This window comes from Dysidea avara, chromosome 4 (genome assembly GCF_963678975.1).
Source record: "Dysidea avara chromosome 4, odDysAvar1.4, whole genome shotgun sequence".
Taxonomy (NCBI): Eukaryota; Metazoa; Porifera; class Demospongiae; order Dictyoceratida; family Dysideidae; genus Dysidea; species Dysidea avara.
This window is the reverse complement of record NC_089275.1, coordinates 45,593,524-45,737,702: the sequence shown is the minus strand read 5'-3', so window position 1 is coordinate 45,737,702 and position 144,179 is coordinate 45,593,524. Positions and strand designations below refer to the sequence as shown.

At 38.3% G+C, this 144,179-nt stretch overlaps 6 protein-coding genes across 9 annotated transcripts; 4 read left to right on the top strand and 2 right to left on the bottom strand.

Moving 5' to 3' along the window:
* Positions 1-18,089: 18,089 nt before the first annotated feature.
* On the bottom strand, positions 18,090-27,240 carry LOC136252405 (uncharacterized). Of its 2 annotated transcripts, none has more exons than XM_066044832.1 (4): positions 27,027-27,240; positions 26,609-26,956; positions 26,046-26,333; positions 18,090-18,301 (listed from the first exon to the last, which is right to left on the bottom strand). In XM_066044832.1, exons 2-4 carry the CDS (start codon positions 26,931-26,933, stop codon positions 18,297-18,299), a joined length of 618 nt encoding a protein of 205 aa, XP_065900904.1. In that variant the 5' UTR covers positions 26,934-26,956; positions 27,027-27,240; the 3' UTR covers positions 18,090-18,296. The 2 variants fall into 2 exon arrangements, with proteins under 2 accessions (XP_065900904.1, XP_065900905.1); XM_066044833.1 differs by having other exon boundaries at positions 26,609-26,944.
* Positions 27,241-30,547: 3,307 nt separating this feature from the next.
* Positions 30,548-37,467, top strand: LOC136253903 (prestin-like). The gene is made up of 6 exons (XM_066046562.1): positions 30,548-30,899; positions 33,017-33,127; positions 36,020-36,234; positions 36,535-36,708; positions 37,159-37,326; positions 37,372-37,467. The coding sequence occupies exons 1-6, from the start codon at positions 30,548-30,550 to the stop codon at positions 37,465-37,467; spliced, it is 1,116 nt and encodes a 371-aa protein (XP_065902634.1).
* Positions 37,468-66,958: 29,491 nt separating this feature from the next.
* LOC136252403 (prestin-like) lies at positions 66,959-84,872 on the top strand. Its single transcript, XM_066044831.1, has 19 exons — positions 66,959-67,347; positions 68,636-68,746; positions 70,274-70,497; positions 70,935-71,108; positions 71,555-71,722; positions 71,768-71,853; positions 73,141-73,288; positions 73,676-73,789; positions 74,333-74,410; positions 74,493-74,588; positions 74,916-75,022; positions 75,735-75,798; positions 76,205-76,372; positions 77,823-77,986; positions 81,611-82,097; positions 82,816-82,870; positions 83,144-83,256; positions 83,901-83,987; positions 84,616-84,872. Exons 1-19 carry the CDS (start codon positions 66,996-66,998, stop codon positions 84,643-84,645), a joined length of 2,826 nt encoding a protein of 941 aa, XP_065900903.1. The 5' UTR covers positions 66,959-66,995; the 3' UTR covers positions 84,646-84,872.
* A 3,629-nt stretch (positions 84,873-88,501) lies between these two features.
* On the top strand, positions 88,502-114,026 carry LOC136252402 (lysophosphatidylcholine acyltransferase 2-like). Its single transcript, XM_066044829.1, has 15 exons — positions 88,502-88,820; positions 91,451-91,596; positions 93,036-93,256; positions 93,646-93,780; positions 94,698-94,739; positions 94,826-94,884; positions 94,940-94,974; positions 96,476-96,530; positions 96,600-96,629; positions 96,993-97,045; positions 100,582-100,707; positions 103,738-103,897; positions 107,560-107,658; positions 113,160-113,256; positions 113,869-114,026. The coding sequence occupies exons 1-15, from the start codon at positions 88,746-88,748 to the stop codon at positions 113,943-113,945; spliced, it is 1,410 nt and encodes a 469-aa protein (XP_065900901.1). The 5' UTR covers positions 88,502-88,745; the 3' UTR covers positions 113,946-114,026.
* On the bottom strand, positions 104,316-106,410 carry LOC136252401 (N-acetylgalactosamine-6-sulfatase-like). 3 transcript variants are annotated; one of them, XM_066044827.1, is made up of 2 exons: positions 106,309-106,410; positions 104,316-106,093 (listed from the first exon to the last, which is right to left on the bottom strand). In XM_066044827.1, the coding sequence occupies exon 2, from the start codon at positions 106,090-106,092 to the stop codon at positions 104,584-104,586; it is 1,509 nt and encodes a 502-aa protein (XP_065900899.1). In that variant the 5' UTR covers position 106,093; positions 106,309-106,410; the 3' UTR covers positions 104,316-104,583. The 3 variants fall into 3 exon arrangements, with proteins under 3 accessions (XP_065900899.1, XP_065900898.1, XP_065900900.1); XM_066044826.1 differs by having other exon boundaries at positions 106,331-106,399; XM_066044828.1 differs by having other exon boundaries at positions 104,316-106,060; positions 106,331-106,395.
* Positions 114,027-125,190: 11,164 nt separating the features above from the next.
* On the top strand, positions 125,191-138,668 carry LOC136252417 (beta-1,3-N-acetylglucosaminyltransferase radical fringe-like). Its single transcript, XM_066044848.1, has 11 exons — positions 125,191-126,023; positions 129,513-129,576; positions 134,387-134,429; positions 134,481-134,561; positions 134,630-134,756; positions 137,202-137,249; positions 137,310-137,398; positions 137,929-138,002; positions 138,054-138,151; positions 138,200-138,291; positions 138,346-138,668. Exons 1-11 carry the CDS (start codon positions 125,235-125,237, stop codon positions 138,398-138,400), a joined length of 1,560 nt encoding a protein of 519 aa, XP_065900920.1. The 5' UTR covers positions 125,191-125,234; the 3' UTR covers positions 138,401-138,668.
* The last annotated feature ends 5,511 nt before the right edge of the window (positions 138,669-144,179 follow it).

The following is a 144,179-nucleotide window of genomic DNA, read 5'->3' as shown; positions in this document are numbered from 1 at the left end:
ATTCATCCAAACACAATGGGAGTAACGAGTAAGTATGATGACAACAAGTTGGTATGACTCCATTTGTGACCGGATTTGCGAAAAGGTACCTTTTTCACACACAAAATTTGACCCATTTTTTGAACTTTAAAGCTTCATAACTTTTCGATCATGACATATAATTACTTGAAATTTTCAATGAATGTAGCTAAAGTATCTGGCCACATTTTGATAGTAAGAGCAAGTTAATCAGCATAAGGAGTCAAGTGTTACATCATTTTGTTTGTCCATATGTCAAATGTGTGGAAAAGGTACCTTTTTGCAAATCCGGTCACATTTGTAGAATCCAGATGAGTGGGTGTGGCTCCAGTATGTCTAAACAGTTAACAAACATTCCTGTTATAAATACGTGCTAGAGTTGCAATATAATAGTATAGTATTTAAATGCAATAATACATAGTCTCCATTGCATCACTATCAAACGACACTAAGTGGAGGATATTGTTGCATCTCTAGTATGTACACTCTATCAGTACAACCTGTCTTAATGGCCACTAGTATAGAAAGACAACCACTCTTGAAAAGCCAATTCCAATTGAGAATTTATACACTGTTACCTGCTGAATGAGTGAAGGTGGCAATAAACAAGTTCCACCGTAATTTATACACGTGATCTGATCCTGTATATTCTGTCAGTGGATGAGATCCACTTGGCCAGGACAAAATGTGACTCAAGTGCCCTGGATGATCCATACTCAACCAACTTATGACCCAGTGGCACAATGGAACTGACTATTTATAGAGAATACAATTATATTTATTTCTAAGATGTGTGAATGTGTGGACACATTACAACACATTACATGTACATACAAGACATGCTACGTACTGTTTTAGCATTTCAAGTCACCACATTATACACGTACCAGTCAACAATGCTTCATAGTGCCCATCAGTAAACCTGAAGAAAAGTTACGAAAAATAAAAATTCACATAAGTACAATGAAACCTCATTAATATGGCAGGCTGTGGGACCAAAAAATTTGGCCTGAATAACAAGGTGGCCTTATTAATGAGTTCATAAGTAATGCTTAGCTATATTTGGGACCTACTAGAGGTGGCCAATATAATGAGGTGGTCTTATTAAAAGAGGTGGCCACTAAGTGAGGTTTCACTGTACATATAGTTCACAATATTGTGAACAATATTAATGGTTAACAATATACACTGAAACCTGCAGGTCACTTCTTGTGGAAGATTGCTCTCTACACAAAATGACACATTCAGAGATTGTATTTAGATGGATGATACATTAACGCATTGTGACTTCAATACTCGTGACGTGTCACTGCTAGGCAGCAACCATATACACGGCACTGCCACATCGCACTTGCTCGCACACACAATTTTGCTAAAGATTTTACAAATTGATAATTAAGGGGTGTGGCAACTAGCTGTTTCGCTCGCAAGACTGTGTGGCAGCTGTTTCCCTTCTGTACAAGTGGCCACCAAGACAGGTCCACTGTGGATGAAAGCCAGGCATTAGATATTTGGTATTTCATGTGTTGAAGACATTCCAGGGCTTCTGGTAGTCTCACATCTCACCACAGTTTAACTCAGGCAGTGTTGTGGTCACCACTAAACTACTGGAATGCTGTGTTATGTTCATCTTATGCTTGGCTACTATATTGTAGAACTGAAATGGATACTCTGAAAAATATATCCTATGGATAATGACTTCATCACTTTCTTCATCAGGAGCTTATAAGGACCAATAGTGAAACCTTTTACACTTGGGGCTGACAGTCAACTGCCTATGTCTGAAGCAGTGCTTTTGGTGCTCTAACAGATTGGCTGCCCCCTTGCTGCCAGCACTCACTGTCTCGTACGCTGTCATACACTAAATCCATCTCTATAGCCAGTTAGAACAGCATGCTTCTTACCTTTTTTTAAGGCCGCATAATGCAGCCACCTCTTTAAAAGGCAAGGTCAGAAAATTTTGTCCCTACGGCCTGAATAATGACCAGTTTTCACTGTACTATTAGTGATTAGTGATCATGGGGGATTATTTATTAAGATACTAAGATATACAAACGCTACAACCTCTAAATATAGCAGTAAATTTTTTACCCTGGTCCAATGTCTTGTAATAATCGGCGTGACTTCGTGAGAGACTCTACTGTGACAAATACATGTTTATCATGATATGTGCTAATCGCCTTTTTACAATTAAGTTTTACAACACAAATACATGTATAGTTAAACTCACCAATTGCGACTAAATCCCTTCAACACGAAAAGACAAGTAATGAGACAACCTTGGAGACAACAGCCACACAAGCCTATTCTGGTGCGTTTATTTAGTAGTAATATTATTATATCAGGCCCATGTTTTACCTATAATTGACTACTGTGATGTTGTATGGGTACCTACTAATGTTGGCCATCTTAAGAGACTGGAAAGACTTCATTCACGGTTTTCATCATATGACTCTGCCAGATCTTCTGCATTTAATCTTACTTTAGTTGAACGTCGCAGATTTCATATTGCCATACAAGTATACAAGATCTTAAAAAGGCTATCACCCTCCTACTTACTTTCCACCTTCAGGTCTGCTTTATCCGTCACAGGTCGTGCAGGGCGCAATGTCCATCGTTTGTATGTACCTGCTGTGCGATTAAACTATGGCAAACGAAGTCTATATTATCGTGGCACAACTATATGGAACAGCCTGCCTACCTCAATCACCGAGATGAACTCATTAAATAGCTTTAAGCTAGCTTATTTAAGTCATATTTAGTTAATTGTGTGTATATATGTACCTATATTGTTTTTGTATGCTTGTTCAGGGCACAGCTGAAAAACAGCTTTTGCTGATGCTGTCTCCCTGTCTAAATAACATTAAAAAAAAAATATATATATATATATATAAATTTTAAAGGCGTTTATTTACAACAGGACATAATTACGCGCCCCTCTATTGTCTCTGTACATACTTGCCTTTTCTTTACTATTCTCATTTCATTTCACAAGATCTCTTGGCAGGGGCGTAGCTTCTTCACTTGAATTAGTCAATGCTTGAAGTAGATCGAGATACTCTAATAGAACAGTCACATTTCTACAAGTGCCATATTTTTATATTGTAAAGTCTGTAAGTAGCTAGTAATTTAAACTATACAATCCGATGCTAAGCAGAAGTTGTAACTATGCTAAATATTGATTGTTGTGTTACAGCTGTTTTGTGACTGCTCTAATAGAGTATCTTGATCGTTTCAATGCAGTATAAGATGAAAGGCAAAGTGTTGTTAAGGGTTTACTAGTTAAAATTGGTGTTAGTTGGCTGCAGTTGCATGCCACTAACAGGGCCGTCCAGAGAAATTAGAGGGCCCAGGGAAAAGAGTTAAAGAGGGGCCCAGGGGCAAGGAAGGGTCTAGATCCTGACTGCTCTATTAGAGTATATTGATCTTTCTTTAAACAGGTATTCAAGGGGCCCTTTTCGGGCTGGAGCAGGGGGCAAAATACCCCAGTTGCCACCCCCCCCCCCCCCCCCCCTTCATGTGGGCGGCCCTGGCCACTAAAATTACAGTTATATTTTAATATTCTGTCACTGTAATCTGGGGTTTCTGTCAAAACCATGACCTACTGTTATCAACAGTGCATTGCTTATTCTAACAAAAAGTATTGAAATCCCATCCAAAAACAGCTTATAGCTGTAAAAAAAAGTGCGCGTCCTAGTAAAGCAGAGTTAACTGCGACAAAAAGTAATGATATCATAATGCGGCCATGTGCGAGGTGTGCAAGTTGTAAAATTAATATTAGCTAATCAGATAATACAATGTTATTGTTAAAGTGTTAATGAGAACTATGTGATGCTGCTAGTTTTTAAGTGTGTGAGCATCTTCATAAATGCCACATAAATTTAATTCTCAATAAAGCAATGTGTATAGATTCTCTGATAGTAATAAATAGTTTGAGTTTGGCCGCCTTTCCTGTATACAGCAATGCTATGAACAAAGGAAAGGTGGCCAAACTCAAACTATTTATTACTATCAGAGAATCTATACACATTGCTTTATTGAGAATTAAATTTATGTGGCATTTATGAAGATGCTCACACACTTAAAAACTAGCAGCATCACATAGTTCTCATTAACACTTTAACAATAACATTGTATTATCTGATTAGCTAATATTAATTTTACAACTTGCACACCTCGCACATGGCTGCATTATGATATCATTACTTTTTGTCGCAGTTAACTCTGCTTTACTAGGACGCGCACTTTTTTTTACAGCTATAAGCTGTTTTTGGATGGGATTTAACATACTGTAATCCATCCCTGTCACTTTTATCTCAATGCTTATTTTTGCTGTGTAAAATGTCTGTAGGATGATTTTTAAAGGCGGAATTTTGGACGGCACATGAAACATTCACCACGATCCCTATCTAAACGGTACGACTGTACTGTTTGATACAAGTACTGTACTAATTGTATTGTCACCATACACCTGTACCAATGTCAGAGTCCCTTGTAGAGTCCATGGTGGTGTCCAATGATCATGTTACCACAACTGCCCAATGCTCTGAACGTCAAAGTGAAGAAATATACCCCGTGCTCTAAATGTCAAAACGAAGAAATTCGATGGTACTCCCACTGGCACCAAGGTAATCTCATCTTGCTCAAGCTCATTAGGTTCGTCGCTGTAGATTCTCAGTAAACAGTTCTGGGTGCTTCTGCCCATGACATACTGGGGTCTAACCTGACCATTGTATGTATATACACTTTGTTGTGTCTCGTAATTCAGTGTAACCTGTATTGGTACTTCCCAACACTTTTGCTCCTTGCACATTCTTTTGTGGTACATTTCATTAACTTGTATGTGCTATATGGCTCAATACATCGCTTTATCTAGCCTAGTTATCCACCATCATTATACTAAAAATGGAAAGAACACTGATAACTCAGTCATGTACTTAATGACTTCCCTCTTTCAAAGATCAGTATTGCATTTTCTATACACGTATGGCCTTAACTTGTTTCGCACCTCTCACCTAGATTGCTACCTCTCTCTAGCACTCCATTTATACTGTCCCGAATTACTTTCAGCTCATGTCAACGACCCCAAACTAACCCTTGATTACCCTGTCAAGAGCTGGGATTGCATGCACCAGTAAATAGTGAGTGGGCTTGACCTAGCACATGATGGCTAAAAGGGGAGGGGTGTTTATCGATGTAATAACTGTGCTGAAATTGTAGTGATGTGATGTTACGCATTGAGCCTACCTCTATTTACACCACCTGCTTGACTAGACAGATGCTATCAGCATCATGGGGCGAGCCTGTTTAGTTGTAATTGTGCTGTATATGATGTGGTGACTGTATGGCATTGTTTCTGTTATGTAGGTAGTGAGGCAGTGGCAGTCATTACATATATTGGAACATGTTACTTCGGTAATGAATAACTACCTCAATATTACCATGTAACTATTTGAATTTTGTTTATATACCACCACATTTTATGGTTGGAAGTGTCGGGGACTGTGCATTCAGTTCAAATGGTGAGTAATCTGGTAGCTCTTCATCACTGTTGTCACTAGGTGCTATCAATGTCATCATCCAGTTGTAAATAGTCTGGATCATCACCGTGAAAGTGCGCATTATCTTGTAGTTGCGTGTTTGCGCTTCCGCTGCTATCGAAGATCCAAAAACGTGTGGGCAGCCTCTTAGTTGGTATTCATTCGAAGGAAGTAATCTCTATCCATTGTAATACAAGTCTTGAAGAATCGCCATGACATTGATGATGAGTCAATGACTGACAGCAAAACCGGAAGTTCAGTAATCCATGCTGTTTAACTTCCGTGTAATAAGCTCAGTAACCTACGCTGTTTAACTTTGCCGTGACCTCCACAATGACCAGAACCAATAAGAAAGTCCAGTAATCTACACCGTAAATTACACCTGTGACATTGACGATGACTGACACTACTTTGTATATTATTGCGTCCTTGTGTAACACTAAAGAACTTGTACGGTTTGTTTTTTTTATATTTAATCATGAAGTTGCCGTGTAATGAACGATGAGGTGGGGTCTATTCTACGGAACGGAACGGAACGGAACGGAACGAAATGATGGACTTTTTTTTTTTTTTTTTAATGTTATTTAGACAGGGAGACAGCATCAGCAAAAGCTGTTTTTCAGCTGTGCCCTGAACAAGCATACAAAAACAATATAGGTACATATATACACACAATTAACTAAATATGACTTAAATAAGCTAGCTTAAAGCTATTTAATGAGTTCATCTCGGTGATTGAGGTAGGCAGGCTGTTCCATATAGTTGTGCCACGATAATATAGACTTCGTTTGCCATAGTTTAATCGCACAGCAGGTACATACAAACGATGGACATTGCGCCCTGCACGACCTGTGACGGATAAAGCAGATTTGAAGGTGGAAAGTAAGTAGGAGGGTGATAGCCTTTTTAAGATCTTGTATACTTGTATGGCAATATGAAATCTGCGACGTTCAACTAAAGTAAGATTAAATGCAGAAGATCTGGCAGAGTCATATGATGAAAACCGTGAATGAAGTCTTTCCAGTCTCTTAAGATGGCCAACATTAGTAGGTACCCATACAACATCACAGTAGTCAATTATAGGTAAAACATGGGCCTGATATAATAATTTCAACACAGTAGGAGTGAGTGGCTTAAGGCGATTAATTGAATATAATTTGCCACGAACCCTCCGTAAAACATACTCCACATGTTGGTGCCAAGTTAAATGTTGGTCAATGTAAACTCCTAAATATCGCACAGTAGGACTAAACTGCGGAACGGAATGCTTTCTCAGATTGAAGCTTGCAGTTTACCATTGCTGTACAAGTTATCAGTGGCACTTCCAGCAGGTAATCAAACGTTACCCCAAGAAAGATAAAACGAATTTAAGGATCGATTGTGGGTTCTTGTTGGTTGTCATTAGTAACGAAGTACTAATTGTGGGAATAGCTGACTCAGTGTGCTCATCTTCGGATATATCAAGTAGGGAACTTAATGCATGACTTGTTTTTACTAGTATGTGAGTTATTTTTACTTACTTGACTTTAGATTGTACAGTCTGAGGCCCAGCCTTTCTAATCGGCATAAATCAGTATGTGTATAGCTACACTACAAAGGAAACAAGTATGGTGACAAGCTGAATCAACTCAGTCTAAGCAGAATCTAAAGGAATTTTGTGCAGTATGTGAGGAGCAAACATTCAGATACCTCAAGGAGGCTATATTGTGTGAACATCAATGATTCATTAACAGAGTAGTGGGCTATTGTCAGATATCTCAGCCTGAGTACTGAGTTGAATTCTGGATGGGGTCTATTTTACAGAATGGAATGCTTTCTGAATCAACTTGCAGCTTGGCTAGCTGATATCATTGCTGAAATTGCATTTTATCAGTGGAACCTCCAGGAAAATGGAATAGGATAATTATAAAACATTAATTGATTGTTTAGGTAATCATGACTTTATTCAGTCTAATAAACAGAATATATGGTTGATTGAGTGAGGTATCACTTTCAGAATGTTCAGACGACCAGTGATGAGATGCATGGATTCATCGAATTTTTGTTGTGGTTGGAGACATTAAATATCCAAAAGCAAACTGACTGTATAATATTAATTCACTTTCTTTATATTTTCTCAATTTTGAGCCTGTATACAAATAATTGAATTTTCCTTGTCAATAGAAATCCTAGAATAAGATGGGAGAGAAACTTATCTTTGTTTACCTATACTGTACAACCAAGAGTTCGTAATACTGATTTGTATGGGGGAGAGTGTCTAACTCTCAGTATGGCCTGTACAAACACCCTGCGTAAAGTTCACCTTTCATCAAATCAACACCTTTACTGGGGGATAGAAAACTGTTGATTAGTGTTGCTGAAGAAGGTAAAGCCTTTGTTCTGAAATAAGGCCGAGGTGTTACTTTAAGCAGGGTGTTTGGTGAATGCGTTCAAGTTAGACACTCTCCACCTTATTATGAACTCTTGGTACAACTTCAAAGGAAAATGAAGAAAACATACAGATGAATCAATAAAATCACTACAGTAAGGTGAACAGACTAGTGAGATCTTGGTTAATTAATGACAGTGGTTGGAGATTAAGTATGGTAGCTTCTTGTTCTTGAATATGTTGCAAAGTGGAAGTACAAATCAAAATGGGATATCAATTTCATTATGAAAAATTTGTATACATTAATAATCTAGCATTACTATTTCATTTGTCCTCCACTTAAACATGCTACAACAGTACTAGTGTCAGTACATTGGCAGTGAGTCTACCTTGAAATCTCAACTCTAGAGTAGATCCAACACACCGCACTGTAACAAATACATGTGATCCCATTGTAATTTCATGGACCAGCTGGACTGGGAATCACTTGAAAATAAACGAACAAATTTAACCTGTTTTGTTTGAAGTGAAGCATGTGAAATGTTACACTTAAGAAATCCTAGGATTCTTAGGTGGTATGTAATTAATGTGAGTGTTTCATTTCAGGTCTGACTAGATACATTGAAATTACACACACATCCTGGTCCAAATCTCGTTTGACTGGTGGCTACGGGCATGGTTTCACAAGCGGCTTATAATAGAGATTTGGCTGATCTTGGAGTTTTGGCATTTAGCCTGATTCAAGGCTAGCAGTCAGACACATCCTTGAATTGTGCAACAGATAAAATCAGCTCACTATTGAATACGGCATTAGTCCACTGCACCAGCTGTTAATATATAAATAACTCCATGCATACACTTCAGTGATGTTTGCAGAATATACCCTCCTTGCGGTCTGCCAAAATATTTGCTCCTCACACACTGCACAAGTTTTAATTCAGCTGGCTCTTTCCTGTTACCAGTATCTTCCTGCTTGCTTTATTTATACACTGACTTATGACTTGAAAGACCGGCCCAGACTGTTTTCTAAAGTCTAAATAAGAAAAACAGCTCACATAAAGTTCCCTTCCGTATGGATGAACATCACTGATACAGCTCATCCCACAATAATACTTCGTTACTAATGACAACCAACAAAAACCCACAATCGATCCGTTAATTCTTTTTATCTTATGTTTAATCACCCACTGGAGATGCCACTGCTAACTTATAAGGGAAGTTTCAGCAATGGTAAGTTGCAAGCTTCAATTTTAGAAAGCGTTCCGTTCCGTGGTTTAGTCCATCATTCCGTTCCGTTCCGTTCCGTTCCGTAGAATAGTCCCCACCGAACGATGACTGGAAGTTTTCGTATTTGATCGTAAAGTGCCGTGTAATTGACGATGACTTATGGCTCTCTCGCTAGTGTGGGGCTTGCCCCCAATAACTGACCTACGTGGTAGGTAAGTTGTCCTATAAGTGCAACATACATCGACTAATTTCTGTCCAGATGAGTGCTGACCCTAGCAACGAGGGCATTACATGCCAACCAGGCACTGTGCAGCTTTTGAGTGTTACTGACACAGTGAACAGCTACTGTATCCACTTTCAGTCTACCGGATGGCCAAAATTGGGATCACGAAACAACTACCCAGGGGGGATGTGGCATTAAAATATCGTCCTGGGAGCTCATCTGCTCTAAGTGATTCACACATTTTGATGCACTGTAGGTGATTACTATATAGCTCGCTGTCACACACGTGAATGTAAATTCTGAATTTACTCATGTTAGTATGCTTTTGGACTATTGGAACTTCCAATCCCTTTACCAGGTCTACTAATTGGAGACTTCCGGGCAGTTGATATTATTATTATTATTATCAAATTGTTTAAAGGGATACACAAAAGGCATGTGCCTGTACAAGGTGATACCCTTACATACAATCTTTACTGTTACAAAAATACAATTACAAAAACAGAACAACATACACAATACAAGTACAGAATTAAACAATCACATTAAAATAAACTGTTTCAATCTGGATCTGAAATGTTTAACCTGGCTTCGTGCCAAAATGTCCTCAGGAATAGTGTTCCACAAGAATGCCACGGATACAAAAAAACAATAACGAAAAGCATTGATGGTAGAAGAAAACACTTTTAAAGTTAAGGAGTGCGACCTTGTACACAGTGTATTGAACTCAAAGTAATCACTAAAAGTAATTCCAGTACGCCCCTTCCAAATATCATACAAGATTGACAGTGACAAGAATTGCCGTCTAGACTGCAGGGATGGCCATTGCAATTCACTAATACAGTCATCCAATGATTTGGACCACTGATATGATCGTGGATTCCAGGTGCTACAGATCCAGCGTGCTGCACTGATTCAATCAATTTAATGTTAGAAGAAGTAAAGGGAGACCAAACAGGACAGGCATATTCAAGATGGGGTCTCACAAGGCACTTATACGCAATGTTCTTAGCCGAAAATGAAGCACCAAACATAATACGACGAAGATGATTGAGACAAACCTTAGCCTTATGCACACTGACAATATTTGCAATGGTCGGACCAGTTCAATTTTGAAGTTACAAAAACACCAAGATACTTCACTTTCTGAACCCAGCTTATCAAATGAGATCCAATATAGTAATTAAAATGTAAAGGACAGCGCTTGTTGGTGATGTTCAAGGCTTCACACTTGAGTGGATTTATGCTAGAGTGCGGCACTATACACAATAGAAACACATGGCTGCATCGTGCGATGCCTTGTAACCTTCGTGACATTCATTACAAATCAGTGTGTGACCCCTTTTAGCTCAGTGGGTCACTGCTTTAGTTGGTGAGCGATGTCACGTCACCAGTAAATAAGCCAGATGACGAACGGAAGGCGACTTTTTCTCGCATGAAATATACCGAATAATTGTTGTCAGGTGTTTACAACTGATTGGTGACCGTATGCTGACTTTAAACTTTTGTACAAGGATCTCGGGTGAGACTATATTGGATTCTCATCACCCACGCCGTTTATCACTTCCCAGTTTAGCTGCATGGCATTCTTCGACTGCTGACGCGTTAACTCAGCATGTAATTGATGATCTTCGTTGGCCTTCAGTCCTGGCATGTTAGCTCCCCATACAGTTCACTTACCGTCTACTATGCTATTGTATAACTGAATACGCTAACAATAGTATCACACATTAACACCGTCCACCCAAAGTGGTAAGAAACGGGAAGTGTGGTAGGGATAGTTCCGGTTTTTTTGTTGTTGTTTTTTTGACACATCGATGCATTGATGTGATTAACTTGGCCACCGGTAGCTACATGCAGGATACTGGTGGACCTTCAGCATCCTTTATAATAATCAAATTCTAAATAAATGTAATCGACGACTATCACGGTTTACTGGTCTTCCTTGACTGCTGGTATGTCAGCTCAGCATAATAAACAATCTTTGCGGTTCGGCTGCCCTTCCTTGACTGGTGGCACATGAACTCAGCACATAATCGACCATCTTCGTGGTTGAACTTGCCTTCCTCGACTGCTAGCACATTTCAGCACGTAATTGACCATCTTCGCGGTTGAGCTGGTTTTCCTTGACTGCTGGCCCGTTAGCTCAGCACGAAATGAACCGGCCATCTTCGCGGTTGAACTTGCCTTCCTCGACTGCTAGTACATTAATTCAGCACGTAATGGATGATCTTCGCGATTGAGCTGGCCTTCCTTGACTGCTGGCACGTTAGCTCAGCACGTAATCGACCATCTTCATGGTTGAGCTGGCCTTGCTTTGACTGCTGGCACGTTAGCTCAGCACGTAATCGACCATCTTCACAGTTGAGCTGGCCTTGCTTTCGACTGCTGGCACGCTAGCTCAGCACGTAATCGACCATCTTCGCGGTTGAGCTGGTCTTCCTTGATTGCTGGCACGTTAGCTCAGTACGTAATCGACTATCTCCGCGGTTGAGCTGGCCTTCCTTGACTGCTGGCACGTTAGCTCAGCACGTAATCGACCATCTTCATGGTTGAGCTGGCCTTGCTTTGACTGCTGGCACGTTAGCTCAGCACGTAATCGACCATCTTCGCAGTTGAGCTGGCCTTGCTTTCGACTGCTGGCACGTTAGCTCAGCACATATCTTCGACGATTTCGATTAACGCTTACGGGCCCAGCACCCCTATTATTTCTAGTCTAATTGTGGTTTCGATACCATACTGCGTCGTTCGACCCTTTTTAATTTTTTTAATTTGTTTAATGCACATACCTCATAATTGAGTGTTGTGTGCATGTGAAAAGATGTGAACTTAAAATAACTGTTCTCTATAAAGATGAAGTGCGTGACAAAATGTGTTTAAGTCAGGTACATTAGTTAAGTTAGTAGGTAGTGAGTTCCAAAGTCGAATTAAATGTGGGAGAAATGAATGATAATATGAGTTAACTCTAGCAGGTAAACTGATGAATCTTTTAAGATAGCCCTGGGTAGATGACAATACTGGTTGGAGATCTTGTGAGAAGTCAATACAAATAAGGTTGTTGATAACTTTGTAAAACATAGTGATGATGGCATTAGTTCTTCTTACTTCAAGTGATTGCCAGTTTAATTGAGACAACATAGAGGTCACACTGGAGTATGCCGAGAATTTGTTGAAGACAAAACGAGCAGCCTTACGTTGGACCATTTCTAGTCTTGCAATATCAGTTCTGACATAAGGGGACCATACAGTAGAGGCATACTCCAAAATTGGACGTACGTAAGTGAGGTAAGCAAGTGATTTAATAGTAGGAGAGCATTGCCTGAGATTTCTTTGCAGAAATGCACGTGTAGAGTTTGCTTTATTACAAATGGCAACAACGTGATCATGCCAAGACAAGTTGTGAGTAAAGGTGACTCCTAAGTATTTGGCAGAATTGACCTTAGAGAGGAAATGACTGTTGATATTGTATGTTGAATTTATGGGGTTTTTCTTATTTGTTATGGTGAGGTGTTCACACTTCGTCAAATTGAGTTTCATTAGCCACGTGTGGGCCCACTGAGCAATGATGTCCAAGTCTTTCTGTAGTCTAATAATATCTTCTGCACTATGAATCTCTCTATACAAAATTACATCATCGGCGTAGAGTCTGATTTTAGAGGTAACATTACTAGGGAGATCATTTATATAAAGAAGGAAGAGCAAAGGACCTAATACTGAGCCTTGCGGCACCCCTGATAAAACATTACAAAACTGGCTTCTGTCGTTATGTAATAATACTTGCTGCACTCTATCTTTTAAAAAGTCACTTATCCAATTGAGTAAAGGACCTGTAATTCCATAGTAGGACAGTTTGTGCAGTAAATGTGGATGAGACACTTTATCAAAAGCTTTCGAGAAGTCTAATAAAAGAAGATCAATTTGATTGCTTGAGTTTAGAGATGCAGATAAGTCATTAACAGTTTCGAGTAGTTGAGTCTCACATAAGTGATTTTTACGAAAGCCATGTTGTTCGTTACAAATTATGTTGTGATTGCTAGCGTGCTGAGAAATTGAGGATACTATTATATGTTCAAATATTTTGCAGCAGATGCAGGTTAAAGATATAGGCCTATAATTAGAGGGATCTGTGCGTGAACCCTTCTTGAAAACTGGCACCACAAAGGCTTTTTTCCAATCTGTTGGAAGCTTTCCCTGTTGACCCTTTCACAGCCCCCGCCTTTATCCCTCGCTCTTTCGCCACGTGAACACAACTGTGTTGTCATCCCTCAGCCATTGGCTACAGGGAGAACCCTTTGAGGCGGGGGCTTCTACTTACCTCGTGACGGTTGTTGGCAAAGCGAGTCAGTCTCGGTTGTCCGACTCCGGTCTTGTGAGGCCTTCACTAAGCTACTCTCGGCCTGACTCCTATTTTCTTGAGCAGCGTCTTTGCTGACAATTTTCTGCCATCCTCAGTCTCTACTCCGTTCCTCGTTATCCGCTGTAGCTGACTGACTATCCCACACAAGTGTCTTCCTCTTGTTGCTATCGCTCTTCTACTGTACTGTCTCACTGAAATAAAACTAGTTCGCACTTCTGCTCGTGTATGCTTATTGTTCCGTGCACGTGATGCCGGATAGCCTGCCACCATTTCCGTCCTCTATCTCCGTGACACTTTAAAGAACCGGGCTACGATCGGCCAGTTAACCTGGGTTAAACTGCGTCTAACCCTCATTACAATGGGAATCGCTTGAATCATGAACAAAACAGTTTAGTTCGATCATGCTCTACAACATCTAAAACAGAACACCTATCTACCATCAGAATATATTCCAGAGTTTCGCTCCCAGACATCACAACATCAACTGCTAAACAGATCAAGCCACATGTTCAGATTAACTGATTTGTTTTGTATTATACAGACACCTACAAGTACTCCTTAATGTCATCACCAAGATCATGGAAACTCTTTGCCATGCCACACTGTCGAATACACCACAGCAGAATCCTTCAAATTATTGTTGCAAAACTATTACTATGGACTTCATAGTTAGCTATATCCCGATCTGTGTATGATCTTCATTTTTGACAGTATTGAAAAATAAATTAAAAAATAATAAACAGTTCACCTGTAGAGAGTTCAGCTACAAACAAGTCACACAGTGGAGTTCAGCTATATACAAACAAGTATTCCTGTAGAGAGTTCAGTTACAAGCTAGTCACCCAATAGACTGAGATAGAGAATTCAGCTGCAAACAAATCACCCTGTGGAGAGTTTAGCTACAAAAAAAGTCATTCTGTATAGGCAGTTCAGCTACAAACAAATCACATAGTATAAGAGTTCACCTACAAACAAGTCACCCTGGAAAGAGCTCAGCTACAAACAAGCCACCCTATAGAGAGATCAGCTAGAAAGAAGTCATCTTATAGAATTTACCTGCAAACAGGTCACCCTGCAGAGAGTTAGCTACAAATAAATCACCCTGTGGAGAGTTCAGCTAGTGTAGAGAATTCAGTTACAAACAAGTCACCCTGAGTCACTCATTCAGCTACGAACAAAGTCACCCTCTAGAGATCTACGAAAAGTCATAATGTAGAGAGCTCAGTTACAAACAAATCACCCTGTGGGCCACACCCTTTTTTCACAGCTTGGCTGTTTTGGTATAGATTAATATATCACTTATATGTTTATGTGCCAGTCAGCTGCAGTGTAGAATTGCATTACTGTGTGTGTGCATCTTTCCCATGCACCTGTGTACACTCTGCTGGCCGTGTACTGTTTGTACATGTCTTATTGGTAGGTTGTCCCATTGGTGTTTGTACTTGATTGCATGTGCCCTTGGCCTAATAGTATGAACAAAATGGCATATTGGTTCCTTTCACTGTACTAGTTTAATTTAACATTGTAAGATATATATAGTCATATTTCCCAGATGTCCTATGGTCTCTAGCTAAGTGTTTGAATTAAATAATCTTGCCATCATGGTCATTTAACCATCTGTGGTAAAATTAACAATATTTGTTTGTTTGTTTGTTTACATTAATTGAGTCAGTCACTAGTATTGTATATATAAAACCTATGTTCTCCATGTTCACTTTTGATTGTGGGATGTAACAGTATTAATCACAAATGTTATAACGACCAGTGTACCAATGTAAATTTAACCATGTGGCTGGTCATCTAAACTGTACTACAGTAGACTTGGCAATACACACTGACATTACCAAATACGTTAATTCAACATCCTAAGTGAACAGTTACATTGACCTTCCCTAGTTTATTTTGACTGATTTAGTTCAAATGCCTACTCCAGTTGCAACCATCTTTAGATGGTCAATTTAACCAAAATTTCTGTAGTTTAAGTTTACCCATGGAGATCAAATTGATCCATTTGAATTTACTGTGATATTTACTAATGGACCTATACTTTTCAAATTAACTTCTAAGGCTTCTTTTGTAGTTGGGGAGCTTTTTAAGAGGGTGTTTAGGTGAGTGTTCTATTAGGATTTTGGTAAAAAAATAGGTGATTTCTATTATGAACCTACCATGGTTCATGACAAGAGCAGCAACAGGTCAAGAACTGACCCCTGGTGCACCCCACTGGAAACTGTACATGTGGTGACAACTAGAGTGGTCACCACTCTCTGCTTTCTACCAAAGAAAAAATTCTGTACGCAATCCAGTAGGCACCACTCATGCCATAAGCTTTTAACTTCATTAATAGTCAGTTATGAGGGACTGAATTGAAGACTTTAAAGAAGTCTAAATCAACAGGATAACCATCATCAAGCGATTGAGTCCAATAATCTATTGCTGTAAGAAGTTGTGTTGTACAGTATCTGCCAGCTATGAATCCATGTTGACTAGGAGAAGGTGCTCATTTCTGGCTTTAAAATAGAGTGAATAATCAATCTTTGTACCAGATAGCTTGTACCATTCCCAAATCTTACATTTTCTATTCTTCATATGTAGTTCTTCACATGTTATAATTATAAATATTCTTCTTCAGTTTGGGTAAATGGCAATCCTTATAATAATCAGAACTGGAATCAGGAATGGAATGGCCAAATTTTTGTGGCTCCCTGAACAGTGTCAGTCATGCAGCTGCTTATAAATGCAGGTTAAAAGTTTGCTAGCTGCTTTTTTGTACAAAACAACTGATTGAATATCCAGTCATGTATTTTATGATGATAATTACATTAAACCTTGTATAGTGGAACTTAGTATAATGGTCATCTTTGGGCCGGAAGGTTTTGGCGTTTATATACAGGTCATGTTATAGATAGAGAAAACCTAGATTCAGCAAAAGTTTAGTAGTTATGATCATGACCACTTAATTCTGGTGACCATTAATACACTGCATTATATGTAAGTGTCAAAATGCCATACAGCCAATGATTAATTAGATGTTACTTACACTGTATGTATATACGTACCTATGCCCCTACATATCTCAGAAGATACAACATTATTTTGTTATGAACATGCATACCTGTAGTCTCTCTCTGGTCAGCCAAAATCATACCAAATTTGTTTGTCGATTCCATGCACTTGAGCATCTAGTTAAGTAAAGTACATTGTAACAGCCATGCACCTATATGAATTGCATACCAACTGCAGCTACTGGTTAATAAGGTCACTGTGAAATAAGGTAATTTATTTAAAGCAAATCCCCAAATGTGTACAAAATGACCTGTCTAATGTAGCAACCTGCTTAATGATCATAAAGTCAGAATCAATGTGGTTCTGCATTTCAAATGACAAGTTTTGAGTGTTATAAAATAACTCAATCAAGACCAAGTATACACACTCAAGTATTTACACTAAGGGTTTACACTTAGGTCAGGTTACAAACTGTTCAACAACAATAAAGCAGCCTGGGTGGCATCTTATAGGTATTCAGTAATTTCATTTGTCACTTCATGTCCCTGTTTACCAGGGGCGGTGGAGCAGGCCAGGCCAGCTATAAGCTGAAGACCAAAAAAAGGGTAACTGCCTGCTGACAATAGCTACCCTCCACCAACTGTATCTCCTTATTTATAACTACACATACGTAGCTAAGTAGCTTACTACACTGCTTCTCTGAATACTGTGGCTATTCTATCTAGATCTTGACTGTTCTATTAGAGTATTTCGATCTTTTCTTGCAAACATTGTCCCACAGACTCATGTGTAGTTGCAGTTGTTGATGAAAGTGGTAGCTGTTAAAGCGCCAACGGATGATACTGTGCAATACTTTGATCCATAAACAAATTATTTTATACATAACGTACACTTAATTAATTTATATTTTTGTATAAATGCATGTCTACAGTAATGGAATGTGAGATATGGTGAGATATGGTGGTTTATGAAATTAGCGTAGTATGTACTACAACATGTAAACATGGAAATCAAAACCTAGACTTTGTACTTTAAATATAAAATCTAATGCTAGATTCCAAAAGGACTTACAATTTTAAATTTAATTCCCAGTTAGAAGTTTATACAATGTTTATATAAAACTTATTTGGCAGTATTCATATTTTGTTATTTCCCATGCATATTGCACATTGGCAAGCAGTTAATTTGGTGAGTAGGTGATTTTAGCCATATATATCATGATGATATTTAGGGGATATACAAAATTTCCTCAATTCATTACCAAATCAAGTTTCTCACCAATATGAGTGTGTACTTTGGGAGTGTTCCATGCATACATACTATACTGTTTATAACTATTAAAATAGTGTAGCTACTTCTGTAATTGTGAGTATTAGCACATGAAAATTGTATAAACACCATGTTATATATTATATGAGTAAAAAATGCATGTACATACTGTATGCATGGTAGGGTACACATGAGGGTTATTGTTTAGTGTTAGAAAAGATAACTATAATAGATAATTAGTGTACTTTACTAACTGAATCTCCATTGAGAGTAGAAATTACTTCAATTTGATTAACCTACAAAAATATGCAACATCTGTAATGAACATAATTTTTTTACTGTATATACACAATGTGTGTGTGTGTGTGTGGTGGTGTGTGTTTGTGTGTGTGTGTGTGTGTGTGTGTGTGTGTGTGTGTGTGTGTGTGTGTGTATGTGTGTGTGTGTGTGTGTGTGTGTGTGTGTGAGGCAGCATACCCAAGTGGTTAGGGCATCTCCCTGGTGATCAAAAGGTCCCAGGTTTGATTCCCAGCTATGCCACTTTGGTGTTGTTGTTGTTTCCTTGAACTTTACTCATGGTGGCCTGGTGTCAACTGGGGAAGCATCCCACCCAGCTGTAACATCAATGGGTACCTGGTATTAACTGGGGAAGCAAATGCCCAACTGTCCTTGTCTTGCTTAGCGGTGAGGTCGTTGTGGAACTTTGGGTTTCGCAACCTCTCTCCGTGAGACTTGGACAATCCTCCTGCAGGTTACTGGCCCTGCCCCAGGAGGATTTGCCTGCATAAGGCTCAAGCACCTGAGTGGTGCACAGACATTCCAGTGCTGGTTCACTGGGCGGAAATAGCTGTGCTTCGTATGGCTGCCATAGACTCTGCTTTTGGCTTTGCTTTGTGTGTGTGTGTGTGGTATGAGATGAGTGGTTATATATAGCATTAGCCTAATAATCATGTATATGGTTCCAGGTTCGATGTTCAGTGATATCCAGTTACTGCTGTTGTTTCATTGAGCAAGAAACTTTACTCACATCATTTGACTAGCTGTATAATAGAGACCTGGGGTCAGCTGGGGAAGCAAGTGCCCATTTCTCCATGTCTTGCTTAGCATTATTCACGTTTGTAACCTCTATCCATGAGACATCCACAGTAGCTTTTGAGGGGTAATTACCCCAGGATTATTTGCGTGCACTGATACTAATATGTACTGAGTAGCGCACAGGTACCCCAGTGCTGGCTCACTAGACAGCAACAATAGCTTTGTTCTGTGTCACTACGTACTTGAGGCTTTGCTTTACTTTGTGTGTGTGTGTGTGCGTGTGTGTGTGTGTGTGAACCTGACTTGTTCGCACAATTAAAATTTTCTTCTCAGCATTATCTGCAGTGTCTGCGGAATGGATCGCCACAGTTTTAGCCTTCTGTGGTGAGTAGTTTTGGAATTATAGCCCTAGACAGTAGGAAGAACAAGATAATCGATTTGTACGGCGACTATAGTGAAATAAACTACAGGCACTTACATTCACAGCCCTAACTTCCGTTTGGATTAGTCTACAACATTGCAATTTGACTTAAAATGTTCACCATGGATTAGTACATCAGCCAAGGTATAGTGTTAGCCCTGTAGTCACTTGCACATATGGATATGAAGGCAGTTTGGTAGAATAAATGATGACGATCTGGTTTATGTTTACCACATCATAAACAAATGCACGGGACACACATACTGTTGGGGCTACAGAAACAAAACAATAATTTTCAAACTCTCCATATGTAGGAGAATAAAATGGTATATAGATTTAATTTTTATTTTTTTAAATATCTATTAATCAATTTGAGTCTTCCTTCTTTGAGTACTTGCGAGGTAAAAACCTGGGCATTTTTTCTTTGTAGCATGCATAATTTTATGAATTATTTTTAAATTTCGTTTTTCTCAGTACACATACATGCTTGTGGGAACAAGTCGGGTTTTTGCTGAGACTGTCACATATATTACACAACTTACTGCATATGTTATTGATGTGACTGACACACACACACACACACACACACACACACACACACACACACACACACACACACACACACACACACACACACACTGAGTGTATGTGTGTGTCAGTCACAGCAATAACATACCTCTTAGCAGTTAGTTGTGTAATAATATATGTGACCAGATTTTACACTCCAAATCGCACATCAGGCAAAATCAAACTAATACCACCAGTGGATAGCTACACTATCATACTACTAGTTTTGTCCCTCAGTACTCAAACCACTTGAAGCTGGTTTTTGTGGCATAATGCACACACTGATTAGATAGAAACCTGCAACACACACTGTTTACTGTGTATGCATAATTGGGTTGTAATTTACACATGTATTAACACACTATTTTATGGTTATCTTGTAATAGGTAAACACAGTTGTTTTTGTAATATACCCACTAGCACTTTTGTAAACATGTATACTCTTATGTATTCTTGTTGTAGTATAAATAGAGTTGCGTTGTACCCTGCATTCATTGCCGTTGTTATATTGCTATAAAGACTTTTAACTAGAATATATTCCGTGACACTACATGGTGTCAGAAGCTGAGAGACGTGGTCAAATGGCATACCCAGCAGCTATTCTGCAGACTCCTGCCTCATTCACGTTTAACTCACCTGATGAGTGGCCGAAGTGGAAGAGACGCTTCGAACAGTACCGAGTAGCTTCAGGTCTCGACAAAGAGGAGGACGAACGCCAAGTGAGCACTCTGCTTTACTGTCTTGGGGAAGAAGCCGACGATGTGCTGACCTCAACGAACATTACCCAAGAAAGTCGGAAGAAATTTGCAGACGTCATACAGAAATTTGACGAATTCTTTAAAGTCCGGAAGAATGTGATCTTCGAAAGGGCCCGGTTCAACCAACGCTCTCAAGGAGAATCAGAAACTGCAGAACAGTTCATTACTTCCTTGTACAGTCTAGCAGCAGACTGTGAATTTGGCGTGCTCAAAGAACAGCTGATCCGTGACCGAATTGTCGTGGGCATCCGAGATTCCTCACTCTCAGCAAAGCTGCAGATGGACTCAGAGCTTACCCTTGAAAAGGCAAAACGATTGGTTCGGCAACAAGAAGCTGTGAGAGGACAACAGGCGATCCTGAGCAAACCAGATGGGGAAACTTCCATCCAAGCTTTCACGTCACGGAAGCCACTCAAGCGACCCGCAAATAGCCGAAGCCTTCACCACCAAACACCCAGGCCGCAGCCAGTCAACCGTGGTCAAAAGTGCTCCTACTGTGGAAAAGGGCCTCACCCTAAGCAGTCCTGCCCAGCCAGGGACGTGATCTGTCACAAATGCAAGAAGAAGGGTCACTACAGCTCAGTTTGTCGCAGCAAAGCAGTTGCTACACTTTCCGAAGAATCACCAGTGGACAATGGTTTTCTAGACACTATCCATGAAACAAAGGGCACTTCATGGACTGCTCCTATCAAAATAAATGGCCAGGAGATAGTGTTTAAGCTTGATACTGGAGCCGAGGCTACTGCAGTGTCGATGAAGACATTCAAAACCCTCAAAAGCATTCAGCTACAGCAGTCAGCTAAAGTTTTGTGTGGACCAAACAACCAACCACTGAAAGTATTGGGCCAAGCATCTGTCCAACTCACCTACAATGGGAGATCCTGCAACCAGTCTATCTATGTGATAAAGGACTTGAAAAACAATTTACTTGGACTACCAGCAATCACAGCCTTACAACTCCTCATTAAGGTTGATAGCATACAGCCCGGGAATGTTCAGCAGAGCTTTCCTAAACTATTTCAAGGTCTGGGTACCCTCAAAGGAGACTACCAGATCCAATTGAAGCCAGATGCTAAGCCTTATGCTCTCTACACTGCACGAAATGTTCCAATACCACTCCGTGGGAAAGTCAAACAGGAGTTGGAACGCATGGAGAAGTTAGGGGTTATATCCAAAATGGACAAACCAACCCTTTGGTGTGCTGGAATGGTGGTGGTTCCCAAGAAATCTGGTGATGTCAGAATTTGTGTTGACTTGAAACCACTCAATGAAAGTGTGCTCAGAGAAACACATCCACTACCTGGAGTAGATGAGACACTGGCACAGCTAACAGGAGCTACTGTGATGAGCAAACTAGATGCCAACAGTGGATTCTGGCAGATACCACTGGCTAAGGAGTCCCGTGAGTTGACCACATTTATTACGCCATTCGGGCGATACTGTTTTAATAAATTACCATTTGGTATTTCAAGTGCTCCAGAACATTTTCAGAAAAGAATGAGCACCATCCTTGATGGTCTAGTAGGTGTCCTGTGCTTGATGGACGACATTCTCATCTTTGGGAAAGACCAGAAGGAACATGATGTTAGACTGACAACAGCCTTGGAAAGAATCCAAGCAGCTGGTGTGACACTCAACAAGGACAAGTGTGAGTTCAATAAAACCTCATTAACTTTCCTAGGTCACACTATTGATGGAAAAGGAATCTCTCCTGATCCTCAGAAAACAGCAGCAATCAACAAGATGGCTTCACCCAAGTCTACCTCTGAGCTAAGACGTTTCATGGGGATGGTCAATCAACTGGGAAAATTTTCTCCCCGAATTGCTGAGCTTTCAAAGCCAATGAGAGAACTACTCAGCAGCAAACGAGCCTGGAACTGGGGGCCAGCTCAAGAAGAATCATTTGTCAAGGTGAAAGCTGAACTAACAACACACACAGTTTTGGCGTTGTATGACCCACAGGCAGATACAAAAATTTCTGCTGATGCCTCTTCTCATGGACTTGGTGCTGTACTGCTACAAAATCAAAAGAAAGAATGGCGACCAGTTGCCTATGCTTCTAGATCTATGTCAGAGACAGAAACTAGATATGCTCAGATTGAGAAAGAAGCTCTTGCTATCACATGGGCATGTGAGAAATTCTCTACCTACATCCTTGGAAAACATATCAGTATTGAGACTGATCACAAACCTCTAGTTCCACTATTGGGAAACAAGCATCTTGACAACCTCCCACCAAGAGTGTTGAGATTCCGTTTGAGACTGATGCGATTCAGCTACTCAATTCAACATGTTCCAGGGAAACTTCTGTATACTGCTGACACACTCTCCAGAGCTCCACTGAGAGAAGAGTATGATACTCAAACCTTACAGAGACAATCTGAGGTAGAGTCATTCATTAACACCATTACTTCCCAATTGCCAGCTAGCCAACAGCGACTTCAAGTGTACCAGAAGGCTCAAGCAGCAGATCCAGTTTGCTCCAGAGTTATCACTTACTGCAAGTCAGGATGGCCGAAAAGCTGCAATGATCCTGAAGTAAAGCCCTACTGGACTGTCAAAGGCAACCTTACCCTTCATGATGAGCTATTACTATATGGAGGAAGAATAGTGGTTCCAAAGCAGTTACACAAAGAAACCGTTCAGAAGATACACACTGGTCATCAAGGAATTGTGCGATGTCGCCTTAGAGCAGTTTCTTCAGTTTGGTGGCCAGGTATTTCAAAACAACTAGAAAACTTTGTACAACAATGTCCTGAATGTGTTAAGTTGACTCCCAACCCCAGGGAACCGCTGATGCCTACTCCTTTACCAAAACATCCTTGGGAAAAAGTAGCAACCGATTTGTTTCAGCTGAATAACTCAACCTACCTTTTAGTTGTGGACTACTTCTCAAGGTACCCTGAAGTGATAAAGCTCAATTCTACCACATCTAAAGCTGTGATCTCTAGTCTGAAAGCGATCTTTTCTCGCCATGGTGTTCCCTCAGTGCTAATAAGTGATAATGGGCCACAATTTGATTCCAGTGATATGAAAGAGTTTGCCAACACTTATGCTTTCCAACATATCACAAGCAGCCCTCGCTATCCACAGAGCAATGGTCTGGCAGAAAGAACAGTGAAGACAATGAAAGGTTTGCTAAAACATACTGCTGATCCATATATGGCATTGCTTAGCTACCGATCTACACCACTGCCATGGTGCAATTACAGTCCTGCAGAGCTGTTGATGGGAAGAAAAGTCAAGACTGACATACCCCAGACAACCAGCCAATTAACTCCACAATGGCACTTCATACCTGACTTTCAACAAAAAGACAGGGACTTTAAAGACAAACAGAAAAGGAACTATGACCGCCAACATCGTGTGAGACCAGCTGACACATTACCTGACAATTCATCAGTGTGGGTGAGAACTGGTAACAATCAAACAACAGGAAGAGTTGTGTCCAATGCTGGCACTCCAAGATCTTATGTTGTATCTACCCCTTCTGGACAAGTGCGTAGAAACAGACAGGACCTTAACCGTAGACTGAACACAGCAAATGACAATGCCCAAGACATTCCTGATGATTCCATTACATCAACATCGTCTCATACTACAGAGCCTCCAAGAAACAGAATCATGACTAGAACTCAAACAGGTACTGACATTAGACCTCCTAACAGATTGACGTATGACTAAGCTCAGGAGGGAGATGTGGCATAATGCACACACTGATTAGATAGAAACCTGCAACACACACTGTTTACTGTGTATGCATAATTGGGTTGTAATTTACACATGTATTAACACACTATTTTATGGTTATCTTGTAATAGGTAAACACAGTTGTTTTTGTAATATACCCACTAGCACTTTTGTAAACATGTATACTCTTATGTATTCTTGTTGTAGTATAAATAGAGTTGCGTTGTACCCTGCATTCATTGCCGTTGTTATATTGCTATAAAGACTTTTAACTAGAATATATTCCGTGACACTACAGTTTTAACAGACATCTTTTCTGGGTGGTATGGAGAGCTCGAATGGTGGTTTCAGGCCTTGTGAACTGTGAAGGGCCTGGCTTGGCAAGAATCAGTGGTTTACTGCTGGATGACCTGATAAATGTTAGCCAAATGATTTTTCTGTTGATTTTTCTGTTGATTTTTCTGCATATCAGCCACTAAGAAGCCAGTACAGCCCTGTAATTTTGTGTTTGGACTTCAGTAGTCCATTTTGAGGTCGATCTCTTACCCACCCTGCCACCACCACCCTCCTCCCATTTGTGAGCACTTATGTGGTTTGATGCTCTCTGGTTCACACAAGATTGGAGTCAGTCTATCTCACCTGCAGGAGCTACTAGAGGTCCTAATGTGGTCACTGGCACTTTTGCCTGTAGCTGTGGGAGGCTTTTACTTGTTTTGAGGCTTAACTTGGGGGCATAGCAGCATGAGGGGGTAACAAGGGTGGTAACTGGTTGATACAATTTCTCGGTGTGCAAAGATGCAACACATGCAGTAGATAATAGTTTTCTGAAAAATTGAATTTGGTGACAAATTTGACTGAATATTATTTCTGAATGACTGTTTTATTTGAATACACACATGACTGCTCTATTGGAATAGATAACTGTTCTGTTCTATTAAAGTATCTCATCATAAAAACTGGTATAACCATTTTCTTGTTAAATTAAAGTGGGCTCTATCTTCCCATCCTCCTGTTGCTACTAAATTACCATCATAAATTCTGTGCAGACCAATGTCTATGCTGCGTAGAATTGTAAAAATGACCTCACATGGCACCAGCGATACTAGTACTGCTTAAATTAAGTCCATGCCTAGTCCAAATCTTCGGATTCAGGACCCTGCCACAGAAAAGGTGTATGTGTATGTGTTTGTGTACATGCGTGCATGCATGGCTACATGCGTGTACCATATGGTGCACATGGAGACCAAGAAGGGTAAGGATTTCCTTGTGTTCAACTTGCTAGCAAACGACAGGCTTACACTATGTATAATGCATCTTTATTACTTCCAGCTATGCAGACTAAGGCCATTGACCCAGGCCACTGCCATTGTCTGAGGCCCTCTCTCTTGGCCTATAAAGACTTGTAAGGTTGCTTGACTAGGTGGTTATATCTCCTGTGGAGGGTTGAGATGAAGATCATAGGACAGGCAGTGAAGAAGTGTGTTTGTGTAGTAGTCAAACAACAGTGAAAACAGAGTCATGCTTATATTAAACTTCTACTTAATAGTGTTAATACTACTTAATGCATACCTATTTTCTCAGCCATCTTCTGCATATCAGGATCATCACTACCCTTCAGCACATTTATAAACCCTATGTACTTCTGTGTCAGATCAGCTTGTAAGCTAGGAATTAAGATGTTATCAAGGAAATACATCATCTTATTAGTTTCCAATGATATTGTTCCTATTTCCATCTTTTGCTCAAGTGTAATTACTTCATCCGCATAAAGTTGTGCCAGAATAGCACTGATATGCAGTTTAGTAATTTGTGGATAATGCTTTCTGATCTTATTGTATGCTGCAGATGAATTAATTGCTGTATTATAAAGTAATGGAACTTTTAAAAAGTGGTACAGTACATGCCGCTCAAATGCAACAATGTCTCACGAGAGTGTGAACGATTAAAAAAGCTTGCTAATTAAAGGGCATGGCACCTGTTTCACTTGTGAGTATTCAAACAAATACTCATGAGCAAAACAGGTGCAGAATCCTTCGCTCGCACTCTTGCAAGTGTGACGATGTTGTGTTTGAGCAGTGCTTACCATATACACATTGCCTGCATTAAAGAGGATATCTGTATTATTGACTAACCTTCTTCCTCTTCTGCCATTCCTTGCATTAATCTACTTCTAATCAATTTGGCCAACTCCTTTACACCACCATAATCACTATCTTCCATTACTTTAATAAGATCATCAAAACTTCTACCAACACCAGCTGCCACTGATGGTTGGATAAAATGATCCAAGAAATAAGCTGCTTTGCTTGCTTGTGTGGGTTTTGCATGCACAATATCTCTAGCATCACCAGGAAGCAGGTTGGCTGCAAACAATTCTGCAATGAACGTGACATCATCCATTGGTAGTGTTTTGACCAGTTGAGGGTAGAAGTGTTTGAATACATTACCAGTTGACATTTCTCTCTCTCCTGTATTGTAGTCTAATGGTTTTATGCACGTTGATGTATATATATATATATATATACTGTTATAATGTGTTACTCCACTAACCTGGTGATCTCGTAGCCGGTTTAGTGGGTAACGCCTCCTTTTCAAAATCTCCTCAGTTAGTGTCCAATCTCACGGCTATGCCTTTCGCCTACACTTTACACTGCTAATTAATATACGAAGCTTGTTGGGCTTTTCTATTTATGTGCTTTTTGCCACCACTTTACAGACTCTTCACACTCATTAGTCTCAGGGCGGCGCCAAACGAGCAGGGCGCCTAATTCCGGACAGTTCCTATGTAGCCACTGGACACTTCACGAGACACTAATTACTTTATACGTTGTATCTCAGAGACGGTAGTGATGCTTTTTTGCTTCCGAAAATTGGTTAAAAGTTCCAGCTGGTTTTGCAAAACGAGGTAAAGCACTTGGTATGATTGGTAGTGAGTGCAGAGCCTCGGAGACCTCAGTCGAAAGAGACTTAGTCAGAAATGAGACTGTCTACCGTACTAAGCGTATCTCTCGGCCTCGTTATTAAACTCTCAGTCAAACCTTTGATATGGACGGTAGAGGTAGCTAGTTTCATTTTGAACTGTACGGAAATTTTGCAGAAATACACCTTGATTCCGCCGCGCGGCCATAACTCAGGCAACCGGCGCAGCCTGAAGGCATCGTAGTTTTTTTTTTTTAAGTTTTTTTTTCCCGGGGTGCCTGCACCCCTTGCCACCACCCCCAGCACCAGATGGTAAAAGTGCTGGACAAAAAGACTGTAAACTAAAAAAAATCAATGAGATGGCAACACTTGGCCTTCCGAAATAGCATGCAAGGTCAAGTGTCACAGGGCTGCCACGGTGTGACCTTGCTCCACGCAAGCAGGTCACTGCTGACCTGAGCAAAGAGAAGCTGGTGGAACATCTAATCCATGATACAACACTGCTGTAAGATTGGCCCCATTGAGTAGATAGCATAGAAGCTAGACACTTATAAGCAACTGTAGCTGCACTACCCATTCCTCCAACAGTGGAGAAAACCAATGGAGTGAATGAGCCCATTTCAACATCTCTTATTCTCTGTTCATACATCCTTTGTTTATCTCTTTCAAACCTTCTGTACAAGAAAGAAACCGCTGTGTTTCGATAACTGGGAGCAGTTGGATTGAAAATTCTAACATCAAAGAAAGCCTTCTGATGACGACTTCCCCAAAAACCTCCGCATTAGCTGTGGCATAGCGAAATGACTCACCAGACAGGGGTTGCAGCACTGGTTCAATGGCCACATTATGACATACTTCAGACAGAGCAGCAGCAGTGAAGTCCCTAAGTTCATTATGACGTAGAGTAGGGAAACCACCTGTAGCACAATTCATTGCATGATCAACAGTAAAGCCATGACCACAGACATACTTAGCAGGTAGACCATTGGGCAACCAACCATATCGTAGACACAGTGCATCCCTAAATGCACCTTTATGGAGTGCAATACCATGTTCTTCAATAGGAAGCACTGATAACCATGATGAGGCACCTTTCTCACTAGATAAAGAAACAATACGACATAAACTAACTGGCAACTGTGGTGTGAGTTCCAATTGCTTACAAACCAGCTGCCGATGTCTCAAAGCTATAACATCAGCCTTAGCTTGACGCTGGGCACTAACCACTGACATCCTAAAGCAAGTCTGTTGTTCAATGATCTCCTTGGTTAAAGATGAGATAACTTGAATGGAAGAATCAAATTCAAAGTTAGCATTAGCAGAAGGGTTACACAGACCCAGGCCTCCCATTCGTGCTGGAAGAGAAAACAACTCTCGCTCTAAATCACTGACAAATTTTCCAGTAACAGCAGGAATAAATTCTGTAACAAATAGTTGTTTCAAGAGGTTGAAGATAGTCAGAAATTCTGGGCAGCGTTCGTAAAAAATATGTCCACTTACTAATAAGACCATGCGTGAAAGCACAATAAGCAGCATGAGGCTGAGCCTTTGCAATCACACTTAATTTCCGCACACAAGACACCCAATACTCAACCTTCTCATTCACATAATGCTGGACAAAGGTAGGAGATCCTATAGCAGCACCAAGGTGACGCTTACTCTCCACTGTGATACCCACACCACATCCATCAAAAAGATTCTTAGCTAAATCTAGATGTTCTGCTTTCACAATCAGCCATGATTTAGATGGTTTTACATTGTAGCCAAATGCAGGACCCAAAGACGCAAGGGCAGACCACCACTTGTGCAACCCAGTCAAAGAGCCAGCAGCAGTAGCATCGTCAGCAAACCAGGCCTGTCTTATTTCACAATCACGTATTGCATCAATTAAAGGGACAACACTAATGGCGTACATTGCCATTGCTAATGGATCGCCTTGTGTTGTGCCCTCAGAAGAAAATAAATGTTTACCATCGATAAACAGAGGAACTTTAGCCCTATAGGTGTTAATTAATATAACAGCTAAGGATGGACACAGTATAGATATGTTACGGAGGGCAACTTGACGGTTTAAACTATTAAAAGCGTTACTTGCATCAACTAGCAATACAGCCTCTGTATTCTCATCAGCAAACAAAGAACGCATTGCATATGTATTGCAGCTTCACAGCCTGCATCCTGACCAGCACAGAGTTGAAGAGGGCCAGCTGCATGCATTGTAGTCAGCTATCAAAATCGAGTATGAAGTAGGCAACATGATTTTAATGTGGCAGTGGTTAAAATGCTAAGTTGCCTTCTTTAAGTGTCGTGCTCCTGATTAAAGTGTCCGGAACTGAGGAGCAAGCGTGAAATTTACACATGTGTCTCTTTGAAATTTACCGGCACATAGCGTAGGCTATGTGTAAATTTCGCACTTGCTCCTACTGTCATATAGCTAGTTTGGATCGGATAGAGATATTTCAATGAAGTTTGCAGGATTGATGTAGCTATCATAGCATAGGCATTATCATCATACTATAAAGTTGGGCTAATTATTATTTAGCTATTCAGTTTATTATTATTAGCACTTTACAGTGACCAGCACTGAAGGTCTGACACAACATGTGCTGCAGCTTTAGGATTACCTAATTCAGTGTGTGGTGGCTGGAACCATAAAAGTGTCCGGAGTTTGGTGCGCTTACCTTATATAGACGCAAGAGAAGAGGCGTGTCCCTTTAAGGAGAGAAAAGAGAATAAACGTCTTAATGATTAAGACAAAATATACATTACAAGCATACAGGGGCCTAGACACAGGGGTACCATGTGCTGATGGATCAGTACAGGAGCCCTGGCAAGACTTACATTAACTAAAGGTAAATTAAATTACAATACACAAAAAAAAACAAAAAAACTATATCTACATATATGTAATACTTAAAGTTTACCTAAGGTGGTCTAAAAGATCCCAGCTCGGGGAGGCTCTAGAATTAAAAATTCTGTAAGAACAGGACACAGCAATGCGAGCTGCCTGCTCAAACAAGGATCTTATGGTTTTCTTTGGCACTTCACAAGCAGTAGCCATTTGAGCAATTGTTTCTGGCAAAAAGTGGCCTAAACAACCAATTTCAATTGGAACAAGATTGACAGTTAACCCAGAAAACTTTTAACGCGTAATGTCGCAACGTAGACAGGTAGTAACTCGTTCACGAGCTTTCTCTAGTGACAACATTGATGAGATTCATGCCCGTCATCGTGAGGAGAAGAAAGGAGCGTTTGGAGAGATAGCGGAATGGAATCCAGCTCTACACCAGGGCTCCAAGCCTAGCAAAGTGTTCAATAAGGCATACTACTACACTCCAGAGCCAGTCCGTAGTTCTGTCAAGCCACCTACGAGTTGTGAAGACTGGAAGAGTTTCTTCCTCATCCGTGTACCCATCATACAGTGGCTGTGGAGTTATAAGGCTAAACATCTAATAGGAGATCTGGTGGCTGGAGTAACCATAGGAATGACCCACATTCCACAAGGTACTTGCTGTAATTTGATGATGTCTAGTGGAGCTGGCATAGTTTTGGTTTTACACGTGTGTGCATGGTTGAGTTAAGCCTTCGGGAACCTGCGACCCACCATAAATGCTAAATACATGCAAGCATTCAGTGAAGGATTTTACAGCTGTTTATTATGTTCTGCAGCTGCAAGAAATGTGATTGCAATCATAGGCGATTCTAAGGGGGGGCCATGGCCCCCCTGTTAAACAATAACTTTAAAAATCTTGGAGAAAAGTTGCTGTATAGATTGGCATTGTTATTTTCATGTTTTTAGAACAAATTTTAGGCTGTTTTCAAGCCTTTAAATTGCAAAAATCCTGCAGCTTCTGGGGGTTGCACCCCCAGACCCCCCTGAACATTCTACTTTATACTATAGCCAAACAACAATAGTTATGCTGTTCCCTACTGGGCCCCCCCTGTAGGTCAGGTCTAGAATTGCCACTGATTGCAATGTGGGGGGTTAAGGTCAACTTGCCAATGAAACTACACTAAAGCGCATGTGTTAGGGATCCCATACAACCTGAACCACGACCTATCCATCCTGAAACAATCTGTTTTACTCTAAAACACAAAATCATTCACAATGAAGAGTTCTTTCTGCGTGCCATATATACTTGCATGTATGTACTAGCTGTCCTACTGTATAATAACATAGATAATAGACACCCCATACTGGATTGGAAACTTCTAAGCGCCACCTAATCTATCCGCCTTATACTGTACACAGTACCGGGAGTATATTTTATAAGAACATGTTTTGCTTACTGGTGAGTAGTAAACCTACCGCTATGGAATATAAGGTTTGGCCTATTCATAGTGGGTGTACTGATGTGTATTAGCTAGAAGTTTGACAAGTGCGAAAGGTTGATACTTGACTAAACTGGAGCGAATATACCATGAAACACATACCAGTACACGTAGCATTAGTTAGTAAGAAGCATCAGCCTTAAACCAAACTTGTTCACTCCGCCATTTTCACAAACGTGTTCAAATACTTTTTATACGGAAAGCGCCTATACCAGTGGTAGGCCAATCGCCACCCAAGAAACAATCTACTAAACTTACTAGTTAAAGCAACCGAGCTGTATCCATGCAGATAGTAAAACAGAATATTCGAATGAAAAAGAGTGTTTGAAAACTTCAGGCGCGAGACGCGGATAGAACAGTAGTTTTGTATGGGCACTATACGTGTGCTTCCAATCCAGGTAGGGGTGTCTATTATCTATGATAATAATGACCAAATTGTATTGTACAGGCTTACCACTCTACCATCACTAGCTATCACATTTCCTGCAATGTAGCATTACTATAAAAGAAGTGTAATCTGAGAGCATAATATTATATAATAAACAATAGTGAAATTCTTAGAAATTTGTTTTAATTTCTCTAATTCCACTGCACCTTTTCAGCATTTAATAGTAGACCGCAGGTTCCCTTAAGGCCCTTATAGCTAATGAGACTCAAATGTAATCCAGTGATTGCATACAACTTCTTTAGCCAGGCAATTAAATTCGTCACTTTTTCTCATCTACAACATCTAGGATTTGCATGTGGGAGAGAGGTAACTTTTATTATTCATTGTAAAAGAAACTGCTCCAAAACACTGTAACAGCAGGCTATCTGTTAATATAATGGTTTGCTAAGTTTTCTATAAGCTAACACCTACCTTTGTTGAGCAACAAATTAAGACATTTTCTGTGCACTTATAAAATAATACTTGACCTTCTCGGAATTTAAATATGTATATGTGCAGTATGTAGCAGCAATTAATATGGTATGGTAAACAGTGATATGGATGGGCTAGTTGAGAAATAATTGCATGCGATTGCTTGGCATGATAATGTACGTGTCCATTTACAGACTAAATTTACCAGTTGCATGGGCACTGAAGGCAGAGCCTGTACAAGGTTTGAGCCAAGGGGCCTATATATAAATTAAGCCACAAGTCCCTCTTTAGCTGTATGCGCATGTTACTGTATGTGCAGCCTCGTGTACTTCTAGAAGATTTTATCACTAAAGGTTTGATAACATTTACTAAGTTAAGATGATTATCAATTCTGCTATTTATACTAGCTGTTCTCCCACTACTCCTACAGGTATTGGATTTGCTCTACTAGCTCAGTTACCAGTAGTACATGGATTATATGCCTCATTTGTACCTGTCATCATTTATTCCATATTTGGAACATCACGACACATTTCTGTTGGTGAGTGGTATAATACGTATGTACATGCTCGAGTATAGTACTGTATACTAGTATGCAAAAAAAACACACACACATGCGCACTTCTGCTTGCATGTCTGGAGACCATCATCTCTCTGGAGACCATCATCTCTCTTGAGACCACCATCTCGGCCCCAAGGGAAGGTGCACACTTACCCAGCCAGGGGATGCTGAATCAGTAACCCAATTGCAAGCCACTGAATTTAGAAAGGACTCACTTAGTTGGGGATGCTGAATAACCTGTTTTACAAGCTATTGGAATTTAGGCCAGGTGTGAGAACCCCAGGTAGATAGATAGCCATAGACAATTGTAGTGACCTGAGTCAGATACCGTATAACAACGAAATTTGGTGGTAAACTAAATTTAGTGAATTGGCGATTTGTAACCAAACCGCCAAATTTAAAATTCGTCAATATTGTTTTCATACCTTGTGTCCAAGTTTTTGATAGCAGTTGTTGAGGTAGGTTTCAACAAACCAAGTGTGGCTTTTTTAACACACCTCAATGCTGAAAAGCAGTATTTTTATACTGAAGCAGTCTCCCTTTAAAAAATAATTAGTGTGGTTCCATGCATGCAAATAGGTGTGGCTCACAACAGCTGTAAGACTAGAACTCATACTAGATCAGTGGGTGTGGCTCCACATAAACTTTGCAGCAGACATGGATTCATGTACAGCCAATGGGGTGTATGGAAGACAGAACCTGATAAGTGGGTGTGACCCACAAAAGAAACCAGGACCATTAAAGCGGATCGGACCAGGATGACCCAACCTGGTTTTGATCATGAAAGTTACTCGGCCAGACTGATGCATGCAGTGACTAAATCCATAAAATAATATTTCAGCACCAAAAGGATTCAGCATACACACTTTGTCCTACTGTCAGTTTACATCACGTGCAACAACCTACTTGACATGATCACTATAATGAGGTGGTCTTATTAATGAGGTCATGAAGTACACCTTTGGGACCTACTTGACATGGTCACTATAATGAGGTGGTCTTATTAATGAGGTCATGAAGTACACCTTAGTTATGTTTGAGACCTACTTGACATGGTCACTATAATGAGGTGGTCTTATTAATGAGATCATGAAGTACACCTTAGCTATGTTTGGGACCTACTTGATATGGTCGCTATAATGAGGTGGTCTTATTAATGAGGTCATAAAGTACACCTTAGCTATGTTTGGGACCTACTTAGGGACCACTCTATTTTGCTTTTTTTGCTACCTATTTTTCTTTCCAGCAATTCTTTTATTTTTCACCTATTATGCTCCATATTTTGCTCAAGAATTATAAATTTTGCTCAGCACTGATCTTTGTTAATTGAATATTTCCTCCAAGTGCAAAGCTACAGTTTTGCCTTAAAGTGACTGTTCTATTAGAGTATCTCGATCCGAAATTACTTCTAACATGTAAAGCAAGAAGCCAGCTAATATTGCTTATAACATATATGACTGTTTTATTAGGGTATCTCGATTGTCACTTGTTGTTCCTGTAACAATTAGCTATGCATTGTCGATATTTTAGTGTGTCTGACTGTTCTATTAGAGTATCTCGATCTTTTGTGCAATTTTTATGTCCACTGCACAAAAATTGCACCTAATATGCCAGCATTTTGCTCATTGCTTTTACCCAACCATTATGCCAAAAATTTTGTTGGCGAAATTGACGGGTCCCTAGACCTACTTGACATGATCAACATAATGAGGTGGTCTTATTAACGAGGTCATGAGTACACTTTACATGAGGCTTTACTGCCTAGAATGTGAGACCAAGTCATGAGTGGTCTGCTACCCTACTTTTGATGTGGAAAATTTGTCTTGTTGCATTACCGTCTTTAGTTGTCCAAGTGTGTCCCTATAGTAGGATATACATATAGGCGACCGTATTTGTAAAAGGGGGCTTTCCATACACATACAATATACCAGCTTTAATGATTCATGAGTATAGACTGGAATAAGGTGTTGGCTTGAAATTAATTTTGGTCAGAGTAAACCATTGGTTAATAGATGAAGAATTTTAGGTTTTCTCTATATGTAACTGGATTTTGGAAAAACGATCCAAATCGCACATTAGAAGTTTCAAGATAAACAGTTTTAAAGAATTCAAGCCAGCATAACTCTCCAAGGATAGCAAGCACACGTATGAAATTGACACTAAAGATGCATCAATCTGTTACCTTTCAGACCACTTCCAGTACTTGTAGCTGCTTGTAGAGTTTCCCGCCAAATAAGATAGAAAATATGAGCTGTTGGACGAGCACGAGTACTCACAAAGGGGTGGGGGGTGGCGGGGTGGGCAAGGGTTAGACCTCAAAATGGAGACAGACCACGATTGGAGTCCAGGGACAAGATTACAGGGCTGTGCTGGCTCCTTAGTGGTTGACATGTAGCAAAATTCATAGATAAAATGTCTGGCCTACATTATCAGGCTGTCCACCAGTAAACCACTGATTCTTGCCAAGCCAGGTCCTTCACAAGGCCTAAAACCGCCATTCGAGCTCTACACACACCCTGGAAAAGACGTCTGTTGAAACCAGCCTTGAGTAGTTTGAGTGGTACTGAGTGTCAAAACTACTAGTACGATAGGCTCTGCCTTCTGTGTACACCCTCCAGTGCCTAACTGGTAAAGTAGATAATAACAATAACAATAACAACGATAGTGCAGCTATCCACTGGTGGTGTCAGTTTGATTTTGCCTGATGTACGATTTGGATCGGTTTTGTAAAATCTGGTCACATATGATCTTTCAAGTTTGTAGAATAGGATCTTTTGTGGAAGATCCCTTTTTGCGAATCTGGGTACAGATCTATTATTAGTATTTAACAACATACTACCATGAGTCAAAGTGACTTCATCATTTCCACAGGCACATTTCCAGTAGTGGCTCTCATGGTTGGTACTGCCGTCCAGCGAATAGCTCACTGTGATGAAGCTGCTACCATGGCACCAATGATGGCTAATAATACTATGATGAACATGACTAACAGTACCAGTAGTGGTGGTAGTAGTAGTGGTGAGGATTGTGATAGTATAAAGGTGGATGTTGCTGTAACACTGGCCTTGATGGTTGGGATACTGATGGTAAGTACGTGTTTACTTTATTGCTTAATATTCTGTCTGTATGTGTGGTTGTGAGTTAGTTTACCACATGTGTGCATTCACACACACACACACACACACACACACACACACACACACACACACACACACACACACACACACACACACACACACACACACACACACACACACACACACACACACACACACACACACACACACACACACAATACAACACAAACACATACCATACTGTGCACACAATTGCACACTAAAATGGTTCACTAGTTTAATAATATACTTCTTTTTCTTCTCCCACAGATTATTGCTAGCTTTCTACAACTTGGTTTCATCACATTATTCTTATCTGAGGTGCTCGTCAGTGGTTACACTTGTGCTGCTTCATTTGCCATTCTCACTACACAGATCAGTTTCCTACTTGGGTTGGACCCAATGGAGGCCAGGGTGGACCCTGGACCCTTTGACACTCCGAAAGTAAGTGTTGTCATTAAGTAAGGTTGTTCTTGTAGAGCTTGTTAAAATTGGTTGGCTATTCAGGAAAGTTCTTTTACAGTTGACTGCACTATTCAGCTTAAAAATCATTATGTAATATTACTGTAGCTATATTCCAATAAAACATCGGATGTTGCACACAATGTGTGTACGTATGTACATCAACTTCTTTGTACATAAGTGTAGTTTTTCAATGTATCTTATAAGCAATATGTGTGTATTGTACTCTGATTATTGTAAAATGGCAACAAACGTGTTTATAAGAGCTTGATAGCTAATTTGCAAACCAACTTGAGAATCTGCAGTACCAATATGACAGTCACTCTTCAATGAAGATTCTCAATGTACATTCGTACATATGATATGTATTATTGTATGTGTGAGTCCTGCTGTATACCTGTATTATGTATTTGTGTCCATCCATCCATTCAGAAGTTCATTCATTACATGGACTTGTTGTTTCATGGAGGAGCTAACGCAGGAGCAGTAGTGACATCATTTCTCTGTGTAGTCTTCCTCATTGTAATGGATTATGTTAATATGTTCATTAAGAAGAAATTTCCTCATTTCCCCTTCCCCATACCATCACAGATCATATTGGTAATGTTAAACAAATTGGTGTTACTGTGTGTAGGGTGTGTGTAGGTGATTATTGCTACTGTGGTGTCGTTTGCTGCCAAGCTGAAAGATGCTCCAATAAAACTACCTGTGGTTGATGACATTGAACCTGGGTGTGTGTAGTGTGTGAGTGTGTGTGTGTGTGTGTTTGTGTGTGTGTGTGTGTGTGTGTGTGTGTGTGTGTGTGTGTGTGTGTGTGTGTGTGTGTGTGTGTGTGTGTGTGTGTGTGTGTGTGTGTGTGTGTGTGTGTGTGTGTGTGTGGGTGTGGGTGTGATCGGTTTTGTAAAATCTGGTCACATATGTGACCGTCTCAGCAAAAACTCGACTTGTTCGTACAATTAAAATTTTGTCAGCATTATCTGCAGTGTCCGAGGAATGGATCACCAAAGTTTCAGCCTTCTGTGGTGAGTAGTTTTGGAATTATAGTACTAGACAGTAGGAAGAACAAGATAATCTATTTGTACAGCGACTGTACTGAAATAAACTTTAGATGCTTACATTCACAGTCATAACTTCCGTTTGAATTAGTTTACAACGTGCAATTTGGCTTAAAAAGTTTACCATGGATTAGTACATCAGCCAAGGTATAGTGTTAGCCCTGTAGGCACTTGCGCATATAGATATGAAGGCAGTTTGGTAGAAGAAATGATAAAAATAATCTTGTTTACATTTACCGCATCGTAAACAAATGCATGGGACACACATACTGTTGGGGCTACAGAAACGAAACAATAATTTTCAAACTCTCCATAATCAGGCAAATAAAATGGTATATACTTTTCATTAAAAAAATATTTATTAATCGATTTGAGTCTTCCTTTGAGTACTTGCCCGATAAAAGCTTGCATATTTTTCTTTGTAGCATGCATAATTTTATGAATATTTAAATTTCGTTTTTCTCAATACGCATGCTTGTGCAAACAAGTTTGGTTTTTGCTGAGACTGTCACATATATTACACAACTAACTGCTAAAAGTATGCTATTGATGTGACAGACACACACACAAATCAGTGTGTGTGTGTGTGTGTGTGTGTGTGTGTGTGTGTGTGTGTGTGTGTGTGTGTGTGTGTGTGTGTGTGTGTGTGTGTGTGTGTGTGAGTCACATCAATAACATACCTCTTAGCAGTTAGTTGTGTAATATATATTACCAGATTTTACAAAACCAATCCAAATCGTACAGCAGGCAAAATCAAACTAACATCATGCACTAGTGGATAGCTACACTATCATATTACTAGTTTTGACCCTCAGTACTACTCAAACCACTTGAAGCTGGTTTTAACAGACATCTTAACATGAAGATGGTGATGTATGTGAAAACAGATATATATACGTGCTCACATGTCCTGTTTTCACATACATCACCATCTTCATCTTCATCTTCATCTTCATCTTAAGATATATATATATATACACTAGTCAGTGTGTTACAACACATAACATGCTGTGGTTTATGTAGGTGGATTGTGGTACTTCAGTGAGTGTGAGTAAGGAAAATGAATGAAGGTATCAATCATCAGGTATGACATATATAAAATTAACAATGTGTATCAGTCCCCTGTCACTATCTGGCATTTGCCTGCAAGCTATGAAATTCGATCATTGATTTCTACAAAGCAGTTATCATACATAGCAATAAAATTAATTCCTCTGTAAAATATTTTAAAGTTTGTTTAGTAACTCTAACCCGATGCGCCGTTAAGCTGTAGGCCAGCTGTGGGCATGAACCTGGTTTCCTTAAATTGGATATAGGAAAACCACATGTTTCTGTGTAGTATGATTGTATGTTTGCCTGTCCACATCATGCTTGTAAACAAGTGTGAAAAGTTTCAACCTTCATTCTCATTATGATAACTTGAATGAGGATGGCTGATCTCTGAGAGCAATGAATGGGGCTTTCCTTGTGTGCTGCGAAGCACTTTAACTAGAATGGTGGGTGGACACACCCATCACAAAAATACTTTGTAATGAACCGTTTACTGGCTAAAGAATTTGCTTTAGAAAACATGTCATGTAGTACACCTTTGCTGTGTTTGGAAACTACTTGAGGTGGCCAGTATAGAGAAGTGGTTAAGGAGGTGGCCACTACATACAGAGAGGTTGTTAAGGAGGTGGCTGCTGAGTGAGTCATTCATGTCAATGTCTGTCAATACATCTCAGATGCAGCTGCCAAGTAAAATTAGGCAGTAGGTGCATGTGTGGTGGCTACAGCTCTTCTATGCAAACATGAGTTCACTTTTCGTTGAAATTGTTTTTTTTACTACTACAGTACTCTGCTTGTCAAAGTAATTTAACAGTAAAGGGATTTTTCATTGAAGGTTTAGATGACTTAATATTTTCAACGTTTAAAGTTTACTGTAACAGTACTGTGTATTTTGCTACATGCATATTTCACTTTGCATGTACAGTGTATAAGATCTGTTTGTTTCTACATTAGACGTAAAATTATTCTGATGGGACTGCAAAGACAAGATGCTTATACATATTGAGCTAGGTAAGCTACATACATGCAGTGGTTACAGATATACGTATATTTCTACTTATAGGAGAAACAAAATGGTGATTCAACGTTGCTGTATACATCTGAGAACAATTATAGTGCTACTTTGACATTTACAGTGTGAATGTTGTGTCAGTATTGTGTTATTGTAAACTGTTTACACATCATGTATACATAAAATTTTCCATTGTGATTGTTTTATTCCTCACATTAGTCATGTCAGTACATTATGTTTATGTGTACACAGTAAGGATCCAAAGGCAGTGTATGTGCTTACTGGAGATCCAGGCCTAAGGCTTGTTTGGAGACCTGGTATGATGAATTTCAACTGATATCACTGATGACCTTTCTACTTGTGTCAGCATAAAAGTGCCATGCATGTGCAGTTAGTGGTAGTATGTGGCATTGTTGTGACTATGGAAAGGTGGAATGATGTGATTGTTGCAAGCAATCTACTAACCACATACCAAATGTACAAATGTGACCGGATTTGCAAAAGGGGGCCTTCCTACTCTTCCACACACATCCAGTTTGCCATTTTTGGCAATTTATATCTTTAGAATGGAAAGAGCTATTGACTTGAAATTTGGTCAGAAATGAGCACCAACATAGCTGAATATATGGTGAAAGTTTCAGGATAATAATTATGTTACTTGATCACTAAGGAATGGTCTCCCAAGTTTATGGAATTGGATGTGTAGAAGACCCTTTTTTCATAAATCCAGTCACAAATAGTAGTTCTTTGTAACTCTTTCACAAAGATTGCTGAAATAATGTTGAAGATGTGCACAATTATGCACACAACTACTCTTGAAAATTACGCTATTCTTAAAATTAAATATACGTACATTATAGCTAACTATAACAGATCTAGGTATGGATAATCTCAAGGGAAGTATCATCATTTAAATGCATATAAAATTATAATACAGATAATTACGTATACACTATCTGTATCCTGGCCTTTCAGTTTCAGTATAAGGCCGGTAGTTTATGTAGGAGCATGTATGGATTATTAACCAACTGGTCCAAAGCATTTTTTTAATCTTACATTTTTGGTTATTACTTTTATTTCATTAAAAGTATACAATTAACCACCTCCCCCTATAGCTAGCAGCATACTCTTTGCATACTTAGGCTGAAGAGATGGATGACTCATTGTAATACATGGCTTACTGATATGATAGCTAGATAATAATATATAGACCAGTAGTATGCATGTCACCGACCTGATTGCGATAGAATAGACTCAAGCACATTAAATTTCTTCAGTTGTATAATATTTAATATAACTTTGTTTACTCTTTCTATATATGAATGTTTTGATTTACATACATGGATAGACTCCATCAATATCATACATGAAGTGATACAAGCAATCAACAAAACGATTGTTTTATTAGAAAGTTTAAGCTAAAATACATAATGGCACAGATACCCAGACACATATGGACTCTTTCGTAATTATAACCATTGATTTCTTTAACAGATATATAATAATAATAATTGTATATAGACCATAATTATAATATTACAGTTCGTATAACAATGCATTATAGTTTGCAACTACTGTAACCATGCTTGCAACAGTACATGTAAAGAGTTATATACACTGCTTGAAGGTTCTTAGTTTACTAATTTGTTAAGTTGCTTTACTGTAGCTGTACCCAGTTATACTGATAGTAAAATTTCAGTATATGGAACATAATTATTTTACTAAGTTTTAAACTCTCAGTAAAACATCAGTGAATGCGGGTTTACTGAAAAACTACTAAAATAACAAACAATTAACTGTTCCATATACTGGGGATATACCACTCTAGTAAACAAAGACATTTCAAGCAGTGATAGGTTATAAAGCTATATATATATATATATATATACGTAAAGATCTGCCAATGATGCAATTGCAGAATGCATGTATAGTAATTATAATGCTTAATACCTTATGATAAAATAATACTATATACACTTAAGTGATTACACTAAGGTTATAACCATATGTACTATACACTAGTAATCTGCATATTATGTTTTACAGTGCATGATATACTTGTACACAGTACATGCTGTTGAACTTGCAATCACTCTTATAAAACACACATAATATTATCTGCCCACACTATTGTGCCAGTATATTACAGCATAACCGATCTATTATATTTGAAAAAGTACAACTACGGCATGTATTGGTTTAATTTGCATCAATATAAATACACTTCTATCACATGTACACTGAATATGTATACACAGAATGTTTAAATATGCAACATCGTAACTGATGTATTGCTGTTTGATGCAGTGCTGCAGTAAGAGTTCCTTTCCATGTCTCCTTAGAATGACCTGTTAGTTATACTTAATGGCATACTCAACTGCACTGTATATAAACTATAGCTTACCTATGTAAAACAAGCATCAATGGCCTGCATCACTAAACTGTTGAAATCCCATCATGTCACTTTAATCTATTAAATAAAATCATGTGGGTCACTAACATCCACCACCATGAATAAATTGAATATAGACATGCAGTTACTACATATGAACACAATACATGTACAGATGTACATGCACAGTACAGAACATTTTGTGTAACATTTGACTTTCAGAATAGAAACATCACGCAGGATTTTAAAATTATGAGTTGTCTATATATGCAGTCCGTTGGGATAACTAGCTACTTTTCTCTGTACTATAACTATGTTACAACAATGGTTACATAGTATCTAGTAATCATGCATTAAAACCAAACACCTACTTGGGGAATTGGAAGCAGTGGAAATGGAAACAGAAAATAGAAATCAGAAAAGGTCAAATCTTCATTTACATGTATACACTAGGGTAAAACTCTTGCTTAGTTGCCACCTCTCAAAGACCACCTCATTACAAAGACCATCTCTGTACAAAGACCACCTCGTTACAAAGACCATATTGCAATTAGGTCTAGAAGATGCCAATTAAGGCATACTTAATGACCTATAATGACCACCTCTTTACAAAAACCGAACGTAATAATGAATTTGTATACAATTACATATATTCATCATAATCCCAACCCATTACTATAGCCAGGTATAATCCAGGACCTACACTATAATGTGTAAAATATGTACACCCCAGAAAATTAATGGTGTATCTCCTCTTTATGACCCCATGGTAAGGTCAATATCATCCTCCATATTTTGGTCTGATCAGACCATCTGTACCATAAATCAGTTGGTTGGTTTGTAATGGATATTCTCATAAAGTGTTGTAAACTATAACTGTGTCAAAGAAAATGCAGTCTCAAAAGATGACCATAAGTACCTATCATTTTCTAGGTGAGTTAGTGAATAAGTCATACATACAATACATGTTTGTAGCTTAGCTATGAAATCTTAAGAAGTGGTCTTTGTGAAGAGGTGGTTATTGTAAGGAGGTAGTCACTGTAATGTTCTTGGATATAAGTGTGCCTTTGTCATCTTATGACCTTGTACAGAAGTGGTTTTTGTAATGTGGCTGTTTTTGGGAGGTGGCCACTAAGTAAGAGTTTTACCCTAATATACATGTCATGAAGATTTGACTTTTTTCCGTTTTCCATTTCCATTGCATACAGTATATTCTTCCCCTGGGTGAAATGGTAACAAACAAGGACATGAAACTAACTAGTTATAATCTAATTTATAGTTAGCTAATTTTACAAAAAGTAAGTTGCATGGGATATAAAGGATTAGTTAATATTTCTACCCCTATACACAAGCTATTACTTCAATATATTTTCACAAAAGTTTCAGGTTATATGTATGCCAGCTAATTTCACTTGGTGAACAAATGGCATATGCTGGCTGATGACTGTCTTACACATCCTAAAATGGAAATAAAGTCTGTTTATATAAGAAGTGCCTCCATGCAGATAATATCATATACATCAGACTAGGTACTCCAAAAGATAGTATGTTTTAATTCTTGAGTATATACATTTCTCACAGAGTTTGGAATAGCAAGATGACTAGTTTATTGTGGCCACGTGTACACAAATTACTGTGGAGTTGTGGTCTAATTCCTATATGGTGCAACTGTAGTCACACCAATTAACTACAACTCCCAACTCAGCATTTGCTTTTGATATTTGTAATGATACTCAGTACTTGTCATGTAGATCTTACAACAAGCAAACATAAAGTTTATGGATGTATACCCATGCATTCACTTGACTGGACTTTTGGATTACTGCACTAGAGTACTGGGCTGGATTACTAGAATGGACTACTGGACTCACATTAAGTTTGCTCAAGTACCTTTTCAACCATTAAGCATCATTAGCGATATACATGTACACCACATTCTCGGTCTTGCATATTAGAGGCACATACAAAATGTAGTCTTGTCTATTCAACAGTATAAGTGCATAATTAAGAGTTTAAACTCACCAAATGTGTAGTTTTTCACTAATATATAGAGCCTTACCTGCATGCCTGTTAAATAGAGTGAGCGAGTGTGTGTGTGTGTGTGTGTGTGTGTGTGTGTGTGTGTGTGTGTGTGTGTGTGTGTGTGTGTGTGTGTGTGTGTGTGTGTGTGTGTGTGTGTGTGTGTGTGTGTGTGTGTGTGTGTGTGTGTGTGTGTGTGTGTGTGTGTGTGTGTGTGTGTGTGTGTGTGTGTGTGTGTGTGTGTGTGTGTGTGTGTGTGTGTGTGTGTGTGTGTGTGTGTGTGTGTGTGTGTGTGTGTGTGTGTGTGTGTGTGTGTGTGTGTGTGTGTGTGTGTGTGTGTGTGTGTGTGTGTGTGTGTGTGTGTGTGTGTGTGTGTGTGTGTGTGTGTGTGTGTGTGTGTGTGTGTGTGTGTGTGTGTGTGTGTGTGTGTGTGTGTGTGTGTGTGTGTGTGTGTGTGTGTGTGTGTGTGTGTGTGTGTGTGTGTGTGTGTGTGTGTGTGTGTGTGTGTGTGTGTGTGTGTGTGTGTGTGTGTGTGTGTGTGTGTGTGTGTGTGTGTGTGTGTGTGTAATACCAGGCCAAGTGGCTAGAGCATCAGCCTGATAATGGAAAATTAAGATTCTATAGGTTCGATGTCTGGTTACACCAATTGATATTTTGGTGTTTCCTTGAGCAAGAAACTTTACTTACATTACTCCAGTCTATTCAGCTGTTCAGTGGGGAACTCGCAGCCTGGTGTCACTGGGGAAGTAAATGCCAACTGTCCAGGTATCACATAGTGGGTGAAGGTCCATATGGGACTTCAGGTGCCCATACCTTCACCTGCGAGACATGGTACAACCTTCTACAGGTTACTAGTCCTGTGAAAGTCTTTGAGATACTTGTACGTAGTGCATTAAAACTTTTTGATGGGATATTTGGGCTTGACTGCACCTACCTATGTACCAGTAAACCATCCATACCTGATAAATTTCTGAAAAATGCTCTTTGTTTTTTAGCTTGAAATTACAACTTATTATGATTTTCATGATACCAACATTTGTATACAACTACAATATTGTGTTATTATACTGGCTATTGGTATATCAATGATTACAATTTGTGTAGAAAGATTGAAGGTATAAATATTGTAGTACGTTGTGGAAGAAAAACTGGAAAATATTTTATAACATAAACATGTTTCTTACACAACAAAAAGCTAAGCAAAAGTAAGCAATGGTGCTATATTAGTTTAGCTTTCTTTTAGAATTAATATGGTGTAGTATAACATTGCAATAAAGATGGTTCAAAGCTTCCTCTTTATCATGGTCGATTTATATGCTAAGGGATACTTTGAGACCATTACTAAATGTCCAGACTCTGGATTTTACAGGTGTCCACATATGATTAAGTGTCTATTATTAACATTATTAACAGGTTCCACTGCTAGTTGATAATCAAACAACAAAATGATTTGTTACGTGGAAACCTTTTAATGTGGACATTTTTTAATGTGGACATTTGGGAGGTCCCAACTTCACCCATAAAGTGATCTGGAAAATCAGTACGTTTAAGTATCAGGATATTTGTGCTATATCACTCGTGAGCTTGGGGAGAAAAGCAGCTTACAAGAAAAACCATGAGGCAGGGCTGATCAAGTGGCTCATAATAAATAAATGAACACTGCATGGGGGCTATCTAATAGATTTCTCTATAACATGTTTATGAAATTGGTTTTTAGAATTGATGATTTTACACACAATTTGCATACATCTCCTGTTCATTATGCTTATATCCGGCAACATAATTTTGTAGTAACCTGAGTTTATACCATCATGCTATTTATTAAAGACTGGTACTACTTTGACAGTGATGTATACAGCATTTGTACATGGCAAGTTACTTAAACACCTGATTTAAACTAGCTAATGATCTGCTGTGATCTAAATTTACTGTACGTATCATTTGACATGAAAGACAGGTTCGTGTTTGTGGGTACATTCTACCTGTTTGTGTATAATACAGTATATTGATTTTAGGTGGTTTCTAAATGTTCTAAGGCAAAGAGTCTGGATGTTTCATTGTTCGGATACAGCACTTTTCTTAAAGCGAATGACCAAATAATATACCACCATATATGTACAAATTTTTGAGGTACAGTATGTAATTTTCGGGATCGATGAATTTCAGGATTTTCGCGGTTTTATTTTGAGGATCAGTCATTTCTCACTGAGGTTATCTGTTAGAAAGCATAGAACTAACCTTGATAATCATTAATTTTCAAAGATGAAAATGTTGCGGAAAGCAAAGCAACTGCAAAATCCATGAAAATTATGTCCTTTGAAAATATGTATGTGTACAGTAACCATGGAATGTACAGTTCTGCTAATTCATCCTCCAATACGCAACCCCAAATGTATAGCATATGGCACATGATCACAAATGATGACAACCAAATTAACTTCAACTGTTTAGTCATTTAGGCCAGGTGTGCAAACCTGGAGCTGTTGGAACCACAATTAATTACAACAAAAGCAAGGTGAGAAAATCCCCTCACCTTGTCTTGTCTACAAATTCACCAAAGGGAAGCCACATCACCAACAGATGTTGTGTTATCAGGCCCACAATAAGGATTTCAGCAGAATGCACACACTCACTGAAAGCAGACTTATTTTTGTTGACTAAAAAAAACAAAAGTGTAGGAGCCGCTACTTTACACATGCAGAATCATAGCCATGTTTACCTATTTATGTTAACAATTTTGATTCATCCCACAGCTGCAGGGCATCATGTATATTTTTATATTTGCTGTTGGTAGTATTTAAAAGCATTATTGCGTGGTTGCTACTTATTGAATAACTTCTGTGCTGCTCACAATCATTGACAGCACATACTGTAGTGTGTTTAACATCATCAGCTACTGGCTGATAGAAGTACCATGTGTGACAGGTGTCATAAGTTCAGTAACAATTATTGTTCTCACTATAATGCTTCCTTACTAGCAACATAGTGTAGACAGTTATTTATACTGATTATACAACAAATGACTGAACAGCCATAGATAATAGAGCTGAACTTTAAATTGCTTCTAGCACAGCAGGACTCAAGAACACATTTTTGACACAGTATCACTGCTCTTTAAGGTGTTTGGGCACATCTTCTATGATAAGTTACAATGTTGTGTCAGTTATATTTGAATTGGTCAGGTCATCTGACCATTACTCATGCAGGCCTCCTTTCAGGTCGCCTGGCCAAGCTGGTTTAGTATTATTTTAGACAACATCATACTCATTTAGAGGTTTACTAAATCACTTATCACTTTCACATGCCCACTTAGTCACATGCATGCCCTCAAGCAATTTTGTACATGATAAACTATTACAACACAAAGACAAACTGCTAATCTAGTAGTCCTTCAGTAGCACTGTTATACTGCACTTGGGATGCTACTGCCTCTAGTCTATGATATTACTAAATTACTTTGTTCTCCCTAGTCTGGCAGCGCCCGCCCCTTCGCTTTTAGAGTAAGGGTCTAGTAACCGTAGTATAGGGTACTTGTGCTACTACCACTATAGTGGTAGAGCCAATCAAATTGCAATATCCAGTTTAAATAAGTATTTGTGACATAAAACGTGTAGTTTGCATCATGAATAACACAATAACCATAGTTACTGAACTCGGGATAGTTGGAAAGCAGCTGATACTCTCCGAGCGAGACTCCGAGATATACACGCTGTAGACCTACGTTGAGAAGTATTAAGTTTTGTGCTTTCTTTGCCGAGTTACAACAGCCTGAAAACAGGTAAATTATTACGTCACGTGCAATTTGAAACCACATTTGAATTCTGGTAGCACAAATACCGTATACTACGGTTACCAGACCCTTACTCTAAAAGTGAAGGGAAGGGCGCTGCCAGACTATGTTCTCCCTTGGTCTTGGTGCCTAACTATTAGTTCTATTCTTTTTACCATGTACGTATTATTAGTAACAAACTGTGCAGCCCAATGATGATATATTTTTAAGTTGTCCACTTGCATTGCGAATGCATCAATGGTCAAGGCTATAAAATAGTGGGTCAATGATCAATGAAACAGAGTTTTAGGCCCAAACTATACGTAACTGGAATCAAGTTTACAGAATTATACATAGCTCACAAGATGTAAGGATCTCCAAGAAGATGTTTCAAAGTTTAAGCATCAACAGACATTTCATTGTGCATCTAGTATGCTAGAAATGTAGGTCACATCAATATAATATGTACAATTTTATATTACATGGCACAGTGGACTGTTAACATGTAATTTGGAAGGTGATGGATATTAATTTACATGGCACAAGTTCTCTATGTCAAGCAAGGAATACGACTCCTTTTCATTATCAGGGTCTATTGCATGTATACATTGTATAGAAACTTTTGAAGGAAATTTCCACTTGTAGAAAATGTCAGATATAGCGCTGGGACTGTAATACTCACAAAATTTCAATATATAATAAATTATCAACAATCCTTTTCCATGCTACAATACCACTTCAAAATCACCACCCTGGACTCCTTAAATTGAATAACATAATTGAATAACATGCTACTATATATACTTACTATGTTTTTGTACAAGTAATTTTATTTGTATATGTGACTGTACCCCATGGCCAAATGCAAAAATAAGGCACGTGGGCACAAACTACACACCATCACACAACAGGTCATATCTTATTACTAGAATAGAATAATATGTATAATGTAAAGAGTGATGAAAGTACAAAAATGTAGGCCAATATACGTGCTCACATGTCCTGTTTTCACATACATCACCATCTTCATCTTCATCTTGTGTAGTATGATTGTATGTTTGCCTGTCCACATCATTCTGTACCACCTCTGTCTATTCCCTCAGTTCATTACATAATAACTTTTGATGTGAAAACTCTCAATCATGATGTACATAACCAAGCAACAACATCATTTGACTTTACCAAAGGTGATTATGACAGTCTCTGCTACTTTTTAAGCAATTCTGACTTCTCCCCTTGCCTTGAGTCCGACAATATTGAACTTGTGTGGTGCTACATTAGTGAACTTATCAAGGATGGGATAAAACAGTTTATACCCACGTCAATCGCTACAATCAGCCTAAATGGTTCAACTCTTCTATTAGACACAATATTAATCGTGTTCGAACTCTTAGACGTAAATACAATAAGCATCCCTCTGAACAGAATATACTCAAACTTGAAAATAACGAAACACTACTCCAAGCTGAAATAAGCAATGCTAAGGCTGACTATGAATCCACTTTAATCTCTAACTTTTCCTACAGCAACTCTAAAATCTATAAGTACATTCGAAGTTTAACAAATTCCAATTGTATTCCATGTTCTGTTTATTATGACTCCATCTCTGCCAACTCTGACTCAGCTAAAGCCTCCCTTTTCAACAAGTATTTTATTCTGTGTTCACCAAAGCATCAAGCCATCCTGTATCCCCTGATGACATTGATCATCATAATATGTTATCTGAGTTCAATATATCTGATAGTGAAGTGCTTAACGTTCTTCTTAATTTAGATACCACCAATGCCATGGGACCTGATGGAATACCACCAATTGTTTTACAAAGGTGTGCCACAGCCCTTTATCAACCTCTCTGCTATTTATTTAATTTAACTCTTCAGTTTTCATACTTGCCTAGAGACTGGAAAGTCCATAAGATTGTTCCAATTGTTAAATCAGGTGATCCCACCTCAGTGAAAAATTATCGTCCAATTTCTCTACTTAGTAATACATCTAAAGTTCTAGAACATATCATCTACAACAAAATGGTTGATCACATTTCGGCCTACATCAACCCTGCTCAGTTTGAATTTATGTGCAATCGGTCTACTACTCAACAGCTACTTCTATTTCTACACAATGCATTTTCTTCTCGTGACCAATTTGATGCCATCTACTTAGATATCAGTAAGGCTTTTGATTCGGTTTCCCATTCTTATCTATTGTCCAAACTTCATAACTTTAACATTTCAGGTAGCTTGTGGCTTTGGCTTCAAGCCTACCTTAGTACCAGATTCCAGTTTGTTTCTATTAATAACTGTTATTCTGATCTTTTATCTGTTGAATCTGGGGTACCCCAGGGCAGTATTCTCGGTCCACTTCTCTTTATCATGTTTATGAATGATCTACCTAATTCTATTACTGACAGTGAGGCTTTACTCTTTGCAGATGACACCAAATGTTTCAGGAACATTAAGACACTTCCTGGCGAACAACTATTACAATTGACATTGACAACCTTTTTAGCTGGAGTACATCCTCTAATTTACATTTTAACTCATCTAAAAGCTGCCATTTATCTTTTAACCAGAAGTTTCCTACATCATATACTATTAGTGGTAACATAATCATTACTAAACAATCACATAAAGATCTCGGAGTTACATTAAGTGATAATCTTGAATGGAAACTCATCATGACATTATTTTGAGTAAAGCTTATAAGACATTGGGTCTTGTACGAAGAACCTTTAGTTCATCTATACCACCACTGACTAAAGTTAAGCTATATACGTATCTCTAATTAGGTCTCAGCTCATGTACTGCTCCCCTATCTGGCGTCCATATTTAGTAAAAGACATCAGTAACCTAGAACATCTTCAGAGACAAGCCACAAAGTATATTTTTATCGATTACATTTCCGACTATAAAACTAGACTTCTCAAACTAGAGCTTCTCCCATTAATGTACACCTTTGAACTTTCAGACATCATGTTTTTCATCAAATCTATCAAAAATCCAACCAGTAGTTTCAACATTCACCATTTCATTTCCTTCTCTACCAGTGCCAGATCAGGAGGCTTCAAATTACATCACAATCCCTCCACCACTAACAAGCAACGACACTTTTACTTTGTAAGGATCTGTCGCTTATGGAATGCGCTTCCATTAATTGACATTAATCTGTCTATTGACACTATCAGGAACAGAGTCAAGTCCCACTTCTGGAATCATTTCATTCATAACTTTGACCCCCTCAATCCCCATACACTGCACTACCACTGTCCCTGTAGTCGGTGTGTTACTGATCATTTCTCGATTAACTACACACTGTTTTAGACAATTTATCATGTGATCTTTTATTATTATTTTATAATTACTACTTTTGGCTGTAGGCACAAGCCTACAGACCTTTAGTACACCATGTGTATTGTCAATTCTTGTATCTGTGTGTGTACCTAAGCTCATGCTTGTATGTGTGCCAGCGTTGAAACCGGGTCGGGTCATCTGGGTCACATTTTCTCCGGGTCATCCCGGTCTGACCCGGTTTACAATTTATCCGGGTCCGACCCGGATTGGATCACGTGAGAAACGAAATTGTTCGTTTGACGACGTGGAAACTTATAAACGCTATCGCGTTGCTCTTTCGTGAGCCACGCCCACTTATCGCATTACCAACATACGCTCAGCCACGCCCATTTGCTAGTAAGTGCAGTATGTAGCACGAAACTGAGGGTATCTATGGCGAGGGGTAGCTATTGTCAGTAGGTGAAGACCTTTTTTTTTTTTTTTTTTTTTTTGGTCTTCAACCTACAGCTAAGTTGAAGTTGCAATATTTACTCAACACGAATCGAACGCTCAAAATGTAGACTCGTTCGCTCGCTCGAGACTAGCCGAAACACGTCTCGGCTTTAATTAATCCGGGTCAATCCGGGTCAGTGGGTCATCCGGGTCAGCAGTAGTGACCCGGTTTCAACGTTGATGTGTGTACTATAAAGCATTATAAATAAAAATATGTCATTCATGAAGAAGCCTATATAACACCAATAAAGAAGAAACTAAACTTGAACCCTTACCCTAACCTAACTCTAAAGTACAAGGCGCATCCCCTAAAGTGGAATGCTTGGGGCATACTACCAGGCGTGTCCCCTAAAGTTGAATGCTCGGGGAATACTACTAGGCGCGTGCCCTAAAGTCGAATGCTCGGGGAATACTAGACTCCTGCCAACCCTAGCTCGCCTCAAACTCAACAAAAACTTACCTTCATACAACTACTGTGTGAATTCTGGGTAACTGCGCTGTGGCTTTAGCTGCAAAATATCCAGTCACGGTGCCGTGACTCTAGGCACAGCGAAAAAAATAATTTAATAGCTACAGTAAGTAAATTTTTTTTATTGGCCTTCAACTTGCAGCTAGGCTGAAGTTGCAATTCCAGAGAACCAGAAACTCCTCTGAAAATTTCTAGATCCGCCCCTGATAAGAGCTACTGCATAATTGATGGGAGTCTTGACTCTACTTGAATGAGGTCAATTGGTGCTGATGGCCAAAGGAGCCCTTTGAGAATTGAATTGAATTGAATTTGGTTTTAAACTCCTATATTCGGCATAGCCGTTCTTCCATATAGGAGTATACACAGTACATACATACATATACATAATATAGATACGCAGCACTTACGTACATACATACATACATACAGACATACATACATACATACATACATACATACATACATACATACATACATACATACATACATACATACATACATACATACATACATACATACATACATACATACATACATACATACATACATACATACATACATACATACATACATACATACATACATACATACATACATACATACATACATACATACATACATACATACATACATACATACATACATACATACATACATACATATGTACGTATAATGTTACATAATAATTATTACAACAAAAAAAAAAAAAAAAAAGATGCAAACTTAAGTTTTAAAATCAGTAAGTAAATGGTGATGTAAAGTGGAAGTAAATTCTTGATAGTTATTGATATATAAATAGTTAGGTAATTGATTCCACCATTTAATTGTTTGTATTCTAAAATATCGTTGTGTACTTGATAAATGACATCTTTCAGTGTTTGCATAAGTTGTGGGGTGCCGTGTGTTGTGATTATGAAGTGAACCAAATAAAATAGGAGGATCTAGAGGAATAACATTGTCCTGAGAATAGTGATAATGGTGCATAGCACAGAGACAACGATAACGAATATGATTTTTAATTGGTAGCCATGATAAGTTGTTACGATACTTAGATACATGATCATACTTACGTAAAGAGTAAACTATACATATGCCCCAGTTCTGCAGACGTTGTAATCTATCTACTAGGTTCTGTGTGAGTGGTGGTCCCCACACTGGGAGTGCATAATCTAGATGTGATATTACAAGCGAGTTAATAAGCATTTTAATGATGGTAGTTGAAAGTGATTTTCTATTAGAGTTAATCCAGAATAGGTAATAAGACATTTTTTTGCATACTTGAGATATCTGATCTCTCCAATTTAGCTTGCTATCAAACACAATTCCTAGATATTTCTGATTGCTAACTTCTTTTAAAACATCATCGTCAATAGAAAACACTGGAGGTGATTCATCATCACTAACAGATTTTGGCTTGAACCACATTACATTACATTTCTTCACATTTAACTTCATCTTGCTTTCTGAAATAAAACATGATATTAACTGCAAATTCTCACACATTTGCCTTTGAACATCTGAATAATTGATACCAGAACAAATTACAGCTGTATCATCAGCAAATTGCAGGAGAATACCATGTTTAACATATAAGGACATTTCATTCATATACACTAAAAACAAAAGAGGCCCTAAGGCACTTCCTTGAGGTATACCACCTTTAACTAATCCCCACTCAGAATATTTTCCATTAAACTTGACACGTTGAAAACGATCACTTAAATAATCTGTGAACCATGCTAGTTCAACATCACATACACCAAGAGAGTTAAGCCTCTGAAGCAAAATAACATGGTCAAGAGAGTCAAAAGCTTTCCTTAGGTCAAGGAAAGCAACACAAGCAATAGCCTTGTTATCAATTGCATGTATAATAGTGTCAATTGCAGTTAGTAATAGTTGCTCTGTAGATCTCCCTCTTCTATAAGCTCCTTGATAATCAAACAGTAAACCATTCTTTTCAAAATATGAATTAAGTTGGTGAGCCACAATCTTTTCAAGAAGCTTTGCAATTATGGGAACTACAGAGATTGGTCTAAAATTTCCAGGGTCTTCAAAAGAACCAGATTTATGAATTGGGGTTACATTACATTTTTTCCACTCTAAGGGAATGGTACCAGATGACAATGATTTATTGTATAGTAAAGTTAATGGGAAAATGATTTCTGGTGCTATTTGTTTAAGAAAAGAAGCTGAAAAACCATCAGGGCCAACTGACTTTCTTACATCAAGCTTTTTAAGCAAGGACATAACAATAGATGGATCAACAGTATCAAAACAAAATTTATTACTAGTAGCATTAGTATTAATATTTGGAGTAAAACTACTTGCTGGTTGATGATTGATGGTAATAGCAACATTACGAAAAAATTCATTAATATCATCTAGAGACAATCGCTTACTATCAATAGCACTATGATGATTACTGCTATCACGACCAATAATATTGTTGACACCAGCCCACAGGTGAGCTGAAGAAGTTGGATCTATTTTTGTGTTATACAATAAAGTTTGCAAATAAGCTAGTTTTGCTTCACGAACAAGAACCGGCTTTAATCTATTTTTTATCTCCTTATAAACAGCAACATCATTTGAATCATGAGATGCCTCAGCTTTACGTTTAGCTAGCTTCTTAATCTTAATAGCTGATAGTAAAGAAGGTGTCATCCATGGAGTAGGACCTCTTGACTTCTTCTTTGATGATAATTGAAGAGGAGCATAAAAATCAAGACAGCTTTTTAAAATAGAACAAAAGAAATGCCACATATCATTCACATCATCATAAATTTCCATGACTTACCATGGAGCAGTTCTAATTGCTTTCCTCATTTCATCCCAATTACAATTGCGAAATGAGCGTATCATGACAGGATTAACAACTTGTTTAAGTGATGGAATTGCAACCTCCAATATCTGAGCTCTGTGATCACTTAATCCAACAGCTTGATAACACTTACTAACAGATAGCACTGGTGTACCCAATACATGATCAATTAAAGTTGCTGATGTTTTGGTAACACGTGATGCTTCACCATTATGCTGAATAAACTGAAAATCAGATGATAATTCCACATAGTTCTTTTGGATTCCTGTATTTTTGTGTAAATCTATATTGAGATCTCCAACAACTACTACATATTTAGTTAAAGACAATAATTGTTCAAATACATTACTAAGTTCTGTTAAACAGACCTTCACATCGGTAGATGGAGATCTATAAACACTAACAATAGCTAATCTGGAATGTTTGCATAGTATGAGGTAGCAAGATACATCTAATAACTGACAATTATTTTCGATATCAATACATACTGAATGTCTTTCAATTGATAAAGATTCTGAAATTAGTAAACATGAACCAGGATAATATTTATATCTCATAGATTTAGCTGATGACATAGTACGATGATGTAGTGGAGAAAAAAATGTGTGAAAACCTTTCACGTTAATAGGAGGGCTTTGTGGAGAAATCCATATTTCGCTAAAACAAAATATGACATTTTTATTAATACTCTCATTTGTCCATTGAGAAATCTCAATCATCTTTGAATGTATTCCCTGTATGTTATGGTGTACAATTCTGATTCCATTAAAAGATGACGTAAGTACATCGCCGGATAGTAGAAGGTAATGTGTTATGTGGCACCTCTATATCAGTATTTATGTCATGAACTTCTAAATTGGGCAAAATTGCAAATAAACAGGAAGGACACTGCCAGGAAAATTCAGTCTTTGTTTGAAATTCCTTATATAGCTGATTATTCACACCAACGCAAGCAGTATGAGACCATAATAAACAATTATCACACTGTAAAGCTGCTTGACAGCTACGTACTGGGTTTTTGCAGATGGAACAGGGAAAACGACAGCTAGGCCCAGGGTTTCAGGTGAACATTACCGGATAATAAAAGCAGAAAATAACACAAAATACGTCTATGACGAAGATACGGGACAATTATCGAGCGAGTGCAATGTTCTAATTCAAAACATTTAAATGGAGGTTAATAGCTTAACTGTGGTTAGCACAAAAAGAATCACGCATGCCTCCAGCCAGTTACGCACGTGATGCAGAAGGCGCCATTTGTTGGCTCGCGTGATCGAACTTCAACTCGTCGTGCGTAAAAGTGCGAGACGGAGAGCAATGATATTTCATCTCTACCTCAAACGGAATGATATCGTGATGAATAATAGGGTATCAACTTCTACTTTTACCCCGCGAACCACAGTGATAACCGTCAGAATGTGACCAGGAAGATTCTCAAGAAAGTTTCCGGCACTAGTTTGATCAATAGTGCTCTAGCCGCGGTAGCACACACAGATCACAACTGATTGTATCGGTAGATGCTCCAGTATCGTCTCGCCGAGTGAGTTATCACCTACCACCGGAAGTCCCCACTAACCAGTCATCGATTTTATACTCATTCTCCTCCCTTCACACAGGAAGGGAGTGAAATATAGTACATCCTGGAGGTAGGCGTAGAGGGTAACTGGCCTTTTAGGGTAAGATTGCTGGAATTTTCTTTTGAAAGGAATTTGTGGATTGGTTGACCGCAAATTAAGCTGGTTGGATCCCACATTTTAAAGTATAGCCCCTAGGAGGGAGGGAAAAGGGGAATGATAGCTAGGCCTGGTTCAGTTGGGGACAGGTGGATTGGCAGCTACATCAGTAGCACTCAAACGTCAGCTACGTCAGTAGCAGTCACATCAGCTACTTCGGTAGCACTCACATCAGCTACGTCGGTAGCACTCACATCAGCTACGTCGGTAGCACTCACATCAGCTACGTCGGTAGCACTCACATCAGCTACGTCGGTAGCACTCAAACATCAGCTACTTCAGTAGCACTCACATCAGCTACATCAGTAGCACTCAAGCATCAGCTACGTCGGTAGCACTCAAACATCAGCTACGTCGGTAGCACTCACATCAGCTACGTTGGTAGCACTCAAACATCAGCTACTTCAGTAGCACTCACATCAGTAGCACTCAAACATTAGCTACGTCGGTAGCACTCACATCAGCTATGTCGGTAGCACTCAAACATCAGCTACGTCGGTAGCACTCACATCAGCTACGTTGGTAGCACTCAAACATCAGCTACTTCAGTAGCACTCACATCAGCTACATCAGTAGCACTCAAACATTAGCTACGTCGGTAGCACTCAAACATCAGCTACGTCGGTAGCACTCGCATCAGCTATGTCGGTAGCACTCAAACATCAACTACATCAGTAGCACTCGCATCAGCTACATCGGTAACACTCAAACATCAGCTACGTCGGTAGCACTCAAACATCAGCTACGTCGGTAGCACTCAAACATCAGCTACTTCGGTAGCACTCAAACACCAGCTACGTCGGTAGCACTCAAACATCAGCTACTTCAGTAGCACTCACATCAGCTACATCAGTAGCACTCAAACATCAGCTACGTCGGTAGCACTCAAACATCAGCTACGTCGGTAGCACTCACATCAGCTACGTTGGTAGCACTCAAACATCAGCTACTTCAGTAGCACTCACATCAGCTACATCGGTAGCACTCAAACATTAGCTACATCGGTAGCACTCAAACATCAGCTACGTCGGTAGCACTCACATCAGCTATGTCGGTAGCACTCAAACATCAGCTACATCAGTAGCACTCACATCAGCTACATCGGTAACACTCAAACATCAGCTACGTCGGTAGCACTCAAACATCAGCTACGTCGGTAGCACTCAAACACCAGCTACGTCGGTAGCACTCAAACACCAGCCACGTCGGTAGCACTCAAACATCAGCTACTTCAGTAGTACTCAAACATCAGCTACGTCGGTAGCACTCAAACATCAGCTATGTCAGTCGCACTCACATCAGCTACGTTGGTAGCACTCAAACATCAGCTACACTAATTGGTAGTAGCACTCAAACATCAGCTACAACGGTAGTAGCACTCAAACATCAGCTACATTGGCAGCACTCACACATGAGCTACATCGGTAGGACTCTCACATGAGCTATGTCAATAGTACTCGAACGTGAGCTACATCAGTAGTACTCAAACCTGAGCTACATCAGTAGCACTCAATATGTCATTAACACCTAGACTTGAGCTGTCAGTAGCATTCAATTTGTTATTAACACCCAGACACGATCTGTCAGTAGCACTCAGACATGAACTATGTCAGTAGCACTCAAATGAGGTAAGTTGGTACTCAAACATCAGCTACATCTCACAATGTGAGCCATGTTGGTAGCACTCACACACGAGCTACAACGGTAGCACTCAAACATGAGCTACATTGGTAGCACTCAGTCAAACACTAGCTATGTTGCAAACATGATCTATGTCAGTAGCAGTCAAACATGAGCTACATCGGTAGTACCCAAACCCGAGTTACATCAGCAGCACTCAATATGTCAGTAACACCTAGACACGAACTACATCACTAGTAGCCAGACACGTATAGCACCCAGAGATGAGCTATGTTGGTAGCACTCTAATGAGGTAAGTTGGTACTGAAACATGAGCTACATCTCACAGTATGAGCTATGTCAGTAGCACTTAAACATGTGCTATGTCAGTAGCACTCAAACTGAACTATACATCAGTAGCACTCAGACATAAGCTACATTGGTAATACCCAGACAGGAGCTACGTCGGTAGCACCCATACATGAGCTACATCGGTAGCACTCAAATGTGGTAAGTTAAAAGCATTTACACATGAGCTATGTCGGTAGCACTCAAACATGAGGTACGTCGGTAATAACCTGAGTGACATCGGTAGCACTCAATATGTCAGTAACACCCAGACATGAGCTGTCAGTAGCACCCAGACATGAGCTACATCAGTAGCTGTAGCCAGACATGAGCTATGTTGGTAGCACTCAAGTTGGTACTCAAACAGGAGCTACATCTCACAACATGAGCCATGTCGGTAGCACTCACACAGCATAAGCTACGCCGGTAGCACTCAAACATGAGCTACATTGGTAGCACTCACACATAAGCTATGTCAGCAGCACCGAAACATGAGTTAAGACGGTATAACACTCAAACGAGCTATGTCAGCAGTTCTCAAACATGATCATGAGCTACATTGGTAGTACCCAAATCTGAGTTACATCGGTAGCACTCAATATGTTGGTAACACCCAAAATGAGCTGTCAGACATGAGCTACATCACTAGTAGCCAGACATGAGCAACTATAACACCCAGAAATGAGCTATGTTGCTAGCACCCAAATGAGGTAAGTTGGTACTCAAACACGAGTCTACATCTCACAATACGAGCTATGTCGGTAGCACGTAAACACGAACTACTATACGTCGGTAGCACTCAGGCATGAGCTACATTGGTAGCACCCATACACGAGCTACATCGGTAGCACCCATAATTAATGTGGTAAGTTAAAAGCTTTCAAACATGAGCTATGTCGGTAGCACTCTGAGCTACATTGGTAGCGCCCAGACATGAGCTACATCGGTAGCACCCATACACGAGCTACATCGGTAGCACCCATAATTAATGTGGTAGGTTAAAAGCTTTCACACATGAGCTATGTCGGTAGCACTCAAACATGAGTTACAACAGTAGAACTCCACCATAAACATATTGGTAGCACTCAAGCATGAACTACATCAGTAGCACTCAAAACATGAGCTACATTGCAAACACTCAAGAGTGAGTAGCACTCAATTATGAGCTACATCAGTAGCACTCAAAAGAGGTACGCTGGTAGCATTCAAACACGAGCTATGTCAGTAGCAAGCAAACGTGAGCTACAAACATCAGTAGCACTCAGTATCAGACATGAGCTATCTTGGTAGCACATAAACACGAGCAGTCAGTAGTACTCAAACATTAGCTATATCAATAGCACTCAGACAGGAGCTATGTCAGTAGCACTCAAAAGAGGTAATTATACAAGTCGGTAACACGGGCTACTAAACTCAGACATGAGCTATGTTGGTAGCACTCAAACACAAACATGAACTACATCAGCAGTACTCAAACATGAGCTACATCAGTAGCATGCAAACATGAGCTACGAACATCAGTAGCACTCAATTTCAGACATAAGCTATGTTTGGTAACACTCAAACATGAGCTATATTAGTAGCACTCGTACATGAGCTACTTGGTACATAGCACTCAAAAGAGGTAAGCTGGTAACATGAGCTACATCAGTAGCACTCAGACATGAGCTGTGTTGGTAGCATTCAAACATGATCTACGTCCATGTAACACTCAAACATGGGCTATGTCAGTAACACTCAAACATGAGCTATGTCATTAGCATTATGTGGACATGATCACGAGCCATGTTGGTAGTACTCAAACATGCTTACATGAGCTACATCGCTGATGCTCAAACAGAAACTACATTGGTAACACTCAGACATGAGCTATATTGATAGTACCCAGACAGGAGCTCCCAGACATGAGCTATGTAAGTCTGTAGCACTCAAATGAGGTAAGCTGGTAGCACTCAAACATGAACTGCACCAGACATGAACTACATTAGTTGCAGCCATACATGAGCTATGTCAGTAGCACTCAGATGAGGTAAGTTGGCAGCTCTCAAACATGAGTGATGTCAGTAGCAATCACACATGAGCTACACCAGTAACACTCAAACGTGAGCTATGTCGATAGCACTCAACCATGAGCTACATCAGTAAACGTGGGCTACATCCATAGTACTCAAACATGGGCTACATTGGTAGCTCTCAAACATGAATGATGCAACATCAATTCTAGTAAAATTAATGTGATAACTATGTTGGTATCACAGTACAATCATGCATACATCAGCTACCTGACTATCAATCACAGTGAACGTGACCTCTTGTCATCACACATTTACACGACAGCTATACTGCATGCATCAGCTATAGTTGCTACGTCAACAACACTGTACAGTCATTATATTGCTAGCTTCTGACTACATCAGTGGTAAAAAAAAAATAAATAAATAAAAAATGGGACAGCCATAGTACTGCTATACATTATTACCATGCACTGTAGCAACAGCCACACATCAGCTATATTGTTACATAGGAACATGTCACAGCGGAGGTGGTAGAAACTTTAGCAGGGCAGCTACATATCAGCTATATCATCACCTGACTGCATCATGATCAGGACAGCTACACCAGTAGCACTGTACAGTCTATACTGTTAGCATCAGACTATATCAATTACAATGGAGGTGAGGTAGCAGAAATATCACCAGTGTAACCACACACGCTCACTACATCAATTGCAGCTTCAGTGGACATGACAGCTACATCAGTAGCACTGTGCAGTCACATATATCAGGTATATTGTTACATCTGACTGCATCAATTGTAGTAGATGTGACATCTGGCTTTGTCATGATCCGACATCCACACATCAGATAGATTGCTACGAATAATGTACAGCAGAAGTGTCAGGAATTTCAACTGCATACTGAAAACACCTGACGCATTAGTTGCAGACGTAACAGCCATGCCAGGGTAGATAATCCTGACCACATCACGATTGCGGCTACACATTAGTTGCGTTATTTGTACCTGCACCATTGACAGATCTTACAGATAGTAACAGCACAGGGCAGCTATGAACTGTCTCACCTGACTGCATCACTATCACTCAGTATCAGTCACAGTGGGTGAGACAACTATGTCAGTAATGCAGTACAGTGGCCATAGCAATCGCATGAGATTGGGCTTTGGTCTCTGCAAAATCTTACATACTTAGCATGTCCAACCATGTGCTCTAAAGACTCCTCTTCACCCACACTGATCATAAAGGCCTAGGTCCTGCATCAGCTATAACGATAGCACCTGACAGTGTCATTTGCAGTATAGTTGACAGTTATACACTGGTATAGCACAGTTCACTACAGATATGTATCAGCTATACATGACAACATTGATGGTAGTAAACAAAATGGCTACTCAGTTGCCTATACAGTAGCATATCAGTTACAGCACTTAACTGAATGACAGGACGGCTACATTTGTAGCATGGTACAGTGACACATCAGCTAATCACTACCACTAAATGGCAGGACTTGCAGCAGCTGTGGCCACAGTTTAAACACACTTCAGCTACACCGAGAGCATATGACTATACCTGCTAAGTGACCAGCACAGTGTAGTCAGTCATCAACTTGAGCGTTAGCACCAGACTATATTATTTGCTGTAGCTAGATGTGGCAGCGATGTTCAGTAGCACATGTACAGTACACACATATCAGCTAAATCAATAACCAATAATCAAGATGACCAGCTGCGACTAGTACAGCTCACTTGCTGGGAACACCTTGACTAGAACTCCTAGCAATCAAAAAAGAAAAACAAACAAAAAACAGACTAGAATATTCTATATCCAGCTAGTCAGGATGTGACAGATAAGCAACACGTCAATTATGATTGTGTCAAGAGTGCACAAATAGGTGAGCCAATATTACTCACTATAACTGCACTGCGAGCTGGGGACAGAGTGCAACTGCACATCAGCTAGGTCATCACATGACTACAGTGCTAAAATCCAACAGGCCATGCAGCCACTAAAACGCACTTGCATACACACGTACATTATAGATTAATAACAAGCTATAGCTACGGATACTGATACTGCCAACTTTGCACCACGCTGGTGACACACCTATAGCAAGCAGTCTTAGCATAAGTCATAACTATGACCATAAAAAAACTTCAATCAAACGAAGGCTGTAGTGTCACGCAGCTAAGTATCGATGAAGTTGGGGTAGCCCGCTGACAGCGGATTGCTCGCCAGACCAGGGCATGGCACTGATACAACATCACTCACTTAACGTTTTGAAATATATTCCTTTCTATACCGGCCAGTATCAACAACCAATAGCAATTTGCAGCTCCTAAACTGCGCTGCTGGCACGGTTTACAGAGGTGGCCAGGTAGCTATGAATGGGCAGACACACGCGCTAACCCTATGGCGCTAACCCTATGGCGCTAACCCTATGGCGCTAACGCTTAACAGTGCCTATCAAAGGCGACAAGACCTCATCTGGGCGATAGGAAAACCAAGCTCAAACAAGATGATCATTTTTGACAAGGTTTAAACTACTCCAACTAGCCACTTAGAACCCCCTGCTACCCCATTATGGGCTTTCTTTGGGCTATGGAACTCTCGTCCAGATAGGCTCGAGTTAGCTGCAGGGGCCAAAAATCCTACATCGAGCCATACAGATTACAACAAAGGCTCGAAAACGCAATAGCAGCTACGTGCTTGTCACCGACCTGCGTTGAGAGGGGATCACGTGATTAAACAACCTGACCACCTGCCAAAAAATATAGTTAATAGTGATACTACTAGCATCTACTAAATGCAATTCGACGAATACTTAATACCACCAACAACCACAATACGTGATTCGATAAATATGTGCTAAATCTTATTTGAATCGCGTCGTTAGCAACGGTATACCAACTGTGTTCTAACCTTCCATAATCTTCGATAATACTCCCACATGTATCGGGCGTGTCAATCCACTGATCTTGTACTCGAAACAACAAGCAAACCACAAATAAACACCACAACGGAAACCTTTCAACCACCATTACAGTTCGCGAATATTTTTATTTGAGGATCTATAACCCCTCAGACATCTAATTGCTGATCTATAATAATGACATCTAATCTATAACCCCTCAGACATCTAACCACCATTACAGTTCGCGAATTTTTTATTTTTATTTGAGGATCTATAGCTAACCCCTCAGACATCTAATTGCTGACCTCAGAAATGAAAAAGACAAGTAGCTAGAACCGGACCCATCCCATCCCATTACTTTTTTTTTTTTAAATATTCCATTTTTTATTACAAATTAATGACATAAGATAAAACAGTACATAATAAACAAAAACAAATTATCTTACATATGGGCCTCAGCGACCTGCACAGCAATCGGTGCCTCAGCAATGGGACAGCGCAAACTGGACCTGGCACCACGAATGCACATAATTGCAGACCTCAACAAAGAGAAGCTCAATTTACATCTCAGCCATCCCATCACTATTCCATAGGAAAGACTGTGCTTTGCACTCAAAAGGTTGGCCAATCTCTTATAAAACTGAGTAGCAGCATCACCCATTCCACCAGTAGTAGTAAAACTTAAGGGAGTAAATGAGGCATTCTCTACTTCATGAACCCGTTGTTGGTATTCACGTCTCTTTTCCTTGTCATGACGTCGGTATGCAGAGTGTAGGGGTTGATTTGAGGGTGCACTAGGGTTAAAAATTCTGACATCAAAATATGACCTCTCAAATCGTCCTCCCCAAAAACCATTAGCTGCAATGTCAAGCCTTGCATTATCATCACGATTAGCTGTTTTGTATTGAAGGGTCTCACCAGAAAGAGGCTGAAGGTGGGGTTCAGTGACAACATTGTTACATACCTCGGAAAGTAAATTGGCAGTTAGATCACGCACTTCATCATGTCTCAGAGAAGGAAACCCATCCTTTGGGCAAGACAGAGCATGTTCTATGGTAAAAGAGTGACCACAGGCACAGGAAGTAGGGCAGGCAGATGGTAGCCAATGATAGCGAAGCGCAATTGCATCACGAAAAGCAGTTTTATGAAGCACAAAATTATGCGACTTCAATGGAAGACAAGAGAGCCAATTCGATGCATCCTTCTCCTGAGCCAACATGACTGAGGAACGCATGCTAGGAGGAAGTTCATCGAACAAATGATTGGCAGATTGAAGTTGCTCTTGATGGCTCCTAGAGTGAAACTTGGATCGCAACTGAACCTGTGCATCAAGACAGTCACCTAGTTGATGTACCTGAGAGATAATCAAGCCAACGAGACCAGCATTTACTTCTACAGAGCAGGAACGCTGCTGTGACACAACAATCGAAGGATCAAACACACCAAGGCCTCCTAGCCGCACAGGAAAGGCAAATAGCTTTCTCTCAACATCACCAGGGACAGTTCGACCCAATAGACTAGGAAGGAAAACAGATTTAACAAAATGTTCAAGAGGAAGGAAAAGGTCTGTAGAACAAGAAGAAACACGAAAAAAATAGTTCCATCGGAAAGAGAGACCATGACAAAAAGCAGCATGGGAAGCATGAGGTTGCGTTTCGGCAAAGAGGCTCAAGGTCTTAAGATCATCAATCCAGCCATCCACTTTACGTCTCAAAAATAGCTGTTCAAAGGCAGGAGTGCCAATTACACCTCCCAGATAACGGTGTCCTTCAGCAGTAACCTGAATGTCACAGTCTCCAAAAATTGTTCTAGCATCAGTTAAAACAGTTTCCTTGACTATCAAGATAGTTTTAGTAGCATTTGGAAAATAGCCATAACGGGGCCCTACGGAAGATAACAAGTCCCACCACTGCTTAAGCTTGGAAAGCTTGCCACCAGCAGCAGAGTCATCAGCATACCAGCACTGCTTTACTAGACCAGTAAGACGAGAAATCAAGGGCAAAGTACCGATAGTGTACATAGCCATAGCGAGAGGATCACCCTGGGTAGTCCCTTCACTAGAAAAGATGGTACGACCTCCAGTAAACAAAAAAGCATCAGTACGATAAGTGTTAATTAAAATGGGAGCAAGAGAAGGGCAGAGGACCTCAACGTTTCGGAGTCTTACTTGACGATTTAACTCATTGAAGGCATTCTTATCATCAACAAGGAGAACACCATCAACCTCAGGCAAGTCAAATATTTGTTTCATTGCATGGACAGCAGCTTCACAACCACCCATTTGACCAGCACATAATTGAGAGGATCCTGCAGCCTGCTGTAAATCACGCCCTATAATTCTCATCACAACCTTTCCAATAATTCTTCGCAAAACTTCACCCACACCAATAGGGCGAACACCAGGACGCTTGTCAAGAGGAATTAGGCGACAAGCACAGTAAGCAGATAAATATTTTGAATTAACATAAGAGGTGGAAATACGATGGGAAAAAGCAGAAACAGCTGCACACAAGTCATTAGAAGCATCACCAAACGCTGTACAAAGATGTCTCCAAGCATGAGCATCAAGACCAGAAGGGCCTGCAGAGCCACTTATCTGCATGACCACTGATTTAATTAAAGCAGCATCTAAGCCATCAAATAGAACTGGATGAAACAATTGAGAGGAGTCAACGGGATCAAGTATAGCATCAGGGTCTGCAGCACGACCATGAGGATGTTTTTCATGCAATACATCAAACACAGTTTTGGGAGAACCATCAGACAAGGAACCCACTACATGATCCAAGTTAAGAGGGCCACAGTCGCAGCAGCATAATTTAATTTGAATCCCTTTTATCTGATAGCAAGGAAGCAAGGCGTTTGTAAAACATGCCGTTGTCAAGTTCGTTGATTCCTCCTGTAGCTGAAAAAATTAAAGAAGTGAAGGAACTCTGTTCAACTTCACGTATGCGAGCTTCGTATGAACGCTTCCTACAAAATTCATGTTTTCTGTAAATGGCACTGGCGAGGGCACTGGTGGTACGTAGCTACGTACGACTAGGCTATGCGTAAATTTCGCACTTGCTCCTACTGTCATAGCTAGTTTGGATCGGATAGAGATATTTCAATGAAGCTTGCAGGATTGGTGTACCATACATAGGCATTATCATCATACTATAAATTTGGGCTATAACTCGTTTGGCTTGAAACATCGAAGTTGGCGCGCTTACCTTATATCTCGCCTTATATAGATGCTAGGGAAGAGGCGTGTCCCTTTAAGGACTTTTATCGCGTAATGTCGCAACGTAGACAGGTGGTAACTCGTTCACGAGCTTTCTCTAGTGACAATATTGAAGAGATTCATGCCCGTCATCGCGAGGAGAGGAAAGGAGCGTTTGGAGAGATAGCGGAATGGAATCCAGCTCTACACCATGGCTCCAAGCCTAGTAAAGTATTCAATAAGGCGTACTACTACACTCCAGAGCCAGTCCGTAGTTCTGTCAAGCCACCTACAAGTTGTGAAGACTGGAAGAGTTTCTTCCTTATTCGTGTACCCATCATACAATGGCTGTGGAGTTATAAAGCTAAACATCTGATAGGAGATCTGGTAGCTGGAATAACCATAGGAATGACCCACATTCCGCAAGGTACTAGCTGTAATTTTATGAGGTAAAGCTACGACTAGTGGAGCTAGCTGGCATATTTTTGGTTTTACACATAAATGCATGGTTGAGTCTTGTTTAGGTAGGGCGTAGATTTACAACCCCCAGGTACCTGGGGTCTATAAATCTATGTCTAAGGCCTTCAGGGAACCTTTGACCCACCCTTTAATGCTAAATACATGCCAGCAGTGGAAGGAGTTCTAAGGATCTCCCAACTGTGTATTATGTTCTGCGGCTGCAGGAAATGTGATAGCAATGTGGTTAGATCAACTTGCCAATGATATCCTTGAAACTACAAACATGCGTTAGGGATCCCATACAATCTGAGCCATAAGCTATCCATCCTGAAACAATCTGTTTTTCTAATACACAATACTTACACAACCGGACAGTTCTTTTTGCTTGACTTGCATGTGCTAGCTGCCTTTCTGTATACAACCAAATTGTATAGGCTTGCCACCCTGTCACTTGTTAATCACTGCTATCACATTTCCTGTAGCATTGCTAGTGTAAGTTGAGAGCATAATAAACAATAGTGAAATTCTTAGAAACCTGTTTTATTCCACTGCTCATTTTCAGCATTTAGTAGTTGACTGCAGGTTAATTCCCTCAGCTGAAAACCATTATAGCAAATGTAAATGCAGCCTTAGTATGTATAAAAGATTCCAGTTGATTGTATAGCTACAACTTCTTCAAGGTTCAGTAGGCCAGGAAAACATCACCTTTTCTTACCCACAACATCTATGATTTGCATGTAGGAAGGAGGAAACATTCTATTATTTGTTATTAAAGAAACTGCTCCAAAACACTGTAACAGCAGGCTATCTGTTAATATAAAGGTTAGCTAAAGCCTTATTAATAATATACTTTGTTGAGCAGCAAAGACATTTCTATGCAGTAAAACAATAGTTGATTTTCTCACTATTTAAATATGGATATGTAGACACAATTAATATGTAGCAGCAATCTAATGCTGTTTGGTAAACATTGATATATTGATGTGGGTGGGCTAGTTGAGAAATAATAATGAGTTTGCTTGGCCTAAAAGTATACACGTCTGTTTACAGACTGAGTTATCCAGCTGCATACAGGCACTGAAGGCAGAGCCAGTGCAAGGTGAGCCAAGGAACTATAAATTAAGCCACAAGTCCCACTTTGCTCTTGGTTAATACTTCATACCGTGTTACTGTATGTGCAGCCTCGTGTGCTTCTATTTACCAAGTTAGGATAATAATCAGTTCCGCTAGTATAACTAGCTGTTCTCCCACTACAGGTATTGGATTTGCTCTACTAGCTCAGTTACCAGTAGTACATGGATTATATGCTTCGTTTGTACCTGTCATCATTTATTCCATATTTGGAACATCACGACACATTTCTGTTGGTGAGTGGTATAGTACGTATGTACTTGAGTATAATATACTAGTAAGCAAAAAATGCACGCACTTCTGCTTGGCCAGAGACCATCATTTCTTGTGAGACCACCATCTCTGCCCCAAGGGAAGCTGTACACTCACCCAGCCAGGGGATGCTGAATAACCCTAAATTTCAATAGCTTGTAAAACAGGTTATTCAGCATCCCTAACAAGGTAAGTCCTTTCTCCCATCAGTGGCTTGTAATTGGGTGAGAAAATCGCAGGTATCTAGATGGGTAGGCCATAGACTATTGCAGGGACCCGAGCCAGTTACTGTATGACAACAAAATTTGGCAGTAAACTAAATTTGGCAAATTGGTGATTTGTCACCAAACTGCCAAATTTATACCTTGTGCCCAAGCTTTTGATAGCAGTTGGGTAGGTTCGACAAACCAAGTGTGACTTCATGACTACTACTACTAAACTCACCTTACTGGTAAATTAGCATGGTTCCAAGCACGCAAATAGGTGTGGTTCATGACAGAAGCTGCTTGCTGTAAGACTAGAACTCGTACTCGATTAGTAGGCATGGCTCCACGTGAACTTTGCAACAGACATGGATTCATGTACAGTCATTGATAAAATGGGTGAGGCTCTCTATGTATGCCTACAGACAGAACCTGATGTGTAAGTAGGTAACAGGTGGTAATGATGTGACTTTCTAGTTGGATTTACAAAGCACACCTTGGGACCTACTTGACATGGTCACTATAATGAGGTGGTCTTATTAATAAGGCCATGAAGTACACCTTGGCTATGTTTGGTGCTCACTATATTGAGGTGGTCTTATTAATGAGGTCATGAAGTACACCTTGGCTATGTTTGGTGCTCACTATATTGAGGTGGTCTTATTAATGAGGTCATGAAGTACACCTTAGCTATGTTTGGGACCTATACTTAACATGGTCACTATAATGAGGTGGTCTTATTAATGAGGTCATGAAGTATACCTTACATGAGCCAAGAATGTTAAACCAAGTCATCAGTGGTCTGCTACCCTACTTTCGATGTGAAAAATTTATCCTGTTGCATTACTTTCTGTAATCCAACCTAGTAGGATATACATAGGTGACTAAATTTGTGAAAAGGGACCTTCCACACACATACAATTTACCAGCTGTAAAGATTAATGAGTATATATAGATTGGAATAAGGTGTGGTCAGAGGTGAGATGCAGTAGATAAAGCTTGCAGGGCTCTTTTATAATCATAAACGACCAAAGTCTGGAGTGACTAAAGTTTGGAAAATTTGACGAATTTTCACCAATTCAGTATAGAGTTCCATATTAGCTGCATGGTAAATTCATCAAACTTTTGTCCACCAACCTGCTTCGCATGCTGATTTGCCAAACTTAAGTCTCACCAAACTTCCATCATTTACAGTGTGATCTTTCAAGTTTGTAGAATTGGAAGACCCTTTTTGCAAATCCAGTCACAAATATAATATTATTAGTATTTAGCAACATGTGAGTCAAAGTGTCTTCATCATTTCTACAGGCACATTTCCAGTAGTGGCCCTCATGGTTGGTACTGCTGTCCAGCGAATAGCTCACTGTGATGAAGCTGCTACCATGGCACCAATGATGGCTAATAATACTATGATGAACAATAATACTATAATGAACATGTCTAACAGTACCAGTAGTGGTAGTGGTGAGGATTGTGATAGTATAAAGGTTGATGTTGCTGTAACACTGGCCTTGATGGTTGGGATACTGATGGTAAGTGTGTGTTGACTTTATTGCTTAATATTTTGTCTGTATGTGTGTGGTTGTGAGTTAGTTTACCACAGGTGTGCATTCATACAGAAACAATTACACACATGCACACGTGTACACACACACACAAAACAAGCAAAACTATGCTAGCCTACCCAGCTCAGTAAGCCAGCACAGGGACACTCATGTATGTATTGTGCTACCCAAGTGCATACTTTGAGTCAGTGCAGGAAAATGCTCCTGGAGTAGGACTAGTAACTCACAGGAGGCTGTACACACACACAGAGCACACACACAGAGCACACACACACACATGCATACACACCACACTATACATGACACACACACAATACAATACAAACACATACCATACTGTGCACACAAATGCACACTAAAATGGTTCACTAGTTAATAATGCATTTCTTTTTCATCTCCTGCAGATTATTGCTAGTTTCCTACAACTTGGTTTTATCACGTTATTCTTATCTGAGGCGCTTGTCAGTGGCTACACTTGTGCTGCTTCATTTGCCATCCTCACTACACAGATCAGTTTCCTACTTGGGTTGGACTCAATGGAGGCCAGGGTGGACCCTGGACCCTTTGACACTCCAAGAGTAAGTGTTGTCATTAAGTCAGATTGTTCTTGTAGAGCTTGTTAAAATTGGTTGGCTATTCAGGAAAGTTCTTTTATAGTTGACTACACTATTCAGCTTAAAAAGCATTATGCAGTATTACTGTAGCTATATACATATTCCAATAAAACATCAGATGTTGCGTACAATGTGTGTACGTATGTATGTACATTAGCTTCTTTGTACATAAGTGTAGTTTTTCAAAGCAACTTATAAGCAATACATATATATTGTACTCTGATTATTGTAAAATGGCAACAAATGTGAGCTTGATAGCTAATTTGCAAGCCAACTTGAGAATCTGTAGTGCAGTCACTCTTCAACAGAAAAAGATTCTCTCAATGTACATAAGTATTATTGTATGTGTGAGTCCTTCTGTATACCTGTATTACATATTATTATGTATTTGTGTCCATCCATCTATTCAGAAGTTTATTCGCTACATGGACTTGTTGTTTCATGGAGGAGCTAACGCAGGAGCAGTAGTGACATCATTTCTCTGTATAGTCTTCCTCATTGTAATGGATTATGTTAATATGTTCATTAAGAAGAAGTTCCCTCGTTTCCCCTTTCCCATACCATCACAGATCATATTGGTAATGTTACACAAAATGGTGTTACTGTTTGTAGGGTGTGTGTAGGTGATTATTGCTACTGTGGTGTCATTTGCTGCCAAGCTGAAAGATGCTCCAATCAGACTACCTGTGGTTGACAACATTGAACCTGGGTGTGTGTGTGTGTGTGTGGTGTGTGTGGATTTTTTACAGTGGAAATTTCCTTTGGGAAGGACACCATCATGCCTTCTGTACCAATTTGAGCCAGTTGTCTCTGAATTACGTGCCTTTGTCTTATGTTCTCTGTAGTTTTCTTAGTTCATCATTTTACTTTTCATAACGTGTGACTCATACGTATCACACAATTCAATGCAAATAACTAACTCATGCTTTATCCCTTTTACAAGTATGTTGACCCTATTAACTTCTGCTTTATATAGCACTCGTAAGTAATGTGCAATGTTCTAAAGTAACAAAAATATGTTTTGTTGTCCTGCCTATCGGACAAACCACTTGTAGAAACCTCTTCGTAGTACCTGACATGTGTAACCAGAGCATATAATTGAGATATTGTACGTATGTACGTACAGGTCATTCATAATCTAAAGATATAGAACTTTACATGGGCGAGATCAAAGGAAAAAGTGAACTTAACAAATTTCTTAAAGTACGTTTTAAGGAAAACAGGCTTTATTGCCCACAAAGAGTGCTTTAATCATACAATAAAGCACTCCTTGTGGTGCAATAAAGCACAGTTGCCCATGTGCTTTAGTGCAGGCTAATAGCCTGCGGTGCTCACGCCAGTACAACTAATCACCTAAGCCAGTAAAGGCTGATAGCCCTCACCACGCTGAGTGGTCAATCATCCCAGCCAATACGAGTTCCACCACTGGATTGCTTTTATAGACATACCTAAATGCTTCGATGATGGGTGGGAGAAGGTAACTTTGCTGTTACATTTGTTAATGTAAACGGACAAGTCCTGGAGATATCACGGAAATACTTCACCATGTGTCACAATAGGATCAATTTTGTGGTTTGTGACCAAAACCTGCCAAAATACGCAATGAACATCTACTATGCTAAACTATGGTGAACTACGCATGAGTTACTTTGTTAAACTAGTTTGTGTGCATTTAGGTTTCTAATAATTCATGCAACACATGTTAATTACGAGTCCTAGTGTATGGTGAAGCTACATGACTAGAAAGTTCCATAAATCATTTAAAGTATTGCCACGAGTGCTATATGAAAAATAAAGCAAGAGGCGTGCGGCCGAGATGCTAATAAATCACGAGGTGAATACGGAAACATATACAAAAGCTAGAAGAGTTCTATTATTCAAACAAGGGACCTCCAGATGCTGCCACTATACCTTTGATTTTGTAGGTTGCACCTTTAAACAGCTAATTAGCTGTTGTTATTGAGATAAGATAAACTACATTATAATTCATCCACAGAGCTCCACCCTTCACTCCTCCAGACTTCTCCTTGTTGTCAGAGTTGATAACAGATGCCATCACTATAATGATTGTCAGTTATGTTATTAACATATCACAGGCCAAACTGTTGGCTAAGAAGAACTGCTACGCTCTGTACCCTAACCAGGTATACAACTCTAACGTGTGTATATGTAATGTACACAATGTATAATATGTGTGATGCTTGGGTGTATGTGCATATCTACGTACATATATGTATGTACATTCATGCTCAGTTAACATAGTTTTCTAGCAAGAAACTTTGTTCACATTGCTCTGGTTTAGCATATTGTTGAGGACCTGGGATTAGCCAGGAAAGCAACTACTAACTATGCTTGTCTACCATAACACACACACACACACGCACGCACGCACGCACACACACACACACGCACACACACGCACACACACGCACACACACACACACACACAATATTATGTATTATACACACACATATGTGCACATTTGTATTTGTGTGTATGCAATTTCATAATATGGTTTGTTACCCCATAGGAGTTCTTTGCTTATGGAATGATGAATTTCATAGGATCATTCTTTGGTAGTTTTGCTACAGCAGGTGCCTTGTCTCGCACCATCCTACAGGACACTTCTGGGGGAAACACCCAGGTAAATTCCAATCTTGCTGAAGCGGTGTGCGCTGAGTTGGTCCATGTGTATTAGTGAGGAAACCATAGATTCGGTAGTGGCACCAAATCTATGATAAATGTTGCACTAATTATATACACAAAGTACAAAATAATCCGCAAAACATTTCAGAGTTGTTCACCGTTTAGAAAGCTTCTGACTGCATGGTGGTTCACTGTATGCTCTAATAGAAATTTCATTTACAGTTAAACTTTTAAAAATACTTCCAGATTGTGAACACATTAGATTGTTGCTGTATACAATTAACTTCATTGGGTAGATGAATCATTAAGTGTTTACTCATGTCAGCTCTAGAGTAATATTTGCATGATAGAACCTTACAATGTTATGTGTAAAGCTACTTCACTGACAAACAGTTTGACAGTATGCTCTGCTCTATAACACATGCTTGTATATATATGTACTGGATGTGCTCCAGCTCTGTGCATATACTAATGTGTGTTTAGTAGTGTGTGAAAGTCATGTGAGCATAGTTAGGGTGTCATGTTTCTATTTCCTGTTCAGCTGGTTGGCCTGTTATCGTCTGGAATAGTGTTCATCGTCATCTTGTGGCTGGCGTCTCTGTTTGAACCACTACCAAAAGTGAGCAGTATGCATATACAGTAGCTAGTCAATGTACTTGCACACTCCCAGTATATGAACTTATCACATTTATTCCTTATAGGCAGCACTAGCTGCTATTATCGTAGTAGCATTGAAGGGACTTTACCTACAAGTTAGGGATACTAAACGATTTTGGGTCATCTCCAAACATGACATGGTGAGTTGTGTTATACCCTGTGTGCATAGCAACACACTCTACACCACACTACACTCACTTCCCTTATTGTTTTACCCTCCAAACGTTTCATACCTTCAGTATTTAAATCTATATTATAACCCCCTCCTCCCCCTATTAATATTGTGTTCTTCAAATGTTTTATCCATTTAGTAATTTATTGTTCCAATATTTTACCCCTCCATGTTTAAGTCTCCATGCAGTATTTGTTGATTTTCCTCAAGTACTTTACAATTTAGCTGCAATGTTTATCTACCATGTGATCATTATACACATCCAGTTATCACACGGTTTGTTATTCCCCTCCAGTTGGTGTGGGTGGTGGTGTTTCTATGTACTGTGTTCATTGGACTGGATATTGGTCTACTCATTGGAGTAACATTCAGTTTGTTCCAAGTCATCGTGTTCACGATATTGTGAGTGGTGAACTATAATTGAGTGTATCCAGAACATGCAAAAACTAGTTATAGTATTTTTCTGATTTCCTAGAAAAATAATGTTATGTCAATTTGAAATGTGGTAACAGTGGAACTCAAACACCAGTTACAGTATAAACTTTCAGTTAACAGGACATGGAAAATTGTTGTAAAGTTTTCTATTAGAGAAGTCAATAGTACTGAAGGTAGACAGGTTTGATGCAACTTTAGAGTTATTTACCATCTCAGTTATATATCTAAACACTAGTAGTAGGTGGTCCCCAGCTAGGTACTGGGATAACTGTTTAACTGAGGTCCACTATAGTGTGACCGGATTTGTGAAAGGCGGTCTTCCACACATATCCAATTATATGAACTTGGAAGACCATAATTTAGTATCAATGATGCAGGTATTAGCTGCTACATAAGCAGTTACATAGGTGTTAAGTTTGCTAGTAGTTTCACTCAATCACTTGTGCACATGCTTCCCATTTGTTCTGCATTGGATTATTATATTTTATATTTCACAAAATAATTTATGCATAATAGTTGCACATATCTGTACTGTAATTATACGTGACAGTGGTGGACTGTAGGTCTGACAGTGGTGGACTGTAGGTCTGGCAGTTGCCAGGCAAATTATTATGTCAGAAATGCTCTAGTGATCTTGCGTCAGTGTAGTTCAGTGGTGTCACCTGTTGTCTCACCATAGACCACACTCAGCGTCACTAGGGGCAACTGAAAAATGGCAACCTGATGAGGATATTAATGAGGAGGTGAAGTGTTGTTAGTGTTTAGTGTATAGGGCTAGGGTTAGTAGTTGTAGACTGAATAGCATAGCAATCTGGCTGATACGTAATTTGTCCAATATATTTTGCATGTGCTGAGACATGCTTTAATAAGGTCACTGTGTAATAAGGTCACTGTGTAATGAGGTCACTGTGTATTGAGGTCACCTAAGCCTTGAAAACATGTCATTTGTGTACAAAGTGACCTGCCTATTATAGCTACCTGTTTAATAAGGTCCAGGCCAATACAGAGGTGGTTGCAGCTAGCTATATATGTACGTAGGGTATCAATAGTTTCCTTTTCTATGTATATAGTCTGTGTGTATGCATTGTCAAATCAATTTCCCATGCACATGAACTATGTACAGTTTATCCTTAACCTTTCTCTTTGAAGGTGGAGCCAGTTAAAGGAGTGTTTATTTTCCGGTTCCAATCTCCTCTCTACTTTGCCAACATTCCTGTGTTCCGTGCACGACTGTCGCTACGTACTGGCATCGACCCTCTGGAGATTAAGGTGGATGACAATAGGGAACTGGGATGTTTTCAGGCTTGTTACCAAAAGGTAAACCTAGAAGTTTGTGAATATATAGAGGAACTGTGAATGGTGCAATGTCATCAGAAAGATCCTTTAAATATGATTTGTTTGATATTGCAACCCTTAGGACCACTCGTAATTCACCTTGAATTGTACTTGTCCGTGGATGGCCCGTACCTTTTTACATTTCCATGAAATGTGACTGGGCCTACAAGAACAATGCATTTATAGCTTGTCTTCTCTTTCAAACTTTTGTGGTTCATAGCTTTTTTGTACTAAACATGTACAGTACGTAAAGTTTATTGTGTTATGGAAATGCAATATTCAGCCCTCATTTAAAAATACATACAAGTTACTTACATAGTGTAAATCATCTCTTCCAGTACCGAGCATGAGTTTTCATGTGATGAATTCATTCTTACATGACCAGATTTCACAGGTCTGGTCACATACCATATGAAGGGAAACTTTGACGATGTAAACATTTAGGTGAATCAAGCAAAATAACACTGTCAGCAATTTTTTTTGTACATCAAATGCCAGTCTTCAATTTCTTACTGATCACTACACCTACTGTATAAGCATACATGTGGATACTATACTGTCTAGTCTGTGCACTACCTATAGCGGAAAATTTTGGTGGGAGAAAATTTTGGCAAGTATGCATGGATTCGCCAAAATTTTACTCCCCATTTTTCTAAACACTGAAAGTGTAGTACACGTTGTTCATCAGTGAATGAATGTTGTTACAGCGGTGAGTGGTTAGTCTTACACATGCAAGTATGCCATTGAATACAGTATGGTTTTAGACTAATAGCTCAGGCAGATGGGAAATTTAACTGCCCATGCACATGCCTTGTGCCACGCGCATTCCAGTCTTGATTACTGACTTAGCGAGCATATTGTTTTTTTAAAGCTGGCTATTTACATAAGAGCGTGTCGATTCAAATGAGAGGCATTGAACTGTAGTACTTGTCTGTAAACATTGCAAAACTTCGTCGCCAACGCTGTCAGATCAAATTTCCACTAATGTCATGCATTTGCCAAAATATTATTTGCCAATTTCTGTCAGTGATCAATTCGCCACAATTTTCTCCTGCCAAAATTTTCCGCTATATGGCAATCAACTACCAGAATGGTCATCTCTAGACCCCAAGGTTCTGGCAAGGATACCCCAAGTACCAACTATGTACCAAATATGTTATGGTGATACTCTAGCTTGCTTTGTGATTTGCTCAAGGGACCACTTAATTCCATCAACAGCAAGCTTTACATTTACTCAATATGTCGACAAAATGAACTACAAAGAGCAAACCAATTGGTGGTTTGTCAAACTGTGGCATATCCTCACATGTAAAATATTTAGGTGGAGAAAATTAGTAAATCCACAATGATTTGCCAATTTACTAAATTTTACTGGGGCCAAAGTTTCCCTCCATATTATGTAGAACACCTCATACCATGTATACTGGTACAGGTCAGGTACAAGGATCATGTCTATGATCCAGAGAAGGCACAGAATGAGATGACAACAGTCAATGAGGATGGAGTTTACTATGCTTTGAACAATGAGGATGAAATGGAGCACAGTTTGTCACATCCGTCACCAAAAGTTGTCAGGAGAGATGAAAATGCTGAGAGGTACGTATTGTGTGTGTGAAGGGTAGTGTAATCTGCAATGTATGTGTGTGTGTGTGTGTGTGTGTGTACTGGCCACCTTTTTATTATCGTCATAGTGGCCACATCAATTATAGAGGTCCCAAACATAGCTAATGTTTATTTTAACTAAAGTGTATTTTATTACCTTATTAATAAGACCACCTCATTATAGTGACCATGTTAAGTAGGTCCCAAACATAGCTAAGGTGTACTTCATCTTACTACTAAGATCATATAACCATGTCAAACATAAAGTAGCTAAGGTGGGTGCTTCATAATAGACCATCCATTCTAACAATCATACAGTATCGTACTGTATAGTAGGAACAATGAAGGTGTGGGCGTGGCCCACGATAAAATATCACCCAAAAACCTGTCTCAATTTTTCCTCACAATGACATGACAGTATTTTGTTGAGTAAAATCAAGCCCAAAAGTGCCTCCAGAAACATTTTTGTAAAGTTGCTACAGAATTTTCAGTCTTTTTATTTGACAAAATTTCTACTGCCTGCCTGATGTGTTAAGTCAAGCATAGCAGAAAACTGGGTAGCTAGAGCTACAGCCTACTTCTTTCACAAAAATACTTTAAATTCACTTAAGTTGGCATATTGATTAGCATGCAATGCGTGCACTATTTTGTTGCCTTTTATCCTTCTGTACCAGTGAAGGTTCTTCATCGACAGCAGGGCTTTAATCCACTGGTGTGGCAACATTATAAATATGCAATACAGTATTACGTAACGTGTACACCTGTGGACATGTGTTGTAGGCGTTGCAGAACTGCGTGAGCTGTTCAATATCATCAGAGACAAGTGTTTTGTTTTTAGCAAAGTTAACTGAACTACTTGCGTTTCTGCTGTGACCGTACCAAGGCACTGTTCACTACATGCAAGTGCACCGGGATCCAGACTTCTAAGAGGGGAAGCTCCACTCATAATGGTAGACTCCCAGCAATGTTTCACTATTAACTCTTATCGTTTAGGCTTTTAGAAATGAACCTGAAGCCTTTAACAGTTGCTTTAGAAGATAAAGACGATAATTATTTTAGAGGTGCTTGTCACAGAAAGATAAAAGTTGCAAGTGATATTTGAAGTATTATTGCTGTAAACAAAGGTAGAAGTCAGGGGCGGATCCAGGAGCTGGCTAGGGGAGGGGCACAAACAGGGTAAGTTGTAGGTGGTTGCATGCATGGGGAGAACCATATTCTCTATAGTTCAGTGCTGCTTTTTTAAAGCAGCAAATAATCACCTCTTAGTGGTGTCTCACTGTTGATATTTGCCATTTTGGCCTTTTCAGATAGTTGTGAAGTTTTAAAACTGTTTAAAAGGCTCTGAATGTCTTAAATAACAGCAACACGATAATTATTTTTAGAGGCGCTTAGTACGCACGAAGGTGCTGGGTGACTATTTTACAGTTAGTTTGACTTCAGTTTGCTTTGGTCTCAGGTGAATTTGTAATAAATGCTAGCAAAATGTGCATATTTTCGTAAGTTTTAAACTGATCTTGGTTGGCCTGACATAAAATTTACTAGCTGTTTTAATCAGAAGCATGGCTGGCTCCTCCACAAGGTGATTTGCCCCAAATGCCCCATCCTGGATCCGCCATTGGAAGTAAGTGTTTTGTCTTGTAATAAGTGTTTCTTTGACTGATAATTATAACCTGATTTTAATTTTATTGAGAAGAAAAATTTGTCGGCTGTTAGACTCAGTCAGACGTCTGCCAAATGGGGGTTCCAACCCTTTGAGTACCACAGATCTGCCCCTGTACTAGCTGTTTCTCTTGTTCACTTCATCATTATCCAGACTGGTAGCATGCTTTCCTTCATGACTTTCTTTGTGTTTCTTCACATGATGTGTCAAGCAAACCACAAAAAGCTATATATAGCTAAGTGCTACTATTATCATGTAAACAAAGTTAGTAAGATAATTTGATTAACTTCTAAGTGAATACTGTTTAGCAAAAAATTATGTGTTGTGTTATACATTTAGCTAATCAGCAAAGATTTGCTGACTACTTGCATATAGTAGTGCTGTCAATAACTATAATTGTGTAATATTGTGACCGGTTTTGTGAAAAGGGGTTTTCCCACGACAAATTGAAGGAAATTAATGACATCAAATCTGGTCAATAGTTAGCACCAACATTGCTCAGTCTGAATGGATAAAATATTTTGTTCTATATAAAATTATAGCTCTTATATTATATGGATGAGTTAAAGACCTGTTTACAAAATTCAGTTAAAATGATTTGCACTACTATTAATACACTGTGTTTAGTGGTCATGAACTTGTAAAAAAGTTCACTCACAAATATAGGAAAAATTAGGAATTTAAACTAGAGTAGGGACAACATAGTACCGCAATAAAAAGTACTGAAACAAGCTGGATTGGAGTAGTATGTAATGTCCAATTGCTGTAAAAAAAATAAGAGGCAAATAATTATTCCTACTGTGCATTTCACTCTTTGCAGCACAGTAGAGATATTTGCTTCGTCTTGTTTTACAGCAATCGGACGTTACATACTACTCCAATCCAGCTTGTTTCAGTACTTTTTATCGCAGTACTATGTTGTCCCTACTCTAGTTTAAAATTCCTAATTTTTCTTATACTTGTAATTAATAGGCGTTAAGTGAGTAATCAATAAGAAACCACTGCACATGGAGTACTGTATGCCCCGCCCTCTGAAATAATTATGATTCTTTTCTTTATGTAGTGGTGCATGAAGGACAGTATGAAGCAGCTAGAGTTACGGTGTAGTGAATAGTATAGTACTGGGACATAATTTAGATAAAAGACTATCTACATCACCTATAGTAATAACAAATTTGCTTGTCAAGATAATAGTTAACCTTCATGATCTATTGTAAATTGACCACAGTCAGATGGAAAACTAGTTGAGAGTGTGATAGAATTTCTGACTTAACAACCACTACTCGGCTTTGTCAACAAATATGTAAATTTGACAGTCTTATATTTTCACATCATCATTATCGAGACAGTGTCATTTATTGACATAAAATTGTTGTCACTTATCGAGATATGGGTTTTACCATGATTGCACAGCCCTAGTGAATAGAGTGCACTTTTAAACCTTTGACAAATGATATTGAGTCACTATAATTAGATTATATGGAAGTTAACGTATCTAACCTTCAATTTCAAAACAGCAACTGTGCCATTGTTTTGCAGTGCCATGGCATGTGGTAGCAAATTATCACCAATGTACTTTGTTATCATGGAACACTGCTTTAGTTGTTAATTAACTATTGTCTAGCTGCTAGTGTTTAAAGGATGTAAGGCATGAAATTGCTGTGCTAGGCAGTGCTCACTATTGTGCCAAGTCTTTGTGCTATTTCTAGCCATGCCCTGTTACAAGTAAATCATCAAGTGCTTGTCATCCTGGCCATTTCTGATCTTAGCACGATAAAAGAACCCATGAGTCCGTTTTGCACAAGCTACATGGCTTTAGGTCTTATAATGGACAGGCCTATTTTGTTAATGAAGATCTTTCCTTTATCGTTGAAGTATATAATATTATAACAAAGGTTGTCCTATTAATGAGGCTATGCTGTACATACAGTACTCTGTGTTGAATTTCTTGTATGTAGTTCAGCTGCTGCAGCCGACACTCCAGCTGATACAGATATTAAAGCAACCACATCTGATACAGCATCTTCTACTGGAGAAAGTAGGACATTTACTCATCAACAATCTGTTGATGGTGATGATGGTGATGATGGTGATGATCTGACTAAACCATTCCTACGTGATTCTAGCAAACGTTTGAATAAAACCGAAAGACGCTATCAAACACGCAAGACTCAGCAAAGGGATTCCTTAAAGCGATCACAGCAAGACTCAATGGGGCTATCACAGAGCATCACTCGTTCTGCTTCCATCTCTCTTCGACTGCAAAATGTTAACAAAGCTTATCAGAAGCGTCTTAGTTTGAGGAGATCTCGTAGCAACACAGCAAACAGTGTGACTGATAATGTTGAGGATGCCAAACCAAAATCTCTTCCTTACCATACTATAGTGATTGACTGTGCTCCCATCACATTTGTGGACTCCATGGGTACCAGAGCATTGTACCAGGTGTGTGTGTGTATGTGTGCATGTGTGTTTGTGCAGTATGTATACAGTAGTATGTACAATGGGTTCTCCATTATCCAAACACCTGTGTACCAGTTCAATTACAAACATGTTGAATAAGTGAATCCCATTCTTTATATGACCGGGCCTGCAAAAATAGGGCATGTGGGCACAAACTACACCCTGCCACATAACATCTCACATCTCAGTAATGGGATAGAATATTGTCATTCGGTAACTTGCATTTTAAAGCCAACCAATGGTTTAATAAGTGCTGAAAATTTCATGGCCATACAATAATGGAATACAAAGTTATGACGCACCAAAGTGTTAAAAGTAGGCAATTTTTATGTGCCCACATGCTCTGTTTTCGCAGGTCCGGTCACATAATATTATATATACACAGTTCTGCTCATCTAATCTAATAGAACATACAGTAAGTGTCAAAGTACTCTAATAGAACAGTCATTTTTACTGTTTGGATAATCAAGTGTCTGGATAATCTACTGTATATGCTTGTGTACATGTGTATGCAGTAAGTGTGTATGCATAGCCTGTACTTGTATGCGAGGATGTACACATACATGCATGTAGGTACGTACGTGTACTTTAGCTTGTATACACATCCACCTTAACAAGCTAGGTGTGTGTTTGTGTTGTGTGTGTATATTGTGTACTAGTATACACATCTATATTATACATATTTGTCCGTCCCCTCCAGTTAATCAATGATTATGATAAGCTGGGTATACAGGTATTATTGGCCGCTCCAGCACGTAAGAATATTGTATATGTGTTGTAGCATAATCAAGTGATAAAAAAAATCTCCTCTCTCCAACACTTCATTAATTTGTCATTTATTACATTAAAGCTTGTTAATAGTTATGGTACAAATGATTGTTATTAATACTTGTTGAAAGAGCAACATGTTGTAACCATTTTTTCATTATTGTTAGTGATTTGTGTAGTGAAGCTGTAGTTCTACAGCGTGCAGTATTCCTTGTTACTATGTTAAGTCATTCATAACACATTCTGTGTATACTATGTAGCTCCGATATGTACCAAACTCAAGACTATTGGTTTCTTCCAAAGATTTGGTCCACAGTGGGTGTTCCCTTCAATACAAGGAGCAGTTGAATTTGCCAAGTCAGGACAGAAAGTGGTTAGTAATTGTATCAACACATTGATGAACACAAACAAGAAGAGTATATTCACTGTACATTCCTCATGATTGAGTAGCAATTCACCTGCAGTTTGTCACTATTGAATTTTTACATTCTTGGTGTTCCATTGAAGCATCTTCTCATCAAAATGTTTTGTTTGTCTGATTCATTAAAGTTGTCCATGTTAAAAAATTTGTGCTGTATGGCTCAAAAAAAAAATTTAATTATGTTAACAGGGGGCTTAGGTAAATTACTCCAATAGAGCATACACTTACAGATAGGTTATATATTTAAATGTTTAATAAGAGCAATACTTGATGAAGTGGACAACTGTTTTGTGTTTGATTAGAGTTACACTTTTACTATGACAGTTGACAGTAATTGTTCTCCCATGTAGATACATGCATTTAAGAAATTGCCTCACAATAGTTTGTAAAAAATCATTCAGGGCCATACAGCCATTGAGTTGGCAGACCCTTTTCCATGCAGGGCATTATCACTTTCAGCATAAGTGCTTGTGCAAAAGCTTTCATGTAGGCACTTATACTGACAGCATAATACCCTGTGTGGAAAAGGGTATATATGGCCTATGAGATTAACATTGGATCATGTTGTACAGATTTATGATATCTTATCATTACAGACACCACAGTTGGCTCAGGAACATTTGGACTATCAATTTCAGAACTGGGAAGAGAAACAAGTTATGCAGGCACAGGACAGATATGAGGTACGTAAGTACAGTATTAACCTGGCTAGGTTAAGTAGGTCCCAAACATATTGTACCTCATTATAGTAACCATGTCAAGTAGGTCCCAAATAGGCCTGCGTCAAAATGCCAGCATATATCTTGAATGCTATGCCTGCATAATGCTAGCATATTAGGTGGGTATTTCAGCTTAATTCCATAATAATAGATTTAGTAGAGCAGTCAGTGGAAACTACAAACTGCAATAGAGCACTCAAATGCATTGTACATAGCTCCTTAGATTGATACTCTCTAATAGAACAGTCACTTTGTAGTGAAATACTCTAATAGAACATTCACTGACTAAAATGTTCCAAGATAATTGTAAGAAATAGTGATAACCTATGAACATAATGCAGTCCACTGAAGAGCATAGTAAGTGAAACTTTGGGAAATTCCTGAAAGCATTTTGGGCAAAATTTTTAACATATTTGACTCAGGCCTAGTCCCAAACATAGATTATATTTAAGCTGAGCTGTAGATTGTTACACCTCACTGTTGTGCATTTCTTGTTCCCAGTAAATTACTCAGGTCCCCATTTTAGTAAAACTAGTGACAGGATGTTAAGTTTTGTAAGGGTTTCCGAAGTACTCACAATATTTCTCTGCAGGGTCACTGGCTATTGTTTGGACGACGATAATGAAGTTAAACAGTTTACCACATGTCTCTATACCAGCCCTCTATTTAATACTTATATTTTATTGTGTAGCTGGAGATATTTATGATTATAGTGCAGTTTTATGTTAATTTTGCAAATTATAATAATGATTTCATAATGTTTATGAACAGCAGTAACTATTGTGGTAGAGTAATTGCTGTATCAATGTTTACTGTTGTTAACATTTTCATTGTCACTAAAATTAAACAGAACTGCATCTTGAATACCACCATTGTGGGCTAGCAGCATAAGCTTATACTCAGTGTATTGTGTTACCTACAATGCTCAATACGAAAATCCTTGAACTTCAACAGTCAGCACTTTACATCAATTATAAAGACTCTGACTACTTTGTTAAGTGTATTGATCTAATGATGTTCCCTCTGTAGATCAATGTCCTTACCGACCCTGTGTGATGAATATAAGTCTCGTGTTAGCTACTATAAATTGCTGTGCTGCACTTCATGCTGTTGCTCACTCACTTGTATGCTGCCAAACTATACAATTAGTAGTGCAACTGTGGTGTTGTTGGAAGCTCTTGGATGCCCTTGGAAGCCCTCTTTCCTATGCTCTTGTTATTGAACATTTAATGTACTGGTATGTTACAAAATACATACTACAGTATACCAATATTGAGATATGACCTGTTTAGTTTAGCCCATTTATGAACATAGTAGTAGCATAGCATAATAGGTGAATTTTTAAAACGTAATAGGTTTGTGCCTATTTATTGTATACATAGCTATCCTATACTGGCTGTCTACTGGAACCCATTCAGTTTATGTGGCCAGCATAGCCCTAAGGTAAGGAGACAGTTACTCTGAACTGAACTGACTGTATATAGCTAGCAATGCATGAGGGCAAATTGTATTTTACCCTGATTATTGCTAAATTAGATCTAGATATGTAGCTAGCTACTGCTCCAACAGAAAACTACATGAGGATAGAGATGAGGAAGCGGGTTTTATCGAGGGTTTTATTACTTGTTAATAGGTGCAAAGTTATAGGGTGATACAATAGCTAGACAACAAAGCTTCTTTGAAGAGGACACCATAATCATACAATGCATGCGCACATATATGGCCCATGATATGGAACAAGCTAACTGGTTGTTCCTTGCTCAACCTGTTTGTTCCTACACTGTAAAATAATGAAGTTTGCTTTCCACACAAAAAGTGTGCCCTGTGACACCAAAGTGTGCTGTTTTGATGTCACAGGGCATATTTTTGTGAGCAAAGCACACTTCCATTTTTTACAGTGTAAGGAATTTGATACTGTGCCTCATTATTTTACAGTGTAGGAACAAACAGGTTGAGCAAGCTAACTATATAGTGAAACCTTGGCCATTTCCCCAGTTTAATAAGATACATATATATACCACCTGATCATGAGTCCATTTTGTTTGGTCTAATGACCTGATCTCGGGTCCCAATTCCCCAAAGCATGCAATGGCCGTGCATACATACGTACCAATAGGATCCTCATAATTAATAAGTATGTTAAGCGAACTTGTTTAGCTAGTTGACAGTTCACAGATAACTAGCTACCTGCATACTGCAAATTTATCTAGCTAGTTACTGGATAGGGCCACTTTTCAGATAGCTCGTAGGTAGCTACTAAATGTGTGATATTTTTAGCACCCTAGGGTAGCTAGCTGTAGCTATTAAATTTGTGATTAGCGAGACATTTTTAAACAGAAACATAAATTGGAGCTGATCATGAAGTACCCACAGCTGTGAACAAATTACAGCATTGTAGCTATACAGAGACTAGTAAAATTCTGTTAATCAGTAAAACTCCCTCCCCCAACACGTGCATGTTGAAGGTCCAGCAGCAATGAACCATAGTGATCTTCTTTACAGCCAAAAGGTGATGTCAAGTATTAACCACAGAGAATTCTAATAGCATGATGAAATCTGTGCCTAGCATGAGATCAGGTTTGCTTAGACTGAGTATAGATGTGATATGAGCCGGGTGGAATAGTACTTGGGGGCCGGACCAACACTCGCCTGGTAGCCAGGTAGATCAGCATAAAGCTTAAAACAAGGTGGTAAATCTTGTGCCAAACAAAATCCTGCAAAACAGAGTCGCCAAGGCAAGTGTATCTATCTCCTTTGATCAAGTGCAATGGAACATAGATAGTATATTCTCGGTACGGAGAATTTTATATTTATTTTTTTATTTTCCAAAAATGTGCAGCCTCAGTTTGAGGATTAACGCACATATGAAACATGCATACAAAATGTTTTACAATATGATTGATTATGGGATTACTGATTGGTAAGGGAAAGTAATAATAATTTCAGTTGGTACTTAAAAATTTGTAATGATTGTTGTTGGATTAGGTCAGGTGGGAGTGAATTCCACAATTGATCTAGGGAAAAATGAATTACTGTACTGATTGGTCCTTGCATAGATATGATGAAATCTTTGATCATGTCCTCTGGTGTTAGAAGTGACAGGGATTAAATCAACTGGAGATATATCAATGAGATTATCATAACATAACAATTTTGCGAATTTGGTGAATGCTCTATTAGAGTCAGTGAATACAGTCATTATGGATTTTGGTACTATACAGAGCATTTCAAGACTACTTTTAAGCAGAAACACTTAGTACACTGAGTGCTATATACATCATAGGGACTAATAAACTTCCCTTAATAATGAATCACATTATAGAAGTCAAACGTGTCAGACGTGTCGCCAGTAGCGGTGTGAATATTATATAGTTTACAATTGTAGAAATTTCATTAGCTAGATAAACAGTCATCTAACCACTCAATACGTCAAAGCAAAAAAAGTGATTGTAAGTGTATAACTGCTACTGCTATGAGCACAATTATTTTGAGTTACTCTAATAAAACAGTCACCCATTTTTAGATTTATTTTTGTTACAGCGCACAGCAATCCTTCAAAGAATAATTGTAGGCTTTGACGTTTAGAGTATTATTAGCAGTACCATATGGGCTAATGAATTCATTGCAACTATGAATCTTGTTTAAGATAATAGTGGCGACATAGTCCAGACTAAATGACACCTATAACCATATGAATGTAATTTGCACTTGTATGAATTTCATTAGTTAGATTAGCTACTGGTTGATCAATAAAGCTGTCTGCACACATCAATTAGCTCTCAGTACAACTATTTATGATTTATGACAAAGCAATTTTAAAACTCTCTAATAGAGCAGTCTTTCGTTTTTAAGTATTAAATAGTTGGTAATGATGAACAATTTTGTAGAGGAGGGTGATACTAGATACTTGTCTGCGGTGTTCTAAGCTGGGAATGTTAAGGTCAATGAGCATGTCTCCAACTTTTCAAACACACCTTAAGTAGTTAAAGTCTAAGTAGCTAAAGTCTTTGAGCAGGCTGTAGGACCAGGTGTCCTACAGACCTTCAGCACTTGTGCTGTAAAGCATTAATAAAAAAAAAAAAAATGTTAGTTACGCTGCTGAAACGCGAGAAGTCAGCCATGATGAATCTGGCAGAATATACTATCTATGAGCGGAACAACCAGTTAAAACATGAATATCGGAATGAAATTACAAATGGACAGGCTAAAAGATTTTTACAATACAATAACAAGTACCGTACAGCTAGCCCAAATATTTCGAGGGGCGCAAATATTTCTAGCCGGTTGAACAATGTTGTTAAAAATAAAAATTTCGCGGATTTGTAAATAGTCCCAAAATGTATTAGATTATAAATATTTCAAAGCTAAAATTTTGGCTTATAACCCCCAAAACCGCGAAATCAGCGAAACCCCCCCCCCCCCCCCCTCGTAATATTTAGGCTATGGTAAACTAAGCGCCACAAAATTTATTAAAGAAATTTAAACGTAGTGACTTTAAAATGGAGTAGCGACCACGGGAAAGAGACTCCTAGTAGAGGATTTACAGAACTTTACTTCAACTTCATCCTTCACCACGCAATATCAAATGGCTATTCTAGTCGAAATGGATATCGACGACAATCCCGGATATGTGGAAAACGGAAACAGTAAACTTCTCGAGGTTAAGTCACGTGATTCGAACAGATAATCTTATGCAAGATCGACCAGTAACGCCCTAGTTGGATGGAGAGCTCCAGACAGTCTCCTGTGGACCCGTTCACGCTGAAGCCGAACTTCAGTATACTTCAGATACTAAAGGTACACTACACTGTTGTATATGACGAGGTTAAGTCGAGTAGATTAATACCCTTGGTTGCGTAACTCCATTAGCGATACGACGGTTTGCAAGTTGTCTTTGTAGTGTACACATTCGCCTTTGAACTAGTCATATCTGATATTTGCAGTATCCTACGGCCCTACCTGTTTGCTGTGTGCTCTTCATATAATGTAGCTATGGTTAGCGGCCTTCATAGATGGTGGGTGTGCGCGCCGCATTAGTTTGGTAATCTCGTTTACTGACTCTACGTGTATTTGTAGTAATCAATACTGGTATGGCTGGACTAGGTCTGTGGCTTCAGTTAGCCATCATTACAAGCCCTTAGTCACGAGTTTGCTGTAGCAATCTATACGAGCAGCCTTTTTATGAATGATCAAGGGGTTATTTTGATGTTGGAATGTTCCAATAGTTGTGTGAAGTCTCACATCATTTGATGTTGGGAATAAAAGTACCAAGGAATGTAGACAAACTTTGAGGGTGGTATTATGGCAGGTGTGTGTGACATGTTGTTGGCATGCTTCATGATGTAACATGTTATAATTTGCTGTACCACTAAATATTTTTCCACCATCCAAGTTATTAGCTCATTCATTTCCTAAAGTACAATAGTGGTTATGATTTAGCTACTCTGACTAGCTATATCATCACCTGCTTCACTTTTAGAACAGCGTAATCAGAGGTTCCATGTGTCCTCATGTTGTGTATGTGTTGAGCACAGATCTTTTTGAAACATATGCTTATAATCAATAATCAAAATGTGGTAGCTGTTACTATATGCAACACAAATTTTGCAATATTTTCCCTGACTTGCAAGAATCTTGCCTTGCAAACTTGCAAGTCTTTCACATCATTTCTCCCTGGGAAAATTGGACACTTCACTTTTAAAAAGTCAGGCCAGTGGTGCATGGTGTAGTGAGGTGTGAGATCATTTTGTGGTTGCTACTGACAACAGCAGCTAGTTGTCTTTCTCCTTGCCAAAAGGTGTTTTGTGTTAATTTCTGTTTTGTCCATGTTTGTATGACACCTGGAAGTTGTTGGGTGTTGTACTCATTAGCATGATAGTGAGGTCTGCTCTAATTTAGATACTTCCAGCTAAAATTCAACAGATGGCTGAGTAATTTTCTCCATGAATGACACGTTAATTTTGTTGGGAGATTTTCAAGTTTGCTGGTTTAGACAAGCTGGTCTTGTTAAGCAGGTGACCACATTAGGCAAGTCATTTGTACACTAACCACACATTTGTACAATGGTCAGTTTGGACAAGTCACCTTATTACTTTGTGTGTTCGAATTTGTACATTTCAACATGGCCCTGTAGTATGGTGTCTAAGCCAACCATCTGTTACAAACAAATGAGGAGTTGAAATTCAATCAGTGTAAAAATTTTTCTGCTGTCAGTAACAACAAACTTGTTTGGTGTTTCTGGCAACATGTATTGTTTGTGCATGCGTGCGTGTGTGTAGGTGTAGGTGTGTGTAGGTGTACTTGCTTCCAGCCTTTATTTTCTCTCATGCTCGCATAATATTATATACACTCCGTACTCTAATGCTATTCAAAATTATTCATCACCTGCTTTTGAAATCTAGTGTTATAAACAACCTTACCAGTATTGAATATGTTTCTAAAAATGTGCCTGATCATGTTATGTGTAGTCTTTTCAATGTCCTTGCATTGTTCAATGTATTGATGTAAGCATATTTTGATTTGCTATCTTACACTGTGCAATTTCGAGAAGCATCAATGCTGGGTAACAATGTGGGATAGGCAGTAATGAATAAAACACAGCTAATTAGTACTCCTACGTCAGACATTTTCTGTAGTATTCATCTTATTTGCTTGTAGTGTAAACGCCCACCTGGAAGAGTCCAGGAAATATGTACTGAATGTCATGACATAAAACTGACTACTACATATTATATTTGATCATCAAGGTAGCCTACTCACAGAGTCAGAAAACACTATGGCAAAATTAATGTTGTGGCAAATGCTGCAAGCTACCCAAATTACAAGAGAGTTCACAGAAGTGGTTCAGGTTCTCCCCAGACCATTCACGAGGTTGTGTATCATATGACAGAAAACTTTGACGAAAGAATAAGTTGAATTTATCAACTTTTAATCCAGCAAATGTCCATAAGAACTTTTAAAGTGCTATGTGTTTAGATCTTGTGATTTCTTGATTTTCGTCAATACATGATGAAGTATGGATTCATCAATTTTCCTTCTGTCAAAATTTCCTGTCATTTGGTACTGTATACTGTGAATGATTAGATCCTGCCTGGCTACGTAGGTTGTAGTTTGTACTGCTGGATGTCATGTACAATAGAACCATTTCTGTGAATGCGTATATCATACAAAAGAGCTCTGGAACACAATTTGACATAAGTTGTACATAGAACTACTGTATCTATGTTCATAGCACCCATGTAGAAGCGCAAAAATTATATTTTTTATTAATGAAGTAGTATTCAGCCCTGGGTGTCCTTACCTTAGTCCCAATAGCAAATAAACCATATATTTGCATGACTAAAATTGTCCGAATATTTTGATTGGCCAGAAATGACTAATGACAAATCTTTATTTCCTGTTATTCACCCACTATTGTCATTCTGCAGGTGGTGTTTAATGCAATGTGGTTATTCCCTCTGAGGCTGTTGTTTATCATCCTCCCATCAATGATTGTTGGCTTCTCTTTAACATTCATCATTGGCTGTTGCTATCGGCAATGTGAACCACCAGAACCGATGAGGGGATGGAGAAGGTGAGGATGTAGTGTGTGAAGCTAGACCGTTTTGTGGATCGTACATGTTAAGAATGCTACCACATACATGTAGAAGTATTTAGTATCACTCCCTCTACCCTTATTATAAGTACCACATATGGCATTCTCGTAAATGGAGAAAATTTCAATGTTAAAATATTTGTCTTTAAATTTTGACGTAACATACTTTGTTGTTTTGTGAAATGATGACAGTGTAGCTAACAGAAGCATTATGTCAAAAAAAGGTGGATTGTCGTGTACATTCATAAAAGATAGCTACTACATCTTCACCTGCTGTAAATCAATCAGAACAGCTGTGCTGGATCTGACTGATGTTAAGTGAAACCTTGCTAGCCTGGCAAGTCCACTGCCCTAGCTGGTGATATGAAGCTCCTAATGACTGGATGTTCACAGTGGAACCTGCCACTTGAAAATGAGGACACCTGTATAAATTGGATACTTAGTTAAGGTCCCAAAGTATCCCTTCTGATCTGGAAGACACTTCCAAGGTGTCCTTAATATACAGGTTTCACTGTAAATTAATTGTTTTTACTAAATCCCATCATGGGTGGTTCAAGCGATTAGTGAATTGCTATATTTCTAGAAAATGATTGGCTGTTGTTACGTTTTGTCTGTAGATGTAGCTGACAGCAAAAAATTATTGTTGGTGGCTAATTTTTCTCATTTATAAAGTTAAGACAGAAGTTTTGTGAATTTTAAAAAATGCCATGGAAACAATAAACAATCTTAAATAGCTTTAGCCATATGTTTACTGCTGTTTGCAAGTGTATACATGGACCCTTAGTATTCCAAGTGATTGCTATATTAGGGTAGTTGAGTTGTATATATGTGACCCGCTGAGCAAAACCCTGACTTGTTTGCATTTGTCTTGAACTTCATTTTATGACTTTTTTGTTGTCTAGAGGGAAAAGCCAATAGGCTGTTAAAGTTTCAACCTTATCTGGTAAGAGTTGTAGCGATAGACAACAACAGTTGATTTGTGACAGCAACAGTAAAATTGCGTTTACCACAACATAAACAAACACACGTAACTCATGTGTGCTCCATGGTACAAATTGAAACAGATATTCTTACTCGCCATGAAGAGGCAAATCCATTGGTGTATTAGATATTTCAATTCATGTCTTCCTTTACTGTTTACTGAAGTGATTAATACGTACGTAAAATTATTTATGTGGCATGCGTTTTCACCCAATGTATTTCAGTGGCTTGTTTGTCTCAAGTGTTACAGACGTTTCACCAGGTGGTTTATACTACCTTAATAGTTGGGTTTTGATACTGAGTATCCCTTTACATTAAGGGAGATTTTCTTGCTTGTATAAGAAGTAAAAGTGGAGGCTAAATTGTTTTAAAAGCTTGTTATTGATATCTTGATATTGTACTGTCTGTTAGCGTTTTACAATGTATTTCCTTACCAGATGGTTGAAGGACAAGGTGCAGCCATGGGTTGCTAGATGGTTTCTATTTGGAATGGGTTTCCAGTATATTGAGGTGAAGGGTTACTTGCGTAGTGCAGCAGAGGTACCCATCTTGATAGTGGCACCACACTCCACCATATTAGATACCTTCATTATGTCTGTGTTTACTCTACCATCAGCAGTGGTGAAGGAAGAGGCTAGGCATATCCCTTTGTTTGGAAGTATGTTTGTGTGTGTGTTTGTGTGTAGTGTGTGTTTGTGTGTAGTGTGTAGTGTGTGTGTAGTGTGTGTGTTTGTGTGTAGTGTGCGTATTTGTGTGTGTGTGTGTGTGTGTGTGTGTGTAGTGTGTGTGTGTGTGTGTGTAGTGTGCGTATTTGTGTGTGTGTGTGTGTGTGTGTGTGTGTGTGTAGTGTGCGTATTTGTGTGTGTGTGTGTGTGTGTAGTGTGCGTATTTGTGTGTGTGTGTGTGTGTGTAGTGTGCGTATTTGTGTGTGTGCGTGTGCGTGTGCGTGTGTGTGTGTGCGTGCGTGTGTGTGTGTGTACATACACTTGTATGTAATATGTAATAACACATTCACCACAAATGATCACGTTGTACCTATTACTACAGGGGCAGCTGATACGCTACTTCAGTTGATATTTGTCCGGCGAGGTGAGCAAGAGTCACGTGAGTATACTGTCAGGGAAATACGTCGTCGAGCTGAGTCTAAAGGAGATTGGCCACACGTGCTGATCTACCCTGAGGGTATGTCTCTGTGTTAATGTACTGCCTAGCGATTGTAGTATTTATATGAATCCTAGACTTGTGTTTGCCATATGTTAGGGGAATATTAGGGAGGCAAAAGCCCTGAAAATAATACCAACATAATGGGCACAATGTTTGTATGTTTAAGTATTATCAGAAGGGTTGTAAATCTGGTTTTATGGCATACACAGTAAACATCCTGAAAATTGAAATACTCTAATAGAACAGTCACCCCATTTGAAATATCTTAATAGACAGTTGACAAATTTAGCTGATTCGTCAAAATTTCCTGTCATATGATAATTCAATAGTCTCAGTATATCCCATGTGTTCCATCCATTCGGATGTTGTAACCACACAGCATACACCATACACCACTTAAGCCACCCATCAGATTGCAATATTAATCAACAGGCTTTGAACCAATCAGCTTGTGGCTACTACAGAGTATATGACCTGTCTACAGGCAGATATACCTATGTATTAACAAGGCCCTGGCAATGCTCATTTTCATCATGTATTCAATCATCATTGTAAGAACCATCACACATGTACTCCTCTACACTAACAAGTGCAAGGAAAGATTAGGGGATTTAAATCTCAAATTGGGATCATGGAAATGAAACAAGTGAGGTCATCTGACTTGCGGATGTACAGATATAGTAATCCCCCTTATGGTTAGTCAGTACTATAGGTTGTGACTGAAGTAGGAAAATGTCCACTAGTACAGAAGTTTTGCATTTCCATAAAAACTTATTGAAAGCATTCTGGGTTGTCCTAAAAGCATATTTGGGTTTCATTACACCTACTGTAATGCCATTGTGAAGTTACAGGTTTTTGGGCTATATTTTTGGCCCAAACCTTCATGACCCTTACAATACAGTACTGTATGATTATCTCTGATTGCTATACTATAGGGACCACTACAAATGCCAAATGTGTTATCGCATACAAGAGAGGTGAGATCTTAATCCATTGTCATTTATGTCTAAATGAATTGTGGGAATGAGTTATTATTGGCTTGTTGTTCATCAATCCCCTTCAGGAGCATTCGTACCAGGTCTACCAATTCAACAGGTTTTGTTCAGACACACTAATCATCATGTGAGTACCTGCTTACCTCGCTGTACGACTGTAAGCGTGTTGTGTTTTGTTACAGAACACTATAGTATGGGCTGAAAGAGGTGTAGGAGTGTAAGTCGTGGTGTTTGTACAGTGAAAACTACATTGGTCACCTTAATACTGTCCTTGTAGCTACGTACATTCGGCAGGTCACTTTGTACACAAATGACACGTTTTCAAGTTGGCTGGTTTACCTTATTATTACACAGTGATCTGGCTAGAGCAAGTTTCATCTCCGTACATATCTGTGTATATGTATTCAACACCTGTGAAAAGCTAAGTCTAGTTCAGTCCACTATAGTCAATGAAGGACAATGACTTACTGTAGTAAACGTATGGGTATATTGTAGTTATAAAGACACTGAGTAGGACTTATTTGTAAGTATCGTGAACTATTCAGTATCGTGAATAGTGGCTTTAGTATCGATCGTGATACTAAAATGGCAGTATCGCTCAGCCCTAGTACTGAGGTTTATCAAGATGCTGTCATAGACAGATTACTGCAAACCATTCTTCTTTCATGCTCAAAAATGTTTGTGTGACTGTTTTATTAGAGTAATTTACTGGACACTAATGCATACAAGCATGAATGAATAGAACTTGGATTATGTTTTAATCATCTTGTGAGTGTGTGCTGATTGTCTTCACCATAATTATTGTACTTACAGTAAAACCTCGGTTACTGTCGTATTTACTTGGTTAGATACTGCAGCTTTTATTTGTTACCTTAGTTCCAAAAATTAATGCAGCAATTATTCTAAATCAGCCACCACTTAATGCTTGAAAACAAGGTTTAAGCCTTTATTTTTGAAATCGATTGTGGCACCACTCAAGTGCGGCTACTATAAAGGGTGCAGCTACTATAAAGGTGCGGCATTTGACCAATGAAATATGGTATCAAAACTTTTGGTTATTGCAATGTACCAGCTAGGTCTAGTTTCAAACATGTTACGCTTTCTAGTCACAAACCATATATTTCAAAAATAGGTCAGCAAGTCAGATGAACGAAATATAAACATTTATAACTAATGCACTGTCTACAGATCTATACATGTCAAATTTACAAGCCACAGTACTAAACTACAGATGGCACTAAACTTTTGGTATATCAAAGATGTTCTTAGCTATAGGAATGGAGGGCACTGCACTGGTATTAAAGGATCTATGAATGTTGTCTTTTGAGGTCAAAATTTTACCCATTGACTAGAATATCTTGATCATTTTTCAATTACAGATATTGATTACTAGGTGTCATGTGATCTTATTTGTTCTTTTCTTGTTTAAAATGAAACTTGGGTTGGTCAGGTCCAAGTAACAACTTTTCAAATAGGTATGTCCTAACTACAGTGAAACCCGGCAGAGATGTGTACTCATTGATAATCAGGACACTTGTCCATGGTCCCATTTGTATAAGTGTACACACATTTAGACCCCTGATATCAGGACATCTCACTGATAATAAATTATGGTGTCCATTATGGAAAAATTCCATCGTATCAGCCAAGTATGTATGTATTGTTGCTGGTATGTATATATATAGATCATTGTACTATGTGTTCTGCTCGTCTTGTAGGCTTCTAACACTGTTCCTTACTGTGTGCCAGTTTCACAATAGGCTGGCAATTGAGGTGGGTGTGGCTCATTATGGTGTGTGCATTGATTGGTTGTAATGATTGTTCATCCATTTTCTTGTATAGTTTTTACCTCCATACTACCCATCTGAAGAGGTGAGTAACCCGTAGTATGTTTTGGTATAGCTCTATACTGGTCACCTCCTATAACTTGGCCAAACTTTCAGTGATGCTGGCTGGTCACTTTGTATGGTATAGTGACACATAATTTTATGATAGTGATGTCTGATGACCTTATTACACAGTGGCCTGGTGACTACATTAGGCAAGTCACTTTATACACAATGACAAGGGATTTTCGAGTTGGCTAATTTATACTGGTGACCTTATTACACAGTGGTCTTATTAAGTACAAGGTCACTCAGTACACAAATGACACATTTTAGGTTTCAAGTTCATAGTAATATGTATCAGTCATTCAGAATTTACTATTGTGGCTTTTCTTTGTATATGTGGTAGGAGGTAGCTGACCCTTTAGTCTATGCTAAAAATATGCAAGAAAGAGCTGCTGAGTAAGTGTATCTGTAGTGTTTGTGTGTGTGGTATGTGTGTAGTTTGTGTGAGTAGTGTGAGTGAGAGAGATAGCATAGTCAAGTGGCTAATAGAGCACCCGCCTGGTAATCGAAAGATTCCAGGTTTGATGCCCAGTTATGCCAATTTGGTATTCTTGGTGTTTCCTTGAGCAAGAAGCTTTCTCCAGTCTACCCAGTTATATAATGGGGGCCTGGTAGTCTGGTGTTGACTGGGGAAGCAGCCCACTCAACTGTAACATCAATGGGTACCTGGTGTTTACTGGAGAAGTAAATGCACAACTTTGTCTTTGTCTCGTTTAGGGTCATTGTGGAACTTTGGGTTCCATGACCTCTCCGTGAGACCTGGACAGTCCTCCTGCGAGTTACTATCCTGCCCTAGGAGGATTTGCCTGCACAAGACTCAAATGCCTGAGTGGTGCACAGACATCCCAGTGCTGGTTCGTGGGGCAGCAGTAGCTGTGTTTTGCATGGCTGCCATATAGGCTTTGCTTTTGCTTTGCTATGTGTGTGTGTGCGTGTGTGTGTGTGTGTGCGTGCGTGCGTGTGTGTGTGTGTGTGTGTGTGTGTGTGTGTGTGGCGTGCATGTGGGAGGGAAGCAAATATCAACTGTCCATGTCTCACATAATGGGTGAAGTTCAGGTGGGACGTACAGACCATAGCCTGTGAGACATGATATAGAATCCTGTGGTATGCTAGTCCTTCCCCCAGCAACATTTTCCATAGCACCTGAGTAGTGTGCAGGTATCCCATTGAATGGATAGGTATGACCATGTATATAGCATTTTTGTAGTGTGTCCATGTGTGTTTATAGCATGTGTGGCATGTACATCCATATCTACATGTGACGCGACTGTCAGTGAATATATTGACTGCTTATCACTTATACATGTACGTATCACTTATCACTAGTAGTTTGACGACCAATGTCTGATGGAGTCACTGGCTTCATCATGATCACCATGTGGCCGGATGCTTGTCTGGCCCTTCATGTTCACAGTGTAGAATAACTGTTTCTAAAGTTACCAATTGGAGACACTAGTGTTTTATTGTGTATGAAACATCAGGATGAAATGTTGAGCATTTCAAGGATACTGTTTGCAATTTGTACGTGTATGACTTTCATTGTCATAGTGCCCACGCTGACCAACAAGGGATAATTTTTGTATGGCCGACCTGACTGGCTAACAGAGCTAATTATTGTACGATATTGACGAAAACACTGGCTGGTTTAAAACATGCATTGTTGTTTGTAAGCTGATGGAGTTCTTTTTAAATGACAGAGATATGTATTTCAGTACAGTAATCAGTGAAACCTGTTTATCAGGACACTTGAAAATGAGGACACAACGTCTTGGTAATGGCCCCAAAGTATTCCTTAGTATGAAAATCAGGACACTTTGATAATCACCAACCCACAATATATTTTGGTAACGGATGATTCAACCAATTAATTAGATGTTGTATTTTGCACTCTGTAATTCACGAATTATTTCATAATACTGTAATTACATTGCTATATACTGCTGAGGAAGCGTAACTCAAAAACCACAAATAATACAATGAAGTATTTGTCTATAGTATTTTAAATGCAAATTCTCCAGGTATAGCCTCAAAGCTGCTCTTAAGTTTTGCTCACATTTGTAAGGGACACACACACACACACACACACACACACACACACACACACACACACACACACACACACACACACACACACACACACACACACAAACACACACACACATTTTTAAGTTAAAGTACAAAAAATATATGACTCAGTTTTGAATTGTTTACTACACTGTCCACCATTGTAAGTCGAGTGGGTTAGATTTTTAGTAGCTACTTGATGTTGACACCCTCAACCTTGCTGCATTGTTGGCTGCACCTCAATCCATACTTGTAAACAATGAACAGACAGCTGTGCAAACTAAAACTGTCCATTGCTCTAGTTTTCCTCATGTAATCACTCTCCTCCTGATCCAGTGAATTCTGTATCACAAATTAACCTTCTGCTAGTCACGAGTATGTATGTAGTTACTAGTGTTCTCACTATCATCGTGGCATTCCAGCTCATGATATACTGTATTAATTGCTCTCCTTTTCTTGATTGCAACTCCAGATTCATGCATCAAAAATCATTGCATACACTTGTGCATTAAAGTATAGCACTCGGATGTGCCAAATATAGCACTTGGCTTTGCCTCATGTTACATATATTTTTCGTATTATACTTACTGTGGTGCTTTACTATGATTTTTCTAATCGGGTCACTATGTATTGATTTTGCTGTCCATACCAACCAACTGAAGAATTTCCTTGTTTGGGCAATCAGTGGCTTAATGCTTAGAAAGGTTTTCCCTTAGGTAACCACAGATTTACAACAGTCACCGTGGCTGAAGTAGTATGGTATCAACTGTGCTTATCAGCCGAATTGATGGACCGTTATACATCAGAAAAAGCTACTATGCAGACAGTAAGGAATTGTGTGCTACTTATCGCACTAGTAGTCTTGGTGGGTCTGCCTCCATGGTAGCCATTTTATCATCTCTGAGTCGATAACTTGTTACTCTGCTAGACACCACAACACTTAGAAGTTGAAAGGCATCAAAGAATTGACTAATACGATGGCAGATGATGGGATATGAGTGAGATGAAAGATAGAGATTAAGTCATCAAATGATTCCATTTTGTGCTACAATAATTTTACCAGAATCCTAATGACAGCTGTATCTGTGTTGTGTCTGTAAAATCATTTAGAAAATAATTACGGTAGTAAAACTACAGTGTATGCACAGCTGGTTAAATGGTGTGCTCAGTTTCCTGAAGTTTTATTTGTGGTTTAATATTGCACCCACATAACCATACATACCTATTGTATGGTTTTCAGATAAATTGTTACGTGAGAATTGAGAAGGGAAGAAGTCCCCTTGGGAGTACATTGGTATTGTTACATATTACAGAGCTTTTGGAAAGTAATGTACTGTATTGGTTTGAGAGATGCATGCAGAATCATTTGGATGGTTGTACTTTTGGATTTTCTGTAGATAAATCTTACTAACTAAAACTTCTGTGATCTTTGTTCTCTTTTGAGAATTTATAAATCTGATTATGAGCCCATGCCCACAGATAAGTTTAAGAAGTCACCACAGCTCCACTGATACCACACTACGCTAGTAGGTGACTCAATGTGAAGGAATGTGCCTGGAGAGACTTTAAAAAACAACTTGTTTGAAGCCCCCACAATGATAATAAGTACCCTTAGTGATAAATGAGTGCTAAATACAAACATATCAACTTCTACTTTTTGTGTGTGCATTGACTTAGTAAACAATCCATTTGTTTATTCATGCATGTATGTATGTATGTGTGAGAAAATCATTGAGTAATGGTAGCAGATTTTTGTGATCTGGTAGTATTCTGTAATGTACATAAAATGGCTCTATATAGACACTATCACAGTTTAAAATATAGATAACAGAAAATGTGTGATAGTTTTTAAGACCTTGATATTTTAGGCACCTTGGAGTACCAGCCACAAAGCACTCGTACGAAGATGTCCGATTACTGAACATGGCACAACGTCTTGGACTACCCTATACAACTGGCATTGTGGAATTTGATTGGCTGAAAAGTCAAACAAAGTATGTCTCTTAATAATCATTGTGACATGATGTCATACATTATGACATTATGTAGCTGGGTGCTCTCTTAACAACAAACGCTCCAAATTTAGAACACAGCAGAAAATCCTTCTATAACTAAGACAAAAGTTTAGTTCCAACAGATCGGCTTTCATACATTTTTACTTCTACAAGAGGTCTTGGTCCCAAAGGTCTGTTGTAGAGAGGATACACTGCAGTCACATTGTGATTGGGAATGGTCTATCATTTGTACATGGATGATTATGGCTTAGATTGGTACTACTGTCCATATTAAATCTACCTACATCTTTGTTATGACCTCATCTAGTAATTCCCCATATGTTGATGTGCCATCCAAACCTTGTGATGTACACGTGTTGTGTGTAACCGTATGTGTTACAAAATAAATGGTGCGGAGGTAGCTCGATGTTCTTTTACAACTATTTAGTGCAATGTACAATACCTCTTAAGCGCAGACATTGACAGCACAATGGCTTATGGCTACAAGCTGCCACCTGTTGTTATTGTAGTAGTGAAGCAGCAGATGTGTGTTGGATGGAAGCTCTCACGGTCTTGTTGCCTTGGGCCATCTTGTCATGCTAATTCAGTTTACTGTTCGTTGTGTCAACATGACATTGTGTTCATGTGAAACATGTAGCATGTGTGGGGGCCAGTGAATGACTTGATAAAATAACAGTATAATAAACTGTTGAGGGAATGTTGAGTATGTATCACCATAAATAAACAAATTCAAGTGCTGTAAAGCTTTGTTCTCATCAGCAACAAATTCCATAATTATTGCACGAGTGTAGTGATATATTTTGGCTTCTTTACTCCAACTACTACTATGCGTGTTACACTGCAGTAACATTAACTGAACAATGTTTTGGTCTCTGCTGTGGTAATGTGTTTCACTTACAATTTGTAGTTATGTATTACAAATGATAGTTGTCTAGCTGTGATACAAGTGTAGTGTATCCCATGTGTTTCTAATGGAGTTTATCTTGTATTCTTCAAATGCCTATCTGTGATAAAATGTTTCAGTTGTGTATGTAAGATTCTAATAACTGGGGCACGCTGGGCTACCAAACTTGCATGTCTTGTTTAGAAACTTTTGTAGGACTTCTGGATTAAGAAACTAAAAAAACATACTGTGTAGACAGAAATTTTTAAGGGACAAAACTTTCACAAATTTTGCAAGTTATGATAGCTTTGTGAAACATAATTTTTGAAATGTTTGAGGTTACATATAGTTACTGTATTACCTTAGCAAAACAATGTAAATGTCTCTACGAACATTTTCTAGAATTAAAAAAGTTTGAAATTTTCCGGCTATATATATACAGTACTGCTCAAACGCAATCGTCATCTCGTGAGAGTGCAAGTGTTTTAAAAACTAGGGGCGTGGCACCCATTTCATTGGCAAGTATTCATCCCAAATGAACGGGATGAATACTCGTGAGCGAAACAGGTGCCACACAATTTAATTAGCAAGTTTTGTAATCATTCTCACGAGACGACGTTGCCTTTGAATGGTACTGTATATGTGTAACCGGATCTGCAAAAACCGGACATAATCGCACATTTTTCAAACTCCATTTTATTAAATATTTGTAATCTACTTAGCCAAGTGTATGTTCTGGTAAAGTTTCAGCTTCATTTGCTGAGATCTTTTGGAGTTATAGCCCTACTAAATAGCAACAACAGAAAGATCAATTTGTATAAGTATAAGGAAAATAAATTACAGGTGCTTACTAAAACGGTTGTAATCAACGAACGCAATGCTATACAGAGTCGAGACTTGCACCATCGTGTTTGCCATGAACAGCGGAATCCATTGCTGGGTAAGTTTTTCCTTTTGCTACCTTCCTTCACCACAAACAAAGACGAAATCAATGAAGAAAACTTGATCACGTACTATTGCTTCGATGTGACGTAAACAAGCACCCATAACTTATGTTTCCATTGGTGTACTGAAATGAAACAAAGAGTTTCAAACTCCTCTTGAGTAAGGGAATACATTGATATCCAGGTTTTTATCATTTGATCCTTTCTTCACAGATAAACAAGGCTTTTAACATTTTACAGAATTTTTTTGATAATGTGCATATATTTTACTGCATTGTATTCAATGCTTTATACTGTAAATTTAGGCTGATGCGATTATGTCCGGTTTCTGCAGATCCAGTCACATATATGCATTTTATTCCCACATATCTCTGACTTCATCCATTATAATCTTTGAAATAACACAATTCAACAAAAGTTTCTGAGTGGATTTAGCACAATGTTTAGAACTATCTTTATTTCCATTATCAAGTTAATATAGTAGTTCCTTGTGGTGGCTGGGAAATGTTTGTGGTTTTGGTACTTAGTTAAATGGCGATGGCAGTTAAGTAGTGAATATGATGAGTTTGTAATGAGGTTTATGGGGTACAAACATTTCAAAGGCATGTGTGCATCACACCATAATAGTGTGCACAAGGCTTCATTGTTTTCCTACATTTGGTGCCTAATAAGGGTATCCTGTAATTTGTAAGTTTTGTACATATGACAAGCGTACTGTTAACTACAGCCAGAGATTGCCTTCTTAGAAACTTTAAATGTAACCCAGTGTGATAAAACTGGTCTATAGCGTTTCCATTTGGCACAGCTTGACAACTCATAACTTGTCTTTTGGAGCTATTTATAATGTAGTAACAATGTAAAGCTGTTGAATATCACAATAATGTGGCAAAATTTTCAAGTGGTTTTATTAACGGTATGGTAAGTTAAACTTAAATATACAGACCAGGTCACGAATACCATCAATATTTAAAGAACTCACATATACATGCACACAAAACAGTTTTATTTATTACAGAATAGTGTGAACAAAGTGGTAAAATTCCTTTGAGAAATTATCCATGTATCTTGTTAAATGTATTCATATCAGGTACATAATATATTTTTATACATTTGTAACTATTAGATGTGGTGAAGTGTGTATAAAGCAAGGTTATGAAACTGGTATTACTTTTAATGTTACAGGTTTACCTTTGAAGAAGTGAGATCACTATTGGAGAGATATTGTCACATGAACGTCAGTCGTAACAACCACCTCACTTCACTAGAGATGGCTACACACCTCAATATTGATCCTGATACATCATCCAAACTGCACGGCATACTTCAGTCAGAATCCTACCAGGTAAAATCACTGCACTAAACCTTTGAGCCAAACTGTCCCTCTAGTGCTCCTTCAGTAATACATATATGTACATACATACACAACACATACCTCTGGACCAATCACTTTTGAGCTGTTTTATGTACACATTGACCCAATAGAGTACCACATTACCTTGTCAACTGTACATACAATATGTTACTTCACGAACACTTATTGGAGTACACTTGTGATATTTTTTAACCACTGAGTGATGAACTGTAGATGATTCAATACTATATACAACATCTGCTAATAATATGGTGTATTATTTTATGTGTTTGGTATGTGGTGGGTGAGAGATTGACCACTATGGTCAAGTGGGAATATCAGACACTAGTATTCATTGTACTTTGTTTCTAAGAAAGTTACGTATGAGTATGAGGTTATGTGGCCAAAGTTGACATAAAATTATTTCATAAATTATAATACACACATACATGTAGGTACAAACTATATCATTACTACATTCTGTTTTTTGTTACATAACATTAAATATTAAAAAACTACGTCATTATATGAGATTGTTGCATGTACACTGTACGTGTAGTGATGCGGCTAAGGATTGAGTTACACGTAAAAGGCAATTATACAGTGGATATAAGTGACTAATGTATTAGCTACAGCAATTACACACTCTGTACTGTATGTCAGTCTCACTGTGTGTGTTATGGGATATTTCTGGATACCAAGTTACTTCTGTGTGGGATGTCTTCATGGTCAACAGTCTCAACTGTGGGGTTGCCGCATTGTTTGATGTCTTTCATCACCGACTGTTTCCATTTCTCTGCCTCTTTCTGTAACTTATTGAACACTGCGTTGTGTCGTAGCTTGATATCTCGTAGTTCACCGCTGTTCTTGTTCAAGTCATACAACCTGCTGTCCTGCACTTTGCCTTTCAGAAAATCTTGTACCAACTTGTACTTGTTGTCTATTGTGACCTGTTGATAATATTTCCTTTTGTCAGGAGGATATTTAAACATCCAATGTATTGGTGATTTTCTGTTCTTAATTGATTTATTCATTAGTGGCAGGATTGATTCACCATCTATTGTCAGATTAGATTCTTGTTTTGATTTTATTATGTCTCTAACTGTAGGTAGAAAGTCATTTGTAACAACTGGGTATGATTCCCATCTGTTTTCATTGATAACTGCTGGCCATTCTATAAGTCCAGGGACTCTTATCCCTCCTTCGAGTAGGGATCCTTTGCGACCCATGAGACTATTTGTTGATCCAGGATTACCTTGAGCTGGGCCATTGTCACTGGTGAACCAGACTAGTGTGTTGTTATCAATCCCCAGGATTTTTAGTACTCGTCTGATCTTTCCAATGGCAGCGTCCATTGCTGTTATTGTTCCATAGTAGTTAGCCTCTGTTGGGGTATAGTTTTTCTGTATATATAGTTTCTTGTACTTTCCCACAGCAATGGTAGGCTTGTGGACAGCATGGAAGGCAACATAAGCAAAGAAAGGTTGTTTTTTTCTTACTTGCTCGCTCATGAAATCAAGTGTCAACTGGGCAATGAAATCTGAGTCGTCTCCATCAATCGGATAAGGGTATGGAAACAATTGACTGGTCTGGTTCTTGAAATAGTAGTTTGTGCAACGACTCAGTGTTTTGTTCCTAAAGCATCCCAGGTTGGAGTTTGCTGTGGGTACTGTACGCTCTGTGGCATACCACTCGTCAAAGCCATGCATGCCTGGGTCAACTTTTGGCCATGTCTTCTTGTCATGCACAATATCCTTCAAGCTACCCAGATGCCATTTACCATACATGGCAGTACGGTAGCCAGCTTCTCTTAACACCTCTGCAACTGTCTCCTCTCGTGTTGGTAATGGCATTGTTTGTGGGTGCTTAAAGTCAATTTCGTTGTCACCTTTAGCTGTGTTGGAGGACCACATACAATACCGATTATGATTTCTGCCAGTTAAGATGGTTCCTCTGGTAGGGGAGCATACAGGAGAGCCACTGTAGTGATGCGTTAACACAATGGAGTGATCACTCTTGCTCATCCTGTTGAGGAAAGGAGTACTAGCTACACCTCCATTGTAGCCAACATCACCCCAACCAAGGTCATCCGCCAGTAAGAAGATGATGTTAGGCCTGTCTCCCAGCAACAGTCCAGCTTGTAGCAGTAGGACACTGCAGTATAGAAGAATAGATCCAAAGTTCATCCTATAAAGAAAACAAGATTACTTTAAACTACTTCTTAGTATCTACATGAATTACAGCAATACAACTGTATAAATACGATGGAAGGTCTGTCTACAGCTTAGATGTTAACTTAGCCACTCTGCTACCTCAAATTTATTTATTTAAACCAGGTATTTATCTACCACTACTAAATCTTTAACTACCAAATCTACATAATTCCTGTCTCAAATACTTACACAATTCAGGTATATTGCTAACCTCAGTTACTACTGGAGCACTAGTCACCACAGAACACTGTAGAACGGCACTTCAAATTGCATGTGTTAGAGTTCAAATAATTCAGTGATTAGATGTTGGGTTTTTATAGATGAGCAGTGGTGTGCAGTTGGTGGGTTTCTGTTTAGCTGGCTCTACCCAACTACTTACAGAAACTATTTACACCTTTTGAATATCATTAGAACACAAAACTTCCATCACTAATCACTTGAAGTGACTATCACTTCACAGCTCACATTTCACCACTTTGTGGCCTGTGGAATATGCCACATGTTCTATTGTACTATATGGTGAAATGAGTTGATTGTTTGGTGTGCTATATAGTGTGTGGGACGTCTCTTCCAGTTAGTTAGTGTGTTGATATGATTATGGTATTGGTGGTTTAGCTCTGATAAGTCTTGGTCTGCCTTTAGGGACTGGCCTAGCACACAAACTATTAAATTATCTTGAATATCATTACTTGGAGTGGGAAAGTTGTGTGAAATTAACTGTGGTTTCAGAGTGGTTTGTAAAAGGAATGAATACTTGCAAGGTTTGTGACATGTGCTGTATATTGACATGTGCTGTATATTGACAATATTTATCAAATCCACTGTATAAACATACAAACGGTTGCATCATGTTTTTAACAAAATTAATGTTGACACAAACAAAGTGTTGTTTACTATCACTTCACTTTGGGCTGTGTTAATGTGTGCCTGGGAAGCCTGCAATCATGTGAATTGAACTTATCAAGCAAGGTGTGGCACATGTTAGTTACAAGGTTTTAAAACCCCACATTGTAAATTAAGACTGCCTTTGAATGCATGCATTGCGGAATCCACAGTTCTTTTTAAAAAGGTTGTTAGAAGTATAGTGGAATTGGGAGGATACTATATACAAGCAGTTGGGTATCATGTACATATCATGTTGATGCTGGCATACTTGTGGGGCCTACTGTACACTAAACTAACTGGAAACTACAAGACAAATTCCAAAAGTCTCTACTCCAATGATGTTGTAAAGCTTCCTAAAACATACTTACAGCAATAGATACCAATATAAGATTACTTGATCAGCTTATCAGCATCTTTCAAACCCTTGTACCACTGTATATCCATTTTATTAAAGTAGAAAAGTGTTCAGTTGTATGAAATTGAGTAGTCCTCCTGTGTGTATTAGGTTGTGTTACTGGGGGCTGACTATAGTTCAAAATTTCATGTTGTGTGTAGGGTGATGATGGACTAAGCTTCTCACATTATGTGTTGGGACTGGGAAAGATAGCCAAGCCATTGGCCACCAGTGACCAATTTACTACAGATCTGTTCAAGGTAATTGCATAGGTTATAGTGTAGTGTGTGTGCGTACTACTGTGTGTGTGTGTGTGTGTGTGTGTGTGTGTGTGTGTGTGTGTGTGTGTGTGTGTGTGTGTGTGTGTGTGTGTGTGTGTGTGTGTGTGTGTAGTGTAATGCATGTATGTAATGTAAAAAATGTGGTGGGTGATAATTATGTGTGTAGTGTAGCGTGTGTATATGTATGTGTGACTGTGTGTGTGCATAGTTGCACTGTGTGTGTGGCTGACTCACAATCATATAACTACACACTTCATCACAAATGTGTGGACTTCCAGCTATTACTAAATAATTACCACAACAATTCATTTGTTAATGAATAGTGAATAAACACATTCCTACACACTCATAATAAGCTAATGATGTCATGAGCACAGGGTGTGGCAGGATGGTAATATTTGTGAGGACTGGGTATCTATGGTGATGAATCTTCTCATCACAAAGGTAACTGCATTTTTATTAATCTCCATTGCTTCCCAATATATTTTTAATGAAATAAGAATACCATTGACCATTCAGCACAAGACTTGTGTATTTTTTTAATGTACGTACATGATAATGACTATAGATACGCCGCTTCCACATACGTACATTCAATCCCAAATTTGATGATTATATAACTACAGATTGGAAAAAAGCTGATGGCTTGAAAGTTGGTTACAAGTGAGCTACAACATTGCTAAATGCGGTTTGGAGAAGTTTATGTTCACATAGTTAAGTCTTATAAACAGCGTTATACTATTTTGAGTTCATAGAATAAGTGTTGTGGAAGCCCTCTTTGGAGAATCCAGCCGCATATGAACATCTAACTGTTGTTGTTGTATGTTACAACTCTACCAGACATGTTAGTTAATTGTAAGAGTGACAATGGTTTTCTCGCAATAAAATCAAAGTTGTTTATTGTATGTGAGGATATTTGTGTAGTTAATGTTTACACATTATGTTATTCCCATCGTTATGACTTTAGATTTCAGTACGATTGTAGGGTATTTATGGTATAATTAAAGTGGGACCTCTCTTCGAATTTTACATTGGAAAAACCTTCCTAAAAATTGATCCCAACAACTTGATTTCATCCATTTTCTTCACCTCTGGAATAGGAAAGTGTCTATATTACATATAGCTGGGTTTTAGTTTGTCTCTTATAAGGAAGTTCTTTTAATAGTATTTACAAGGATAGTCTATAAATTGGTTATACAGTGACCAAAAACTGTTTTATTTTATTTTTAAGGCTTCTGTGTGCTATATGTAGCTACTCTTTGTTTTGTATTAGTTAGTTATGGTTTTAATTTGTAACTACTTTGTGTAACATTTAATAAATTATACTAGAGAGAACTTCATTACTACAGTTACAATGTCTTGTAAGAAAAGATCCAGAGTATTTGTGGTCAGTATAGTTTTGTTGTGCTATTTATGCAACATTGTTATAGCCTCCATCCACCTTTCTGTTTAGTAGTGATACACCGATACCAGATACTAGCATCGGTATCGGTCTATTTCAGTGGTATCAGATCAGTATTGGGAAAGCTAATAAATACCGGCCAGATACCAACAGATACTTTAAAATTCATCAAGAATGCATATGATTAGTATAGTGGAATAGGTAATAAGCCACAGTGCAGGATTTACTGTATCCATTTGGTGATAATTGAAGGCAAAAAAGATGACAAGCAGTGCTTTAAGAGACTAGCAAATACATTTAGAAAACTTTTTTCTTGTGAATAAAGCCTGTATATCAAAGTATTGGTATCGGATCGGTATCGGTCATTTTCCAACTAAAAAGCATCAGTATCGGATCAGCTAAGAAAAAAAGTGGTATCGGTGCATCACTACTGCTTAGTGTGTGAGCTGTTACATTGCATAAGTTTACAGTGTATATCCAGGAAAGTTTGTAACCATGCCATAAATTTGGCTTTTTAGTTGTGTGGTTTATTCAAGTTGTTCAGATGTTTAATGGCTTTTATGTTTATGGCTTTTATGTTTTTGGTAACAAATCTTACATTGCTGTAATTTGATCACATCTTAGTTTACAAAAAAAAACTACTTGACTGATTATTGATAATGTGATGGTTGAAACCCAACTTAGTATAAGTCTACAGTAACCATGAAATACTTTTTTAAACACTTACTGCAATTTCAACATGCACTGTTTCACCTCTTGCTACTGTATTGGTCACTCAGTCTTGTCCATCTATGCTTCAACTTTATTTTACTTAGTTTAGTTGTATAATGTAATTTAGATTCGTATGTGTAATACATTCTCATTTCTGGAAGAGACCACCACTTGCCTATGCAGTGGAACCAGTCACCTTCGGATTTTTAGTCTTAATTGATAGGTGGCTGCTTTAGACAGGTAGATAAGTGTGTAAACTTTTCACTTGGGAAAATTTGAAGTTAACCTGTTTAGAGAAGTGGTCTTTCCTATAAGGTGGCCACTAAAACAAGTTTTTTTATACCATTGATACCATAATGGTATTTTATAGTGTTGCTTATACCTGTATGGCACAGCAGAAAATATGAAATACATATTAAATTCTTACACCTCCTAAGATCATCATTTGATGGTAGTTAGTGGTACTTAGTATAGGATGTTATGACATTGCTGTCATGAATTTAGTACTTCATATTATGGGATACAATGGTCAGCACTCTCAGGTACAAATGTACTGTGAGAACATTGCCAGTAGATAGTGTTATTCATATAAGATGTATTGTGTTGATGTAGTATATGTGAGGTAGTTATAGGGATTATAATGTGATAACGTGTTGTCAGTGTGTGGGCAAGCTGTGTCGCGGTATGTGAGAGAACAAGCTATAACATTACCAGCAACATTATTTTAGTGAATGTTATTGAGTCAAGCTACAACAATTCAGTTGATTGCATTGTAGCTGAAACTGAAACGGACCTCATAATTGTATTGTGGCAAGTTACTACACTTTGGTAGTTTTGAATTTGGTAATCTTGTTGCTGCTGATTTGCAAATTTGCTTCTGTAAGCTGTAGTTAAAGCACCACCACGCGTGTGTATGGAAAATACAGCATGAGACACCCCCCAAGTGCTGTATTTTTCATACACACAAGCATAGGCAGTGCTTTAAGTGTTATATTGTACTTCCTGGTCATCTGGCTTGGAGAGATTTTCTCTAGTACTCAGACTGCTGTGATTTTCGGTGATCAGGATATCAGTAAGTGTTTAACTAATCTATTTCTAATCGTAGAACAAATTAATAAGATTAGTTTGGCTAGTTTTAGCGATTTACAATTTCGCACGGGATCAATCATGCTGTCTTTAGTGGAGTCGTGTTTTAAAAGCTTTGTGATCAGACGATCAGTAAGTGTTTATACAATCTATTCCTAGCCGTAGAATGAACTCGTAGGATTAGTTTGGCTGGCGATTTATAGTGTGTTGTTTACATAACATTTCTCTTAAATAAATTCTCCGCATAACTGTACTGTATTTGCCCAAGTGTGCTGTATTTGCCCAATTAAGTGTATAACTGTACTGTATGACTCATACAGTACAGTTATGCAGTTGATTGGTACTGTATGGACAATACGATACGCGGCGTCGCTTTGATCCTCCCACGCAAAGTACAATATATGACATTTCAGTACTAGCATACTTTACAAAGAGTTATAGACGATACAAGCAAAATTTATTTTTATGGTGTTTTTACAAGCAAGTGAAAGCCTCAAGTATGTGGCATTGGTTTAACCCAGTTGCCATAGTCACTCATCATATCTTTCCCCATATTATAAAATTTTTCTTCACTATAAACTGTATCATGCATTTCACACTACTGACTAGTACTGAAACAGGCACACCTATAGGGTCCCAATTCTGTGATAACTGAATACTCACTTGACTGGTGTGTGCTTATATAATTGTGCACAGCTTAAAATATTTAGGCAAGTTAAATCATTCTTCCAGCTAAAAGGTGTTCTTTGGTAATAAGAAAGTGTTGATGGAGACAGGTAGAGTCAACAACAGTCATCTGTTTATCCCAGACGTGGTATGGTGGGCACTAGTACATAAACTCATGCACATCACCAAATATGGGATAAATCATGAAGAAACCACTGGATTGCACACTATATACAATAAAGATTTGGATGTAAGAACATCTTTGTAAAGTGTTAGTTGTTTGTCCGGGCTGGGTTTTACCAAAGTGTACACTTTCCTGTTCAGTAACAGTTGTATCTATGTAAATATAAACAACATGGTTAAGCTTCTTAGTTTATAGTGGGTATTTTGATTATGGTTACTGTGTATTGGATGGTTAATACAAAGCTATTTGGCAAGTCAGCAGCAGAAGTCACTGAGGTTAATGGTTTTAATTAAGGTCCATGCTGAATGCTAATTAACTTTGTTGAGACCATATATAGCATTAATAAGGAATCATTTAAGTGTTATTAAATTACTTAATGTTTGTGGGTGCACCAGCTCAGCATCAAAATAACTACCTGTTATAGCGTCAATGTCTACCTTGAGACATTGTAGGACTAACCAGTTTACTGAGGCAAGGAAATTTTTAAAGCGTGTCATCACACCTCACTATGACATATGTTAAACGCTTTCAAAAAGAATGCAAGCTAATGTCTATTTCGACTTCTAAACTGATACTTTACGTAATTGTGGAGGCTTTGAATACAATTTCCAGTACTATTCTCTTCCATTGTTGTCAAATGCCCTCTGTTTTTGTATGGTAGACTGTGTGATGACATCTCCAATCATATATTATCTAACTAATAAGGTTCAGTAGGGTTCACCATGCCATCAGATTATGCACAAGAGAAATTTTCCATTAGTACCTATAGTCAAACATGGGTTCACCTGAGCCCCTGCCAAACACAGTAACATCAAAGAGGTGAACACGTGTTCACTCCCAATGGTTTTGTACTGGAACAAGTCATGTTTTCATGTTGTAAACATGTTTGTGCACCTGAAGTGTCCTCATAGTGTTCTTGCCCATATCAAAGTGCTTTTTTTGAAAAACAGTTTCAAGTGTTTAAAGGGCTTTGTAGTGCTAACAAATGTTGGCCCATGTAACAAGAGTTATTAACAAGAAACGAGGACTCAGGTGAACAGAAACAAGGGCTCAGGTGAACACAAACAGACTATAGTTTTCAATGAAATCCTTCACTCACTTGTTATTTGCTGGGTTTGCTGTTTACCAAGAATCCCTGGACTGTACAGTTGGTCTTACTAATTGATACATGGATATTGTATATTGAAGATCTTAATGTATTCCACCTTGGAGGTAGTTATTGACATAAATCAGTAACTTTAATGAACACCTATAGCTTATGCTTTATGTCTTACAGAATTAGGTAAATCTATGAGCGCTACATATATCGTTCTAGAATTAAAGTCAGTTACCTAGTTATTGTCAATCATATCTTTGATTTGGAGTTTTGTTTAAGAAGTAGTTCCATTGACTGTACTGTCCTACATTACCACATATCATGTTCCCTATTAGACACTGGACCACACTGGTAAAGGTGTTATCACACTCAGTGACATCCATCAGTCATCGTTACCATGGTCACCACGTCACTTTGATGACATGAATTATGGTAAGAAATTATTGGAGTTTATATGTATTTTCATGATGCAGACCTCATTGTAGAAGTTTTATGTAATAGTTAGACTCTGTAACACAGGGCTGACGAAATTTAGTAATCCAAAGGCGTAAGGAGGCCACTATGTACAGGGAATAAATCATGTGTTTTGAAGTCTTATCTAGTTCAGTCTACAACATGTTGTACATACAGTACCTTGACAGCTATTTATAAACGAAATATGAAACATGTTGCAAGCCCATTATACCTCCCTCTGATTTAGCACAGCTGTTTCTATCCTCCAACCCATATAAGTAGATCTTGTGGTGCCTTGTACTTTTCTCTGGAAATACTTTGATGTTTGTTGATACCACACTATTAGAATTTAAAGCATAAATTGTTGAAGTATATTACCAAAGGATAGACCGCATTAGTAACTCTGCTGTAGATCTTTTTTTTATTTCAGATAAAAGCATCATTAAGCCTCCAGACATCAAAGTAAATTGTAAATTTGTAAATTTGTAGCTTGGTGTGTCTCATAAATATTAAATTCAAGTATGATTTTCACAATGTACAATAATACATGAAGTCAAACAGGTAGTTAATCGTTTCACTTCTCCACTACAGATCAGTTCAAACAGTTTCTACTGAACAATTTGGAATATGTGGCACTAGCAAAGATCACTTCAAATGAACAACAATAAAGAAGATTTTAATCATAAATGATTTTATCCCATAAATTGTGTATATTTCATTTTATCATCAGGTATTAATATATTATGTTATTATTGTTTAACGTCGAAGTATTTAGTTAAATGAGGTATGTGAGCTGTATATAGAGAGGTATATCAAAGGTTCTTTAGTCAGTTATATAAAGTATCATCTTAGGAAGGAACTGCTTTGGGATTGCATGGAAGTATACATCACTACAGAATGTTGTTAATGAGAAGTATGTAATGCTGATTGGATATGTGAAAGCATTTAGTGAGGCTGATTGCAGTGTATACAGTATATTCAAAATTTACTGAACTATATAGGCAACAGACAGAATTTTTATATCACGATACAATGGATTAAATAATATTATGATAGACAATACACTTGTCATTATTCTATTTGGGGTTTTAAACAGCTAAAAGTAAAAGACCACAGATGATATTTTAAGTATTTATTTGTACTTGATACCCTACAATGAATTATAATAACAATGAACACTGTACAAGTCTTTTTACAGCATGCAAAACCAATATTTTAATACACTTTGATTACATGGGCAAAGTGTAATCTTTAATTAAATTCCATAGTTGTATCACTACCGTTTATTTTCATGCAAAAATTGTTCGTGTAAACATATTTTCGTATGATTCATGTAAATGACTGCTCTATTAGAGTAGTTCACTCAAAAAATTTTGTACAAATTTTGCATACAAAAATTATTTTACAGAGAAAAAAAAAGCAAATTACAGTATTATAATGATCATTGTGCTATTATATCACCACAGTATAATATATCTGGATTATTGTGACATCACCGAGAAGCTAGTGAGTAAACACTTGCAAATTGAATATTCATAATGCCAAGTTCTTGTCAGAGCACATTCTTTGATGCACCCGTTGTTTGATTGTTCTGTTAGATAGGACAACACATAATGCATGTCTTATGTAGTGAACCAATTTGGTTTTTTAAGATATAGTATGTAGTTACTATTATCTAATCCAAAAACAGCCAAGCTGTAAAAAAAGTGTGCAGCCCTCAAAAAGGCTATGGTGAAAAAAGATGTGAAATCCAAGGTGGCGGCCAAGAAATGGCTGTGATGGTAAAAATTTTAATAACAACAATTCAGGTGAATTTTGGTGCCGCTTGACCTTGTCGTTATTAAAAATTTTACCATTAACCTACCATCACAGCCATTTCTTGGCCGCCACCTTGGATTTCGCATCTTTTTTCACCATAGCCTTTTTGAGGGCTGCACACTTTTTTTACAGCTTGGCTGTTTTTAGATTAGATTTCACTTCTTTTTGTATTTGTATACCCCAAAGCCGGCCTATGGCCTGCTTTGGGACTTTATTAACCTATCTTTTATTCTTTACCACAGGAAGAAGAAAAGATGAAGCAGATGTACCTTAAATATTTCTGATTTTATCAGTAAATGTACAAATTATATATATAATACATATATTTATTACAGAACTGTCCATGGTGGTTTCTGTGTAACTGAACACTCTTCAAGGCAACTTCTTCTAGCTGATCTCTCTACAGAGTGATTTGTTTGTAGCTGAACTATCAACAGGGTAACTTTTTCTAGCTGTTCTCTCTGCAGGGTGATTTATTTGTAGCTGGATTCTGTACAGGTGATTTTTTTGCTGCTGAGCTCTTTACAGAATGGTTTCTTTGTAGCTGAACTCTCTACAAGATAACTTCTTCTAACTGATCTCTCTACAGGGAGATTTGTTTGTAGCTGAGCTCTCTACAGGTGATTTGTTTGCAGCTGAACTATCTAGATGATGGTTTCTTTGTAGCTGAACTCTCTACAAGGTGACTTCGTCCAGCTGATCTCTCTACGGGGTGATTTGTTTCTAGCTGAACTCTCTACATGGTGGTTTCTTTTTACTGTAGCTGAACTCTCTACAAGGTAATTTCTTCTAGCTGATCTCTCTACAGGGAGATTTGTTTGTAGCTGAACCCTCTACAGGTGATTTGTTTGCAGGTGAACTAGCTAGATGATGGTTTCTTTGTAGCTGAACTCTCTACAAGGTAATTTCTTCTAGCTGAACTCTCTACATGGTGGTTTCTTTGTAGCTGAACTCTCTACAAGATAACTTCTTCTAACTGATCTTTCTACAGGGCAATTTGTTTGTGGCAGAATTTTCTACAGGGTGATTTCTTTGCAGCTGAACTCTCTACATGGTGGTTTCTTTTTACTGTAGCTGAACTCTCTACAAGGTAATTTCTTCTAGCTGATCTCTCTACAGGGTGATTTGTTTGTAGCTGAATTCTGTACAGGTGATTTGTTTGCAGCTGAGCTCTTTACAGAATGGTTTCTTTGTAGCTGAACTCTCTACAAGGCAACTTCTTCTAACTGAACTCTCTACAGGGAGATTTGTTTGCAGCTGAACTCTCTTCATGATGGTTTCTTTGTAGCTGAACTCTCTACAAGGTAACTTCTTCTAACTGAACTCTCTACAGGGAGATTTGTTTGCAGCTGAACTCTCTTCATGATGGTTTCTTTGTAGCTGAACTCTCTACAAGGTAACTTCTTCTAACTGAACTCTCTACAGGGAGATTTGTTTGCAGCTGAACTCTCTTCATGATGGTTTCTTTGTAGCTGAACTCTCTACAAGGCAACTTCTTCTAGCTGATCTTTCTACAGGGTGATTTGTTTTTAGCTGATTTTTCTACAGGGTGATTTGTTTGCATCTGAACTCTCTATATGGTGGTTTCTTTGTAGCTGAACTCTCTACAAGGTGGCTTCTTCTAGCTGATCTCTCTACAGGGTGATTTGTTTGTAGCTGAACTCTCTTCATGATGGTTTCTTTGTAGCTGAACTCTCTACAAGGTAACTTCTTCTAACTGAACTGATTTGCTTGCAGCTGAACTCTCTTCATGATGACTTCTTTGTAGCTGAACTCTCTATAAGGTAACTTCTTCTAGCTGAACTCCCTACATGGTGGTTTCTTTGTAGCTGAACTCTCTACAGGTGATTTGTTTGCAGCTGAACTCTCCACATGATGGTTTCTTTAAATTTGTAGCTGAACTCTCTACAAGGTAACTTCTTCTAGCTGATCTCTCTACAGGGTGATTTGTTTGTAGCTGAATTCTGTACAGGTGATTTGTTTGCAGCTGAGCTCTTTACAGAATGGTTTCTTTGTAGCTGAACACTCTCTACAAGGTAACTTCTTCTAACTAAACTCTCTACAGGGAGATTTGTTTGCAGCTGAACTCTCTTCATGATGGTTTCTTTGTAGCTGAACTCTCTACAAGGTAACTTCTTCTATCTGAACTCCCTACATGGTGGTTTCTTTGTAGCTGAATTCTCTGCAAGGTGACTTCTTCTAGCTGATCTTTCTACAGGGTGATTTATTTGTAGCTGAGCTCTTTACAGAATGATTTCTTTGTAGCTGAACTCTCTACAAGGTAGCTTCTTCTAGCTGATGTCTCCACAAGGTCACTAGTTTGTAGCTGAACTTTCTACATGGTGGTTTCTTTGTAACTGAACTCTCTACAAGGTAACTTCTTCTAGCTGATCTCTCTACAGGGAGATTGGTTTGTAGCTGAACTCTCTACAGGTGATTTGTTTGCAGCTGAACTCTCCACGTGATGGTTTCTTTGTAGCTGAACTCTCTACAAGGTAACTTCTTCTAGATGATCTCTCTACAGGGTGATTTGTTTGTAGCTGAACTATCAACAAGGTAACTTCTTCTAGCTGATCTCTCTACAGGGTGATTTGTTTGTAGCTGAATTCTGTACAGGTGATTTGTTTGCAGCTGAGCTCTTTACAGAATGGTTTCTATGTAGCTGAACTCTTTACAAGGTAACTTCTTCTAGCTGATGTCTCTACAGGGTCACTAGTTTGTAAATGAATTCTCTACATGGTGGTTTCTTTGTAACTGAACTCTCTACAAGGAAACTTCTCCTAGCTGATTTCTCTACAGGGAGATTTGTTTGTAGCTGAACTCTCTACAGGTGATTTGTTTGCAGCTGAACTCTCTACATGATGGTTTCTTTGTAGCTGAACTCTCTACAAGGTAACTTCTTCTAGCTGATCTCTCTACAAGGCGATTTGTTTGTAGCTGAACTCTCTACATTGTGGTTTCTTTGTAGCTGAACTCTACAAGGTGATTTCTTCTAGCTGAATTATCTCTTTCTATAGTTGCATGAATTCCCTACAAAGTAACTTCTTCTAGCTGATCTCTCTACAGGGTGAATTGTTTGTGGCTGATCTCTCTACAGGGTGACTTGTTTGTAGCTGATCTCTATACAGGTTACTTGTTTCTAACTGATCTCTTGAATTCTCTTCGGGTGACTGCTCTATTAGGATGACTGCTCTATTAGAGTATCTCGATCTCGCACTTGCTACACCAAGTTGGATTTCGTGTTATAACTCCGTGGCTTTAAGTCTGATTCTTCTACACCATTGAAGAGCCTTTCTAAGATGATAACTCCATCTGTACTGCGATTTTCAAAGCATTACCCCAAGCGGTTTACCTGGTAGGCGTGGCAAGCAGTCGTTTTTTATTAGCTAATCTCGATTGCGTAATTGTTACACACTGTTGGTTTTTTCGTTGTAGCTTCCTGGTTTTTAGCTCGATTTCTTTCAAACCACAAAAGGTTTGAGGTTCAATAGTTAACCTATTCACCCACCGATTTTCAGCTTCTTCCCATACGCGGTTTACCCTGTAGGCGTGACAACATATTGGTGTTATTTTTCGTGAATAATCGCTCATAACTCTTTGCCTGTTTATCGTATTCCAGCCAAAGTTGGTACAGAGATGCGCCTTTATACCCCCATTCTGTGTGCCAAATTTCAAGGCGATCGGATGTGGTGTTCGCGTTTTATAGCAGTTTTTGTAAGTGTGCGAAAAGAGGAAGAAAAATAAGAAGAAAAAAAAAACGAAGAAACTAAGCCAATTTTTGAAGTCGCATATCTCGGGAACGCTTGAAGCGCTTTCGCTCAAATTTGGAATGTGGAGTACTGAAGGTGGAGGGAGTGTCCACAGCAAAAATCGTCTTGTTTCATCAAGGCAGCACAGAGCTACGGAGGTGCGAAAATTGCGTTTTCTTTCTTCCTGTCAATATACTCACGGGTGTTACGCGCCGGCTTCTTGGGCCGCACGACACACTACCGTGTGTCTTGATATATACCATTATCAGATTGCCTAAGTTGTGGTTAGCTCTGCTCAGTACTGCCTAGTTATACCAAGAGTTCATAAGAGAAGGCTATATATTATGAACTCTGAATTGGGATACCCTTATTCACTGTATAGGCCAAAGTTATGGAAACTGCAACATTTTGACACTACAGATAAATGCCTTGGAAGTGGTAATAACTCACCAAATATGTGCGGACATTGTCTAAAAATTTGCACAACCTATATGCATACAAATTTGAGGTACATAAGTTTTTGCAAAAGATTTTTGCAGTTTTATTTTCATGGACACCCTGGTAACCTATCATAGGGCTAATCTTTAATTTTTGAGGATGAAAATTTTTTTCAGGCAGCTAAGAGCAGCCACTGTCCCTCAAAAATTTGTACATGATACGGTATAGCTATTCTCATTATTCAAACTTAACATGTTCAAACAGTTGAGTAATGATAAAGTGTCAGTGGGGGGTGAAGTTACTCAGCATGTGTATATATAGTATATAGCATGCTCAAGCTCCCTAGGGGATTCTCAGTAAAATATTAACACCAGCACAGTCAAATTATCTGTACATGGAATTACGCTTGAGACACTGAGTATCAACTTGTATAAACAACTCTTGCTCCATTTCTCTTTTACAATCCACTTTTTTGCAGATATTCAGTTTTTAAACTATTATAGTGGCAGATATCTCAACAAACTGAAGAGGAAAACCTGATTAGATACTGTATGTAAATGTAATCTGTTTTCCCCAGTTCAAGTGACCTGGGGGTCTAAAGAAGACAAGCTACAGATCACTACTGGTTTAATCCTCTAAGGGTAAGATTCAGGGGTTTCCAGAAACTGGTAAGTCAAGTATATCCAGACAATTAAAATGATTTGCAATGGTATCAAAGTTCAGATCAAATACTCTAATAGAGCAGTCATTTACTCTAATAAAACACTCACATTTTTATTGTTTTACTTGTACCAGGCTTGTTGTAATTGTAATTGTAATTAATTACTAATCATTAGCAATTTTCAAGTAATTGTAATTATAATTGTAATTGCTCACTGAGCATAAAAGTAATGGTAATTGTAATTGTAATTAGCTGTTCAGTCAATAATCATTATGTAATTAAATTTAAGTAATCAAAGTTATGCTATATAAAAGTACTACTCCATAACTTGACTATGCTATGTACACAATCCCATGTGTATAACATGTGGCCCATGTAGCTACAGTAAATCATTGAAATTATATGTCATGTATTTGTTGACCATATAGTTAAACATTTTATGCACAGTATGGGATAACCAATGGGGTACATAATGTTCAATAGTAGAGAAACATTTAAATGTATCTGAGTTTACAAAGGATGAAAGCCCTTTAAACTTTTGGAAGATAAAAGCAAATAAATATCCCATTTTAAGTACAACAGCAAAGAATAGCAGCAACATTTGTACCATTTGAGTGTGTATTCAACCATAGTGACAATGTTCTCAGACCAAAATGTATGTAGACTATTACCAAAAAAGTTTGAAGAGTTAATAGATGTACCTTAAGATTAATGCTGGAGAACTGTAAGTAAGTTATTGTTGTACCCCAATTAGTGCTGGGTGGTATTGAAAAATAGCAAACAGTATACCTTCCATAAAAAGTATCACAGTATTAATGTAAAATCTATTGGTATTAGAGTAACGGCCATTTACCACAACAAAAGCACCAAATACCCATGGTAGATCAGCAAGCCTCAGGTACAAACTACCACTAATTAACTTGTTTACATAGTTTAGTTAGCTGACTACATCACCTGCCTACAAACATTAATTGTCACATGTCTGGTTACCTCTAAACATGGGATGAAACAAGCATTAGCCCACAGGGAGGCCATAGTGCCCAGGTGGTATGGCTGTATTAAAAAATGCAGGCAGCATCAAAACCAGTATGACTTAAACATCACAGATTATTAACAATACCAGTATATCACCCAGCTCTAACCCCACATGTACAGTAGTAATTGAAAAGTAATTGTAATTATTAATCATTATTTTACATACTGAAGTAATTGTAATTGTAATCATTAGATTGGCTTCAAAAAGTAATCGTAATTGTACTGATTACTTTCGGTGGGTAATTACAACAAGCCTGACTTGTACCAATACATAAATAGTTAAATGTTTTAGGCCTACAATTTTTCCAGGGGGCGTGCCCCTTTTATACAATATACTTCAAACTCCACAAAGCTCCACCTCTTTAGTCTGCTCTTAATTCTGTGACAGCAGAAGCAGCCTATATCAATTAATTCCTAACATATGTCTATAAAAATGATTTGGAGAAAATGTTATCAGATTCAATCTCAGAATGGATAATATCCTTGGGCTCAGATCCTCCTAGTTTTCAGTGTGTGTGCAACAGACAATTTGGAAACCTGTTCACCAAAATTCTTCGAACTGCCCTAGTCTCTAATAAGGTGAAGATATTGCTGCAGGTAGGTGGCCTGGACTGATCAAGAATTTTAGGAATATGTATATAGGTGAACTACCATGTCTGTGTGGATGTTATTAACTTGCTGTTAAACGTATGGGAGACCATGGCACACGTATGTATGACTTATCATTGTAACAACAATGATGCTAATTATTTACTATAATTAGTAAATGAAAGCAAAATTGACTTAGCCTCCATATTTTCCCCCGCCAAGAACATCTCTGTATAGTATTCAGTACTCTGAGGTAGTATACTGCTCATTTTTTTACATAAATTCATTTAATTATAATAATAACTACAATAATAGTTTGATGTGCAGAATTGAGTAATGGTATAGCTACATATAAACATTTGCAGTAGATGAATTTCTAAAAGCGTTTTGAATAGTGTTGTTTTAGTTACTAAAACTAAAAGTGGTTTTAGCTAGGGCTTTTACTTTTAGTTATCTGAAACTAAAACTTAAGTTTTTCTGATTTGTCAAAAGACTAAAACTAATTAAAACTATAAGCACCTTGCTATATTGTAGTAACACATAATATAGCTAATTATTCACTACACACATACTATCTGCCAGTGTATATAAAAGTAACTAAAAGTGTTTCGCTATAAAGATATTTAATCATCATCACAAGGTTTAATGCTAAAAAGTACTACTGTGACGTTGTCAAGCAGGACGTAGCTAACTACAGAACTTAATAATAAAAGCTCTTTTAAAATTAGTGAAATCATGTGCACCTTATTATACCTGTTCTTTGAAGAAACATCATGTAGGTAAGCTGCTGCATTCATTATTGCATAAACCAAACATGGTGGGTTGCATCAAATTATTGAAGGGTGGTATGCACTGACTGCTAAATCAGTCTTCATATTTACTACAATTGTTTTAGCACTTGCTACAGCAAATCATTTTGATTTTGGTATCTTAGTACATTCTGTTGATCTTGTATATCTATCTTGGCACCTTAATTGTCACATTGTGTATCTTGTATTTTCAGAAACATTTAGTATACGTTTGCCACAACAAACAAGCAAACTTATTATGCTTTTAAATATTCAGGTGTGTAATTTTTAGCACTCAATACTAGGAGTGTGCGATAATAAAATTTTTGTTATTGCAATAACGCACTTCATTATCACGATTATCATGATACTTGACTGCACATGTAAATACTAATTAGATACTGTAAATGTCTCTAATAATCATCACTGTGTCATTCATTATGCAGTTGTGCTTGCTTTGTAGCTATATCTATTCTGGAAACCAGTATTATGAGACAAAAAATTAAAAGTATTAGTTAGAATTATACCTGAAATTGTAACATTGTCTCATTTCAGGTTGGCCACATGTAGTTTACAGAAGTATCCGGAAATTTCCTGTTATTTCAATAATGCGATAATAAAAATTTTCTCGATAATGATAATGACTTTTCACGATTATCGATTATTCACGATTATCACACAGCACTACTCAATACAATAATGCAAACACTGTTTACCATGTGGCACTTGTCCACCACTGCCTAATGATGGTGGTTGTTTTGGTAAGTTGTGCAGGGTTTCACAGTTCTCCTATATTTGAAGCCACAGGAATTTCTAATGTCATCCTACCAATCCTAATGAAACCCTGCACTATCACACCTCAAGCTAACCTTTGAGTTGGAGGCAACTCATGAAATGGGGCAAAAGTGTACCCCATGAGATTCACATGTGGGTGCATATCCTCCCCCCAGCCTGACATATATCTTTTATTTATTTATTAATTTAGCTTATGATTTTTGTTTGATTTATTATTATTTGCACTGCTTATATATTCACAAATTTTGAATGTAGTCTCCTAAATCTAAGGGTGAACTTTGGGCGTGGACAAACTTTCCATGTGGCCATCTGTGCACTCTTTTCTGACACATGCTTTTGAGAGTTATCCTGACTATAACAGAGTTATCCTGATTATAATGTTCACTGTTTCCTGCCTACTTTGCATTGTGAAACCCGTTTACCCTATTGCATCTACCTGGTCATCAACTACAAGCTGTCAGTAACATTATTGCATACCTCCCAACATTAACCTTGTTTAAACTCCATTTAAAATACATCATTGCAACTAACATTTAAACTGACTTACATATTTGCATATAAATCCAAAAGCCATGTGGGTATACATGCAGCAGCGATAGTTTTGGCCAGAAAAGACCAAATGATCATATTTAGTACTATGGTATTTGTTTTATATGTACCGTATGGATAACTGAAACTAAAACTCTTGAAATCTAAGATCTAAAACTACAACTAAAATGTATTGAAGATGGCAACTAAAACTAAAACTTTAACTAAAACCATAAAAATCTAGCATCTAAAACTATAACTAAAATGTATTGAAGATGGTAACTAAAACTAAAACTTTAACTAAAAAATTTTTCTATCTGTAGCTATAACTAAAACTAAAACTAAAGTCAAATGCATTACTAAAACAACACTAGTTTTGAAGTGATCAAATTAAGTCTGGTGAATTGACAAGTCTTCTGGGAAGGTGTTGTATAGCTTTATAATCTTATACTGTGACCATGGGTGGATGTAGATGATTGGGTAAGATGGTCGTGTGGTTCTGAGATTAGATTATTGATGTAGATTTCACCAAGTAGATTGACAGCAATTTAATCATTGATTGAGGACAAAAGAAGACAATAGCAATAACACTCTATTCAGTCACTGAGGAACGTTCTAGAATGTGCCAGATTCAGTAGCCATGTTGAGTGACTGCAAGGCCATGCATGGTGGGCAGTGGCAGAGGAATAGAGCTGTGCAATACTATCCTGGATACCAAGTGGAATACTCTACTCCCCTTAAGATTTGGTATCGTAGATACTGATTTTGCAATATAACTAGATAGTTGACTAGTGTTGGGTTGCATGCATTTTCAATTGATTTGAGTCAAACTTTTTGCATAGGATCCCCATGATATAGTACATGTTTGCATCTTCATGTATAGCTACTAAATTGTGATTGTCCAAAATTTAATTGAGTCAGTTGACCAGTGTGAGGGGGGCTCAGTGACCTGACTATAGAACCTCTCGCAGTGTTTACAGTCAATATAAAGCTGTTTTAGCAAAGTTTTAAGAACTACACTCAAACTTAGATCAGGTGAAAACTGTCTTATCCCTTGCTTCGTTTTGCCATAATGTATTTACGCGGGTCAAGGTCTCACCATCAATTGACTTGGCCTGCCGGCTCTAACAGTTTGGACCCAGAATAACTAATTAGACCTATGTAGTGTATTTAGTTTCTTTTTGTGTGTACGTTATAACTTTCGTGAAACTTAAAAATTTTATTTATTTATCTATTATTATTTTTTTAGAGCTAGCTACTCATGGTCGGATCTGGACTTTCCTCGGGACTTTCAGAAAAAGGGGATTCCACTCAGTCTCTGGTGCAGAATCAATAATGTCAACTCGTTTTTACCCTATATCATTCTGAGGTTCCCCCGGGAGATTTCCCAAACCTAGCATTCATTCTAGCATGCATTTCCATCGCTACTGCGCCCGAGATCAGCATCTACCTAGCTATAATATACAGTGCATATAGCTGGGAAAAAGACTGCGTATCCGTGCGTATACGGACACGTTCCGGCGAGGATACGTTACCTTGACGGGTGATCATCAGATCATGATTCCTGTTGAATGGATCAGGACATGTTTCCGTGCAACGTTCATAGTGTGTTGTATATTATTCGTGTTCGGCCTGTCAGCCTGGTTCTACCTCTACAGCCAGAGTGATCGTTTACACTATAAGGATAAATCTCGGGATAAATTTTTTGCCGGCGAGTTCCTAATTAATAAGGGTCACGGTAGGATTTCTGTTGCGGCTAATGCTCGGCAAGCTAGGTCTCCCAAGCAGATCGACAATTGCGTCCATCAGGGAAATGTTTCTACCGAGGTTTCTACAACTAATACTCATCAAGTTGGCAACACACATGAAACCATCGACAAGGATGTGATTAATTCTGAAGTGAAGCCAAACAGAGAAACCAATAACAGCGTAAAAGAGGATAATTATACTCATAAAGTAAAATCTTCCACTGAAACACACGTGAGTGGGCAGGACAATTCAGCTACACATCAAATCAATCCCCCGAAGGAAGTTAAATTGGATTCCAAAGATAAGCAGGATAATTCTCCTAGTGCTAATGTTAATCAAGTCAAATCTTCCAATGAAGCTATGAAAAAGGATAATTCTCCCACACATCAACCTATCAAGGAATCTGAGTCACCCATTGACCCATTGAGCTCTATCATTCAAATGAACTCTACTCACATTAATGGTAAACTACTGGAGCCTGTAGATACTGAATGGGATGAAAACATCTACTTCTCTGTTAAAACTACTGCTAAATACTTCAAAGAGAGATTAGCTGCTTTGATGCCGACTTGGTTTCAAGTCATAAACAAAAGGATGGTAAGTATTAGCTACAAATGTATTGTATAACTAATGTCGAAAGCCAACGTTGAAAGTGGGTCAGCTATACTGCTGACCAGATAGCTAATTAATAATCTATAGATTGTGGTTTTGGATATGACATACCCAAGCTTTGCTAGTATGAGACTAAAATATTAATACAGGTTAACTATAAGGTGGTTGTCTGTGTTAACCATACAGTATGTTAAATATAGATAATTTAGGTGCAATAGTCTGATAAGTGCATGGGTGTGGCAGAAATAAGAACGATCCCAATAAATGTCCAGGTATGCACACATTCCTGATAAATAGGCATGGCTCATGTAAGCTTCTTGAGCATGTACACCTCGATTTCCATCAATACGACTGAGCTTGCTAATTTATAAACCATACGTTATATGATCTTGGTCAGACCAGGATATTCTATAAAGTGGATGGGACCCATTAGACTTGGACAAAAAATAGCATGATAATAATCCAGATGACCTACCCACTTTCAACTCTGAATTAAATGCCGACTGTGTACTAAACTATAATCCATATTTTGTTAATTGTAACTTATAGTTATGTTAATTGTACATGTCATTTGTTATTGTTTTCTGTCCCCCCCTGGTGATTATTTAGTAATTGAGAGTTGGTGCATGCTTATTGCTTGCTTTATGATTTCTAAAAATGAACACACTGTGTCCTGATGGACTGCACTTGCATGCAGACAATTAATACAATACTTGGAAAGGATATCTGGTACCATACTGTGGTAATAACAATTGAGCCCAGCTGATATAATCATATAGTGATGCACCGATAAGAGATTTTGCCAACTATCTGATTAGCTGATATTGAAAATCATATAATGGCCGATACCGATAACTGATCCGATGTTTATGTTTACCAAAATTTCACACATATTTTGTAAAATTGCCATTTCTAAACTTCATTTTTGTCTTATTTCTATGAAAACAATACCATCAAGGCCAGTAAAATTAATCGGCAAAATAATCTGCTAATAATTACCGATACCGATATTGCTGAAATTTGGCCGATAAACCGATTTCCGATTATTTACCAATTAATCGGTGCATTACTATAATCATATGTGATATAATACCATACCTGTTTCACTGCCCATACTATGCCAGCAGTGAGACGAAATTTTGCCACGACAACAAACTCACTGGTGGGATGTGCCTTTGGGGTTCCGACTAGTGTACGCTCTGTGCGCCTTGTCTTTCCTTTTATCTTCAATCAGGTTGGTTGTCTTCTTCTTCAAGTATCGAAACCATACTGAGGCATTAATTTTCTGTATCAACACTTTTCTGTAGACGCCACAAAATTATTTCAGAAAGCACTTATGCTGCTGAAAGAGCGGGGCACTTATAATTTCAAGTATTGCACGTGAAATCTATGGTGAAACATTAAGGCTGCTGAATTGTAACTTAGACTTTTGCCAACGCCTGGACTGCAATTGACAAAGAGATTTGTAGACAGACTGAGACTTGACGGCTTGTTCCTTTGAACACACTGACAGCAAGATTAGCGTGTAATTGGATAGTACTTTGTATTACTTCATCCTGTTAGTCGAGACTAAGGTCCAGACAACTGAAAGAGCCTGTTCATTTGAACAACTTCCGGCCCAGGTGAATAGAACGCTGGCCATCGTACTGAGACAGGTCATAGATCTGAATGCCACTGCTACTATGATCAAAGGTAAGCTATGCATGCTACTACAGGTCTATTTGCTTCCAATTTTGGCACAGTACATACTTTAATAAGCTGTACAGGAACTTAATGCACCTATCAATGTCACGCCCCACCTACACCAGTGGGTAGGGATTTGTAGGGGATTTGTTACCCAAACTCGTCCCCAGGGTAGTGGTATTTGCAACACAAATAGCCATACGTGGCCATATTGTTAGTGATTCCCGGGATAAATAATACGAATTAATAGTGTAAGTCGAAGTTGTCCCTAGGGGTGGGGAATTTATCATCTAACATTTGTAAATCCCCACCTCTGCCCGACCTGGGATAGGTGGGGCTTGACATTGATAGGTGCATAATAGTTAGCTCACAAGTTACACTGTAACTAGCTGTGCTACAACAATAAAACAAACTAGTATTTTTTTAAATTGTTAATTTAAAAATGAAGTAGGGATCTATGCAATAAAAAAGTAGTGAAACAAGAGATGAATGATGGTATTACAGGATAGCTCGGTGGGAAAGTCCCTACTTTGCAAAATTATAGCTAATGTGCCAAAGTAGGGACTTTCCCATTGAGCTATGCTGTAATACCATCATTCATCTCTTGTTTCACTACTTTTATTGCATAGCTAGATCCCTACTTCATTTTTAAATTAACAATTTTTTAAAATACTAGTAGTAATACATTTGGTTAAATCCCATTATCTGGTAATCTTAGACCACAAATTGCTTTCTGAAAAAGTCACGTAACAGTATGTGTATACATATCCAAGTGTGTGAGAGTGTCAAAGTTTATTGCTGAGTTATATCTGCCATACAGCTAGACTGTTACTGGGTGATCAACACCCTGACTGTTACTGGGTGATCAACACCCTGACTGTTACTGGGTGATCAACACCCTGACTGTTACTGGGTGATCAACACCCTGCTGTAGCAGACTTACTATCACCACCACATACATAACTGAGCCACTAAAATCAGTTTGTGACATCACAACCACCATGAAAGGGTATTGTTACCAATGGTGTAGCTATAACTATGGAAAGATTTGTACAAAATGCACAATATTATTTGTATTTAGCACCTGATAAATAAACATCTACATTGTGTAGTTGCTGTACAATTCAATGGTTTTCAATGTCACAAAATAAACAGTTCTTGATGTTTGGTCTGGCCAGCATCATTTTCATCATGATTTCATCATTGCATGGTGCATAGAGTTTACTGCTTCTGATCACACCTGGATACTATTGTTTTACAAAATCATCCTTGCAAATTTGTAGTTTGTATTACTGTCTATATCTAGAAGCTATTGTTTTAAATCTCTACACAATTTACCTGAAAGCTTTCTTACGCTAACCAGAACATGTACAGGAACTAGGCTATAAATAATATTCACCCTCATGTATCCTTTGCATAAGTTGAGGAAATTGGTCGGTTTATTTATTATTTTTGTAGTCTCAAATTTGCATAAACTTTGAAATCAGCAATAACAATGCACCTATACTCTCAGTTGTTTAAAATCCACCACGGGGGAGGACATGCACTAGAATTATAACCGGTGTATACAGTTGACAAAAAATGTATTATTATTATTTAGCTGGTAGTAATGAGTACTAAAATAATTACTTACAGTATGACTCCCATACTGATACATGCAGTATGATATACAGTACCATAATTTGCTGTTTTTGTTTTAAAAATTATACAAGAATATTATTTTTACATGAAAATTTTTATCATGAAATGAAAATATAGTGAATTATGATATTCTCCTCTGTTACACTTTAGCTCACAGTTGTCAGTGAAAAGTCTGATATTGGGACTGCAATGGCTACAGTAATGAAAGAAGCAGGTTTGTCTATATACAGTAGAGCTGTTTTGTGTATATATTGCCAGTGTAGAATGAAAACATTGTTGTAATGTGAATATCCTTCCTGTACATGGATGTGTGTTATGATATACATGGTAGTACCGTGGTTTACAACATGTTGAACAAAACTAACATTATCATGGACATCAGAGGAAATATCAATGCAATGCCTGTAATCTGCAGATACTAGGGCTGGGAGATAAAAAGTTTATCTAGATAAATCACTTATTGCAAATAAGGTAACAAATTTGTTTATCAAGATGATAGCAAATCTCCATAGTCCATTGTAAATCAACCATAGTCAGATGGGTAGTTGGTTGGGCATGTGTTTAGACAACTGATATAAGAAAAAGATAGGAATTTTAAACTAGAGTAGGGATAGTGTAAAAGTACTGAAACAAGCTGGATTGGAGTAGTATGTACGTAATGTCCAGATACTGTAATCAATATGTAGTGAATATCCCTACTGTGCTACAGGGATTCTTCAATCAAAATGCACAGCAGGGATATTCACTTTACAGTATCTGGACATTACGTACTACTCTGGTCCAGCTTGTTTCAGTACTTTTTATTGCAGTGGTATTACATTGTCCCTACTCTAGTTTGAATTCCTAATTGTTTCTTATAATTGTTTGTGAACTTTTTCTTGTCAATTCATGACCACACTAGCTATTGTCACATGTGTATCATATACATGAGTGAGATCACGATCTGCAGCAATCATGAATGTAATAATTATCAAACAGTACAGTAGTGCCCTTTAAGTAGGGATCGCCCCAAAAATTTCATGCGCCGCCCAAAATTCTGCCATTGAAAATCATCCTAGAGACATCTTACATGATGAAAATCACCTCTACGGAATAGTGCTAGTCCATAATAAATACGGTACCGCTCAAATGTAATGTTGCACTTGCTTGCACTGCTCGATTGTGAGCGATTAAAAAACTAGCTAATTAAAGGGAGTGGCACCAGTTTCCTTTGTGAGTATTCATCCCGTTTCGTATGGGATGAATACTTGTGGGTGCCACGCCCTTTAATTAGCGAGTTTTTTAAATCGCTCGCAACCAAGCAATGCAAGCAAGTGCGACGTTACATTTGAGCAGTACTGTAATATATAACAAAACACTTACAGGTGGCCGGATATAGAATGTAAAAAAAAAAATTACCAAAACTTAAATTGTAGTCTTACTGACTGACTGCCTGATCACAGTCGCAAGGCTAGAGGCCAAATGAAGCAGTACACGGCCACCATTTTATGTCACAATAACAAACTCACCAGTGGGATGTGCCTTTTTGGGTTCCGACAAGAGATAGCCCTCTTGGCCTTGTTCGGTTTTTCTTTTATCTTCAATCAGGCTGTTTGTCTTCTTCATCCAATGAACCATATCAAGGTGTTAACTTTCCGTATCAACACTTTGTTTCAGCAGCATATTTAGATGCCACAGAATTATTTCAGAGCTGGATTTCAGAAGTGCTTCAGTCCTGGCGCTACTGTAAGAGGTACACTGGCTAGATGTCTGCAACTTCACAATTGGGATCCTGTTTTGATAGGTTCGCGACCACACCCAGCAAATAAAGATCTAGGTGGACTAATAGTGATAGAGTATGGAGACCTCACCTCTTAATAATTTAGCAATTTACTTCGCAGTAAACAAGATGACCACACCCCTTATTGGTCTAGGTAGCAGTACACCCCTTGGCTGATTTGAGATACTCTAATACAATAGTCACTCTAATGCAACAGTCATGTATGATATTCTAATAGAACAGTCACAAGTTACACTGTAGCTAACTGATGCTACAACAGAAACTAGTATTTGCTAATTTAAAAATGAAGTAGGGATCTATATAATAAAGGTATAGAAACAAGTGATGAATGATGGTATTACAGCATAGCTCAGTGGGAAAGTCCCTACTTTGGCACATTAGCTATAACAATTATTTGCCAAAGTAGGGACTTCGCACTGAACTATGCTGTAATACCATCATTCACCTCTTGTTTCACTACTCTTTATTGCATAGATCCCTGAATAAAATTATTATTTTTATATCTCTATAACAACTTGACAAAAATGTTTTGAGTCTAAAAGCACTTTTGGGCTAGATTCTACCCAGGAAATATAGTCATGTCATCATAAGGAGAATAGAAGCAGTTTTTTGGGCGATATTTTATCATGGGCCTCGCCCACACCTTTGTCGTCCCTACTATACAGTACTGTATGATAGTGCCATTCCTTCTTTCGATGCGATGTGCACTGGTTCACTAGTCTATGCTAACAAACAAGTAGTACAAAACTTTGACAGTTGTGGCCTGGTGGGTTGCCCATAGGGAAAGCCCGTCTCTGCAGAGGTACTCCACCTCAGACTATCATGAATGCCCAACAAACCAGTACTGCTGTTGTTGCTGCCAGTCGTGGGATAGTGTTAAAGGCATCAAAATGATAAAGCCATAAGATGCCTAAATGAAATAACAGCAATCATATCATGTATCTGTGTATTTGTCATGCTATACAATACATCCATATGTGTCAACATTTATACAGTACGCTTTGGGTAGGGGGAGGGGGTTAGAAAAAAAGAGTATTCTTTGTACGCTCGCAAAAATGCTGAAAATTGTGGTATAAACAAATTAGTACCCACAAAATCCAGCCTCCCATACCCAACAGTATTCCTAAACACACAACAACGGGTAGGTAAAAACAGTGGACCCGGGGACCAAGGACCAGGGGACCCGGGGACTCACAGAAATCCAACTCTTCTTGGAACTTTTTACACTTCAGAGTATTCTATACTTGTACTAGATACCCTTGCAAGCAGTCTTGCTTAGCCAATCCACTTTTTCCCCCCTTGCAGTGTCTCGCATGATGTTTACACCAATTAGAAATTATAAGCGCCTCTGAAAAAGTTGAGGAAAAAGTGTCTGAAGCTGATTGCATTAATTATAGGTCACTCGCTATTTTCCCTGAGTGTTTGTTTGCACAATGTTTCTAAACTTTAGTAGCTAGGTGATATAATAGACTAGCATGCTCATTGTGCAGCAGGTGAACAATGACCAGCTAAGCCAAGCTAAGCAAGTTCCAGCAGCTCTTCACACGACATGATGCATTTGCACAATGTTCCTAAACTACTGTACTCTAGTAGCTAGGCGACATAATAGACTAGTATGCTTACTGTGCAGCAGGCAGTGGCCTATACATGCAGTCAGCTTCAGACACTTTTTAGAGGCACTTATAATTTCAAATTGGTGCAAACATCGTGTGAGACGCTGCGAGGAGAGAAAAAGTGGATTGGCCATGCAAGACTACTTGCAAAGGTACCTAGTACAAGTATAGAATACTGTGAGGTGTATAAAATTCCAAGCAGAGTTGGATTTCCGTGGGTCCCCGGGTCCACTGTTTTTCGTACCCCACAACAACACCTTCTGCAGGTAGAAAACAAAAGCAACAACCAGTGTAGCTATGTAGTATTCAATTGTAATCGTTTATCAGTGTTGCTAGAGTAAGAATAAAGAAAGAAAGTGCTAGCTACAAGTATAAAGCCTGTAGTGTTATATCTCATTGATAACTGCAGGATACTGAGCTGTAACTTTAAAACATTTTAGTGGACTTTATCTTTATTTTCCCTTTAGTTTATAAAGCCTCATTTATTAGTAGCATAGATACGTACCAGTAGTTTACTCTTTGGATTACTGGAGCTTTATGAACTGCATTCAGATTTACCACCAACTCACGTGATCAGTATTTTTTACAAAGCATACATGCAATTTTACCCCCTCCCCCTACTGTATGGTTCGGGGGATAGCCAGTGCCCACGCAAAAACCCAACATGGTGTACGAGAGTCCCAATATTTGAGTATTTCAAAATATTTCTGTATTTAAAATATATTTGCAAATACAATGTAACTCTAATTTCGATTTTTATCATGATGTTTTTACCTCGAGTTTTTGCTAATACTTGTGCAGGAAACACCTAATAAGAGAGTAGCTGAGGGGATCAGAGGAACTTCAGAAGAGACACAGGTGTACTTTGCACTGTCGATTTGAATCGTTGTATATAGTGGCAGCCGTAAGGCCAGACAAAGTTGTTAGTTTCCCGTTTCAAGCATTTTCTAAACTGATGCGGGTGGGTGGTCATTATTCATTATGGCTAAAACCATGACAAAAATTCCTGAAAATGCAATAATGAAAATTATGTGAATATTTGAAAATACATGCGGTGAAAATAGCCATATAATGAAAATTTTGTGGCACTTCATTAAAGCATGCGGTCAGAAGCAGGAAACTAGCAATCAACTTTGCCTGGCCTAATACGAACTCATGAACGGACGGAAACGAGAACAACCTATTTGTAAGTGGTTCTGGATTTAGGATTTCTAAATATTTAATTGTTGGATTTCTCAGATAGTGTACAAGAGTCCCAAGACGTTGGCTACCCCTCGGTACGATTTGTATGCTCGCGAAAAGGCTGAAAATTGTGGACCACCCCTTAGGTATTTTAAGTTTGATTATCATAGCCATTAAAAAGTAAGGAAACAAGGGAGGTTGCTTATACATCTGCAGATGTGCATACTAGTGATCCCTAATTCAGTCATGAGTATTGGGATTAAATGTCTACTAGTATATCTAAGGAAGGCAGTAATCAGGAGGCCTCATACATGGAGATCTTTGACTAGAAATTACTAGAAATTACTTGCTTCTTATTGTTATTATCGTTACCAAGACTAAATAAAGGATATACTTTATAAAATTCTTCTTTTTTGCTATGTATATACACTTGTTTATTAATAATACAGGGCTCAATTTATTATTAACTGATTGTGTTGGTACACATACAAGGTGAGTCATTGTGTTGTGTGGCATATTTATATGATGTCCTACTTCCTACAGTAAAGGTCTTTGCTGTAAAAGTGGATCAGAGTTTGCTGCCTACTATGAAGCAGTAGATAAGTATCAAGATGAAAGGAAAAGGTACGTACTTGTATGTTATGTATCTTCTCTGTTTACAGTCTGTAATCTTGATTTCTTACCTTTTGTAGTTTTGAATGGTTTTGTCACTTTGATGATGACATGTATGTAAATGTGCCAGAATTAAACAATCTTCTCCAACAACATGACCCAAGAAAACCATATTACATTGGATCATCAGATAAACCAAAAGTTGTTGTGAGTACCTACACGTAGTGTTTGTCTGTAATACAGTATACAGTTGTCAGATGTAAACAGATTTGCAGAAAACAGTCTTCCACACACATTAAATTAAGCCATGTACTTTTGGTATGTACCAATGATATGTTGTACTGTCTTCATGTACTTAGTGTGGGAGGATCAAAGTAACAGAGTGTATTATATACAAATTATTTGCAACTTTCACACCAGCGTTATAAGTGGATCAATACTGTTGACCCACTGACCCAAATAATAATCCGGATCTGACCTGCACGTGACCTGGTTTAATTAAAATTGAGGCGTGTCTCAAGAGCTAGATTAAACATCCTTAAGTCCCAAGCTTCATTAGTTAGCCCTGCATTTTTACACTATGGAAAGGATTGTCTGCAAGAAGCAAGTAGCTACATATTATCAAGGATTGATAAGTGGGTGTGGCTCCACGTAAGTCTACATGCAGCTAAAACAATCCAGAATTTCCAGAAGTTAGTTACCCACAGTTCAAGTAGCAACACGAATCTTGAAGGTGGGCGTGATACCATGCATGCCCACAGAGAACAGCTGATAACATTCCGATAAGTGGGTTTGGCTCTACATATCCTGTACAGACAGCAAAGCATATTCCTAAATGGTGGGCATGGCTCCACGTAAGTTTCTTGAGTGTTTACAATCAAGCTTGTTAGCTTTAAGTCACATGTGATCTCATTCAGGTCACACCAAAATATTCAGTGAAGTGGATAAGACCCACTTGACCCGGACAAAAAGTGACCCAAATGACCCGTATAATCCGGATGACCCGACCCACTTACAACATTGTTTCACACCTCACTTTAAAAGAGAAGTGAAGCTGTATGCCATATAGCCCAGCTCCACAACACATTGCAAGAAATTGAAAGTATAAAACTACTAGCATTGGTACCTGCTCTACATGCAGGACCATCTCCACATTAAAGATTTTAATGCCGGGAACAGAGACCAAGCATTAATCACCAGTACCGCTCATGTAGCTATGTAGCATGCATGGTGATTTTATTTTTAAAGAACTTGAAGTTTCCTTATGCCATCCTGCTGAAATTAATGATGCAAAACATCAAAGTTTATTGTTTGTGGTTTTGACAAGAATGTAGCTCAATCATCCAGTGAGTCTTCCCTACCAGTGACTTCCAACATGCTGTAAAGAACAAACAAAAACATTAATTGGTACCTGATTACTTTACATGCAGGACAACTAATCTGAATAGCTATTAGTTAGTGTCCTATATTGCTGTGTAGCATGCATGTTTATAGTGCTTTAAAGTACATGATCCTTGTACCATCTTTCAAGCACATGTATAGTGAAAAAATGAACATGCAGGGTTCGTTCTACATGCAAGCTAAGGCAATTGTATAATTATATACGTACCTACATACACATAGCACAATTTTAGTTTCTACATGACGTTTACCTTACTGCCAAAAAAGAGAAATACCTTACTGTCAACAGAAAGAAATGAACTTGAATACTCTTATCTCACAAATGGTAAGTGCAAATTTATCCTATTCACTGTGTGGCCTGACCTACCTGGCAGACAGTTCTAACTCAAGAATGGTGTGCTTTGGGACTTGAAAATTGCATTTTCCTTTTTCCTGTCAATATACTGTACCTGGTGTGATGCACCAGCTTTCTTGGCCACATGACACACTACCATGTGTCTTTATACGGTGCTATCATACTATATGATAAACAAACACTTGTATTTCATACTTCCTTCAGTATATACTACAGTGAATACAAAGTACAGTAGGCCTAGTCAAATGTGCTCAAAATTTTTCCTTAAATGCTTTCAGGACTTTCCCAAAATTTTCACCTATTATGCTCTTCAGGTGTTCCCATTATGCTTGCATTGTGTTCCTAGGTTAACAACATTTCTGACAATTATCTTGGATCATTTTAATAAGTGAATGTTCTATTAGAGTATTTCACTACAAGTGACTGTTCTATTTGTGCAATGCAAGGATAAAAAGGCTGCATTGGTGACACGCCTAGCTTACCACAAGACTCAAATGTGGAACTGGCTATATAAGAAGCAGTATGGATGAGGCATGAAGGTACTGCGAGTGAAGGTACAACAGCGTGTAACAGTCACAGTTAATGCGATACCCTTTGTTGCAAAATCTATGGTGCGAATTCTCTCACCAAAATCTCCCACAAAGGCCTAAACACCTGCTGTAGTCTGTTGGATTAATATTAATGCTGCTTAGAACATTGATGTCCATACTTGAGCACAAAGCTGTCTTGTGCTTTCAATTCACATGTAATGGAAATCAAACCGGAATCACTTGCATTTCCTATCCCTTTTGTGTACACTGTTACCTATGAATGTACTCGACAGTTTACTATAATATGTTGAGTTGTATTCATGCAGATATGATCACATAATTATTTTGTTCACATTATATATATAGCATCAAGTAGAAAATGATACATTGGAGAAACTGAAAAAAGAAAATATTGTAAGTGAATGGATATCATTGATATTGCATGGTATGGATATCTTTCTCTTCTATATCCAGACTGTAGCAAGTAACAGTTATCAACTGGCTTCAGGTGCTGCATATTGCATTAGTCATCCACTAATGATGGAACTTAAGCATTTACTAAAGTATGTACAGCTAGTGTGTGTTGGCTGGATCTGAAAGAAAAACTGATGCATATGTGTGCAAGTCAAACTGATACCTATAATTAGCTAATTTCTTTCCTCCATATGTGCACAGAACAATGTGGTTATGGCTTTGTTATGCAATCAATTGTTAGAACAGCTGCAAAAGCTATTGATAAAAGTATAAATAACTAGTAGATGAAGTGTCAGCCATGCTTAGCAGATATTTAGCTATAGTGAACTCATCATAAGGGATTACTGTATCATAGTCCCATGTTTTTAATGATCATAAAGTACTCCCTGCCTTGCACTCTAATCTTCTCCAATGAATATACTGCACTACTACATTCCCACAAAGATTCAGGTGAAAATAAGTATAATATAGATGGCTACTATATTGATACAGTGGAGTGGGGCACCAGATTGTCAACTGTATAGCTATAATGATGTTTTAGTGATATGCTTTAGAAGGCTTTGCCATAAAGTTATTATAATATAACAAATGTGTTTTCATATTTTTTTGATTTACGTAGTGGAGGAAAGGCATTCAATAGAATGTGTGCAGTGTGCGATAGGATAGATGATCATATGATTGGATTCAGTATAGGTAATGTCTTGACTTGTATGCACTAAGACATGTGTATTATAATTGTCACAGTCAGCATACTAGGATATAGTCGTGAACTGTCTGGTAAGATCAAGACCCAACAAAGTAAACATCTTGATTCAGTTACTCTGAAGGATATGTTGAAATATGTGAGCTAAGTCTGTTGTTTAAATTTATTAGCTGCCAGTTTTCTTAAGGTGTGTGTTGCTCCAAATGGTACCACAAGACAAAAATATTTAGAACCATATGCAGAGTCAATAAACATGTCTCTATCAGAAGATCCAACAAGGTATGTATGTCAACATGTATCATGTATAGTAACTATGTTGCTGTACTTCTGTAGGTTTTTGACTTATCATTGTCTACTGTACCCAACTGTATCATGGTGTCATAAGTAATTTTAATTTGATGTCAAGTCATATATTTTATCTACCGTATAGCCTAAATATTTCGAGGGGCAAGTATTTCGAGGTTGAGCAATGTTGCTAAAAATAAATTTTTCGTGGATTTGCAAACACTCCCAAAATGTATTAGACTATATATGGAGGTCTAAATATTTTGAGGGTAAAATTTTTGCTGATAACATCCAAAACTGCAAAATCAGTGAAAAATTTCCCCCTTGAAATATTTAGGCTATACGGTATTTCACTAGGCACCAATGATAATTATAATGTGTATAATGTAATATTATTATGTATATTGTATTTATACACACTAACACATCAATGGTGGATCTAGCATGGGTATTTGGGGCACATACCCCTCCCCCTGCCCCTACCCACATTCATGCATTCGCATTCAAGTTACAGATATTGTAATGTATACATGGTACTGTAGAGATATTGTAACTGCAGTATAAGAAAGGGCACACTTACAGAGGTAGAATTACCTTAGCTTGACTACACAGACTGGACATTTAATCCCTATACTTCACTCATGGCTGTAATACCATTGGCAGGCTGTATATGAGCAAAGTAGGAGTTAAATGTCTCTAATATAGCTGAAGGTGGAGATGACCTCACTTGTTTCATTGCTTTTATTTCTGCAAATACCTACTGTATTGTAATTTACACTTGTAATATTTGTTTTGCTCTTAAATTAACATTGCTTTACCAAATCAGTAATTCTCGAATAATTTTAGAGTTTGCATTTGAACCTCTGTACTGACTAATAAAGATTTAGTGCTCACCAGGGTCCAACTTCAGTGTGGTTGTTTGTAATAATAGACAGTGGCATATTTAGGGGTGGGCTTGTGCCCTACCAAAGAATTCTGGTACCCTACAGAAGAATTTTGGTATGTGAGATCGAGATACTCTAATAGGGCAGTCAGAGCAGCAGTGAATCAAACTATGCAGTTATATTAAGCTACTCCAAATGAAACTGTAGTTTCCAGTCCTCTGCCTGCATCATGTCTGGGCACCTGCATTGCATATCATTATTTTTCAACAATACTGTGCTGTTTTCTGGAAATTTCTCATGGAGCCTTTTTTTTTGAAACCTAAAAATGAATGGTTCTGGTGGTTGCTAGCTTGCAAAGAAGCCTTTTTCATAACCTTGAAATCCTCTCAAGACCGAGATACATAGTCTAATAGAGCAGTCACATCTGTAATAACGAATGATGATAATAAGCCTCTCGCCTGCACTGAATAATGAAAACATAAGGACAGGAAACTACAGTCTCATTTGGAGTGGTCTATATAGCTAAATTTAAAAAAAATTATCAGTGATATTTAATTTGGTGGGGGGCTGCCATTGTGCCCTACCATGCAAACCAGCGAGTCTATAGCTATACGCCACTAGAATATCACCTTTGTGATTGTTAAGTGTGTATCATTGGTGCATGGGATTAAAAAAGATGAGGTACAGTGGTATAAGTGTGATTCCGTTCGCAATGCACAGGTTCATACTTAGTTTACTGGAAACTGCAACCCAAGAATATGTAAGTGATTACAAATAACACTATTAAATGTGTACGGATATAATTATCTGTAGCAGCAAATAACATAGTCAAAAGCAGACAAATTATCTAAAGAAATGCTATGGTATGTACCCACTGGTGTATGCACATATGCGTTACTGGGGTATGGTGGGATACCAAGTTCATTTATTTGCATGGTAATCTAAGTGTGCAGGGTGTATATATGTACGTATCTCTTGGGTTCATATAGTGGAGTAGCATACTCACAAAAATGGGGTGAATTGTGTACTTTGTGATAATAAGTATGAAACCTTAGTACACCTGATGATATGGAATTTGAGAGGTGAAGCCATCACTGAATTGACCTTCGGTGTTCGTTATAATTCATTTTATGTCTAGAAATGGTGACCTTTATCTACATATCACCCAGGCATCACTTAATTTGTGTGTCAGAGTGAAAATATTCATACAAGAAACAAGTTGATACTTGCTGCACTTCATAGCTTATCTGTTTCAAAGTTATGGTCATTTATACGAGCTAAAAATTCGTATAAATCACCACCCAGCAACCGTAATTATAGTCATAAACAATCCCCAGATTTTGGGTTCAAATGATATATAGAACAATGATGACCTAAATGACCTCAAGAGAGGAAGGTATGTACCCCCATACCCCACCCCTGGATTTCTTTCTGTAGTCTGGTTGTATAATGTTCCCTGTTAATCCTAAATGGTTGATTGAATAAGTATATTGATTTGCAAACCAAACAATGTAGTCTAATTAATTGTGTGGGTGGTTGAATTATATGAATTTTTAGCTCATATAAATGGGAAAAACAGGCTATGAACTTGCAACAAATGTCAACTTAATTGTTTCTTGTAATTCACTTTGACACCCATTTTGGACAAATTGAGTGTTGCATGGGTGATGTATAGACAAATGTTACTATTTTTTGGACATAAAATGAATCTAACAGACACCAAAGGTCAAATCAGTGATGGCTCCACCTCTCAAATTTCATGTCATCATGTATACTAACTATGTGTAAAGTTTCATACTTTTATTAAAACGTGGATTATGCTGGCTGCTCTACTAATGTAAGCATGCTCAGTGATTCACTGATCATGGTGTATAATTATAGTAATGTAAGCTTCAAGCATGTGTACATACATATATAGATTGGTGTTATTGTGTACATGAAGGAAGATAAGTGCTCTATAGATTGAGGACTATATGCACAAGTAGCAAAATATATGAAGGAGTTGATAAAAGTTATTCATTAATTACCAGACCTCTAAGATGTTGCATGAGGCTAATCATGTGGAACAGACCAACTGTAGTGTGTGCATAGTTGGTCAAATCTGGAAAGGAAAGTGGATCTGAAACATGCTGTGCGATATCATCATTTTCCATGTAGGAATTGTTTTTTTCACTACTCTTTTCATTACCTGAGCAGCTCCTTTACTGGAAAAGTCAATCCCACAAGTGATCGTTACATTAGTACAAAATTGCATCTTGTGATAAGGCTTGAAATAAGACCAGGATGGAGCAGTACACTGGTGTACATTATTGGTGTACATGGGTGTACACATCAGTGTACATAGATGTACATTGGTGCATAGTGGTGTACTTCAGGAGAGAGACATAGTTATAACTTGGAGATGAAAGAAAGTTCAAATACTCTAATAGAGCAGTCATCATTTCGTGTTAGAAAAATCTTCTGCTAAAAGTGCAGGGATTAATCTACCCATAATTGTAACTTTAAATATAAACTACATATACTGCATCTTGTTCATCTGTACAGTTTAAATACTTAGCTATACATATGTATAGTGGCAAAAATTAATTTTAAAAACTTGGCCATTACAACTTTTCTTGAGATGGTCTAATTGCAAAGAATATTCCTGTTTTACCTATTTACTAGATAGAAGGCTAAAAATTTACTAGATATAATGCCAACGATGGGATGCTTTTTATGCTATTAATCAGCTGTGAATAAAAACGACTAAAGATGAAACTGAAAGCAGAAAAATGATTTTTTTCTTTAATCAGTAAACTAGTAGGTTCAGGCTAAAGTGAGACTTGGCTTAGGTAAGGGAGACAAGAAAGCCCACAATTCCAATGTAATCAAGAGTATATAATACTCTTGATATAATGTGCTACTTTTCATGGGACAGTAATATTATAATGAGTCGTTACTTCGAAAATAACGTGTTAAAGTAATATACTTAACCTAACCGTATTTTGTAGATGGTTTATTTTTGTAATCACACCTTGCTTGCCATGCTTATGCAGTACCTTTTGCGGTCCTGTCTGGTTGCTGCATGTGTATCAATGATGGCTCTTCCTCTTGTATTGTAACAAAGTAATAACTGGTCTTCTGACTACACCTTCTAACATAGTATATCACATGCACGTAGCCTGCAATCCTTGCAGGCAATGCCAACATTCTGCATTCTTCAATGTTTCAGTTACATGTTTCAGACTCCCTGTATTCACAGGCTTTAGCCTTCTCACAGGTCCCTAGTGGGATAGCATTTAATGAAACCCCCTTGCTAGCATGAAGTCAATGATTAAGTAGAGGTCGAATGCAGAGAAGATCTAGATCCCGGCTGTTGTGGCTCCTCTGGCACATGCCTAGATTGCACGTTGCGGGGGATTAAGTCACCACTAAGTCTGGGATTTTTTTCTGTGTTCTTCAATGTTTCAGTTACATGTTTCTGACTCCCTGTATTCACAGGCTTTAGCCTTCTCACCGGTCCCTAGTGGGATAGCATTTAATAAAAAAAACATGAAACTATTCCAATCAGTATTAAGCTAATCACGTGACCTCTACATTTCGTGCAGATTGAAGTGTGCTGACAGGTTAAACATGGCTAACACAAGTTGGACACATGTTAATGTGCATAACTAAAACAAGTTCTGGAGCAAGATGCCGTTGCAGCTATAGGTTTCTGATGATTTAATTAGACATCTTAACTATATATATATATATATATATATATATATATATATATATATATATATATATATAACTTTAAATAGCTATGTAATTTATTACTAGTAACTACTTCGAGTAATAATCCCATGCAAAAACAGCTTGGCTGTACAAAAGGGTGCAGCATCCACAAAGTAAAAGTAACTGGTGACTACAAGGTTCTTGAAATAGAGTGGAATGTCTCCTTTTATACTTTATTGTAAAGGCTTTTAATGCAGCTGGTATGGTCTGTGGGTATCTGTATTACAGAACATTTCAGCTATAGTGAGAACATGTGGTTAGATAAAGTTTGTAGTTGATATTGTGTACAAGTATTCCTTCCTGATATTATCATCAAGATTACGAAGTTCTTTACTACACACCATATTGTTGAATGTACTTCAGTAGAATCCTTCAAGCGAGCACTACAAAAGCTATAGTACTATGGACTTCATAGTTGGCCCTGTATAATTATAATTTTTGGTTATTGCAGTTTTACGGTATTACATAATAATGAACTCTTGACCACTATGAGCTGAGGACAAAACAGACTTAAATTAATACACAACTGTTATCTGTTTAAAACAACAGTAATCTCACCAGTTTATCTTTGACAAGGGAAATCCAGCAGCAAATGCATCATAATGCACTTTATTGGATGATATCGTCACACTATTTCCAGCTGGCTAAAAGCCATCGATCAACAAGACATCATGTTGAAGCCATGCTACCGTACGATATTGATTATGACAATGAGAGAGAAACTATTGATGAATACTGTGTACATGACTATAACTACAATAATTAAGTAGGGTGTCCACAGACAACCACAGCCATAGATGGGGTAAACCCCATGAGTGGGTGTAGCAAGGAATAACAACTACAAGTAAACATACCACTAAGTGATAGCATCAACATTCAAGATTCACCTGGCCATTCCTTGCCAAGAATATTCTCCTAGAGGAGAAGATAGATACTGTAGTGGCCGTGTCAAAAATCTCCCGGTGTCTGAGTAACCATGTCTCTAATATAATGTTTCAGGTGGACAGTGCATGCAATTTCAATTAGGTATACCAGAGCATTCCCAGTGCACATCTCTAAAAATCCACTTGTAAAACGCAGCCTGAGCAAATCAGTAAGCATGGCTGTTAAATGTGTATATGTATTGTATTAGCGTGCACGTGGCTATCCATTCATTGTGAATAGTCAACTGCAATTCAATGTTGTGTGATAATATCAACGATTTTCTGTGGTCGACTCCTCCCCCTGCTTCAAGCTCTT

What these genes read in the sequence shown, in the direction of transcription:
- LOC136252405 (XM_066044832.1), bottom strand. Translation starts at nt 26,933, where the DNA reads ATGTCAACTGGTAATGTATTCAAACACTTCTACCCTCAACTGGTCAAA. An exon ending in AATGGCAGAAGAGGAAGAAG is followed by an intron (nt 26,334 to 26,608) that starts GTTAGTCAATAA and finishes TTTATAATACAG; the next exon opens with CAATTAATTCATCTGCAGCA.
- LOC136253903 (XM_066046562.1), top strand. Translation starts at nt 30,548, where the DNA reads ATGTCGCAACGTAGACAGGTAGTAACTCGTTCACGAGCTTTCTCTAGT. An exon ending in AATGACCCACATTCCACAAG is followed by an intron (nt 30,900 to 33,016) that starts GTACTTGCTGTA and finishes CTACTCCTACAG; the next exon opens with GTATTGGATTTGCTCTACTA. An exon ending in ATCACGACACATTTCTGTTG is followed by an intron (nt 33,128 to 36,019) that starts GTGAGTGGTATA and finishes TCATTTCCACAG; the next exon opens with GCACATTTCCAGTAGTGGCT.
- LOC136252403 (XM_066044831.1), top strand. Translation starts at nt 66,996, where the DNA reads ATGTCGCAACGTAGACAGGTGGTAACTCGTTCACGAGCTTTCTCTAGT. An exon ending in GACCCTTTGACACTCCAAGA is followed by an intron (nt 71,109 to 71,554) that starts GTAAGTGTTGTC and finishes CCATCTATTCAG; the next exon opens with AAGTTTATTCGCTACATGGA. An exon ending in ACGCTCTGTACCCTAACCAG is followed by an intron (nt 73,289 to 73,675) that starts GTATACAACTCT and finishes GTTACCCCATAG; the next exon opens with GAGTTCTTTGCTTATGGAAT.
- LOC136252402 (XM_066044829.1), top strand. Translation starts at nt 88,746, where the DNA reads ATGGAGAGCTCCAGACAGTCTCCTGTGGACCCGTTCACGCTGAAGCCG. An exon ending in CGTGCTGATCTACCCTGAGG is followed by an intron (nt 93,781 to 94,697) that starts GTATGTCTCTGT and finishes GCTATACTATAG; the next exon opens with GGACCACTACAAATGCCAAA. An exon ending in TTCAGTCAGAATCCTACCAG is followed by an intron (nt 103,898 to 107,559) that starts GTAAAATCACTG and finishes TGTTGTGTGTAG; the next exon opens with GGTGATGATGGACTAAGCTT.
- LOC136252401 (XM_066044827.1), bottom strand. Translation starts at nt 106,092, where the DNA reads ATGAACTTTGGATCTATTCTTCTATACTGCAGTGTCCTACTGCTACAA.
- LOC136252417 (XM_066044848.1), top strand. Translation starts at nt 125,235, where the DNA reads ATGATTCCTGTTGAATGGATCAGGACATGTTTCCGTGCAACGTTCATA. An exon ending in TATCAAGATGAAAGGAAAAG is followed by an intron (nt 134,562 to 134,629) that starts GTACGTACTTGT and finishes TACCTTTTGTAG; the next exon opens with TTTTGAATGGTTTTGTCACT. An exon ending in GAACTTAAGCATTTACTAAA is followed by an intron (nt 137,399 to 137,928) that starts GTATGTACAGCT and finishes TGATTTACGTAG; the next exon opens with TGGAGGAAAGGCATTCAATA.